We start from the raw sequence: 144,179 nt of genomic DNA on the forward strand, positions 1-144,179 counted from the left end.
TCCTCCTCCTACTATTACTACGACTACTACTGCTACTATGACCACAACTACTATGACTACTACTATTACTATTATGACTAGTACTCCTCCTTCCTACTACTACTACTACTATGACTACTACTACTATGATTACTACTACTATGACTACTACTACTATTACTACTATGACTACTATTACTACTACTTTGATGACTACTACTCCTCCTCCTCCTACTACTACTACTACTACTATGACTAATATAACTACTGTTACTACTACTTCTACTACTACTACTACTATGAGTACTACTCCTCCTCTACTAATGCTACTATGACTACTACTACTATGACTACTACTTCTCCTCTTCCTCCTACTACTACTTCTACTACTACTACGATGACTAATATTACTGCTGTTACTTCTACTTGTACTATTACTACTATAACTACTACTCCTCCTCCTCCTACTACTGACTAATATTACTACTGTTACTACTACTACTACTATTTCTACTATAACTACTACTTCTCCTCCTCCTACTACTACTACTACTACTCCTCTTCTTACTACTACTACTATGACTACTATTACTATGACTACTACTACTATGACTACTACTACTACTACTATGACTACTATGACTACTACTCCTCTTCTTACTACTACTACAATGACCACTATTACTACTACTCCTCCTACTCCTACTACTGCTACTACTACTACTACTACTACTACTACTATGACTAATATTACTACTGTTACTACTACAATGACCACTACTACTATGACTACTACTATGATGACCACTACTACTATGACTACTATTACTACGACTACTACTCCTCCTCCTCCTACTACTACTACTACTACTACTACTACTACGATTAATATTACTACTGTTACTACTACAATGACCACTACTACTATGACTACTACTACGATGACCACTACTACTATGACTACTATTACTACGACTACTACTCCTCCTACTACTACTACTACTACTATGACTAATATTACTACTGTTACTACTACAATGACCACTACTACTATGACTACTACTACAATGACCACTACTACTATGACTACTACTATGATGACCACTACTACTATGACTACTATTACTACGACTACTACTCCTCCTACTACTACTACTACTACTACTACTACTATAATTAATATTACTACTGTTACTACTACAATGACCACTACTACTATGACTACTACTACAATGACCACTACTACTATGACTACTACTCCTCCTCCTACTACTACTACTATGACTACTACGACTATGACTACTATTACTACTACTACTATGACTACTACTACTACTATGACTACTACTCCTACTATGACTACTACTACTACCACTACTACTATGACTACTACTACTACTATGACTACTAAGACTACTACTACTCCTCTTTTTCCTCCTCCTACTACTACTACTACGACTACTAAGACAACTACTACTTTGATCACTACTACTCCTTCTCCTACTACTACTACTATGACTACTACTACTATGACTACTAAGACTACTACTACTCCTCCTTTTCCTCCTTCTACTACTACTACTATGACTACTACTACTATGACTACTAAGACTACTACTACTTCGATGACTACTACTCCTCCTCCTACTAGTACTACTACGACTAATATTACTACTATGACTACTACTCCTCCTACTACTACTACTACTATGACTACTAAGACTACTACTACTATGACTACTATTACTACTACTACTACTGCTGTGTAATAGCATTTGACTGATTTGACTGACAGGAATGATTGCCACATACATTTCTTCAGAATGTTACTGCGTTTTGCATCATTGTGGTGAAGTGACGTCACACACTACCACAACACTCTGTCTCATCATCATGCCCAGTAAACGACAGACCAGCTAAGAATGCCAACTCTGATTACATTTAACCTCTGTCATATTTATCTTCAACAAACAGCTGTATACAGCATAGTAATACACAGTGGTTGAACCTCTTATTGCTTCAGTAGTGTGGACATTTTTCAAAATGTGAAGAGTACACCCTCCACCCCACCCCACCTACCACTGAACAAATAGTTCCTCTGACTACAACCTGTTGAAATATCTCTGCCCTGTATATGTACTGCAGAACAGCTGGTTGTATCAAGTGTGGTCTTCCTCTCTAGCAGTCATCTGCAGGTCTTCACCCCTGATGATATCCATGAGCTTGCCACTTCATTAGCTCTTAGCTCCCTCCAATCCCTGTCTGTCAGAACTCTGTTGCCTATCTGCACTGCACAGATGTTTGAGAGGCCCTCCTTCCCGGCCAACAGCATCTGAATGCATCCGTAAGACATTCCTGACGAGATTAGGCCAGGTACCACAGACAGACAGACATACTGGTCATGGGGTAGGAGGTATGTAGGAGAGGGACAGAGTGTGCCTAACTTGTTTTTGCCGTTCTATCTGAGAGTTTGAGCAGATTTGCGGCGATAACAGATAAAGGCTATTCGATGAAGCGGCAGGTGCGCTCGTTTAATGAGCATTATGACCCACCCATCGCTCCCCCCAAAACCAAACATGCCACAGACACATCTGTACATCTACCATTTGATGCTATTCAGCATCTCATTTCTACACAGCATACATCCCTGTCTGCCTGGCCCTCTCTCTCTCTCGCTCTCCAATCACTCATTTCCAACAACTGATTTGTCATCATTGTGCTCTGTGTTTCAGAGAAAAGGGAACACACGCACGTGTTTGTAGGTGCTCTTCCTTCGTAGGAAATTGTGCCAGCGGGTTGGGTTATGACGTTGGTTGTGGCCAGTTCAGGAAACATGGGGAGGAAGCTGTGGTTTTATATTAAGTGCTGGGGTGGTTAACAGGAAAAGATAACCTGTTGCTGTTGATATAGCTAGGAAGTGTGATTCAGTCTGTCTAGCTTGGTACATATAACACTGAGACAAAGAAATGTTCTCAATTTCTGATACACTGGATGTCTGCATAGTGGTCTTTGTGGTGGTCAAAGTGAATAAGAATAACGTTTTTTTTTAAATGTGTTGTTTGTGTGTGAATTTAAAACATTTCAGGGAGATAGCAAAGCTGAAAGTTAGCACTTACAAATTGACTATATTCTTTGGCCTCCACAGATCTGGGTATATGAAAGCTGGCAGCCAGTTCACAGCAGTTCAGATACAATATATTTAGACCCATCAGGTACGGCTCATTGGATGACTGTCTTTGTCTAAACCTGAAACCTTGTTTGTCAAGCCACAGATAATAACAATGTAATAACAGTGTAAGCTACTTTTATGTTGAACATTTCCAGTCCAGCCTTTGGTTGGGCCTCTGGAGAATAGCCAGGATCACCTGCAAGGTCAAACTTACCATTTAGATGGATAGAAATGTCTTATACAGAAATTATTCCAATTATACAATTTATTCCTGGTGAGCTTTATAAAAAACACAGGGGCTCCTGCTTTAAATGAACCAACCAATTAGTGTAATAAATGTTTGCCACCTTTAACCCCACGTTGAGCTTGACCAATATCCATGTCAATATGACTTAATGACACAAACCACCCCCAACGGTACTCAGTGTGGTATTCTCAATCTGCAGACACCACTTCCTTTTCCCCCTTCATCCACTCCAGTGTTTCAGCCGGCAGGCCCTTTGTCTGAATGGAAGCCCCAGACACAACAGTGCCGAGCGCCCGCACCTCACAATGGCCCTCTGCACAAAGCCAAACACACAGGGACAATGGGCCCAGCTCTGAGTGGGGGGGGTAAACAGCAGAGCTAAGGTTACCCACCTGCACACTTCAGAATGAATCAGGAGCCCCCTAAGAGCTGCTGCATGTGTCTTCCTGTTGCACCCTGCTTCCTGGTGCTCTAAGGCTGTAGTGGGGTGAGGCCTTCATGGTGCTCTAAGGCTGTAGTGGGGTGAGGAGAGGAGGGAGGCCTTCATGGTGCTCTAAGGCTGTAGTGGGGTGAGGAGAGGAGGGAGGCCTTCATGGTGCTCTAAGGCTGTAGTGGGGTGAGGAGAGGAGGGAGGCCTTCATGGTGCTCTAAGGCTGTAGTGGGGTGAGGCCTTCATGGTGCTCTAAGGCTGTAGTGGGGTGAGGAGAGGAGGGAGGCCTTCATGGTGCTCTAAGGCTGTAGTGGGGTGAGGAGAGGAGGGAGCCCTTTACCAACTCAACAATAAATATTCTCTTTAAAAATACATCTTTGGTGTGTGTGTGCGCGCGCGCTCACACGCAAGACAAGGCCTAAGTAACTTCAGACTAATGGATTGAGTTGACCCCTTTACAAAGTCAAGCTTATAAATTGCCTTGGGATTGATCTGATGAAATTTGGTAGTGAAAGTGTGCATCTTGACAAATGCATGAAAAATGATGCAATAGATAATTAGTCAGAGAAAGACCAAATGTAATTCAGCAGTGAACATGTTTTATTGGCTCTGCTTTGTTGCTAATCTTTACAATGTAAAAATTAATGACCAAAAATAATAATAATTGCTGCTATAAAATTCCTTTATGTAGCTGACTGCTATTTGTGTGTATATGTTGGTAAAAAAGCTTATAGTTGTACAAAATAGTAGGCCTATAAATTGTTGCAAACAACTCTCCAAATGAGTCTGGAATTGTATTTGAAGTAGCCCAGTAAAACATGTGACATAACATAATTCTGGTGTAAAAATGTGAATAAATATACACCATTGTGCCTTAATGATAAAAACATGAGTAAACTCTTTTTAGTTTCAACTCATTAGCGAATATACTAAAACATAAGGCAAATGAACAATCTACATCAAAATATTGTTTGCATAGCTTTGATCTATAAAGAAATCAATAAAATGACACTGTATATCATAGAGTTGTTTTATTAAAAATGCTCATTACAGTATCAGGGATATATTTCTACATCCTTTTTTCTATAATTAATTAAAACTACAGTTAAAACATCTATATGCATGCAATTACAGTATTTGTTGGATGTGGGCTACACTAGCGCATTCTCTGTGACGAAATATAACAAAATGCATGCAGTAAGACTAACCTTATATAATTTCAACTGTGGACCTGTGGGGAGTGTTTTTTCACCCCTAGAAACATTGCAGTTCAAACCATCCATAAGACAAATGTAACTGGCTGCAACAGTGGTGTGCTTTACTTAGCCATAACCGGATTGGAGGACCCAAACGTCAATCACCAGGCATTTTTCAAAATACTTTACGATTTCATCATATTGGGAGTGCCACTGCGCAGACGGCGGCATATTTGGTCAGCGGTGCTATAGTGGATTAACACAGGCTAAACTATTTTAAAATGGACTGATTTTGCAACCGTAGAAGCAATAACATCGTTTGTATTTACCGGACCCTATTACGTGCTACTTCAAGCTTGAAACATGCGTAATGTGCCAAATGGTACCGAATGCGCACGGGTTAGTTGCAGTTTGCTGCGAGCCGAAGAGAATACACCACATTGATTAAAAAATTACATCAAATACTGAAATAATGCATCTACTCCTAACTGCTGTGAAAAGCACTAGAACTACAAAAATAACTTTTTAAGGAGTTAAATCTCTTCATGCCTTTATTCCAGGATGATAATGTATAAACTTCCAACCTAAAAGCAGTGGGTATGAAGAGAACCGAGGTATGACACAATCTCAGCAGTCTATTAAACTGAAATTTAAGGTCGTTTTACCTGGAGTCCTGAGAGGCATTTTTACTTGTGATTCACCAGTGGGCTATATAGGAACATTATACCTCATATGCGATTCCTCCCGCTCCATGAGGGCACATGCAGTTTCTCTGTGCAATTTATAGTATGAAACATCAAGTTATGAAGGACACGGATATGGATTATTTATTAGCGTAATGGAAATACATTAAAATCGTTATGCTGTATACTCGCTGAGAGAAAGAGTGTGACCGTGTGCAGGCTGAAGAGGTTCCTTTCAACAGTGCAAACATGACCAACAAATCAGATAACGATTTATCTTCTGTTTTAATTGATTGCAACACATCTTAAATCACACATTGAAAAATGCACATCAAATATTTTAAATCAGGCTCAGGTTGCAACCTTTTTTGATAAAATAAAAACTACCAAAAAATATGCTTACAAAAAAAATATATGTAAATGCCACTTTGGATAACCTTGATCAAAACCCCATTTTATTCTACATAAAAAAAGCTTGACATAAATAAGTTAGTATAATTTCTCAGTGTTTTTACAAAGTTATGTACACTTAATAGATTTACACGGGCAGAGTGACTACTTTGAGACAATTCTTAGCCTCTGAACAAAGACTGATTGTAAAATGGGTGAAATTAAAGTTATTTTAGAAGCTACATTTGCATGATCTGCACTAACAATGTCTGGGAGAAGGGGGAGATTAACAAATTAAATGATCTTTCTGTATCAAACAGGAGTACAATGCCAAGGCCACCTGATGGTGAAAGCGTCGACACAGACGTATTGAAGCAACCATGTATTTGGTATTGTAGGACATTTCAAACATAAAAAGGCCTAAACGTTTAAAAAAATATTAAGAACCGTTAAACTGAAAGACACGAGTATGTCAGGGAGAGGATGAAGTTGATTAATACTACCAGTACAGTTAACAGATACTTTATCCTTCAGCAAATTAGTACCCTACACCACTTCAGAAAAATAAATTAGCTACACTTTCAAAAAAATGGTGAAGAGGAAGACTTGTAAAAAAAACAAAATATTCCAGAATTTAAGTGACCGGCATAGGCCTACAGATTTTCAACAAAATACAATAAATATTGGCTGACTTCACATATTACTTTTTTAGTCATAACAGAAATGTATCATTATTTGAGGCATTGTTTTCGTGGGGTGGCTGAGAACCCACGTTGTGTGACACTTAAATGACCCCCAAAAAACAAGGCTACACATTATGTACCATCAATCTCTCCCTACATACAGATGACCTATGAGGATACTTTGATGAGGAACAATTATTTAATCCAATCATTTTTTAAATGGATCAGGATTTATAAACAGCATTTTGGAAACAAAACTACACTGCAATTCTTCAAGTCAAATTCATGCCTTTTACATCGTTTTTTTTCTTCTCCCCAATCATAATGTTTTATGTGCTACATATGAAAATAAATATATACACAGGTAGTAAAAAAAAATAAAAAAAATAAAAAAAAGAAGCAAAAAAGGAAATAAAACCTAATTGCACACTGCTACATCGACTGCTTTTAGAGGCAGTAACTTTATGAGTGCCAGAACTTTAGTGTTTATATTCAGTGCTTGCACAGCGTCCCCATCCTTAGGGAGAATTGATATGTTTCGTTTTCTTTGTAGTTCCTCTTCAAAATCACCGAACACTTAGGTTTCCATGACAAAAAGGGGAAATACATTTTCAGCTCTGCAGAGAGAAATAAAAACAAAGTTGTGAGACCAATGCTAATTTACACCAGTAAACATGACCACATACAAATGCATCAAAACCATTCCTGGCCACTTCTTTTTGCAGACAAACATAGATGTGGCAACATGTAATAGTTTTGACATGACAAAACAATGCTAAGAACAGGCTAATGCTAGTAATCTACTGAGGTCAAAGACATCCTATGGACTCATTCAAAGCAGCAGAATACTTTCATTTTCCAAATGATAAATTCTCTCCATAGCCACACACACACACACACACACACTTCATTGCAAGTTAGAGTAAACATTTAGGCCTATTCAAAAACGTGCATACTGTGCTTTCATTCACTAGAACGGCCAGATGTTTTGAGAGGGGACTAGCGTGCATAGTGCACTGCTGAGGAGACCGGCCCCTTCTCCCTCACGAGGGCAGTGGTTGCTGACGTGTTACTATAGTGTTGTTCTGAGGACTTGTTTACAGTTTCGTCGGAAAATGAACCGCGCCGTGGCAGTAGTAATGTCGCCTATATTTTGTGTAGTCTTTTGGACTTTAAATCCTTTACTAGACCGCACTGAACATCACAACGATATAGTTAAGCACACATTTCGAGCTTCAAGAAAACGAATAGCTACTTAGTTGGCAATTGCGCATAGGTTACAACGTGGGAAAAATCACAACTGCTCAACACATTTAAAACAGCACGTCTGAAATGCTTACAGGAATACCAACGTGATGTGTTCCGCTTTACCGAACCTAACAGTTTACACACACTGCTTTATGTAGGCAATAAAACATATTGGGTTAGTTGGGAAAATAAGTCCACAACAGTATAACATCTCTCACTAAAGCCAGACTAAAGTAGCAGATAACTATCTCACCTTTGTCATCTTCACGTTTGAGTCCTGGGACTGGCTTTCCTGGGTGTTTTTTCTACTGAATGCGTCAAGCCTGGGCAAGGAGTAACTTCATTCGAACTACTGTGTGACCTTTTATTTTGGGACGAGGGGTCTGGAAGAGAAAGACAATTTTTTTCAGAATATAGGTCAAAATGTTATTCTCGAAAATTAAGTATTGCTAATAGTCTACTCTACATTATTTAAATGAGTAAGGCAATTTAGGCCGTTACATTTCCCTATCTATAGTGATTTGCCTATCAGGTCTTATCTTTACAACTTGACTAGCAGGTAGTCATAGACTACCGGTATTGCTTACTGAAAACATTAATGAAAACGATTAGAATTGTTATAACGCCTTTCTTTAGAATAACTGATAAGTGAGCCCATCTATTTGTTAACTAGGCCAAGTCTTCTACAATGTTACGTCGAGCCTGGCTAATACAAATGACTTAGCTGAATAGGCCAGCACGTCAAACAGTAGGCAGAAAGACAAAGTAGCCAGACTGATGAGTATCTATAATTTACATCATTCATAAAGGCGTAGGCCTACATTCATAGCAGGCGGGTCTTTTTCTCCGCCCGGTGCATTGCTCTTTACTCTCCATTTGGCTCTCTGACCTCTCGGTGTTGTCAGTGGGCTGCCGGGGAGTCACCACCACACAACTATGATTCCCATTTAGATCCATATTGTTATTCCCAGAGGGGCAAACGTCTTTCACTGATTGTTGCGTTCTGGTGTAGAAATTTGGAATGTCTTTACAATCCATTAATTCCCATTTGAATCTCCCGTTCGATAGAGGTGTGTGACTTGAAAAATCGAAGTTCCACTTCGCTGAGGCCGCCGCTTCCATCTCCTGCAAATGTCCCTTTAAATCCCGCCTTAACTCTTCGCGATCCGGCGAGCCGAAAATGATTCTGCAGGCTGACGGTTTGGGGTGATCCGACAACCGAGCATCCGTCCTTTCCAACGTCGGGCTCCCATTTGAAAGTCGAACATCTGACATTTTCGGAGAATCAATTAACGTCCAAATAGAACACTTAAAAAAATCGTATTTCCTCCTTTCTCACCGCGATCCAAAACAAGCGTAAAACGAATGATCAACACTTTTATGCCATGCATAGGTCTGGATAGAAACGGTAATCTCCAATACGGCAATGCGAGCTAAAGTAGTCAGATCATCAAAACAATGTGCAGTAACTGAAGCCACTCCTGTCAATTTATTCTCGTAGTAAGAGAGAAGAAATAACAGACAAACCTTTTCAGTACCCAATATGGCGATTGAGGGGAAGCTGACTGGGGGAAAAACTGATTGACACAGAGCTATTTAAAACGAAGAAGGGAATTCATTGGTTAAAAAAACGTAGGCCCGCCCAATTCTCTTAAGGCGATCATGCACGTTACAAAGGCTTTGCAACATTGTCACATTTCTATACATGTTACCTTGTAACGGCTGTAGCCATAATCACTATAAGAATTTAACATTTTAGCTATGGATGTAAATAAATAAAGGGCCATTATAAGGAAACTTAATGTATGCATTATTCATTTGTTTATGTTGAGAAAATATTTTAATGTCAATGGTCTCGATCTTTAGCACCAAAATAGAACAATAAATATACAGTTTATATCTAATTTTATTTGAGAATTATAATAGTTTTTCAATAAATGTGGAATTGTAATACCACCTTAATGATTTGAAACATTTGAAAATACACAAGCCAGTCTGAAGCATTTTGTCTCTTGGAGTAGGTTGTCATTGTCATGAATCTGTCAAACATTCTAAAAAGCTAATCAAATCTTAACATTTTAATTATTTTACATGGTGGTAACCATTTATTTCTCTCCATTAAACAGATGTGAATATTGACTTATCTGAGCTCAGTCAAGGTCACCAGTGTACACCCCAGCAAAAGGAGGGATGGTATTCGAGTAGTGGCAAGCATTTCTCATTGGGAAAACAATATTTTCTGCAGGATAACGCAATTAGACAATTTACAATTAATTATCAAACCATCAATTAATAACTACTTAAATAAATTATAACTCATTGGCCATTTGCAATAGAACGATTATAGTAAGAGTGAATCATTTTTTATTTCACCCATATCTAAATGTGACAAACCTACACATCTTGTCCACCTGTTTTTAATTACCTATTGCTATTGCCCTTTTTAAAATGTCAAAATATTCATCTATTTTAGCTGTAAGATATTTTGCAATGTAAATGTAATTTTTGGATGTAACTAGGGTCTTATAGTCAAGCTTTGCTACAGGGTGTCTGAAGGAGCTTTTACTCACTTCTCATTTAAAGGGAAGACTGCACTGACCCCTTGTTGTGAAATTAGGTACTAGGCAAATCGGTTATCTAATATCTAACGATCACAAAAATAAAACCGTTCACATACACAGTACGTAACATACAACTAACAAGACAAAAGCCTTTCACCAAATATATTTTATATATTACAGTATCATTGAATCCACACATATATAGTGCACTAAATCCTCTCCTAGATATCAGCAGGGATATATTGAAACAATACAGGTCTATTTCCAATATCCAGCTCTCTTCACCTAAGCCTCCCTGCTTGCTGTCCTACCTCCAGTACACAGACAGTGCATAGAAGTGATAAGGTCCCAGCCCCGCTCACAGATTGAGCCACCTGATGATGTGGAAGTTCTTTTTTCCCACTCTGAGGAGAGACAGTCCATTGGCCAGGATGTGCTGGCCGGGGGTCAGTACCTGTTCTGGGCTGTCTGTCTTACTGTGGTTGATCCATACCGCTCCTTCTGAAACCATGTGACACCTGCAGCACAACACATCACAGAGACAACACAAAGACATCACAGAGACAACATAAAGACGTCACAACACATTACAGAGACAACATAAAGACATCACAACACATCACAGAGACATCATAAAGACATCCCAACACATCACAGAGACAACATAAAGACATCACAACACATCACAGAGACAACATAAAGACATCACAACACATCACAGAGACAACATAAAGACATCACAACACATCACAGAGACATCATAAAGACATCACAACACATCACAGCGACAACACAAAGACATCACAACACATCACAGAGACAACACAAAGACATCACAACACATCACAGAGACAACACAAAGACATCACAACACATCACAGAGACATCCCAACACATCAGAGACATCCCAACTCACAGAGGCAACATAACAAAGAAAACAACACAACACATCACAGGAGACATCACAACACAGAGACAACACAACAACCCAGAGACAACAACACAGAGACAACATCACAGAAAAACAGTTAACACATTTTGATACGTTACAGCCTTATTCAAAAATGTATTAAATTTAAAAAAAATCCTCAATCTACACACAATACCCAGTAATGACAAAGCGAAAACAGGTTTTTTGAAATTGTTACTAATTTATTCAAAATAATAAACATAATTTATTTCACTAGGCAAGTCAGTAAAGAACAAATTCTTATTTTCAATGACGGCCTAGGAACAGTGGGTTAACTGCCTTGTTCAGGGGCAGAACGACAGATTTTTACCTTGTCAGCTCGGGGATTAGATCTTGCAACCTTTCGGTTACTAGTCCAACGCTCAGACTAGGCTGCCTGCCGCCCGAAATAATAATAATAAAAGTCTGACATAAGTAATCAGAACCTTTGCTATGAGACTATAAATTGAGCTCAGGTGCATCCTGTTTCCATTGATCATCCTTGAGATGTTTCTACAACTTGGAACCCACCTGTGATAAATTCAATTGATTGGACATGATTTGGAAAGGCACACAGCTGTCTATAGAAAGGTCCCACAGTTGACAGTGTAAAAACCCAGCCATGAGGTTGAAGGAATTGTGTGAAGAGGTCCTAGACAGGATTGTGTCGAGGCACAGATCTGGGGAAGGGTACCAAAAACAATTCTGCAGCAAGAACACAGTGGCCTCCATCATTCTTAAATGGAAGAAGTGTGTAACCACCAAGACTCTTCCTAGAGCTGGCTGCCTGGCCAAACTGAGCAATCAGGGGAGAAAGGCCTTGGTCAGGGAGGTGACCAAGAACCCGATGGTCACTCTGACAGAGCTCCAGAGTTTCTCTGTAGAGATGGGAGAACCTTCCAGAAGGACAACCATCTCTGCAGCACTCCACTAATCAGATATTTATGGTTGAGTGGCCAGACAGAAGCCATTCCTCAGTAAAAGGCACATGACAGCCTGCTTGGAGTTTGCCAAAAGGCACCTAAAGTACTCTCAGACCATGAGAAAAAAGATTGAACTCTTTGGCCTGAATGCCAAGTGTCACATCTGGAGGAAACCTGGCACCATCCCTACGGTGAAGCATGGTGGCAGCATCATGCTGTGGGGATGTTTTTCAGTGGCAGGGACTGGGAGACTAGTCAGGATCGAGGGAAAGATGAACGGGGGAAAGTACAGACAGATCCTTGATGAAATCCTGCTCCAGAGCTCTCAGAACCTCAGATTGATGAGGGGGGGAAAAAACAATTTAATCATTTTTAGAATAAGGCTGTAATGTAACAAAATGTGGAAAAAGTGAAGGGGTCTGAATAGTTTGCGAATGCACTGTATGTTTTAAAGTCAAGACAGATTTGAGAGAAAAGTACAGGGAATGAAAGAAACAAACATGGAAAGCAATAAAAAGAGAAATTAGAGGAAAGGAGAAATATAGAGAAAGTGTGAAAAAGCCAATGGGGTGGGAGTGGTGAAATAGAGTGAGCGTATGACCTTCCGTGTGAGGTAGTCATGTCAGGGATGATAAGGAACAGAGGAATATAAAGGGAGAGCCCTACCCTTTGGGCCCCTGAGGGATGTCCTCTGCCCTGCGGCAGGCATCCAGTATTGTGGTCCCTGGCTCCAGCAGCAGCTCATGGAACGGGGCATCTCTGAAGAGCTCCTGCAGCTCAGCATCACGCATCTGCTCCAGGGCCTGAAGGTTACTGTGGTACCGGGCATTGATGCACCTGGAGAGAAACACACGCACACACAGCATTACTAATTGTACCAGGCGACACCTCATTAATGACACCAAAATGACATACGCACAGTCTTTATCTGACTAATTATCTATTGCATCATTCTTCATGCATTTGTCAAGATGCACACTTTCACTACCAAATTTTCATCAGATCAATCCCAAGGCAATTTATAATCTTGACTTTGTGAAGGGGTCAATTCAATCCATTAGTCTGAAGTTACTTAGGCCTTGTTGTGCGTGTGAGCATCCACACACACACACACACACACACACACACACACACACACACACACACACACACACAGCACCTTTTGCCCTCATTGCCGTGGACCAGTTTGGTGACTTCGGCGGCGAGAGGTTTGTGTGCGGCCCGTTTGCCTGGCTCCTGTCTCTGCTGCTCCATCACCCGCTCCACCTCGGCCAGGGGTAGGAAGGTGAACAGCTTCAGATACCGGCAGGTAGCACAACCACCACTGACTCAGTCTCCAACATCACCATGGATAGGCTAAACTCAGGTACTAATATCAGGTCCCATGTTCACAAAGTGTCTCATAGTAGGTTTGCACATTTACAAAGGAAAATAACCTAAAACGCCCCTCGTCTGTCACAAAAGATGACAGGACGGTGTGTGGCAAGCTAAATGTGTTTGCCCGTGCATGCATACTGACCGAAGTCTTGCATCCTCTACCAACTGAGTCCTGTGTGGCTCAGTTGGTATAGCACTGTGCTTGCAACGCCAGGATTGTGGGTTCGATTCCCATGTGGGACCAGTATTAAAGAGTATGAAAATGCATGCACTCTATTGTAAGTGGCTCTGGATAAGAGTGTCTGCTAAATGACGTGAATGTGATAGAAATGTATTCAGCAGTGCAGGTAAATAATACTTTGTGGATAATTCGACCCACTGAAGAACCAAGCAAACTGTTAAGAGTGTAGTGTAATTCTATTGAACATTCTGGCTTGTTAAGGAAACTTTCTGCTACTTAGTTTCAGGCTGTACACCAGAAAATGATATCACAGTCTAATTCATCAACCTAAGAGGTGTGCGGATCTAGTTGGCCTTTTAAATCATAGATCTGATCCTAGATGAGCGGCAGGCATCCTCCAGGTTAGAGCATTGGACCAGTAACAGAAAGGTCGCTAGTTTGAATACCAGAGCCAAAAAATCTAACCCTATGCCCTTAAGCAAAGCACTTAATCCTGTAGGGGATGACGACGCAATCTTTGCAAGAGAGGGAATCTGATTTCATTGGTCCTCAACTCCGGAAAAGTAATTTCATTCAGGTTAAGTGGAGTTAGCCAGCCCCGGAGGAGGTTAGTTCTGCAGGATTTGATGCCATAGAAATTTTGCTGGCTAAAAGGTGAGTCACTTTCGTATGACCGGATTTCCCGAATTGTACTCAGAGTCGACCAAAGTTACCTCGCTAACTCCTCAAACCTGCTTCCTAGAACACCCCTCTGTTTAGTTCTAAATAGAAGGCTCTGATAAGCAGGACCAGTTCCACTGGATTCTCCAGCAGGGTTTCCATGTCCGCATGTTTCCCGCAAAATTTGGCTACTTTAAAAAAGATGTTGCGGGTCAAAATGTATTAGTTGCGTTTTTTTGGGCTACTTCGAAATTGCACCGCAGCTGCCATGGCATTTCTCTTAAAAAAACATGATTGATTTCACTGTGACCTGCGCTGCAGACTATCAGGCTGTGAGGCAGGCTGTTGCTGAGTGAGTGGTGGGGAGGGCTGGAAGGGTGTGAGTTGAGAGTGTTGCAGGCCACAGGCAGCTGAGTGAGTGGTGGGGAGGGCTGGAAGGGTGTGAGTTGAGAGTGTTGCAGGCCACAGGCAGCTGAGTGAATGGTGGGGAGGGCTGGAAGGATGTGAGTTGAGAGTGTTGCAGGCCACAGGCAGCTGAGTGAGTGAGAGGAGAGCAGCACCAGCACACACACACATGTAATGACAAGTGATGTGAGAACAACTAACAGCACTAGCTAGCTACATACTTCTCCCTCATGTGGCAACTACTCTCTTCCTATGAACATTTTTGGGGGGCTAGTTTTAGCCAAGTGGGTAGGTTTTGATTGGTCATTGTGCTGAGATCCTAGCTTGTCATGGGCCGCCTGGCAACCGTGGTCTCCAGCCACCTACCATTCCACACTCCTGACAGACTGAGGAAGAACTGATAAAGGTCAAACGGAGACGTCTTGACCCTGTTCAGCCACACTGCCTTGCCTGCCGTCTTCACCAGTTTGTCCAACACAGAGCTGGCCACCAGTGGGATGGTCAGCCCATACACCTCCTGTCCAGTCACCCTGTCATGGAGAAATGGGTTACAATGGACATCAGAGACCATCACCGGTCAGTTAATGTTGAGGCAAGTATGTGCATGTTTATTATATTAATTTGTATTATTATTATTATTATTGTAGGTTATTTATGGGCATGATGCATCACTTTAGTGTCTGATGCATCCATTAGATGTTAAAAATTTGTCATATATTTGTAAATGTGTGTGTGTGTCCAATGAATGACGCAACATTACTTGTGTATGAACTTGTGCCCAGACATCCGGTTGCCCAGTTGGTCTGTCCCTCCAAGCTGGATCTTACAGCTGTGATTCTGGTTCAGGTGGTAGAAGTCACAGGCTTGAAACAGCTGGTAAGAGAATTCAGTAAGGCTCATGCTTTCTGCACTCTTCAACCTGGACTGGACACTGCATGCCTACTGAGCAGGGTCCCCTTTCGGAAATGTCTGCCAACTTCTGCCAGAAAAGCAACCATTCCAAGTCTTTGTACAAAGTTAACTTGTTCAATACGGTTACAGTGCCAGACTTCTTAGAGTCGTTGTGGAAAGTCAGTTCATGGTTGGTGAAGATTCGCTGCACGCTCTCTCTCGCTCGTTTTCCCGCTTGGGTCTCGTCTACCAGGGCTGTTGCACCACCGATTAGAGCGACGCCAGTGTGTCCTGCGCTTTGAAAATTCAGTAGCCCGATGATGGCGAGTAAATTACCCACATGAAGGCTGTCTGCCGTGGGGTCGAATCCGCAGTACCCGGTCTGGCACCAAGACTGCAGTAGCTGAGGAAGTTGATGTTGGGCTGCTTTTTCAGGGAAACCGTCCTTCAAAATGCCCCGTTTATTTAGAGATAATATACATCCACTCTGGGCTGTTGCAGAGCGATAAAACCTGTATCTTAACGTTACACATGGTAGTGTGTTTATCGAAATAATACAAGAATCATGTCGAGATGTACAAGCAAAACGTATTGATAGACACCGCCATAACGTAAACTGTGCGACACACTGGACAGGAAAATGAAAGACGGGACTGATGTATGACGGTAAGAATATAGCGCCATCTAGTGTATTGTGTAAATTTACCATACCTTGCCTGTTCCTCCTGACCTGTGACCTTTTTCTTATTATTTGTGATTTTAATGTCACATCATCCTCTTATTATCTTTTTAGGTTGACGATAAAAAATGTTTTGGTTACTTATTGTGTGGATGAATCTCCCGAATTTACATCTGGTGTAACTTGGAAAGTGGGAATAATGATAAAATCCAAGGAAAGTAAAGTCAAACCCTTACCTGCTTAGAATTGGATTCATTTTTTTGGTGTTTATAATGATATAAAATGCATGCTGACAATGTAGCTGACCAATGTATATAGAGAGTGAGAAGAATTTAATTTAATCCTGCGGTGCAGATCAGCAAGTGCAGGGTTTGATTACGGAGGCTAGGAGGGGCTAAGCACCCCATAACGAATCAGGGCCTGTTATAAGAATTAAAATATTCAAGTTATGAAACTACCAAGGCAATGTTACACAACGTACACTATACAGTTGAAGTCGAAAGTTTACATACACTTAGGTTGGAGTCATTAAAACTTGTTTTTCAACCACTCCACAAATGTCTTGTTAATTTTAATTTCACCTTTATTTAACCAGTTAGACCAGTTGAGAACAAGTTCTCATTTACAACTGCGACCTGGCCAAGATAAAGCAAAGCAGTGCGACACAAACAACAACACAGAGTTACACATGGAATAAACAAACATACAGTCAATAACACAATAGAAAAAATGTATATACAGTGTGTGCAAATGAGGTAAGATTAGGGAGGTAAGGCAATAAATAGGCCGTAGTAGTGAAGTAAATACAATTTAGTAATTAAACACTGGAGTAATAGATGTGCAGAAGATGAATGTGCAAGTAGAGATACTGGGGTGCAAAGGAGCAGAAAAAAATATAACAATATGGGGATGAGGTAGTTGGATGGGCTATTTACAGATGGGCTATGTACAGGTGTAATGATCTGTGAGCTGCTCTAACAGCTGATGCTTAAAGTTAGTGAGGGAGATATGAGTCTCCAGCTTCAGTGATTTTTGCAATTCGTTCCAGTCATTGGCAGCAGAGAACTGGAAGGAAAGGCGGCCAAAGGAGGAAATGGCTTTGGGGGTAACCAGTGAAATATACCTGCTGGAGTGCGTGCTACGGGTGGGTGCTGCTATGGTGACCAGTGAGCTGAGATAAGGCGGGGCTTTACCTGGCAAAGACTTATAGATGACCTGGAGCCAGTGGGTTTGGCGACGAATATGAAGCGAGGGCCAGCCAACGAGAGCATACAGGTCGCAGTGGTAGGTAGTATGTGGAGCTTTGGTGACAAAACGGATGGCACTGTGATAGACTGCATCCAATTTGCTGAGTAGAGTGTTGGAGGCTATTTTGTAAATGACCGCCGAAGTCAAGAATCGGTAGGATAGTCAATTTTACGAGGGTATGTTTGGCAGCATGAGTGAAGGATGCTTTGTTGCGAAATAGGAAGCCGATTCTAGATTTAATTTGGGATTGGAGATGCTTAATGTGAGTCTGGAAGGAGAGTTTACAGTCAAACCAGACACCTAGGTATTTGTAATTGTCCATATATTCTAAGTCAGAATCGTCCAGAGTAGTGATGCTGGACGGGCGGGCAGGTGCGGGCAGCGATCGGTTGAAGAGCATGCATTTAGTTTTACTTGCATTTAAGAGGAGTTGGAGGCCACGGAAGGAGAGTTGTATGGCATTGAAGCTCACCTGGAGGTTAGTTAACACAGTGTCCAAAGAGGGGCCAGAAGTATACATAATGGCATCGTCTGTGTAGAGGTGGATCAGAGAATCACCAGCAGCAAGAGCGACATCATTGATGTATACAGAGAAAAGAGTCGGCCCAAGAATTGAACCCTGTGACACCCCCATAGAGACTGCCAGAGGTCTGGACAACAGGCCCTCCGATTTGACACCCTGAACTCTGTCTGAGAAGTAGTTGGTGAACCAGGCAAGGCAGTCATTTGAGAAACCAAGGCTGTTGAGTCTGCCGATAAGAATGTGGTGATTGACAGAGACGAAAGCCTTGGCCAGGTCGATGAACATGGCTGCACAGTACTGTCTTTTATCGATGGTGGTTGTGATGTTGTTTAGGACCATGAGCATGGCTAATGTGCACCCATGACCAGCTCGGAAACCAGATTGCATATCGGAGAAGGTACGGTGTGATTCGAAATGATCGGTGAGATGTTTGTTAACTTGGCTTTTGAATACCTTAGAAAGGCAGGGTAGGATGGATATAGGTCTGTAACAGTTTGGGTCTAGAGTGTCTCCCCCTTTGAAGAGGGGATGACCACGGCAGCTTTCCAATCTTTGGGGATATCAGACGATACGAAAGAGAGGTTGAACAGGCTAGTAATAGGAGTTGCAACAATTGTGGCGGATAACTTGCCAAACTATAGTTTGGAGTGGGAGATCGAGGCAGTGGGAGATCGAGGCAGCGATAGCTGAGAGGCGCTGGTATGAGGAAAGGGAGCGCAACAGACACGAGAGGCAGCCCCCCAAATTTCTTTGGTGGGGGCACACGGGGAGATTGGCGGAGTCAGGCGGTAGACCTGAGCCAACTCCCCGTGCTTACAGGAGGCAGCGCAGTACTGGTCAGACACCGTGTTATGCGGTAAAGCGCACGGTGTCCCCAGTACGCGTTCATAGCCCGGTGCGCTATAGGCCAGCCCCCCGCAAGTGCCATGTGAGTGCAGGCATCGAGCCAGGACGGGTTGTGCCAGCTCAGTGCGTCTGGTCTCCGGTGTGCCTTTTCGGTCCAGGTTATCCTGCACCGGCTCTGCGCACTGTGTCCCCAGAGCGCTGGGAGGGCCCAGTTCACCCAATGCCTGCGCTCCGCCCGTGCCGGGCCAAAGTGGGCATTCAGCCTGGAGTGTGGGTAAGGAGCCTACGTACCAGAACTCCAGTGCTCCCCCACAGCCCGGTTTATCCTGTGCCTCCTCCTCGGACCAGGCCTCCAGTGGGTCTCCCCATCCTGGTTAAACCTGTGCCTCCTCCATGGACCAGGCCTCCAGTGGGTCTCCCCATCCTGGTCTCTCCTGTGTCCGGAGCCGCCAGAGCCGCCCGCCTGTCCGGAGCCGCCCGCCTGTCCGACGCAGCCATCGCCGCCCGCCAGCCGGGCGCAGCCATCACCGCCCACCAGCCGGGCGCAGCCAAGGTCGCCCACCAGTCCTCCGGCGTTGCCAGGGGCGCTACCTAAGTGGGCGACGCCGAGGGTGGAGCGGAGGCCACGTCCCGCACCTGAGCCGCCGCCGTAAGAAGGCCCACCCGGACCCTCCCCTTCAGAGTCAGGTTTTGCGGTCGGAGTCCGCACCTTGGGGGGGGTGGTCTACTTGGTCTACTCTCTCTCCCGACAGCCGTTACACACGTTCATCTGTAAAAACAATAGTACGCAAGTATAAACACCATGGGACCACGCAGCCGTCATACCGCTCAGGAAGGAGAAGCGTTCTGTCTCCTAGAGATGAAAGTGCTTTGGTGCGAAAAGTGCATATCAATCCTAGAACAACAGCAAAGGACCTTGTGAAGATACTGGAGGAAACAGGTACAAAAGTTTCTATATCCACAGTAAAACGAGTTGTATATCGACATCACCTGAAAGGCGGCTCAGCAAGGAAGAAGCCACTGCTCCAAAACCGCAATAAAAAAGACAGACTATGGTTTGCAATTGCACATGGGGACAAAGATCGTAATTTTTGGAGAAATGTCCTCTGGTCTGATGAAACAAAAATAGAACTGTTTGGCCATAATGACCATCGTTATGTTTGGAGGAAAATTTGGGAGGCTTGCAAGCCGAAGAACACCATCCCAACCGTGAAGCACGGGGGTGGCAGCATCATGTTGTGGGGGTGCTTTGCTGCAGGAGGGACTGGTGTACTTCACAAAATAGATGGCATCATGAGGGAGGAAAATTACGTGGATATATTGAAGCAACATCTCAAGATATCAGTCAGGAAGTTAAAGCTTGGTCCCAAATGGGTCTTCCATTTCCATTTGACCCCAAGCATATTTCCAAAGTTGTGGCAAAATGGCTTAAGGACAACAAAGTCAAGGTATTGGAGTGACCATCACAAAGCCCTGACCTCAATCCTATGGGAAATCTGTGGGCAGAACTGAAAAAGCGTGTGCGAGCAAGGAGGCCTACAAACCTGACTCAGTTACACCAGCCCTGTCAAGAGGAATGGGCCAAAATTCACCCAACTTATTGTGGGAAGCTTGTGGAAGGCTAGCCGAAACGTTTGACCCAAGTTAAACAATTTAAAGGCAATCCTATCAAAAACTAATTGAGTGTATGTAAACTTCTGACCCACAGGGAATGTGAAAATGAAAAGAAATAAAAGCTGAAATAAATAATTCTCTCTACTATTATTCTGACATTTCACATTCTTAAAATAAAGTGGTGATCCTAACTGACCTAAGACAGGGCATTTTTACTAGGATTAAATGTCAGGAATTGTGAAAAACTGAGTTTAAATGTACACTGGTCAAAAAAATAAAGGGAACACTTAAACAACACAATGTAACTCCAAGTCAATCACACTTCTGTGAAATCAAACTGTCCACTTAGGAAGCAACACTGATTGACAATACATTTCACATGCTGTTGTGCAAATGTATAGACAACAGGTGGAAATTATAGGCAATTAGCAAGACACCCCCAATAAAGGAGTGGTGACCACAGACCACTTCTCAGTTCTTATGCTTCCTGGCTGATGTTTTGGTCACTTTTGAATGTTGGCGGTGCTTTCACTCTAGTGGTAGCATGAGACGTAGTCTACAACCCACACAAGTGGCTCAGGTAGTGCAGCTCATCCAGGATGGCACATCAATGCGAGCTGTGGCAAGAAGGTTTGCTGTGTCTGTCAGCGTAGTGTCCAGAGCATTTGAGGCGCTACCAGGAGACAGGCCAGTACATCAGGAGACGTGGAGGAGGCCGTAGGAGGGCAACAACCCAGCAGCAGGACCGCTACCTCCGCCTTTGTGCAAGGAGGAGCAGGAGGAGCACTGCCAGAGCCCTGCAAAATGACTTCCAGCAGGCCACAAATGTGCATGTGTCTGCTCAAACGGTCAGAAACAGACTCCATGAGGGTGGTATGAGGGCCCGACGTCCACAGGTGGGGGTTGTGCTTACAGCCCAACACCGTGCAGGACGTTTGGCATTTGCCAGAGAACACCAAGATTGGCACATTCGCCACTGTGCTCTTCACAGATGAAAGCAGGTTCACACTGAGCACATGTGACAGATGTGACAGAGTCTGGAGACGCCGTGGAGAACGTTCTGTTGCCTGCAACATCCTCCAACATGACCGGTTTGGCGGTGGGTCAGTCATGGTGTGGGGTGGCATTTCTTTTGGGGGGCCGCACAGCCCTCCATGTGCTCGCCAGAGGTAGCCTGACTGCCATTAGGTACCGAGATGAGATCCTCAGACCCCTTGTGAGACCATATGCTGGTGCGGTTGGCCCTGGGTTCCTCCTAATGCAAGACAATGCTAGACCTCATGTGGCTGGAGTGTGTCAGCAGTTCCTGCGAGAGGAAGGCATTGATGCTATGGACTGGCCCGCCCGTTCCCCAGACCTGAATCCAATTGAGCACATCTGGGACATCATGTCTCGCTCCATCCACCAACACCACGTTGCACCACAGACTGTCCAGGAATTGGCAGATGCTTTCGTCCAGGTCTGGGAGGAGATCCCTCAGGAGACCATCCGCCACCTCATCAGGAGCATGCCCAGGCGTTGTAGGGAGGTCATACAGGCACGTGGAGGCCACACACACTACTGAGCCTCATTTTGACTTGTTTTAAGGAAATTACATCAAAGTTGGATCAGCCTGTAGTGTGGTTTTCCACTTTAATTTTGAGTGTGACTCCAAATCCAGACCTCCATGGGTTGATAAATTGGATTTCCATTGATTATTTTTGTGTGATTTTGTTGTCAGCACATTCAACTATGTAAAGAAAAAAGTATTTAATAAGATTATTTCATTCATTCAGATCTAGGATGTGTTATTTTAGTGTTCCCTTTATTTTTTTGAGCAGTGTATTTGGCTAAGGTCTATGTAAACTTCCGACTTCAACTGTATATACAAAAGTATGTGGACATCCCTTCAAATGAGTGGATTTGGCTATTTCAGCCACAACCGTTGCAGAGAGGTGTATACAATCGAGCATACACTCATTCAATCTCCATAGACAAACATTGGCAGTAGACTGGCCTTACTGAAGAGCTCAGTGACTTTCAACTTGGCACCGTCATAGGATTTCACCTTTCCAACAAGTCAGTTCGTCAAATTTCTGCCCTGCTAGCGCTGTCCCGGTCAATTGTAAGTGCTGTTATTGTGAAGTGGAACCGTCTAGGAGCAGTTTGATGGAGGAGGAATAATGGTTTGAGGCTGTTTTTTGTGGTTCGGGCAAGGCCCCTTAGTTCCAGTGAAGGGAAATAGTAATGCTACAGCATACAATGACATTCTAGATGATTCTGTGCTTCCAACTTTGTTGCAAAAATTTGAGGAAGGCCCCTTTCCTGTTTCAGCATGACAATGCCCCTGTGCACAAAGCGAAGTCCAAACAGAAATGGTTTGTCGAGATTGGTGTGTAAGAACTTGACTGGCCTGCACAGAGCCCTGACCTTAACACCATCGAACACATTTGGTATTAATTGGAACCCAGACAGTGAGACAGGGATAATCGCTCAATATCAGTGCCGGACTTCACTAATGCTCTTGAGGCTGAATGGAAGAAAGTGCTTGCAGCAATGTTCCAACATCTAGTGGAAAGCCTTTCCAGAAGAGGGGAGGCTGTTATAGCAGCAAAGAGGGGACCGACTCTATGTTAATGCCCATCATTTTGGAATGTGATGTTCGACGAGGAGGTGTCCACATACTTTTGGTCATGTAGTGTACACACTTTGAAACCCAGAACAGAAATCGTGTTTAATTGCGTCAGTTGCTCGGTTTAGTTCTGGGGGCAGGTATGTTAGAAAATATACTCGAACGAGGGCTGTAGCCCCACCCCCTCTCTGTGCAAGTTTCAGGAAAGTCTATGGTCCACATGTCAACCTTTCCTTCTGAAATTTAAAAGATGCGAGCACCTGCAAAATCGTGATTTCTGAAAAATGTGACGAAAGATCTGAGTACCGTAACAATATTCATCTTTAGTTGTATCTGAAGACAAGCAGATGGAGTCCTCAATCTCAACATCCCATGGCCTCATACATTTACAGGTAACTGCCAAAATAAAGAAAACACTTGAGTTGTTTGAGCTTTTATGGTGTGGGGTGTATTGTCCAGGCTTGATTTAGTTCCACTCAACCTCTTAGAGGGCAAGGAAAACGGCAATACACTCACAGCCATTCTGAGTGATTGCTTTCAACGTATGGTGAAACATTTCTATCCTGATGGGAATGGTCTCTTCCAGGATGACAATGCCCCCATCCACAGGGCACGAGTGGTCACTGAATGGTTTGATGAGCATGAAAACGATGTAAACCATATGTCATAGCCGTCTCAGTCACCAGATCTCAACCCAATTGAACACTTATGGGAGATTCTGGAGCGGCGCCTGAGTTTTACACCACCATCAAAAAAACTATTCCTTGTGGAAGAATGGTGTTGCATCCCTCCAATAGAGTTCAAGACACTTGTAGAATCTATGCCAAGGTGCATTGAAGCTGTTCTGGCGGCTTGTGGTGGCCCAATGCCCTATTAAAAAGCTTTATGTTGGCGTTTCTGTTTCCTTTATTTTGTCAGTTACCAATATGCAGCCTTCTTTCATTTATTCAGCTCTCACCATCAATCAGATGTTATTATTTACTTGAAATAGATGGACAATAACGTTGGATTTTTAAATAATTTTATTTGTCAATCTATTCAAAGTCAACTTGTTTGTTGTTTAAATTACTAGATAAACATTCATCAAACATGTACTTTATTGTTACCAAGCCACAGTATACATAAACAAAGCATCCAAAGACCGTCTCCAGTCTCTTTGCATGACACTAGCCATAAAAACACTGCATCAACTCTTTACTACAAAATACAAACCTTTTTCCTATATCTTCTGCACTCATCATTTCTGCAGAGTTGTATTTATTATTATTATTATTATTATTATTATATCTGTGCTGTATGGCAGGGCACTATAAACTCACTTGAAAAATAAAAAAAGAAGAACAGTACCTCGCTATGTCCTGAGCTAGTATAAACTATGGGACACAATATTTTCCCTGATACTTGTCAAAAGTCCCTTGTCAGTTCAACACAAAACAATATAGATCCTTAAGGGTAGCAGACATCTTCAATTTACCAATCACATAACTTCTCCTCTGGGTTTTTGCTCTAGTGTTTGAACCATTATATAATGTTATTTGTATTTACACTATTGCAAGAGAGCGACCTCTCTAATGTGGAGGAATGTAATTCCAAACAGTCATTATGTTCCACAGATTCAACAATGGTCTGTCTGCCTATCACAATTTTGATACCTTCCCTAATTCTGTCATGATGCCATATCCTCTCTTTGTGTATCTCTGTACTGTGTAGTATCATATCCATACCAGCAGCTTCTGGCTGGGGACACAGAACTGTACAGAACTGTGTGCAGCTTTACTTTACTCTATTGTGTCTAGCGTTGTATGTCATAGGTTAAGGCACGGGTTGAGTTTAATCCCTAATGTGTTCTGTTCACCTTGTGATTCTAGAATCTAGTGGATTAAAGCAGCGTTGCATTCTGCAGAGGTCTGACAATCCAGAAAAATAGATATTGTAGAACTGCCATTACAGGCAGCTTGAAATTCAGTCATCTAACATATGGCATGATTATAATTAAGTAAGTTAGAACACAGCAGCGAGTGAGGAGGGAAGCCAGTAAAACGCTTGATACAGGGGAAGCATGTTAATTAAGCAATAAGGCCAGAGGGGGTGTGGTATACGGCCAATATACCATGTTCTTATGCGCAACGCGGAGTGCCTGGATACAGCCCTTAGCCGTGGTATATTGGCCATATACCACAAACCCCAGAGGTGCCTTACTGCTATTATAAACTGGTTACCAATGTAATTAGGGCAGTAAAAACACATGTTTTGTCATCATACCCGTGGTATATGGTCTGATATATCAGCCAATCAGCATTCAGGGTTCGAAACACCCAGTTTCTAATAAACAATATACTGCATCTTTACTGCATTTAGCTGTAATTAAATCACTGTTCATTGTGGACAAGTTATGAGTGTGTAATGTTCTATATACTGTACATGTATCAAAACAGAGAAGGGATATAGTAGGGCCACAAAAACAACAAACCGTTTGGCTTGAAGAACATAATGATGCAGTTATGGAGCATTTATGTTCTGAATAGTGAAATGACACCCTAATCATCCCCTTTATGACCTAATCTTCCACCTGAGACCATAGCATAGAAGGAAACCTGCAGTATTGATGTAGGATCTGTGCCATGATAGCTTATTACCAGTCTTAACGCTGATGATTTACTTATGCATGTTCAAGACAAATAATATATCCAGATCATGTTGTTGAGTGAAAATATAGTGTCAATAACCCATGAAAGGTTTTTGTTCAAGTCTTGATATTTGCTATGAGTGCTTTTAGTATCCCTACAGCGAAGCACAGCACATAGAGAACATGTTAACTCTCTCTCTCTCTCTCTCTCTCTCTCTCTCTCTCTCTCTCTCTCTCTCTCTCTCTCTCTCTCTCTCTCTCTCTCTCTCTCTCTCTCTCTCTCTCTCTCTCTCTCTCTCTCTCTCTCTCTCTCTCTCTCTCTCTCTCTCTCTCTCTCTCTCTCTCTCTCTCTCGTGGGAATTAACCAAAGGAATGTCCCCATTGGGAATCACATCTATGGTTGTATCACCAGATACTTAGCTACTCTATTTACATTGCATTTTTCAACCTAGTTATTCAACAAAACAATTTCTGATATATATGATATATATATATATGCTTTAGTATAAAAATATGATCCAACTCAATTATAACATTGTCAAATTAGGTAGCGCTTAATCAAAAACATACCTACATTTCTGTACCATTTAAAACATTGAAAGGTATTTACCAGACAAAAAGGAATACAAAACATACCCAATAATAGTTAGTATCTTGCATACCTCTGGTTATAGTTGGGGCAAGCAATCACATAATCACTGAATCTATGTACAAAGCATTAATACAACATGGTGCAGAGAGTGAAGCTAGGTCCATTACACCAATAAAAAACATTGATTTGTGGATTCATGAGAATTTGCTACGGTAAGCAAAGAACAAAAAACATTCCCTCACAGAAAATATACACACGTACTGTATATCCTTTCCATCAGAAAAGCATGCACACATGAAGGATTATTTCATTCTGTCTTTGAAACATTCCCAACAGTTCTGTGAAGGATTGATGGCTGGTTTGATGAGGCAGTTTTAGTATTTAATCTCTACTAGATTAAAACAACTAGTCTATGGAGTAATTACAGAGAGAGAGAGAGAGAGAGAGAGAGAGAGAGAGAGAGAGAGAGAGAGAGAGAGAGAGAGAGAGAGAGAGAGAGAGAGAGAGAGAGAGAGAAAAGGCTGTCTTGTTAATGGCTTAAAATGCTGTAAATCTGCCTTTGTTAAGGTTTTATTACAGTTTGAAGTCATATTAGCCCTTTAATACCAGTATACGAAACAAGATGGAGTGCCAAATATTACAGTATATAAAAGAGTCATATCATATCTTGTAACTACACTGTGCTTTAGTGTTGCGTTGTGGGTGCATTTACACAGTGAATCTCTGATTGGTCATTTCCAAATCAGTCTGTTTTGAATGAAATCAAACCACTTACAAACAAATGTCCTGATGGAGCCATGTTCTGAACGGTGGGGGGACACTATTGACATGGTAGTTTGTTTACTTTTGTTTGTGAAAGTATTGAAAATGAAAAATCTTTGAAATCATTGAGCTTCACCTTGGTTTTATAAAATGAATATAATGCACACCAAAGCCTCCATGTTAGAGTTTGGTCTAGATAGGAGAGGAAAATGAGATGAAGGGCAAGGTATGTGAAACCATCACTAAAAAGCACATAGTGAATTCTCGGTCGAAATATGACTGATGAGTAACTGACGTTTGAACAACGGAGGCCTGTGGAGGCCAATAATGTGTCCCTCCATCTGAGGCTGTGGGTCTTTGCCCAAAAGAGCAAAGGACTAAAAACTCAGTGGGATATAGGGGGAGCACTTTCTGAAACTCTGTAGCCTCATTCATGATAACATTAGCAAATATGCAAATGTTAAATGAACAATTATAGCTAAAGTCGTTTTTTCCCCCGGAGGAATCCAAATTTCTAAGACATGGTTAGTTATAGCCTAAGCAGGAGCAAGAGCTTGAAAACACACAGGAGAGGTTTCCCAAAATGAATTAAGCAATATGTTATATTTACTTGTACTGTGAGTTGGATTTTGAGCCGCTGCAGCCACATCTGAGGGACAGTAACCTGGTACAGTGTGATGTATTAGGAAACTGAATATAGGAGAGACACACACACTGGCAGTGAGAGAGACAGACACTCATGAGGACCTCATTGACCATGCAATCCCATAACCTCACTGGGGGAGGACATCCAATCGCTAAAAAGCTGCCTTACTGTGAGACACAGTCACTCACATCTGAAGTCTGTATTCGGCATTGAAGTCGCTTGGGTGTCTTTACTGCAAAATATGTGTGCAACATTATCATTCTTTTCTCTTACTCTGAAGTTCGTTACAAAATGACATAGTTATAAAGATACTGCTGGAGTGGTGATTCTGTCGATACGTCCTGCTGTTCATCACCCAAGGGCCTGGTTAGGTCAGAGATGTGTGTACCGTATAGGAAAGGGATCCCCTCTAGCAGGGACTCTGGTGGCTATAGTCTGACTGAATCATATGCTGCATTTAGACAGGCAGCCCAATTCTGATCTTTTTCCCACAAATTGGTCTTTTGACCAGTCACATCAGATCTTTTCATATCAGATCTTTTTCAGAGCTGATCTGATTGGTCAAAAGACCAATTAGTAAAAAAAATATCAGAATTGGGCTGCCTGTCTAAACACAGCCACTGTTATCTAAACAAGCCATTGATTATTTGATCCGTGTACTTCTTTCTGACGTTGGCCAAAGGTGTCTAAACCCAGCCAAATACATGTTCTCTAGTTAGGACAAACACTGGAACAGGACACTCAATTCAGCTTCACATTGCCCGTCCACACAGGTAATATGGCCCTATAGGTCCCTGTGGGAGTAGTGGACGCCACCACAGGTGCCCAGAATATAGTCATATTGTCCTGTCCAGTCCTGTCTGAAAGATGAGCAACCCTGCATCTGGGGGTCCAGTGGTTCAATCCTTTCATGGTGGGACTATTCAGAGAGACTGTTCACGCATGTGTCCCCAAAATGGAGGGCAACCTCCTTTCTAGACTCAGTACATGTCCCCAAAATGGAGGGTGAGGTGGGTGTGTGACCCAGCCCCCAACCTCCTCTCTGGGCTCAGTATCTCAGTACATGTCTCTGTAGATCTCCTGCAGCAGGGGGTGGAGAGACATGTCCTCTGTTTTCTTGATCTCCTGGACCAACTGAGCATGCTCGGTGACCAGCTGCCGGAGGTCGGACAGTTTCTGCAGCAGCTTGGGGAAGAGGAAGGTGTCGTCTGGGTGGTTGGCCAGCAGGTGGAGCCGCAGCACCTGAACAATGTTCTCCTGCATGCGCTCAATGTGGCCAACGTTCACCAGGCCGGGACGGTCTGAGGGAGAAGAAAGAGGACAGCAAAATTAGAGAAAGAAGGTGGATTATGCCAATCCAAGAAGAGACATTATGATTGGCATAGAGCTGAAGAGCAAATCCATCAAGAAGATCAGTAATAACACTAGTAATTAACTACCAATTAGTGGTAACTACCAATTAGTGGTCATTAACCCCAGATCTCAGCCTCTACCTCTCTCTCTCTTACCTCCGCAGCAGATGATGGCGGCCACAAACAGGGCCAGGTCACTGTCATCCAGCTCCAGCCCGTTGAATTTCATGGCGAACTGGAACTTGGGTTCCATCATGTCGCTGAAGGGCCTCCTCAGACTCTTGAGAAACTCCCTGGTGATGAAGCCCGATCCGTAGGCCACCAGGAGGCCGTCCTTGTTCATACATGAGGCCAGCAGGGCGAACAGCGCCTCATACACTCCATACTTCAGCAGAGTCACCTGGTCGTTCAGGTCCAGGCTGGAGAAGCCGGGGACAGACTTGGCGAACTCAGTCAGCTCTGTGACCGTCTCCACGGAGGTGCACTGGCAGCAGTGGAAGATGCGTACCTCAGCCTCCTTCTCCAGCAGATGGCCCCCAGCCGTGCCCACCATCTTGGCAACAAGGGTCTGCTCTGCCAGCTGGAGGGTATCCATGTCGTGGATGACAAATGGCTGCAGGGGCATGAAGGGAGACAGGGTGGTGAGGAGACATGCATTTTGATTGAGCTAAAGCACGGATCTTCCACGCTCCGGATTGAATCTAGGCCATAGTCTGTAGTAATGTGTAATGAATGACAGCCCATTATGTAGCAACGTTGGTAGATAGGAATGGCCCTATTTCAAACACTTGCCCCTAGAAAGACCCTGTGGAAAAGGACAGGTATTTGCAATATTACTACTACTAGAGTGAGGAACCATATGTTACAAAAACAGTCCTGCCTACATTTAAGGATAGACAGCCTAAATAACATTTACTGACAGAAAGAAAGGAAATATGTTATTTCAGGAAGTTTAAATCCTTATTGTGACATAATCTGAGCCCTGTCCTTGACCCTAGAGTAAATTAAGAACTCCCCCGTCTCAAAACCTATAATGTATTTTATTGCCGTTATGAATCTGGCGAGGTTAACTTGTTTCTACTGAAATATGTTTAGGGACAGGGCAAACAGAGTCTAGATTAGCTGTGATGTCCTACGCTGTAGCAAAATAAACAGGCAAATCTAATATACAGTAATCACGTGTGTACCCTTAGAGACGGAGCCATGTCTTACTGCTGCCTGTGTTCCTGCCTGTGTTCCTCAACAAGCACTGCAAAGACACCAACTCAACATGTTTCCAACCGGAAATACACAAGGACTGTGTTTACTTAAATAAACCCAACAGTTATCTAACTCTACTTTGCAACGGGTTAAAAAAGAACACGTTTGTTTTTAGAGTGTAAGGCTGCTAAACAACTGTCTGTGGGTCACTGTTTTGGTGGGGCTGTTTTGGAAGTAGGCTACACTACCAGATATGCAGTGGGGAAAGTTCCCACAGGTGCCAATCCAGCACCTGCTCCTGTATATCAAACCCAGAGCTCTGATACGTTAATGGTGCGCAAACAATAAACTCCGTGCTAAACACAGTTTACTCAACTCACAATATGATACGCTCCCAACATTTGACTGGCAATGCATGCCAAAATAGTATTGTTGATGGTGGCAACTGGGTGAAAGGCAGAGCCGCTTGATCAACAACAGAAAATGTGTTCAATCTGTGCATTCTGTATGCAGAAGGCACGACACTGTAAAAAGAATGAAAAAATATTCAACGTATAATTGTAAGGCAACCAGCTGCAATAGGATTGTGTTTGCTCAACATTTGGGAATATTGCTGAACCAATATACAGTTGAGTGAACAAACTTTAACACATTAGCTCCAATTCTTGCCCATTTGAAGTCCACTCAACTCACAGAATAATGCTGATTAAACAATTGATTAAGTTAGCTGTAACAGCTGTTGAATGGAGTAGACCAAGGCGCAGTGTGGTTAGTGCTCATCTTTGTAATTTAATGGAAAAAGAGAACACTTTACAAAATAAACAAAAGACAACAGCCAAACAGTTCTGTCAGGTAATAAATGACTAAACAGAAAATAACCACCCCCAAAACCCAAAGGAAAACAGGCTGCATAAGTATGGCTCCCAATCAGCAACAACGATATACAGCTGTCCCTGATTGAGAGCCATACCCGGCCGAAACAAAGAAATACCAAACATAGAAAAAAGGACATAGAATGCCCACCCCAACCAAAATAGAGACATAAAAGGATCTCTAAGGTCAGGGCGTGACATTAGCTTTTTTTTTTTTTACAGTGTACTGGAGAGTGTTTGGGTAAATTGAGACATTTTTTACATTCTGCATCACTCCGTCAAGGGAAATATTGTGTTTTTTTAATAAAAGAGATATCTATATACACTGAGTGTACAAAACATTTCCATGACAAAGCTATGATCCCTTATTGATGAAACTTGTTAAATCCACTTCAATCAGTGTAGATGAAGGGGCGGAGACAAGTTAAAGAAGGAACTTTAAGCCTTGAGAGAATTGAGACATGGATTGTGTGTGTGCCATTCAGAAGATGAAAGGTCAAGACAAAATACTTAAGTGGCTTTGAACGGGGTATGGTAGTAGGTGCTAGGCACACCGGTTTGAGTGTGTCGAGATCTTCAACGCTGCTGGGTTTTTCACGCTCAATAGTCTCCTGTGTGTATCAAGAATGGTCCACCACCTGGACAACCAGCCAACTTGACACAACTGTGGGAAGCATCGAATTCAACATGGGCCTGCATCCCTGTGGAACGCATACGACACCTTTTAGTGTCCATGCCCCGACGAATTGAGGGCAAAAGGGGTGTAACAAACACTTTGTACTTTTTATTACACTTTTAACATAGGCCAGGCCCTGTTGTTACCTCATATCCCTGCAATAATGCCTTGCATTACGCCTGGTAAGAAAACACTTTAATTTGCTTAACTTGCCATTGGCTCCAACATTGGCAAAATTTTCTCCATGGCCAATGGCTCAACTTACCCCAAGGCAAACCTTTTAACTATATTAGCTTACACAGCTACAAGGATGCACTTTCATGCTAGATTTAGGACCTCATATTGAAGCTTATAAAGACCCCAACTGATGTATAGAACAATCTTAAAATTATCTACTTTGGTTTAGATCACCACCATCTGAATTTGGCTGTGCCCGGAGTATCCCTGAAGTACCCTTCATGTGCATTTTACCAGTAGGTCTATGGTCTCATGAGTCTTCTCAAGTACCCCCAGCTGATAGGCCAAGTACCCCCAGGGGTCCTAGTACCCCTGGTTGGGAACCACTGGTTTAGATACAAGTATCATCAAACCTCTAACACAATAAATTCATTTGACTTGGCGAAAATCACTTTTTTGGACCTAACTTTCTTATCACTTTTTCAATGTGGTTTCTTCCTCCACAGACTCCATGAAATTATGACCTCTTCCTAAATATTTGGTCACATGATTAATTTTGTGTACAGTGCATTTGGACCCCTTCCCTTTTTCCAAATGTTGTTACATTACAGCCTTATTCTAAAATGTATTAAATAGAAAATGTCCCTCATCAATCTACACACAATATCCCATAATGACAAAGAAAAAACAGTTAAAAATTGTTTTTTGCAAATGTATTAAAAATACAAAACAGAAATACCTTATTTACATAAGTATTCAGACCTTTTGCTATGAGACTCGAAATTGAGCTCAGGTGCATCCATGTTTCCATTGACCATCGTTGAGATGTTTCTACAACTTGATTGGAGCACCTGTGGTAAATTCTATTGATTAGACATGATTTGCAAAGGCACACACCTGTTTATATAAGGTCCCACAGTTGACAGTGCATGCCAGAGCAAAAACCAAGCCATGAGGTCTAAGGAATTGTCCTTAGAGCTCTGAGACAGATCTGGGGAAGGGTACCAAAACATTTCTGCAGCATTGAAGGTTCTCAAGAACACTGTGGCCCCATTCTTAAATGGAAGAAGTTTGGAACCACCAAGACTATTCCTAGAGCTGGCCACCTGCCAAACTGAACAATCGGAGGAGAAGGGCCTTGGTCAGGGAGGTGACCAACAACCCGATGGTCACTCTGATAGACCTCCAGAGTTCCTCTGTGGAGATGGGAGAACCTTCTAGAAGGACAACCATCTCTGCAGCACTCCACCAATCAGGCCTTTATGGTAGAGTGGCCAGACGGAAGCCACTCCCCAGTAAAAGGCACATGACATCCTGCTTAGAGTTTTGCAAAAGGCACCTAAAGGACTCTCAGACCATGAGAAACAATATTCTCTGGTCTGATGAATCCAAGATTGAACTATTTGGCCTGAATGCCAAGCGTCACATCTGGAGGAAACCTGGTACCATCCCTACGGTGAAGCATGGTGGTAGCATCATCATGCTGTGGGGATGTTTTTTAGCAGCAGGGACTGGGAGACTAGTCAGTAGAGATCCTTGATGAACATCTTCTCCAGAGCGCTCAGGACCTCAGACTGGGGCGAAGGTTCACCTTCCAACAGGACAATGACCGTCAACATACAGCCAAGACAACACAGGAGTCTCTAAATGTCTCTAAATGTCCTGAATAAATGGGTCTGAATACTTTATGAATGCACTGTATGGCTTCCTGCAAACAAGCCTGGCTCAACTTACACCTTGGGCTCAACTTTAACCTGTTATGGCTAGGGGGCAGTATTTTCACGGCCGGATAAAAAACGTACCCGATTTAATCTGATTATTACTCCTGCCCAGAAACTAGAATATGCATATAATGATTAGCTTTGGATAGAAAATACTCCAAAGTTTCTAAAACTGTTTGAATGGTGTCTGTGAGTATAACAGAACTCATTTGGCAGGCCAAAACCTGAGAAGATTCCAAACAGGAAGCGCTCTCTCTGACCATTTCATGGCCTTCTTGATTATCTCTATCCAATACAGGGGATCTCTGCTGTTACGTGACACTTCCTACGGCTCCCATGGGCTCTCAGAAGGCGGCAAAAAGCTGAATCGTGGCTTTGCAGGCTCTGGCTGAAAAACATTGGCGCGTTTGGATAGTGGCCGGTCACAGTACTATGAAACTGAGGCGCGTGCACGAGTCGACACCATTTTTTACTTTCTTTCTCTTTGAACGAAAACCACCACTCCCGGTCGGAATATTATCGCTTTTTTACGAGAAAAATGGCATAAAAATTGATTTTAAACAGCGGTTGACATGCTTCGAAGTACGGTAATGGAATATTTAGAATTCTTTTGTCACGAAATGCGTCGTGCGCGTGACCCTTATTTACACTTCGGATAGTGTCTTGAACGCACGACCAAAACGCCGCTATTTGGATATAACTATGGATTATTTTGAACCAAACCAACATTTGTTATTGAAGTAGCAGTCCTGGGAGTGCATTCTGACGAAGAACACCAAAGGTAATCGGAGTTTGGTGAAGGCTCAACTTGCTGGGTGTCTAAATAGCTAGCCCTGTGATGCCGGGCTATGTACTCAGAATATTGCAAAATGTGCTTTCACCGAAAAGCTATTTTAAAATCGGACACCTCGATTGCACAAAGGAGTTCTGTATCTATAATTCTTAAAATAATTGTTATGTTTTTTGTGAACGTTTATCGTTATAGTAAATTCACCGGAAGTGTTCGGTGGGAATGCTAGTTCTGAACGTCACATGCTAATGTAAAAAGCTGGTTTTTGATATAAATATGAACTTGATTGAACAAAACATGCATGTACTGTATAACATAATGTCCTAGGGTTGTCATCTGATGAAGATCATCAAAGGTTAGTGCTGCATTTAGCTGTGGTTTTGTTTTTTGTGACATTATATGCTAGCTTGAAAAATGGGTGTCTGATTATTTCTGGCTGGGTACTCTGCTGACATAATCTAATGTTTTGCTTTCGCTGTAAAGCCTTTTTGAAATCGGACAGTGTGGTTAGATAAAGGAGAGTCTTGTCTTTAAAATGCTGTAAAATAGTCATATGTTTGAAAAATGGAAGTTTTTGTATTTTTGAGGAATTTGTAATTCGCGCCACGCCTATCATTGGATATTGGAGCAGGTGTTCCGCTAGCGGAACATCTAGATGTAAGAGGTTTTAACCCACTCTCCCCTCAAGGCATTGCTAAAGGCTATGCTAAAGGCTATGCTAAAGCTAAACTGAGTGTCTATCCATACAGTGTAGTTGGTCCACAGTTTCTGCTCACTGTTTACAACACTGTGATACCATGAGCTCATTGGGAAACTTGGAGAAGATCAAACCATGCTCTTAGCTGCTTGGACTGAATCACTTCTAACAACTGGACTAGACTATCATTAACTCTAGTAACTAGTAACTGGACTAGACTACTGAACTCTGAGTAGATACTCAAGGGATAATGCCAGAAAAGCCGGTGTTTGCAAGATATATTGGCACGCCTGCAAACAGTGGCAGCTCTGCTTCTAGCTCCTAAGTAACTTAGCTATATTTTGTTTTTTTTGGTGTGTTATTTCTTACATTATTAGCCCAGAATGTTTTTTAAATATTACATACAGCCAGAAATAACTTTTGGAAAACAGAGCGGTGGTAACTCACCAGCATTACGGCCAGGAATACGACTTTCCTGAATTGGATCCTTTACTTGTATCGCCCAGGGCAATTTAACTTATCCCAGAGGCTGCTCCAAGACGTGGCCAGAAGAGAAGAGAAGAGGTATTCGGAGTGGACTTCTAGTCCGACTCAGGAGGAGGGCACACCATCCACCGCTTCCGAGTATATTACTCACTAATGTCTCTGGACAATTAAGTCGATGAGATCAGGGCAAGGATCTCCTTCCAGAGAGACATAAGGGACTGTAACATACTCTGTTTCAGGGAATCATGGCTCTCTCGGGATATACTGTTCCCGTCCATGCAGACAGGAGTAAAGAACTTTCCGGGAATGAAGAAAGGCGGGGGAGTATGTTTCATGGTTAACTACTCATGGTGTGATTGTGATAACATACAGAAACTGTATATTTTCCCTCAAGCCGATACCACAACAACCCTCAAGGAACTACACTGGACTTTATGGAAACTGGAAACCACATATCTTGAGGCCGCATTTATTGTAGCTGGGATTTTAACCAAGAAAATGTAAAGAAAACGCTATGGAAGTTCTATCAACACACTGACTATAGTACTCGCTTAGGAAAAACACTAGGCCACTGCTACTCGCATTTTCGAGATGCCTACCAGGCCCTACCCTGCCCTCCCTTCGGCAAATCAGATCACTACTCTATTTTGCTCCTCCCTTCCTATAGGCAGAAATTCAAACAGGAAGTACCCGTGCTAAGGTCTATTCAACGCTGGTCTGACCAATCAGAATCCATGCTTCAAGATTGTTTTGATCACAAGGACTCTGATATGTTCTGGGTAGCCTATGAGAATAACATTGACGTTTACACGGACACGGTGACTGAGTTCATCAGGAAGTGTATAGGGGATGTTGTTCCCAAGGTGACTATTAAAACGTACCCAAACCAAAAATGGATAGATGGCAGCATTCTTGCAAAACTGAAAGGGCAAAAAACTGCATTTAACCATGGCAAGGTGACTGGGAATATGGTTGAATAAAAACAGTGTACTTATTCCCTCCGTAAGGCAATCAAACAGGCAAAACGTCAGTACAGAGACAAAGTGGAGTCAATTCAATGGCTCAGACACGAGACTTATGTGGCAGGGTCTGCAGACAATCATGGATGACAAATGACTGAACTAGCACTCACTTCTGTCACAATGAAGTGCTTTGAGAGGCTAGTTCAGGATCATATCACCTCTACCTTACCTGACACCCTAGACCTACTGCCATTTGCTTACTGCCCCAATAGATCCACAGATGATGCAATCACCATCACACTGCACACTGCCCTATCCCATCTGCACAAGAGGAATACCTACATCAAAATGCTGTTCATTGACTATAGCTCAGCCTTCAACACCATAGTACCCTCCAAGCTCATCATTAAGCTCGGGGCCCTGGGTTTGAACCCCGCCCTGTGCAACTGGGTCCTGGAGTTCCTGATGGGCCGCCCCCAGGTGGTGAAGGTTGGAAACAACACCTCCACTTCACTTATCCTCAACACAGGTGTGCGTACTCAGCCCCCTCCTGTACTCCTTCTTCCCCCATGACTGCGTGGCCACGCACGCCTCCAACTCAATCATCAAGTTTGCAAATGACACAACAGTAGGAGACCTGATTACAAACAATGACGAGACAGCCTACAGGGAGGAGGTGAGGGCCCTGGCAGAGTGGTGCCAGGAAAATAACCTCTCCCTCAACATCAACAAAATGAAGGAGCTGATCGTGGACTTCAGAAAACAGCAGAGGGAGCACGCCCCTATCCACATCAACGGGACCGCAGTGGAGAAGGGGGAAAGCTTCAAGTTCCTCGGCGTACACATCACTTACAATCTGAAATGGTCCACCCACACAGACAGTGTGGTGAAGAAGATGCAACAGCGCCTCTTCAACCTCAGGAGGCTGAAGAAATTTGGCTTGGCCCCTAGGACCCTCAAAAACTTTTACAAATGCACAATTGAGAGCATCCTGTTTTGCTGTATCACCGCCTGGTACGGCAACTGCACCGCCTGAAACCGCAGGGTTCTCCAGAGGGTGGTGCTGTTTGCCCAACACATCACCGGGGGCACACTACCTGCCCTTCAGGACACCTACAGCACCCGATGTCACAGGAAGTCCAAAAAGATCATCAAGGACATCAACCATCCGAGCTATCATCCAGAAGGTGAGGTCAGTACAGGTGCATCAAAGCTGGGACCGAGAGACTGAAAAACTGCTTTTATCTTAAGGCCATCAGACTGTTGAATAGCCATCACTAGCCGGCTACCACCTGGTTACTCAACCCTGCACCTTAGAGGCTGCTTCCCTATATACATATTCATGGAATCACTGGCCACTTTAATAACGGAACACTAGTCACTTTAATAATGTTTACAAACTGCTTTACTGATCTCATATGTATATACTGTATTCTATTCTAATGTATTTTAGCCTTTGATTTGATTTGATTTTCAGTTGCCAGAGACGCGACCCAGTCATTGTCTTTTTGTTCTGTATCTATGGACGCGACCCAGTAGTTCGTTCTAAATGTTCCATTGCCATACTGGCTGCCAACGTTCTTATCCCTTGCTTGCTACTGTAGCTAACCAACTACGGCTAACTTCCGGTCACGTCAAACAGTGCAACCAGAATAAAAACAGTTGCTGCATTTGCGTTTGTTTAAGCTGTTTTGTAGTGACATTTTATTTGGATACATCCATAACAATGAGCTAATGAGTCGCGATTTCGCCTGGCATAGAAAATGTGCTCTCTCGTCAGGACACTGTTGTTCAGAGTAGCTAGCCAACAACACAGCTAACACAATCACTTCAAACTTAAACTGGAAAGGCTGTAAACTAGCTGCACTTTGTTTATTTTGACCTTTTTTCAATTTACATTTCTTAGTACATACAGTTGAAGTCGGAAGTTTACATACACCTTAGCCAAATACATTTAAACTCAGTTTTTCACAATTCCTGACGTTTAATCCTAGTAAAAATTCCCTGTTTTATGTCAGTTAGGATCACCACTTTGTTTTAAGAATGTGAAATGTCAGAATAATAGTAGAGAGAATGATTTATTTCAGCTTTTATTTATTTATTTTATTTCATCACATTCCCAGTGGGTCAGAAGTTTACATACACTCAATTAGTATTTGGTAGCATTACCTTTAAATGATTTAACTTGGGTCAAAAGTTTCGGGTAGCCTTCCACAAGCTTCCCACAATCAGTTGTGTGAATTTTGGCCCATTCCTCCTGACAGACCTGGTGTAACTGAGTCAGGTTTGTAGGCCTCCTTGCTTGCACACACTTTTTCAGTTCTGCCCACAAATTTTCTATGGGATTGAGGTCAGGGCTTTGTAATGGCCACTCCACTACCTTGACTTTGTTGTCCTTAAGCCATTTTGCCACATCTTTGGAAGCATGGTTGGGGTCATTGTCCATTTGGAAGACCCATTTGAGACCAAGTTTTAACTTCCTGACTGATGTCTTGAGATGTTGCTTCAATATATCCACATCATTTTCCTCCCTCATGATGCCATCTATTTTGTGAAGTGCACCAGTCCCTCCTGCAGCAAAGCACCCCCACAACATGATGCTGCCACCCCCGTGCTTCACGGGTGGGATGGTGTTCTTCGGCTTGCAAGCCCTTTTCCTCCAAACATAACGATGGTCATTATGGCCAAACAGTTCTATTTTTGTTTCATCAGACCAGAGGACATTTCTCAAAAAATTACGATCTTTGTCCCCATGTGCAATTGCAAACCGTAGTCTGGCTTTTTGAAGGAGGTTTTGGAGCAGTGGCTTCTTCCTTGCTGAGACGCCTTTCAGGTGATGTCGATATACGACTCGTTTTACTGTGGGTATTGATACTTTTGAACCTGTTTCCTCCAGCATCTTTATACTATTGTTTGTACAGATGAACACGGTACCTTCAGGCATTTGGAAATTGCTCCCAAGGATGAACCAGACTTGTAGAAGTCTACAATTTTTTTTCTGAGTTCTTAGCTGATTTCTTTTGATTTTCCCATAATGTCAAGCAAAGAGGCACTGAGTTTGAAGGTAGGCCTTGAAATACATCCACAGGTACACCTCCAATTTACTCAAATGATGTCATTTAGCCTATCAGAAGCTTCTAAAGCCATGCCATAATTTTCTGGAATTTTCCAAGCTGTTTAAAGGCACTGTCAACTTAGTGTATGTAAACTTCTGACCCACTGGAATTGTGATACAGTGAATTATAAGTGAAATAATATGTCTGTAAACAATTGTTGGAAAAATTACTTGTGTCATGCACAAAGTAGACGTCCTAACCGACTTGCCAAAACTATAGTTTGTTAACAAGAAATTTGTAGAATGGTTGAAAAACAAGTTTTAATGACTCCAACCTAAGTGTATGTAAACTTCCGACTTCAACTGTATCCATAAAAATTATGCCAGCTGATTGATGTTTTCGACTGGCTGAGAAACGCTGCTTGCCTGTCTGTCTTGTCCCGACAAAAGACACGTTCATTACTATGGGAGATCGAATTTGAGATCGAATTTGAATATTGAAACAATGTTGCAAATGTTAAAGAGACAGACAGCAAGGTTTATACAAATATCCACTGTTGAAAATTAAATGTTAGTCTAAAAGAAATGTGAGATAATGTCTAGATTATTTTTATAGTGGAGATAAAGTTTATAAATAGCCTGGCTGGGCTGATGAGACAGTGGATTGCGCAGTCAGATGGAACAGAGTAAATAGGCATTTTAACGTCATATATTTTAACTTGTGGAATAGACACCGGCTGGAATGCGGTTTTAAGCAATCAGCATTTAGGATAAGAACCACCCATTGTATAAAGAGAACTAAAGACTCACCACTGAACAGAGAACTACAGACTCACCACTGAACCGAAGAACTCAGATTCACCACTGAACAGAGGAACTACAGACTCACCACTGAATAGAGTAACAACAGACTCACCACTGAACAGAATAACTACAGACTCACCACTGAATAGAATAACTACAGACTCACCACTGAATAGAATAACTACAGACTCACCACTGAACAGAGGAACTACAGACTCACCACTGAACAGAGGAACTACAGACTCACCACTGAACAGAAGAACTACAGACTCACCACTGAACAGAATAACTACAGACTCACCACTGAATAGAATAACTACAGACTCACCACTGAACAGAGGAACTACAGACTCACCACTGAACAGAGGAACTACAGACTCACCACTGAACAGAGGAACTACAGACTCACCACTGAACAGAGGAACTACAGACTCACCACTGAACAGAAGAACTACAGACTCACCACTGAACAGAGGAACTACAGACTCACCACTGAACAGAAGAACTACAGTCTCACCACTGTACAGAGGAACTACAGACTCACCACTGAACAGAGGAACTACAGACTCACCACTGAACAGAGGAACTACAGACTCACCACTGAACAGAAGAACTACAGTCTCACCACTGTACAGAGGAACTACAGACTCACCACTGAACAGAGGAACTACAGACTCACCACTGAACAGAAGAACTACAGTCTCACCAGTGAACAGAGGAACTACAGACTCACCACTGAACAGAGGAACTACAGACTCACCACTGAACAGAAGAACTACAGTCTCACCACTGAACAGAGGAACTACAGACTCACCACTGAACAGAGGAACTACAGACTCACCACTGAACAGAGGAACTACAGACTCACCACTGAACAGAGGAACTACAGACTCACCACTGAACAGAAGAACTAAAGACTCACCACTGAACAGAAGAACTAAAGACTCACCACTTTTTTATTTTTTCACCTTTATTTAACCAGGTAGGCCAGTTGAGAACAAGTTCTCATTTACAACTGCGACCTGGCCAAGATAAAGCAAAGCCGTGCGACAAAACTGACCAGTGAGCTGAGACAAGGTGGGGCTTTACCTAGCAAAGACTTATAGATGACCTGGAGCCAGTGGGTTTGGCGATGAATATGTAGTGAGGGCCAGCCAACGAGAGCATACAGGTCGCAGTGGTGGGTAGTATATGGGGCTTTGGTGACAAAACAGATGGCACTGTGATAGACTACATCCAGTTTGCCGAGTAGAGTGTTGGAGGCTATTTTGTAAATTACATCGCCAAAGTCAAGGATCGGTAGGATAGCCAGTTTTACGAGGGTATGTTTGGCAGCATGAGTGAAGGAGGCTTTGTTGTGAAATAGGAAGCCGATTCTAGATTTCATTTTTGATTGGAGAAGCTTAATGTGAGTCTGGAAGGAGAGTTTACAGTCTAACTAGACACCTAGGTATTTGTAGTTGTCCACATATTCCAAGTCAGAGCTGGCCAGAGTAGTGATGCTAGTCGGGTGGGACGGCAGCAATCGGTTGAAGAGCATGCACTTAGTTTTACTAGCATTTAAAAGCAGTTGGAGGCCACGGAAGGAGTGTTGTATGGCGTTGAAGCTCGTTTGGAGGTTTCTTAGCTCAGTGTCCAAAGAAGGGCCAGATGTATACAGAATGGTGTCGTCTGCGTAAAGGTGGATCAGAGAATCACCAGCAGCAAGAGTAACATCATTGATATATACAGGGAAAAGAGTCGGCCCGAGAATTGAACCCTGTGGCACCCCTGTTACTAGCCTAGAGGTCCGGACAACAGGCCCTCCGATTTGACACACTGAACTCTATCTGAGAAGTAGTTGGTGAACCAGGCAAGGCAGTCATTTGAGAAGCCAAGGCTATTTATTTTACCTTTATTTAACTAGGCAAGTCAGTTAAGATAACTATTGAATCTGCCGATAAGAATGCGGTGATTGACAGAGTCGAAAGCCTTGGCCAGGTCGATGAAGACGGCTGCACAGTACTGTCTTTTATCGATGGCGGTTATGATATAATTTAGGACTTTGAGCGTGGCTGAGCTGCACCCATGACCAGCTCGGAACCCAGATTGCATAGCGGAGAAGGAACGGTGGGATTCTAAATGGTCGGTGATCTGTTTGTTAACTTGGCTTTCGAAGATTTTAGAAAGGCAGGGCAGGATGGATATAGGTCTATAACAGTTTGGGTCTAGAGTGTCTCCCCCTTTGAAGAGGGGGATGACTGCGGCAGCTTTCCAATCTTTGGGGATCTCAGACGATACAAAAGAGAGGTTGAAAAGGCTAATAATAGGGGTTGCAACAATTTTGGAGGATACTTTTAGAAAGAGAGGGTCCAGATTGTCTCTGATCCAGATTGTCTCTGGTCCAGATTGTCTCTGATTTTGCAGCTCTTTCAGAACATCAGCTGTCTGGATTTGGGTGAAGAGGGGGGGGGGGGGGGGGCATGGCCGGCATTGATTATCGTAGATTTATCGGTGGTGACAGTGTTTCCTATCCTCAGTGCAGTGGGCAGCTGGGAGGTGCTGGGAGGTGCTCTTATTCTCCATGGACTTTACAGTGTCCCAAAACTTTTTGGAATTAGTGCTATAGGATGCACATTTCTGTTTGAAAAAGCTAGTCTTAGCTTTCCTAACTGACTGAGTATATTGGTTCCTGACTTCCCTGAAAAGTTGCATATCGTGGGGGCTATTCAATGCTAATGCAGAACGCCACAGGATGTTTTTGTGCTGGTCAAGGGCAGTCAAGTCTGGGGTGAACCAAGGGCTATATCTGTTCTTAGTTCTACATTTTTTGAATGGGGCATGCTTATTTAAGATGGTGAGCAAAGCACTTTTGAAGAGCAACCAGGCATCTTCTACTGACGGGATGAAGTCAATATCCTTCCAGGATACCCGGGCCAAGTCGATTAGAAAGGACTGCTCGCTGTGTTTTAGGTTTTAGGGAGTGTTTTAAGGGAGCGTTTGACAGTGATGAGGGGTGGTCGTTTGACCGCAGACCCATATGCATGCAGGCAATGAGGCAGTGATGGCTGAGATCCTGGTTGAAGACAGCAGAGGTGTATTTAGAGGGCAAGTTGGTCAGGATGATATCTAAGAGGATGCCCATGGTTACGGATTTAGGGTTGTACCTGGTAGGTTGCTTGATCATTTGTGTGAGATTGAGGACATCTAGCTTAGATTGTAGGATGGCCGGGGTGTTAAGCATGTCCCAATTTAGGTCACCTAACAGTACGAACTCTGAAGATAGATGGGGGGCGATCAATTCACATATGGTGTCCAGGGCACAGCTGGGGGCTGAAGGGGGTCTATAACAAGCAGTATACCTGGATAGTATGACAGAACTCTGTATGCTATCTCTGCAGTAGATTGCAACTCCGCCCCCTTTAGCAGTTCTATCTTGTGGGAAAATGTTATAGTTAGGGATGGGAATTTCAGGATTTTTGATGGCTTTCCTAAGCCAGGATTCAGACACGGCTAGGACATCCGGGTTGAGTGTGATAAAGCAGTAAATAAAACAAACTTAGGGAGGAGGCTTCTAATATTAACATGCATGAAACTGAACCACTGAACAGAGGAACTACAGACTCACCACTGAACATAGGAACTACAGTAACAGTTTGGTCTGTGTTACATGTGGATGTGTATTTCAACTGACCTGTGACCACTGACCGCTTACTGACTGAATCCTTTCTGACATCTTCTTTATGACCCTTGCCACACCTACACCCACCGATGATGGAATTCACCAATTCACCAGAAACATAACCCTTATCCCACCCATATAGTCTACTCTTGGAGTCCACAGATCTAAGGGCAAAATCTTTAAAGAAAGATGAAGGGAGTGGTTTCCAAACACTGTTAATAATGGTCCATTATGAGTCAGGGTCATACAGAGTGTCTCTTCATAAAGTATATTCAGACAGATGTGTCCTAGAAATGTATTTCTGTCATTGCATGATTCTTTGGCTCCTATTGGGTAGTTGTTGCCAGGTTATATTGACACATAAGGACTGTTTGATTGCCCATTTCATCACATTTAAACTGGATCCAAATGCAGTCTACACACTCCAAAGGGAATCATTCAAAATATAATATTGGACCCTTCTGGTTGCACAAAAAATACATATGGTGTAATCATTAGGGTTGCAACAAATAGTATGGCATTTCCAATATTTGAATTATTCCCTTTGGGCATTGAGTTTCAGTTTGGTCCAACATGCTCGCATGCATGCAAGCAAGCCTCGATCCCCCCCACTTCCACACACTGCTCTTACTGGAGTGCTGGTCTTTCCGGTGAGGATGGTGCGGGCTTTGGCCTTGTTCATGTTGAAGTTTTTGAGGTACGCCTCATAGATGTGCCTGGCCAGAGTCTTCTGGTCAGCCTGCTCGGGGTCCTCCACCTCCCTGTCCCCCGTCTGGATCTCTGCCTTCAGCTTCAGCTTCTCTGACTGGGGCATCCGACCAAAACGGATCGCTAAACAGAGAGCAGAGAGGAGGTTGTACAGAGGAGAGGAAGAAAACACATTAGGTGCAGCATGGCAGTGACGAGGACATGTCATTTCTATTTAATTAAACTGCAATGGACAAAGATGTATCTGTTTTGCTGAGACAGATATGCAGACGCATGTCAATTATATGGTATATTGTTTATCAAATCAACATAAGAAAGATATGGAGGTTCAAGACAACTGAGTACTGTTTGCCAAATCATGAACACTGTTGTTTTAAGTTTTCTAGATATCAAGACAGGTTATGGATCCCTGGAGACATGAGTTTAATGTCCTGTATGTTTCAGGAACAGTTGAGAGAATTGGTGGTAGGATGAGGGCTAGTTGAGGATTAATGTGTTAGCACGCTAAAGAAAATAGGACAAATCAGGTAGCTAGTGTGTCTGTGTGTGTGTGTGTGTGTGTGTGTGACTCTGATCCTATGTGTCTAGCTAATCAGATTACAGTTGCACTACCAATAACCTCTTCCCTCTGACACACACACACACACACACACACACACACACACACACACACACACACACACACACACACACACACACACACACACACACACACAACAGCAGGTGCACCTATTACATATATTTATGGTACTCTAAAGGGATACAGCTGGGCTCAGATTTCACTGGCTTCTATAGCACAAATGTGTTCTATTGTGATTAACCATACCACACACACATTCACTGACCGGTAAATTACAGTAAAACAAGCCGGTGTTCAGAATGGGGCCATATTAGATTACTGTATAAGTGAATGGTTCCTCTAAACTTGGCAGATCCCTGGGAAGGATGGCAAACCTGGGTTCAAATACTATTCAACATAATTTCAAATACTTCGCTTGGGCTCGATTGAGCTTACCTGGCAGACTAAAGCAAACGCTTAAACATTTCAAATAGTAGTTGAACCCACGTCAGGAGGATGGGGATCCTGAGGCACCAGCCAACTGTCATTAGAGAAAGAGGAAGTGAGAGATGCTCTGAGTGGGGCCCAGGAGACTCGGGACAAGAACATCAGACTAAGCGAAGGATGAGAGGATGAGTCTTTGACTCACTAAAGCAGAGCACAGGGATGGTGTGGGACAACAATCTGTCAGAACGTCTGTTCAACAAACAACCCAATCTATGCTGCTGAAAGGCTTAAGGAGCAGGGAGGCATTTATAACGTCTCTTCTGGAGTGCTGTAGTCCTGCTGGCCATCAGGCAAACAAAAGTCTATCAAGGCAAGAGTGACTACCGGAATAAATTGCACACAGAACTCAGACTTTTGTGCAAATCTTCCATTGAAATCCATGCATGATTTATGGAAAAGGGGGAGAGAGAGAGAAAAGGAGGGGGGTCTAAAGCCTCAGTGTATCAGGTTCTATATGTTCCATGACCCTCTCCCATGTCATTCTCCTGAATACTGTTACATTTAGGTAACATATGAAACACCCCTAAAAATATCTTTAAAAAATAAATAAACATATGAAACACAAAACACATGCACAGATAGAGGACTGTATGCACAGATAGAGGACTGTATGTACAGATAGAGGACTGTATGCACAGATAGAGGACTATATGTACAGATAGAGGACTATATGTACAGATAGAGGACTGTATGTACAGACAGAGGACTGTATGCACATTTAGAGGACTATATGTACAGATAGAGGACTGTATGTACAGACAGAGGACTGTATGCACAGATAGAGGACTGCATGTACAGATATAGGAAGTGCAGATAAGATAAGTGAACACCCACTTTATTGTTCATGAGGGGAAAACTTGTCTTGAACACACAAGTGCTGGTCCCACATAAACATTTTGAAATTCATACTAATATTGAACATCAGTCCCAGACCTGGGTTCAGATACCATTTATGGTATTTCAAAACTTTAAAAGACATTTGGAAGTATTTATTTATGTTTTATTTGAAAAGACTAGTTGAATATTGGAATGTATTTGGAAATATACGTGGCGAGTATTTGAAAATACTGAAATACACTGACTCAAATACACTCCCATGCATTTAACCCATGTATTTGAAAATAGCATTTTAAATATGTATTTGAAAATTCTTTCAAATAGTAGGCTATTTATAGTGAATTATTAACAAATACTTTCAAATAGTTCCAATAGAAGCAGTTGATTTTGTGCTAGACATGCACTTGTCTGGGCTAAATAAAATGTAGACAAATCTCGACCCTATATGTGACCGATGTAGAGACGCTTCTGCAGATCTTATGCATATGTTTTGAGTGTTTTTGCCACATCTGTAACCAGTGTAGTTTTTGGAGTGAATGTAGAATTGTGCCCTCTGGTGGCCCTTTTTGGTCTACCACCTACTGGCTTAATGGTGTCCAGACCAGCGCAGGATGTACTTGCTTTCTCTACTATCATCTCCAAGAGACGTATAGTTCTTAAGTAGAAAAACGCCCACCGTCCATTGCACAGTCGACAGTTAAACGATTTGATTCACTTTTTAAAACTAGAAAAAAATATGTTATACTTTAAAAGGGAAAAATGATGTATTTCATTCTACCTGGGTACTCTTTATAGACCTTCTACTAAGGCCAGACCCTCCGTATGACTTGAAAATTGTCTGGCTTACTGATGTTGTTGCCATTTCTTGTTATTTATTTTTTATATATTTGATTTGCATCCATTATGTGTGGATGGCTTGGTCCGGTAACAACCTGTCACCATACCTGTCTGTATACCTCTGAGTTGTGATAGGTTCTATCAGTAGGGTTAGGTGGGGGCTGAGTTGTGATAGAACCTATCATTAGGTTTAGGTGGGGGCTGAGTTGTGATAGAACCTATTAGTAGGGTTAGGTGGGGGCTGAGTTGTGATAGAACCTATCATTAGGTTTAGGTGGGGGCTGAGTTGTGATAGAACCTATCAGTAGGGTTAGGTGGGGGCTGAGTTGTGATAGAACCTATCATTAGGGTTAGGTGGGGGCTGAGTTGTGATAGAACCTATCATTAGGTTTAGGTGGGGGCTGAGTTGTGATAGAACCTATTAGTAGGGTTAGGTGGGGGCTGAGTTGTGATATGTTCTATCAGTAGGGTTAGGTGGGGGCTGAGTTGTGATAGGTTCTATCATTAGGTTTAGGTGGGGGCTGAGTTCTGATAGAACCTATTAGTAGGGTTAGGTGGGGGCTGAGTTGTGATAGAACCTATCATTAGGGTTAGGTGGGGGCTGAGTTCTGATAGAACCTATTAGTAGGGTTAGGTGGGGGCTGAGTTGTGATAGAACCTATCATTAGGGGTAGGTGGGGGCTGAGTTGTGATATGTTCTATCAGTAGGGTTAGGTGGGGGCTGAGTTGTGATAGAACCTATCAGTAGGGTTAGGTGGGGGCTGAGTTGTGATATGTTCTATCAGTAGGGTTAGGTGGGGGCTGAGTTGTGATAGAACCTATCAGTAGGGTTAGGTGGGGGCTGAGTTGTGATAGAACCTATCATTAGGGTTAGGTGGGTGCTGAGTTGTGATAGAACCTATCATTAGGGTTAGGTGGGGGCTGAGTTGTGATAGAACCTATTAGTAGGGTTAGGTGGGGGCTGAGTTGTGATAGAACCTATCAGTAGGGTTAGGTGGGGGCTGAGTTGTGATAGAACCTATCAGTAGGGTTAGGTGGGGGTTGAGTTGTGATAGAACCTATCATTAGGGTTAGGTGGGGGCTGAGTTGTGATAGAACCTATCAGTAGGGTTAGGTGGGGGCTGAGTTGTGATAGAACCTATCAGTAGGGTTAGGTGGGGGCTGAGTTCTGATAGAACCTATTAGTAGGGTTAGGTGGGGGTTGAGTTGTGATAGAACCTATCAGTAGGGTTAGGTGGGGGCTGAGTTGTGATAGAACCTATCATTAGGGTTAGGTGGGGGCTGAGTTGTGATAGAACCTATCAGTAGGGTTAGGTGGGGGTTGAGTTGTGATAGAACCTATCATTAGGGTTAGGTGGGGGCTGAGTTGTGATAGAACCTATCAGTAGGGTTAGGTGGGGGCTGAGTTGTGATAGAACCTATCAGTAGGGTTAGGTGGGGGCTGAGTTGTGATAGAACCTATCATTAGGTTTAGGTGGGGGCTGAGTTGTGATAGAACCTATTAGTAGGGTTAGGTGGGGGCTGAGTTGTGATATGTTCTATCAGTAGGGTTAGGTGGGGGCTGAGTTGTGATAGAACCTATCATTAGGGGTAGGTGGGGGCTGAGTTGTGATATGTTCTATCAGTAGGGTTAGGTGGGGGCTGAGTTGTGATAGGTTCTATCATTAGGTTTAGGTGGGGGCTGAGTTCTGATAGAACCTATTAGTAGGGTTAGGTGGGGGCTGAGTTGTGATAGAACCTATCATTAGGGTTAGGTGGGGGCTGAGTTCTGATAGAACCTATTAGTAGGGTTAGGTGGGGGCTGAGTTGTGATAGAACCTATCATTAGGGTTAGGTGGGGGCTGAGTTGTGATAGAACCTATCATTAGGTTTAGGTGGGGGCTGAGTTGTGATAGAACCTATTAGTAGGGTTAGGTGGGGGCTGAGTTGTGATATGTTCTATCAGTAGGGTTAGGTGGGGGCTGAGTTGTGATAGAACCTATCATTAGGGGTAGGTGGGGGCTGAGTTGTGATATGTTCTATCAGTAGGGTTAGGTGGGGGCTGAGTTGTGATAGGTTCTATCATTAGGTTTAGGTGGGGGCTGAGTTCTGATAGAACCTATTAGTAGGGTTAGGTGGGGGCTGAGTTGTGATAGAACCTATCATTAGGGTTAGGTGGGGGCTGAGTTCTGATAGAACCTATTAGTAGGGTTAGGTGGGGGCTGAGTTGTGATAGAACCTATCATTAGGGGTAGGTGGGGGCTGAGTTGTGATATGTTCTATCAGTAGGGTTAGGTGGGGGCTGAGTTGTGATAGAACCTATCAGTAGGGTTAGGTGGGGGCTGAGTTGTGATATGTTCTATCAGTAGGGTTAGGTGGGGGCTGAGTTGTGATAGAACCTATCAGTAGGGTTAGGTGGGGGCTGAGTTGTGATAGAACCTATCATTAGGGTTAGGTGGGTGCTGAGTTGTGATAGAACCTATCATTAGGGTTAGGTGGGGGCTGAGTTGTGATAGAACCTATTAGTAGGGTTAGGTGGGGGCTGAGTTGTGATAGAACCTATCAGTAGGGTTAGGTGGGGGCTGAGTTGTGATAGAACCTATCATTAGGGTTAGGTGGGGGCTGAGTTGTGATAGAACCTATCAGTAGGGTTAGGTGGGGGTTGAGTTGTGATAGAACCTATCAATAGGGTTAGGTGGGGGCTGAGTTGTGATAGAACCTATCAGTAGGGTTAGGTGGGGGCTGAGTTGTGATAGAACCTATCAGTAGGGTTAGGTGGGGGCTGAGTTCTGATAGAACCTATTAGTAGGGTTAGGTGGGGGTTGAGTTGTGATAGAACCTATCAGTAGGGTTAGGTGGGGGCTGAGTTCTGATAGAACCTATTAGTAGGGTTAGGTGGGGGTTGAGTTGTGATAGGTTCTATCATTAGGGTTAGGTGGGGGCCGGGGGAGAGACAATGTGACCCCTTTGGGTTCCCATTGCCAGGAGTTGTGAAGCATTTCCCTCCAACAATATATATACAGTGCCTTCGGAAAGTATTCAGACCCCTTGACTTTTTCCACATTGTTACGTTACAGCCTTATTCTAAAATGTATTCAATAGTTTTTTCCCCCTCATTAATCTACACATAATAGCCCATAATGACAAAGCAAAAACAGTTTTTTAGAAATGTTTGCTAATTTATTAAAAATAAAAAAAAGTTTGGACACACCTACTCATTCAAGGGTTTTTCTTTATTTTCTACATTTGTAGAATAATAGTGACGACATCAAAACTATGACAATGACCCAAAACAGCTCCAGACTGTGTAAGGGCTTTTTGACAAAGAAGGAGCGTGATGGTGCTGCATCAGATGACCTGGCCTCCACAATCACCTGACCTCAACCCAATTGAGATGGTTTGGGATGAGTTGGACCGCAGAGTGAAGGAAAAGCAGCCACCAAGTGCTCAGTATATGTGGGAACTCCTTCAAGACTGTTGGAAAAACATTCCTCATGAAGCTGGTTGAGAGAATGCCAAGAGTGTGCAAAGCTGTCATCAAGACAAATGGTGGCTACTTTGAATCTCAGATATAAAATATATTTTGATTTGTTTAACACTTTTTTTGGTTACTACATCATTAATAGTTTTATTTCATAGTTTTGATGTCTTCACTATTATTCTACAATGTAGAAAATAGTAAAAAGAAAGAAAGACCCTTGAATGAGTAGGTGTGTCCAAACATTTGACTGGTACTGTAAGTAGTCAGACCCTTTACTCAGTACTTTGTAGAAGCACCTTTGGCAGTGATTACAGCATCGAGTCTTCTTGGGTATGACACTAAGCTTGGCACACCTTTCTCCTCTGCATATCTTCTCAAGCTCTGTCAGGTTGGATGGGGAGTGTTGCTGCACAGCTATTTTAAGGTCTCTCCAGAGCTGTTTGATCGGGTTCAATCAGTCTAAATGACCTTAAATTCTCCACTAGGTCAGTTCATTGATCAGTGGGCAGCCCTGGTCACGTGACCTGTAGGTCCAGACTGAGACTCACACTGCTTGTCTCTGTTCACACCTAAAGGGTGACAGGGTTCAGCCAATGCAATACAGCCCCACCTTACCCTTCTACTGACCTTCACAATTACACACCACCACGCAGAGAGACTGCATAGAGTCTTGATAGAGACCGCACAGAGACCGCACAGAGACCGCGTAGAGACCGCACAGAGACCGCATAGAGACCGGATAGAGACCACATAGAGTCTTGATAGAGACCGCACAGAGACCGCGTAGAGACCGCGTAGAGACCGCGTAGAGACCGCACAGAGACCGGATAGAGACCACATAGAGACCACATAGAGACAGGGAGACTTATGCATCAATTGCAATTCTGCATTGTTTTCTTCTAGATACAGCAAAATATGAAATGGTGCAAATGTTTACATAGGTTTATGAATGAATGCTATAGGATTCACAGCTGTCACTCATTCATCTTGAAAAGCAACCGTGCACTATAATGTGGTTTTGAATGGCGTACAGTACGTGTGAGTGCGTGTGTGCGTGTGCGTGCGTGTTATTGTGTGTGTGAGCGTGCACGCTCCTTCCTGATCCTACAAGATTGTGGTTTTGAATGGCGTATATGTGTGTGTGCATATGTCCGCGTGCAAATGTGTGTGTGTGTGTGTGCGCGCTCCTCTCTGGTTGCTACTGGCAGGTTGTGCTGTAAGCAGTAAGCAGTACTCAGGGCTCTGGCTTTGTCTGTGTTCCTCACCATTGTGGGACATGCCCACAGACAGGCACTTCTGGAAGCGGCAGTATTGGCACTTGTTCCGGTTCTTCTTCAGGATCTTACATCGGCGTTCACACTTGTCATATTCCAGCTTGAGGCGGATGGTCCGGCGAAAGAAACCCTGCAGGGAGAGAAACAGGAGAGAGATAAATGTTCAGGTTGAGACCCAATAGACTGCACTCATGATAAAACTCACCCTCGACTCAGTAGGGTAACTCAACCACATACAGTATTGTGACTTGGTAAAAGAAAACAATTGGCAGTTTATACCTGGTATCTTTATATCTCTCAACCTTGGCGCAAACTTTATTAATCTAAGACTCTCTCAACCTAAGTGAACTATCAGCAAAGCAAAGGCAGTATCCTGACCTACAACATGCCACTAGGAAACCCCACTTTCCTCCAATCAGCCAACAGACACTTTCTCCGTAGAAAAAGTGAAATACAGAGAATGGACCCAATGACTGGAGCATGACACTATCAGCCTGGACATACATGCTTATCACGTTCCAAATGGGATTTCACTAGTGTTACACAACCCTGACAAACAGCAGTGTCTGGTTATGGGCAGCTTTAGACGTACTGTCCTGAGTGGTTTAGGGCTTGGACTGGGGTTGGGAGGGGGGGTAGTGAATTGCTTAAGAAGAACATTTAGCCAGCCCCATCCCAAGATGTTGATTTCATAATTCTTGTGAAAGATCTCCTTAATGTGTCCCTACACACGACATGCATTAACGCTTGCAAGGACACACCACACACACGCAAGTACGCACATACACCCCTCAAGGGTGACATGAGGGCAGAATGCTTGTCAGACACAACGGCCTCCTGCCAGGCCTGTCTCTGCCTCATGTCTCTGTTTCTGCCTCTTGTCTCTTTCACAGTATCATTTCTCAGTCTCTGTCTCTGTTTCTGTCTGTGCCTCATGTCTCTGTCTCTTTCTCTATGCAGGGGTCACTCTCAGATGACCAGACAGCTGAGGAGTGGGGCGCTTGTAGGACACATAGCTGGAGTTTTACTCTGAGACAGCTATGTCCAGTTTTACTCTGGGACAGCTATGTCCAGTTTTACTCTGGGAAAGCTATGTCCAGTTTTACTCTGGGACAGCTATGTCCAGTTTTACTCTGGGACAGCTATGGACAGTTTTACTCTGGGAAAGCTATGTCCAGTTTTACTCTGGGACAGCTATGTCCAGTTTTACTCTGGGACAGCTATGACCAGTTTCACTCTGGGACAGCTATGACCAGTTTTACTCTGGGACAGCTATGGCCAGTTTTACTCTGGGACAGCTATGTCCAGTTTTACTCTGGGACAGCTATGTCCAGTTTTACTCTGGGACAGCTATGTCTAGTTTTACTCTGGGACAGCTATGGACAGTTTTACTCTGGGACAGCTATGACCAGTTTTACTCTGGGACAGCTATGACCAGTTTTACTCTGGGACAGCTATGTCCAGTTTTACTCTGGGACAGCTATGGACAGTTTTACTCTGGGACAGCTATGACCAGTTTTACTCTGGGACAGCTATGTCTAGTTTTACTCTGGGACAGCTATGTCCAGTTTTACTCTGGGACAGCTATGTCCAGTTTTACTCTGGGACAGCTATGGACAGTTTTACTCTGGGACAGCTATGACCAGTTTTACTCTGGGACAGCTATGTCCAGTTTTACTCTGGGACAGCTATGGACAGTTTTACTCTGGGACAGCTATGACCAGTTTTACTCTGGGACAGCTATGGACAGTTTTACTCTGGGACAGCTATGACCAGTTTTACTCTGGGACAGCTATGTCCAGTTTTACTCTGGGACAGCTATGTCCAGTTTTACCTGGGCGCGTCCGCCGGGACAGCTATGTCCAGTTTTACTCTGGGCGCTGTCCGACCGGGGTCCGCCTGACCAGTAAGGGGTCATTTTGTTAGGATAGTTTGGTCAGGGCGTGGCAGGGGGTGTTTATTTTGTGTGTTTTTTGGGGGGGGCGGGGGGGGGGGGGTTGATCTATGTTATTCTATTTCTATGTTTAAGTATCTCTTTTTTCTGTTTCTATGTTGGAATTGTTTGGGGTTGGTCTCTAATTGGTGGCAGCTGAAACTCATTGCCTCTGATTAGAGACAATATTTATGTAGGGGTTTTCTCATTGTGTGTTGTGGGTGGTTAATTTCTGTTTTGTATTACATACCTGACAGAACTGTTTGGCTGTCGTTATCGGTTTCTTTGTTTTAGTTTTCAGATCAAAATAAATACATGATGAGCACTAACCATGCTGCGCCTTGGTCTACTCCTTCAGACGGCCGTTACACTGGGACAGGTATATCCAGTTTTACTCTGGGACAGCTATGTCCAGTTTTACTCTGGGACAGCTATGTCCAGTTTTACTCTGGGACAGCTATGTCCAGTTTTACTCTGGGACAGCTATGGACAGTTTTACTCTGGGACAGCTATGGACAGTTTTACTCTGGGAAAGCTATGGACAGTTTTACTCTGGGACAGCTATGGACAGTTTTCCTCTGGGACAGCTATGTCCAGTTTTACTCTGGGACAGCTATGGACAGTTTTACTCTGGGACAGCTATGGACAGTTTTACTCTGGGACAGCTATGGACAGTTTTACTCTGGGACAGCTATGTCCAGTTTTACTCTGGGACAGCTATGTCCAGTTTTACTCTGGGACAGCTATGTCCAGTTTTACTCTGGGACAGCTATGGCCAGTTTTACTCTGGGACAGCTATGGCCAGTTTTACTCTGGGACAGCTATGGCCAGTTTTACTCTGGGACAGCTATGGCCAGTTTTACTCTGGGACAGCTATGGTCAGTTTTACTCTGGGACAGCTATGGCCAGTTTTACTCTGGGACAGCTATGGCCAGTTTTACTCTGGGACAGCTATGTCCAGTTTTACTCTGGGACAGCTATGGGCAGAAGGGTAGGGGTTGGTGGGGTGGGGTAGGGTAAGGGTGGGGGAGAGTAGGGGAGAGTAGGGAAGGGTAGGGAGGTGGAGTGGAGGGTAGGGTATGGTGGGGAAGGGTAGGGTAGGGAAGGGTAGAGGAGGGGAGGGAAGGGGAGGGGAGGGGAGGTGTGGGTAGCTTAGGGGATGGGAGGGTAGGGTAGGGTAGAGTAGAGTAGGGGAGGGGAGAGTAGGGAAGGGTGGGGGGGAGGGGAGGGTAGGGAGGTTAGGGTGGGGAAGGGTAGGGAAGGGTAGGGATGGGTAGAGGAGGGTAGGGGAGGGAAGGGAAGGGGAGGGTAGGGAGGTTAGGGTGGGGAAGGGAAGGGTAGAGGAGGGTAGGGGAGGGAAGGGGAGGGTAGGTAGGGGTAGGTTAGGGGATGGGAGGGTAGGGTAGGGGGGGGCAGGTCAGCGAACACTGCGGCCCACTCTGCTCTGCTATCGCCTGCCATCTGGAACTCAGTGTAACAGTGTGTTGACATGAGGGGGAGGAGCACCGCCAACTTCGCCAAGTGACATCCATACTCAGACAAAGTCCTGGCACAAGGATAGATGGGCTGATCATGGGTCCAGAAGACATCGCCCACGCGTTCAGAGTGAAAGAGTATGTAGGAAATGTAGTGGATGACAAACCAATTACATTTGCCTAGCTTTCACAGCAGGGTGAGAATGGACTCTTCTCCTTAGGGCCTAAGCATGCAGTCACAGAAGTAATACAGCAGGGTGAGAATGGACTCTTCTCCTTAGGGCCTAAGCATGCAGTCACAGAAGTAATACAGCAGGGTGAGAATGGACTCTTCTCCTTAGGGCCTAGGCATGCAGTCACAGAAGTAATACAGCAGGGTGAGAATGGACTCTTCTCCTTAGGGCCTAAGCATGCAGTCACAGAAGTAATACAGCAGGGTGAGAATGGACTCTTCTCCTTAGGGCCTATGCATGCAGTCACAGAAGTAATACAGCAGGGTGAGAATGGACTCTTCTCCTTAGGGCCTAGGCATGCAGTCACAGAAGTAATACAGCAGGGTGAGAATGGACTCTTCTCCTTAGGGCCTAAGCATGCAGTCACAGAAGTAATACAGCAGGGTGAGAATGGACTCTTCTCCTTAGGGCCTAAGCATGCAGTCACAGAAGTAATACAGCAGGGTGAGAATGGACTCTTCTCCTTAGGGCCTAGGCATGCAGTCACAGAAGTAATACAGCAGGGTGAGAATGGACTCTTCTCCTTAGGGCCTAGGCATGCAGTCACAGAAGTAATACAGCAGCAATAGAATCAGCACCATTACCAGTTCCTTTTGGGTCACAGCTAAAGACTGGGTTATGTTTTCTTTGGAGGTTAGTGGTTTGTGGGTCATAATAACACCAAAACTACATTATCTTACAGTCACGTGTGATCTAGTGGCTTTCCAATGGCACATTAAGATCTGCTCTGTCCTCCAGTGACTTGTGACAAAACACATTAGCCTTGGGTTGCTCTTCAACAGGCTCATAAACAATTAACCGAGTGAGCATCCACACTGTGTTGGAGGGCACATTCTTGTGTCCTGTTTGTGTGTTCAGTCATTATCGTTAGACTGTTGTCTGAAGGTTGGTCCAGTGAATCTCACTCTGACTAGGTGTGTGCGTATGTATGGTTATGTATGTGTATTTTAATGTTTGTGAGTGCATGCGCTTGTGTGCTCTGCATACGTGGACGTGTGTGATGGCTGGTCCATCTCACCTTGCAGCCCTCACAGGCGTGAACTCCGTAGTGGTATCCGGAGGCGCGGTCAGCACACACCCGACACTCCAGGTTGAGCGAGGTGGAGGAGAACTCTTCCTGCCCTGCAACCGCCCCATACACTCCCGACGATGGGCTGGAGGCTGGGGTCAGAGCATCTGTACACACACACACAGAGTACACATTCATGAACACACTTATGCATGCACAGACAACACACACACACGCACATTAATAAACTCATTGCACAGAAAACAGACACACACTTAGAACTATTGTGAAACAATAAACAAATGAACCTTTTAACTGTGAAGCCTCTTTGCTCTAGCTGACAGATGAGTACTGTACCAGTGGAAAGTCACTGGAGTCTCAGGCCTTTGGTCCGACACAGAGGAAGAGCACATGTGATATGTGTTCCATTACATCTCTATTAATACGTACAGACCGCCATGCACACCACTGAGAGTGGATCAGCAACACTTTTAAATTCAGGGGATGAGTCAAATATTGGCCCAAAAGACACACACTGTGTCTATTTTAATACCTGAATACGAAACACACCAAACACACACCAAACACACAGCATTTCAAGAATGGTGCCAAACAGAGCAGTGCTAAGTCAGCCCACATGAGTTGGGTGAGAGAAGCCAAAACAGGCTTATAAATATTAAGGCCTTGGACCAACTGCACGTGTCACAGACCACACTCTACAGCCTACACTGTAGACAGGAAAATAATATATCACAGATACTCAGTGTCTGCTTCTCTCTCTTCCTCCCTCACTCACCACTCCATCAACAACCATAAACATCCAGCACTTCTCCAACACACTCTCCATGACTTTTCCATGACATCATCAATGCTATTTTCCATGATGCTCCCCCCTCCACTCCTCTTCCCCTAAAACCTCTTCCCCCTCTTCCATTTTGCCAATACACCATCCCCTCTTTTCCTCTAGATTTAAATTCTAACACCCGTCACTCTTTCAGTGCCTGTTGCATACTAACTACTATGTACTAACATATTTGCTAACACATCTAGGTGGTTTCTATTGGACACAAACAAGTTCATGTTTACACAAATATAGTGTGTCTGCATCCAAAATGGCACCCTATTCCCTATTTAGACTAGGACCCTGGTCAAAAGCAGTGCACTCTATAGGTAATACAGTGCCATTTGGGACACAAATTGTGAGTTGAGGAATGTTTGTGGATTGAGGAAGTCTTCTGTGGAAGTGTGGGGACAAGGAGAGTGGCCTTGGGGTGTAATGTAGGTCAGACAGACAATCTGTTGGGGGGGGAGGTGTAACATAACAGTTGCCAAAAGCATCTCTGTTACCCTGGGTAAGGTCAGAGGTTAAACAAGCCGAGTGTCCTCTCTGAACCCTCTGAGTCAGGGTGAATTAGCGATGAGCTATGTGAGGAGGGCTCCTGAATGATCAGGAAACACATGGTCAAACAATAACAACATAGAGATACTACTGCACTGTTGGAGCTAGGAACACAAGCATTTCGCTACACTCGCAATAACATCTGCTAAATATGTGTGTGTGACCAATACATTTTGATTTGATTTGATTTAGAGCTGGCTTACAACAGGATTACTACACCGTAGACTACTCATTCCATACTTTCAGGGAAACTAAGAAACTATTAGACAGACCCACTAGGAAAAAACCTGTCCCTAAGTATAAGGCACTTGAAGTCTCAACGTTTCTATAAGGGAAGTCTCAATGTTTCTATACGGGAAGTGTCAACGTTTCTATAAGGGAAGTGTCAACATTTCTATAAGGGAAGTCTCAACATTTCCATAAGGGAAGTCTCAACGTTTCAGTAAGGGAAGTGTCAATGTTTCTATAAGGGAAGTCTCAACGTTTCCATAAGGGAAGTCTCAACGTTTCTATAAGGGAAGTCTCAACATTTCTATAAGGGAAGTCTCAACATTTCCATAAGGGAAGTCTCAACATTTCCATAAGGGAAGTCTCAACGTTTCAGTAAGGGAAGTCTCAACGTTTCTATAAGGGAAGTCTCAACGTTTCTATAAGGGAAGTCTCAACGTTTCCATAAGGGAAGTCTCAACGTTTCTATAAGGGAAGTCTCCACGTTTCTCTAAAGGAAGTCTCAACATTTCTATAAGGGAAGAGAAGTTAAAGGGAAGGCATAGCGTGTGTGAGACAGCAGTAGCCAATAAACCAAGCACAACACACTACCATCACACTACTATCACCCTACCATCACACTACTATCACACTACTTCGAACCATTGAAGGTATGGCTCTATACCTAGAATGGTGGATCCTTCAGAGCCAGAGCCGTTACTCGACTGGGACTGGTACTCAGGGACGTCAAAGGAGCTGTGGGTGTCACCGTCGATGGATTGGGAGATGTCCTGCAGCGCCTCCATGCCCCCGATGAAGTCCCCACACAGCGGGCTGCCCAGCACCGAATCCTCTAGGGGGGACGGCGGCCGGCAGTGGCTCTCCATGTCGACCATGACGGAGGACGGGACCAGGGGGAGGATCATTCATCAGACTGAAGAGAGAGAAACGGGGAGAGGAAGGGAGAGAGAGAAAGAGGGTTAGTAAAAGCCCCCAATGCAGCCATTTTATATATCAAATAATTTCTGGGCAACAACTTACTATAATAGTTATCCATTAAAGAAATAATTAAGAAATAATTTTGCCAGGACTATGGTCTGAGTTGTGAGGGGAAAACAGCAAACTAGCTGTTATTGGCAGAGAGGTTTGGAACTCTCTTTGTTATTGGTCTATTAACTAATTTACCCCTGGCGATGTCACCAGCCAAGCCGAAACTCCACCCATGCAAGGTCCTGTGTAGATTGTATTTTCAGCCAGCAATTATGAACGACACTGATAAAGAAAACCACACTTTTACAGTGTTAGTTTCATCAGTTATTGTACAGTATGATACAAAAAAAATAAAAAATCATGTTGACTGCACTGAGCCTTTAATGGAATGTCCAGATCATAGGAAAGAGGAAACAAGAAAGTCTTCACTCCTGTTCTTACATCATTGCACTCTTTCCATCACCAACAAACATCGCATCAACACATGAAGCGTTAACAACACTGATAAGAGTTCCTAATGAGGTGTATCCTTGACGCCAAGGGTAGAACTCAAGCTGTTCAGCCTGGTCACATAGACTTAACAAAGTAAATGTAAAATCTAACCACATCCTTCACCCTTTAACCCTTTAACCTAACTCCTAACCCTAACCGTAACCTTAACCTCTTACCCTAATGTAGTGGAATGTAGGGCCCTGTGCTGGGCTAAACTGGATGAAGTGGTGGACTTTTGAGGGGTAGAACAGAGAGAAGGTATCAGACCTCATAGTTCCAGGTAGAAGTTACCCTAAGTCAAAGATCTAGGATCAGCTTATCCTCACCAAATCCTAACCTGAAATTGACCTTAGATCAGTCTGTAGGGGCACCAACCCATATATCCACACCAAAACTGGGTCAAGCTGGAGTAAAGCTCCCTGGTCAGGCCTGGTGTAGAGAGAGGGGTGTGGCTGCTGAGCATTTGCGAGGGGGGCATGGAGCTAGGAGACAGCAGCTGGTCCATCTGAGACCAACCTGCAGTAAGCTGCCAGGGCTTGATCCTATGGAGTCTAAGTCTAACCTAACAGACCCCATACAGTAGTCATGTCTGTTTTGTGCTCTGGTCAATGACTCTGTCTAATGGACGTGTCTAACAGTACGTACACGTTCACGTTCAAAGATGAATTCCAGCCCCACACCTCTCAATGTATCCCAAGGTCACAGATGAGAGAAATGCATGGTATTTCATTGAAGCATAGTGTCTAGCCGTAGGTCTAAGCTGGCACCGCAGCAGGTGTTTTGAACACAGAGAGAAAGAGACAGAGTGTTTATTTACCCAGGAGGAATAGAGCTGTCCTCTTTAACATAGTCCTCCTGCTCCCAGAGGTCTTCATTTAGAGGACATCCTGGTTCAGGACATTCACTCATCACTATGTCATTACAACACTGGGCCTCTCCATGGCAACCACAGTACCAAGTACAACAGTACCTAGGCTAGACACTGCTGTGCCAGTGTAGATAATAAACAATTTGTTTCAAGAGTAACAATTGGCCCAGCGTCGTCTGGGTTAGGGGAGGGTTTGGCCGGGCGGACGCAGTGGCTGCACAGTAACATGCTGTAAATGACGTCAGAGCTCAGGCTCTGCGCTTCACAGCGCCGTATGTGTTTTGACTGACAGCTTTTCTGAACTTGAACACCACATGCGACAAGAAGCTGCCCCCATCCCTTCTGCTAATTGAGCAACTTCTGCTAATTTGTTGGTGTCTGTGTGAGGGAAATGCTGTACATTAAGATGACAGGATGTATTCTGAAAGATGAGACTTTGAGGATTATGATAAAAAACGCTTTGATGTCAAGCAAGCTGGCCAAACACCCGTGAGTCCAAATGTGCACTTCACATTTCCATATCATAAAACTTATGTCATATACAGCGTCAACGTGTTTGATGTACAGTTACATAATGACATGGTGTCATATGACATGGCGTCATTGGGCTCCCGAGTGGCGCAGCGGTCTAAGGCACTGCATCTCAGTGCTAGAGGTGTCACTACGATTCCAGGCTGGCCGTGATTGGGAGTCACAGGGTAGGCCGTCATTAAGAATTAGTTCTTAACTGACTTTCCTCGTTAAATAAAGGTTAAATAAATGTAAACAAAAATACCCTGGGTTGTTCTGAACAGAATGAGCCTATGTTTGTATATTTGTGAAGAAAATTTGACGCAGAACACACAGCTGCGTTCACTCATGACTCCTTTCTATGCACACCAAAACTGAATTGCCCCGTGAAAGCCTAACGCTCTAAGATCAGATTTAATAACTTAGCTAGTCATGTTGGCAATAGAACAAGCTTTCAAGTTATGCCCACCTGACACAGATTGCGATTTATAATGGTGCGTTTTTTTGGATTGCGTAAGCAACAACAGTAATTGTGTGATGGGGTTGATGCAGGGTTGTGTTCCAAACAAAACAACTACAAGTGTGCTTCCTCTAGTTCCTCAACGGCAGAGCTAAGATAGCTGAAAAAAAAGCACCTTATAGTTGAAGATTTCTTTGAGTCATAAAAGTGCATTAAAATGACTTAGGAACTGTGTACACTTTGTAGAGGTGTGTCCACTTGGAGACACCAGTTAGTCCTCTCACTCAAACCCTTGTCATTTTTATTGTCTTATGTTGCACCTACAACACATTTTCCAGGAATATTCTTATCATGTTACTGAATGTTTCAGAATATTTCCAGATTTTGTTACCAACAAATGTGGCGAAAACTACAGTAAATGTAAAATGCACATTTAATCAACAGTGTAATGTCTTGTGTCAGGTGAACTGTTGCATCCTCAACTTTGGTCTAATCATTTTCCCATGATCTCCAAACTGTTCCCTCTCAAATGCTACCATGCTTAATTGCTACCAGACTAACTGGCTGACTAACTGTTTGACTGTCTGACTGACTGACTGACTGACTGGTTAGCTGGCTGACTAACTGTTTGACTATCAGACTGACTGACTGACTGACTGACTGGTTGGTTGGCTGACTAACTAACTTTTTGACTAACAAACTGACTGACTGAATGGTTGAGTGACTGACTGGCTGGCTGGTTAACTGTTTGACTAACAGACTGACTGACTGACTGACTGGTGGAGTGACTGACAGGTTGGCTGACTGACTAACTGACTGATTGAGTGACTGACTGACTGGTTGGCTAACTGACTAACTGTTTGACTAACATACTGACTGACTGGCTGAGTGACTGGTTCAGTGACTAACAGTCTGACTGGCTGGCTAACTGTTTGACTAACAGACTGACTGACTAACTGGCTGAGTGACTGACTAGCTGACTGGCTGGCTGGGTGACTGAGTACAGACATTGGGTGTTTCTTCCGAGCACACAAATTGGAGCACGGGAAGGTCAGAGTATGAGTCCAAATCAAAGTTTGCGAAACGGAGCACGGAGGGCACTATTCAAATGTGTACTCCATTTGTACATTGATGCAAGCTTCAATGGAAAGTATGCAAAGAAATATGACGCAACCACGTAAAAAAATGAGGCATCAATTGAAATCAATGGCGGCCATTATTTGAGCTGAAGCGAGAGAAATTACACTCTGATTTCGAAATTAAATGTTGTTTATTCACATCTCATATGTTGCTTGACTACAATATTTTATCCTGATACGTTAATAAATACATACTGTGTTAATTTTGGCATGTTTATCTTGGCTAATTGGCTAGCTAACAAATATAAAATGGACATCTATCTTGCATAATATTCATTTTAGGTCATTTTTGCCTGTTAAACTATCTGGTTATCTACATTATTACGATTCACATATAACTAGCTGATAGTTATAAAAAATGCATGAAATGAAATGAAATGTATGTATTCACTACTGTAAGTCGCTCTGGTTAAGAGCGTCTGCTAAATGACTAAAATGTCAAATGTAAGTAAAACGGTTGCTTTGTGTATATCTTGTTTTGTATCTATTGCCATTGTCCTGGCTGGAAGACAGTAAATGGGGAGGTGAAGTGTGAGGTAATACAGTAGGGGGAGTGCGAGTGCTTCTCAAATGTAATGTTTAATGCATTCTCCACACTCTCGTCCTCACAAGAACGTACTCAAGTGAATGTCGTCGGAGAACGCACTCGGAGCATGAGAGTGTGGAGCAAGGTAGTATGCATATTGAGAAACACCCATTGTGTAAACAGAGACCTGTCACACAAGGACATAGACCCTGGTCATAGCTGAGCCTGCATGTTTAGTCTACTTATAGACATGACTACTGATACCATCACTGAACGCATGACCCCACCAGCAGCGGCTATGCTGTACAGTACTGCCTTTCTCCGCTATGCCCTAGTCATGGCTGAATCCCAAATCACCCCCTTCTCCATCCCCTCATCCCTCCATTTGTGTGTTCATGTGCGCCTCTGTTCATGTGAGCCTGAAAATTATGGAGGGTGTAGGGGCTAATTAGACCCTCCGATAGCTAGCCAATTTGACCGAGCAAGCTACGCTGCAGACTTCCGAGCGAAGTGGTATCGCAAAATGCACCGCATCATTTTCGAGTTTGCACAATTTCACAAAAAAGAACGGAGTGGTGTACCGAATTATTGTATTGGTTTGTGTCTGATGTTGAGGCTTGAAACATGAATTACGTCCCAAATGAAATGCTTAACTTTTACTGAGGTTTACAGTGCATTTGGAAAGTATTCAGACCCCTTAACTTTTTCCACATTTTGTTCCACATTTTTTCCCCTCATCAATCTACACACAATACACCATAATGACAAAGAGAAAACAGATTTCTAGATTTTTTTGCAAAATGTATTCAGACCCTTTGCTATGAGACTCGAAAAATTGAGCTCAGGTGCATCGTGTTTCCATTGATCATCCTTGAGATCTTTCAACAACTTGATTGCAGTCAACTTGTGCTAAATTCAATTGATTGGACATTTTTTTATTCAACCTTAATTTAACTGTCAGTTAAGAACAAATTCTTAATTACAATGACGGCCTTCCCCAGCCAAACCCTTCCCTAACTTGGACGACGCTGGGCCAATTGTGCACCCCCTATGAGACTCCCTATGAGACTCCCGGCTGGTTGTGATATAGCCCGGGATCAAACCAGGGTCTGTAGTAGCGCCTCTAGCACTGAGATGCAGTCCCTTAGAATGCTGCGCAACTCGGGAGACATGATTTGGAAAGTCACACCCTGTCTATATAAGGTCCCACAGTTGACAGTGCATGTCAGAGCAAAAACCAAGCCATAAGGTCAAAGGAATTGTCCGTAGAGCTCAGAGACAAGATTGTGTCGAGGCACAGATCTGGGGAAGGGTACCAAATAATATGTCTGCAGCATTGAAGGTTCCCAAGAACACCGTGGCCTCCATCATTCTTAAATGAAAGAAGTTTGGAACCACCAAGACTCTTCCTAGAGCTGTCTGCCCGGCTAAACTATGATATCGGGGGAGAAGGACCTTGGTCAGGGAGGTGACCAAGAACCCGATGGTCACTCTGAAAGAGCTCCAGAGTTCCTCTGGGAGAACCTTACAAAAGTACAACCATCTCTGCAGCACACCACCAATCAGGCCTTTATGGTAGTGGCCAGATGGAAGCCACTCCTCAGTAAAAGGCACATGACAGCCCGCTTGGAGTTTGCTAAAGGCATCTAAAGACTCTCAGACCATGAGAAACAAGATTCTCTGGTCTGATGAATCCAAGATTAAACTCTTTGGCCTGAATGCCAAGCATCACGTCTGGAGGAAACTTTGCACCATCCCTACGGTGAGGCATGGTGGTGGCAGCATCATGCTGTGTGGATGTTTCTCAGTAGCAGACACTGGGAGACTAGTCAGGATCGAGGCAAAGATGAACAGAGCAAAGTACAGAGAGATCCTTGATGAAAAACTGCTCCAGAGCGCTCATGACCTCAGACTGGGGCAAAGGTTCACCTTCAAATAGGACAATGACCCTAAGCACACAGCCAAGACAACACAGGAGTGGCTTTGGGACAAGTCTCTGAAGGTCCTTGAGTGGCACAGCCAGAGGCCGGACCTGAAAATAGCTGTGCAGCAACGTTCCCCATCCAACCTGACAGAGCTTGAGAGGATCTGCAGAGAAGAATGGGAGAAACTCCCCAAATACAGCTGTGCCAAGCTTGTAGCCCAATACCCAAGAAGACTCAAGGCTGTAATCGCTGCCAAATGTGCTTCAACAAAGTACTCAGTAAACCGTCTGAAAACTTATGGAAATGTGATAGTTCAATTTAGTAATTTTTATCAAATTTCACAAATTTCTAAAAACCTATTTTTGCTTTGTCATTATGTGCTATTGTGTGTAGATTAATGAGGGGAAAAAACTATTTAATTAATTTTAAAATAAGGCTGAAACGTAACAAAATGTGGAAAAAGTAAAGTGATCTGAATACTTTCCAGAATGCACTGTATTTCTTGTCGAACGCCAGGTGAAATTTCCTCATTTGAATTTCATGCTTGTTTTATTATTTAATTGTGGAACAAGAATTGCATCATTCAAGTCACAAGTGTGTTCCGAAGTTGATGGTTTTATTTGATCCCTTCACCACTCTTGAAGTCACCCTCAGAGTTTTGTCAGCAACACGGAACAATGGAGGGCCCTCCAAGCGAGTTGCTAGGAGCGAAAGGGTTGGTTTGGCATTCACAGCATGTCATCAACAGAGAAAAAGGGGTAAACAAACACATGATTAGTCACTCTATACAGATGTAGGATCTTAATTTGATCACTCTTTTGATGCTGAGAATTTTCCTGCACGGCAGGAAATGCAAACTTGTTGTTTATTCAAGGTTTAAAAAGGCTTCTAAGTTTGTAATTTCCACTTTAAAATGTCAGACTTGATTTGCCCTAACGAAAAAGGTATCAAACCCTAAACATTTTTTCCATTAATTATAATCCACATAATAATTCACATTTCTTGTTGCTGCAGGATTATTTTACTGCTGTAGCAAACTGGCTCAAATCAAGATCCTACTGTACATCTTTACAGGCTCCCCATATCAGCCATGTACTACTTTAACCTAGGCAGACAGATGAGAGGGTGGGTGGGTCAGATGGACTGAATCAGAGCACTGGAGTCAGATTAAGACAGGCCGTGAGAGGCCAATAGAGAGAGTGAGAGTAACAGAAAAAAAGATAACATAGGGAGACAGAGAGAGACAGGGAGAGGAGGGAGAGAGAGAGGGAGAGGAGGGAGGTGGCTCCAACAGTAACAGAGCTCAAGCCCCTCTTGTGCTCGCTCAACCAAGCCTGCTGAGGAAGGCACTGCACACACTGAACCGAGGACAGGCAAGGTCATCTGCGTGCATGCATGTGTGTGTGCCTGTGTGTTTGTGTGGACATGTTTAACTATACTTGTGGTTACCAGAAGTCCACACAAGAATAGTAAACAAACAAACATTTGACCAACTGGTGTCATTTTGTTAGTCTTCACAAGGTCAAATGCTATTTCTAGGGGATTTAGGGTTAAGGTAGAATTAGTGTTAGGGTTAGAATTAGGGTTAGAATTAGGGTTAGGTTTTGGGGTTAAGGTTAAGGTTAGAGTTTGTATTTGTATTTGTATTTATTATGGATCCCCATTAGCTTACTCTTCCTGGGGCCATCAACATTAAGGCAGTTATATACAATTAAAAAGATTACATGACGTTACATTTCATAACACTTTACCCAATACATTTAGTGTGTTCCCTCAGGCCACTACTCCACTATTACATATTTACAATACAACATCCATATGTACTTGTGTGTAGAGTGCGTGTCTTCTCATGTGTATGAGTGTCTGTGCCTGTGTGTGTCCCTTCACAGTCCCTGCTGTTCCATAAGGTGTTTTTTATCTGTTTTTTTTATCTGATTATACTGCTTGCATCAGTTACCTGATGTGGAATAGAGTTCTATGTAGTCATGGCTCTATGTAGTTCTGTGTGCCTCCCATAGTCTGTTCTGGACTTGGGGATTGTGAAGAGACCTTTGGTCATGGCATGTGTGCTAGTAGTTTGTCAACACTTCTTACAAAAACATGATGTGATGAAGTCAATCTCTCCTTCACTTTGAGCCATGAGAGACTTACATGCATGTTATTGATGTTAGCTCTCTGTGTACATTGAACGGCCAGCCGTGCTCCACTGTTCTGAGATAATTGTAATTTTCAGGGGTCCCTCTTTGTGGCACCTGACCACACGACTGAACAGTAGTCCAGGTGCGACAAAACTAGAGCCTGTAGGACCTGCCTTGTTGATAGTGCTGTTAAGAAGGTAGAGCAGCGCTTTATTATGGACAGACTTCTACTCATCTTAGCTACTGTTGATCCAACATGTTTTGACCATGACAGTTTACAATCCAGGGTTACTGCAAGCAGTTTAGTCACCTCAACTTGCTCAATTTCCATATTATGTATTACAAGATTTAGTTGAGGTTTAGGGTTTAGTGAATGACTTGTCCCAAATCCAATGATTTTTCGTTTTTTAAATATTTAGGACTAACGTATTCCTTGCCACCCATTCTGAAACTAACTGCAGCTCTTTGTTAAGTGTTGCAGTGATTTCACCCACTGTAGTAGCTGACGTGTATAGTGTTGAGTCATCTGCATACATAGACACACTGGCTTTACTCAAGCCGAGTGGTATGTCATTAGTAAAGATTAGGGTTAGAGTTAGGTTTATGGTTAGGGTTTAGGGAAAATAGGATTTTGAATGGTAAATTGTGTGTCCCCACAAGGATAGTTAAACAATACTGTATATTAGGGTTAGGAATGTGAGGGGGAGGAGGAGGGCTCTATCCCTGGGGGACTGACAAAAGGACTTCTCCCGTCAGCCACTGAGATCACCATGACAATGTCATGACAACTCCGGCACATTGATCATGTTCAAAATCGTGAGGAGACAACAATCTACTACCACTGAAATCTATGATCAGTTTTCTGGTTCCTTTTGTTCTCTAATATGATGTATAAATGAGTCTCAGGAAGGTGTTTTAGCAACATGATAATAAACAGAGAACAGAGAACAGAGGAAGTGTAAGCCCACATGCAGTCTGGTTGGCCTAATACCCTGCTCTAGTATCATCACTGAGCAGGCGGCATGCCAGACCTGAAAAAGCCCTGTCCGGAGAGCCTGTAAAGCAGACCACATGCTGGGGGAGAGCTGTTATAGGGACATGTTCTAAACATGACACAGGCATGCAGACTGCAGACAGGCTCTCTCTCCCATGGGATGGGGGTGTATGTAGCAGAGGTCTTCTAGCCTGAGCTGTGTGAAGTCATTGTTGCCTTCGAACCATAGTAGAGGCAAGCTGAGCTTTTGTGGTTCAGCTGTATTATTGCCGGTTGTCTCAGAGTGAATTGCTGCTGGGATATTGAACCCTGGAACAGGATGTTATACACACTATCTATAGACACCCACAGCGACACACAGCTACACATAGGTACACAGCTACTGAGCTACACTCTAAGAAAGGTGACCAGAATGGATCCATGTACTAAAATACAGGCGTTAACCAGTCTGAGCCAATACTGACGTAAGACTAAGACAGCCCCTGGTTTAGGTTCCCCTAAGGAGGAAATAGAACAGCAGTCTGATAGTTAAGAGCATGATAACAACGATGGCAGCAGATCAAGACAGAGGTGTGTATAGGCGTGTTTGCTGCAGGTAGAACTCAACTGAACACACAGTAACATATTGCTGGCCCAGAAAACCAAATATTTCAATGGTAGTCATGCTGGTCTAATTGTCATTGAATAACAAATATGTCTCAAATGCAATACATGGCATATTCTGAAAGAAAGCATACCAGTAATCTCATACCAGTATAAACCAATCACAAAGTACACAACCCCTACCTTTCCTGAACCTGTGTGTGTGTGTGTGTGTGTGTGTGTGTGTGTGTGTGTGTGTGTGTGTGTGTGTGTGTGTGTGTGTGTGTGTGTGTGTGTGTGTGTGTGTGTGTGTGTGTGTGTGTGTGTGTGTGTGTGTGTGTGTGTGTGTGTGTGTGTGTGTGTGTGTGTGTGTGTGTGTGCGCACATGTGTGCGAGCAAAGCTAGCATTAATGTTTAGAGACAGGGCTGGTCTCACCAACCCACTACACTGAGGGATATATGTGGCGATAGGGCTGGTCTCACCAACCCACTACACTGAGTGATATATGTGGCGATAGGGCTGGTCTCACCAACCCACTACACTGAGGGATATATGGGGAGATAGGGCTGGTCTCACCAACCCACTACACTGAGGGATATATGTGGCGATAGGGCTGGTCTCACCAACCCACTACACTGAGTGATATATGTGGCGATAGGGCTGGTCTCACCAACCCACTACACTGAGGGATATATGGGGAGATAGGGCTGGTCTCACCAACCCACTACACTGAGTGATATATGTGGCGATAGGGCTGGTCTCACCAACCCACTACACTGAGTGATATATGGGGAGATAGGGCTGGTCTCACCAACCCACTACACTGAGGGATATATGGGGAGATAGGGCTGGTCTCACCAACCCACTACACTGAGGGATATATGTGGAGATAGGGCTGGTCTCACCAACCCACTACACTGAGGGATATATGGGGAGATAGGGCTGGTCTCACAAACCCACTACACTGAGGGATATATGGGGAGATAGGGCTGGCTAATAGAAAAGCAGAGTTTTGGCCAGCCCTATTTCCTATATAGTGCACTACTTTTGACCAGGGCCCGCATAGGGCTCTGCTTAAAAGAAGTACACTTTGTAGGTAATAGGGTGCCATTTCGGACGCATCCAATGGGTTTGCCGTGTTTTCTTTAAAGGTCTTGGAGTCAAACCGTGCCCAATGAACAAACAGCAGAGTGGTCCTTATCTGAGCCCAGTGATACGCTGGCTGCTTAGAGCCCTGTCATCTCTAAGGAGACCGGTCAAAGGGCAGGGTACTGGGTAAAGTGATGGACACTGCACTGGCTGGGGGATGTTCTTTTTGCTGGAGTTGAGTAAGTTTATGATGGGGTCATTCATGTGGTGTGATATCTAAAGGTTCAAACATACCACTAATGGGTTGTTTATCTAACGCATGTCAAGGACAGGACAGTTTATTGAACATTAACATAACCTCAGTGCTCTGCTAAATGGGGTGTGTGCCAAAGGGAGGCAGTAGTAGACAGTAGCAGCTAGGTTACTAGCTAGGTTACTAGCTAGGTTACTAGCTAGGTTACTGGGACACCACTATCTGGGACCATGATACACTTCACTGCATTTAAACAGTCATTTCATCTGCTGGAGTCATAAGGAGTAAGCAACGTGATGTGCTGAAGTAATTTCTTTCCCAACAATTTTCATTTCCAAACAGAATAAAATTAGACCTGTAATTTGCTTGAGATATTTACTTTGCTTGCTTCATTTGATGAGGGGCCAGGATTTGAGTCAGACCATTATAGTTAGTCAAGATGTGCCATTGCCTCTCCTTATGACCAATTGTCATGTGCAGCCAGCTGCTGGTGCATTGAAGCACTGGGAAAGAAAACATTACATCGAATGTTACATAAACTCCTCCACTGGACTTGAGTTGCCAGCAGGTCCAGTGTCAGAATGATAACAACACTCACACTACAAGAGGAGAGAGAGAGAGAGAGAGAGAGAGAGAGAGAGAGAGAGAGAGAGAGAGAGAGAGAGAGAGAGAGAGAGAGAGAGAGAGAGAGAGAGAGAGAGAGAGGGGTCATGGGCAAACAGGTCCTAATTATGATGCGTCCACGTCGGTGCAGATGTGGTGTGGTTAGTGACACTGAGGGTACATGGGGTAACACACACACACACACACACACACACACACACACACACACACACACACACACACACACACACACACACACACACACACACAGGGGACGTCAAGAGACACCACTTAACTGTCCCGCTATGCCAGACATGTTTAGAGTTGAACCGGTGGCAGCCTTTCTTTCACACTCTCTCCCCCTGTATTTACCCCTTTCTTTCACTCTCTCTCCCCCTGTATTTACCCCTTTCTTTCACTCTCTCTCCCCCTGTATTTACCCCTTTCTTTCACTCTCTCTCCCCCTGTATTTACCCCTTTCTTTCACTCTCTCTCCCCCTGTATTTACCCCTTTCTTTCACTCTCTCTCCCCCTGTATTTACCCCTTTCTTTCACACTCTCTCCCCCTGTATTTACCCCTTTCTTTCACTCTCTCTCCCCCTGTATTTACCCCTTTCTTTCACACTCTCTCCCCCTGTATTTACCCCTTTCTTTCACTCTCTCTCCCCTGTATTTACCCCTTTCTTTCACTCTCTCCCCCTGTATTTACCCCTTTCTTTCACTCTCTCTCCCCCTGTATTTACCCCTTTCTTTCACTCTCTCTCCCCCTGTATTTACCCCTTTCTTTCACTCTCTCTCCCCCTGTATTTACCCCTTTCTTTCACTCTCTCTCCCCTGTATTTACCCCTTTCTTTCACTCTCTCTCCCCCTGTATTTACCCCTTTCTTTCACTCTCTCTCCCCTGTATTTACCCCTTTCTTTCACTCTCTCTCCCCCTGTATTTACCCCTTTCTTTCACTCTCTCTCCCCTGTATTTACCCCTTTCTTTCACTCTCTCTCCCCCTGTATTTACCCCTTTCTTTCACTCTCTCTCCCCCTGTATTTACCCCTTTCTTTCACTCTCTCTCCCCCTGTATTTACCCCTTTCTTTCACTCTCTCTCCCCCTGTATTTACCCCTTTCTTTCACACTCTCTCCCCCTGTATTTACCCCTTTCTTTCACTCTCTCTCCCCCTGTATTTACCCCTTTCTTTCACACTCTCTCCCCCTGTATTTACCCCTTTCTTTCACTCTCTCTCCCCCTGTATTTACCCCTTTCTTTCACACTCTCTCCCCCTGTATTTACCCCTTTCTTTCACACTCTCTCCCCCTGTATTTACCCCTTTCTTTCACCTCTCTCCCCCTGTATTTACCCCTTTCTTTCACACTCTCTCCCCCTGTATTTACCCCTTTCTTTCACTCTCTCTCCCCCTGTATTTACCCCTTTCTTTCACTCTCTCTCCCCCTGTATTTACCCCTTTCTTTCACTCTCTCTCCCCTGTATTTACCCCTTTCTTTCACTCTCTCTCCCCTGTATTTACCCCTTTCTTTCACTCTCTCTCCCCCTGTATTTACCCCTTTCTTTCACTCTCTCTCCCCCTGTATTTACCCCTTTCTTTCACTCTCTCTCCCCTGTATTTACCCCTTTCTTTCACTCTCTCTCCCCTGTATTTACCCCTTTCTTTCACTCTCTCTCCCCTGTATTTACCCCTTTCTTTCACTCTCTCTCCCCTGTATTTACCCCTTTCTTTCACTCTCTCTCCCCTGTATTTACCCCTTTCTTTCACACTCTCTCCCCCTGTATTTACCCCTTTCTTTCACTCTCTCTCTCCCTGTATTTACCCCTTTCTTTCACTCTCTCTCCCCTGTATTTACCCCTTTCTTTCACTCTCTCTCCCCTGTATTTACCCCTTTCTTTCACTCTCTCTCCCCCTGTATTTACCCCTTTCTTTCACTCTCTCTCCCCCTGTATTTACCCCTTTCTTTCACTCTCTCTCCCCCTGTATTTACCCCTTTCTTTCACTCTCTCTCCCCCTGTATTTACCCCTTTCTTTCACTCTCTCTCCCCCTGTATTTACCCCTTTCTTTCACTCTCTCTCCCCCTGTATTTACCCCTTTCTTTCACTCTCTCTCCCCCTGTATTTACCCCTTTCTTTCACTCTCTCTCCCCTGTATTTACCCCTTTCTTTCACTCTCTCTCCCCCTGTATTTACCCCTTTCTTTCACTCTCTCTCCCCCTGTATTTACCCCTTTCTTTCACTCTCTCTCCCCCTGTATTTACCCCTTTCTTTCACTCTCTCTCCCCCTGTATTTACCCCTTTCTTTCACTCTCTCTCCCCCTGTATTTACCCCTTTCTTTCACTCTCTCTCCCCCTGTATTTACCCCTTTCTTTCACTCTCTCTCCCCCTGTATTTACCCCTTTCTTTCACTCTCTCTCCCCCTGTATTTACCCCTTTCTTTCACTCTCTCTCCCCCTGTATTTACCCCTTTCTTTCACTCTCTCTCCCCCTGTATTTACCCCTTTCTTTCACTCTCTCTCCCCCTGTATTTACCCCTTTCTTTCACTCTCTCTCCCCCTGTATTTACCCCTTTCTTTCACTCTCTCTCCCCTGTATTTACCCCTTTCTTTCACTCTCTCTCCCCCTGTATTTACCCCTTTCTTTCACTCTCTCTCCCCTGTATTTACCCCTTTCTTTCACTCTCTCTCCCCCTGTATTTACCCCTTTCTTTCACTCTCTCTCCCCCTGTATTTACCCCTTTCTTTCACTCTCTCTCCCCCTGTATTTACCCCTTTCTTTCACTCTCTCTCCCCCTGTATTTACCCCTTTCTTTCACTCTCTCTCCCCCTGTATTTACCCCTTTCTTTCACTCTCTCTCCCCCTGTATTTACCCCTTTCTTTCACTCTCTCTCCCCCTGTATTTACCCCTTTCTTTCACTCTCTCTCCCCTGTATTTACCCCTTTCTTTCACTCTCTCTCCCCTGTATTTACCCCTTTCTTTCACTCTCTCTCCCCCTGTATTTACCCCTTTCTTTCACTCTCTCTCCCCTGTATTTACCCCTTTCTTTCACTCTCTCTCCCCCTGTATTTACCCCTTTCTTTCACTCTCTCTCCCCCTGTATTTACCCCTTTCTTTCACTCTCTCTCCCCCTGTATTTACCCCTTTCTTTCACTCTCTCTCCCCCTGTATTTACCCCTTTCTTTCACTCTCTCTCCCCCTGTATTTACCCCTTTCTTTCACTCTCTCTCCCCCTGTATTTACCCCTTTCTTTCACTCTCTCTCCCCCTGTATTTACCCCTTTCTTTCACTCTCTCTCCCCTGTATTTACCCCTTTCTTTCACTCTCTCTCCCCTGTATTTACCCCTTTCTTTCACTCTCTCTCCCCCTGTATTTACCCCTTTCTTTCACTCTCTCTCCCCCTGTATTTACCCCTTTCTTTCACTCTCTCTCCCCTGTATTTACCCCTTTCTTTCACTCTCTCTCCCCCTGTATTTACCCCTGTCTTTCACTCTCTCTCCCCTGTATTTACCCCTTTCTTTCACTCTCTCTCTCTGTTGCTCCAAGAAGCACTTAACAACAACTTAAGCCACAGTACACCTCAGCTTTGTTCCAAATTCTTGGCTGCTGCCATGCCGAGCTTACTTCCAAATCAGTCAGCAGGATCCGACACAAAGCAGCGTTAAAAAAACACTCAGAGTGGGAAAACCAATCTATCCAAGCTGTTTTATCCACTGGACATCTGGAGGACTAGCTGAAGAGGAAGGAATTATATCTGTGCAGCACAGGCAGTCACTATGAACTATATTCTCCAGAAAGAGCAGTACAATAGCCACAGAAGGCCAAATATCAACACCATAATACACTATTGCCCACATCCACACGAGTCACTTACTGTAAAGTAGGTTTATATGATCTGTTTACAACGTTCACGGTTTACTACTTCCTCTGTCTTTACAGATTGTATCCACTCTCCCAGATACACAGCTGGAAGAGAGAGGCGGACAAGACAAGTGCACATACCTCCTCCCCTGCCCAGCTGAGAGACGTGCAGGAATGTGTCCCTCCCTTCCCCTAACCAGATGCTGTCCCCACTGTGCCAAGCTGCTCAGGCCTGGAAACAGTGGCACAGGAGGGTCAGGGCAGACAATGTTCCCATATCTATGTACCAGGATCATCAGTCTGTGCCCATGTGGATTGGGTTGGCAGGACTCCTGGCTAGCAGCTGCCAGCCAAACTTCATCAGCCATCTGATTGATGAGGATGGAGTAGCATATGTAACACTGATAAGAAAGCTTTACGGTAAAGCTTAGCATTTGACTGATATTGATGGGGTAGGTTGTGCAAAGTGAAGGAAAGTGAGGAGGGAACATAGTTTGCTGTCCTTGCATGAAGGGCAGCATTCGGTGAAGGCCATCTTCATACTGTGGAGCGTGTGAATGATGGTCACTGGTCACACATTTAAAGCAAGCTCACCTCATTTTTTCTTGCTTGTTCAATGCTTTAAAGCACAGCCGACAGGGGTAAAACAATAGCAGACACACAACAATGAGCTTTTCTGCCCTCCGTATTACAGCAGGAACAGCATGTGCATGAAAACAAACAGGGGGCTGAGGACAGAACAAGGTTCCACCTTGATCGCTGCGTGAATTCTGTCTGTTTCTGAAGTAAATACTACCACAAGGACAAACATTGGGAGATGGACGTTGAGAGCGCTTCTCCCTGCTAGATCAGCTGTGTGGGTCCTGTTACATTTTCCAGCATGACATTGGAATCCTGTACTCCCCAGTGTGGCTGCCAAGTCAGCCTACATGTTTGTTGGGTTGGGAGTTAGGCATGCAGCGGAAAGCGGAGCAATACAGTAGTGTTTGACAAAATTGCACTACCCAAAATACACTCTTCGTGGAATGAGACAGCTGCCGTCCATAGGCCCAGTTTGCTACACAATGTTACAGCTAATGATGCAGCCTGAGGGAGTTGTGAGAGTTTAGGTTGCTCCTACTCACTGGTTCACTAACCGTAACGGTTGGAGTTGACAAACTGTTCCTGTTCTGGCCTAATTTCACAATTCAACACTCTAACAGTGTGTGTGCCTCTCAAACACACATAAACTACAATTCTGTCACCTAATTCATTCTAAACAGCATTCATATGCCAAGTAGGTGCTAAGATTATTTGAACTGCAACAGTTTCCCTTTATATACACTACCGTTCAAAAGTTTGGGGTCACTTAGAAATGTCCTTGTTTTTGAAAGAAAAACAAAGTTTTTGTCCATTAAAATAACATCAAATTGATCAGAAATACAGTGTAGACATTGTTAATGTTGTAAATGACTATTGTAGCTGGAAACAGATGATTTTTTATGGAATATCTATGTACATGGGCATACAGAGGCACATTATCAGTAACCATCACTCCTGTGTTCCAATGGAACGTTGTGTTAGCTAATCCAAGTTTATCATTTTAAAAGGCGAATGGATCATTAAAAAACCCTTTTGCAATTATGATAGCACAGCTGAAAACTGTTGTACTGATTAAATAAGCAATAAAACTGGATGAGTTGAGTATCTGGAGCATCAGCATTTGTGGGTTTGATTACAGGCTCAAAATGGCTACAAACAAAGACCTTTCTTCTGAAAATCGTCAGTCTATTCTTGTTCTGAGAAATGAAGGCTATTCCATGCGAGAAATTGCCAAGAAACTGAAGATCTCGTACAGCGCTGTGTAATATTCCCTTCACAGAACTACACAAACTGGTTCTAACCAGACTAGAAATAGGAGTGGGAGGCCCCGGTGCACAACTGAGCAAGAGGACAAGTACATTAGAGTGTCTAGCTTGAGAAACAGATGCCTCACAAGTCCTCCACTGGCAGCTTCTTTAAATAGTACCCGCAAAACACCAGTCTCAACGTCAACAGTGAAGAGGCAACTCCGGGATGCTGGCCTTCTAGGCAGAGTTCCTCTGTCCAGTGTCTGTGTTCTTTTGCCAATCTTAATCTTTTATTTTTATTGGCCAGTCTGAGATATGGCTTTTTCTTTGCAAACTCTGCCTAGAAGGTCAGCATCCCGGAGTTGCCTATTCACTGTTGACGTTGAGACTGGTGTTTGGCGGGTACTATTTAATTAAGCTGCCAGTTGAGGACTTGTGAGGCGTCAGTTTCTCAAACTAGACACTCTTATGTACTTGTCCTTTTGCTCAGTTGTGCACCGGGGCCTCCCACTCCTCTTTCTATTCAAACAGGACCACTGGAAAACACAAGCACTCCTGGCCAACCATGTCTCTTAAGTACCACCCTTATTAACAGTTTTAATTAAGCTCCATGGAATATACAGTGCATCGGAAGTATTCAGACCCCTTGACTTTTTCTATATTTTGTTACGTTACAGCCTTATTATAAAATGTATTAAATCATTTTTTCCCCCTCATCAATCGACACACAATACCTCATAATGACAAAGAAAAAACAGGTTTTTAGAAATGTTTGCTAATTTATATAAAATGAAAAAATGAAATATCACCTTTACATAAGTATTCAGACTTATTAAGTACTTTGTTGAAGCACCTTTGGCAGCGATTACAGCATTGAGTCTTCTTGGGTATGACGCTACAAGCTTGGCACACCTGTATTTGGGGAGTTTCTCCCATTCTTTTCTGCAGATTCTCTCAAGCTCTGTCAGGTTGGATGGGGAGCGTTGCTGCACAGCTATTTTCGATCAGGTTCAAGTCCGGGCTCTGGCTGGGCTACTCAAGGACATTCAGAGACTCCTGCATTGTCTTGGCTGTGTGCTTAGGGTCGTTGTCCTATTGGAAGGTGAACCTTTGCCCCAGTCTGAGGTCATGAGCACTCTGGAGCAGGTTTTCATCAAGGACCTCTTTGTACTTTGCTTCATCTTTGCCTCGATCCTGACTAGTCTCCCAGTCCCTGCTGCTGAAAAATATCCCCACAGCATGATGCTGCGACAACCATGCTTCACCTTCGGGAAGGTGCCAGGTTTCCTCCAGACATGATGCTTGGCATTCAGGTTAAAGAGTTCAATCTTGGTTTCATCAGACCAGAGAATCTTGTTTCTCATGATCTAAGAGTCTTTAGAAAACCTCCAAGCAGGTTGTCATGTGCCTTTTACTGAGGAGTGGCTTCCATCTGGCCACTCTACCATAAAAGCCTGATTGGTGGAGTGCTGCAGAGATGGTTGTCTTTCTGGAAGGTTCTCCCATCTCTACAGAGGAACTCTGGAGCTCTGTCAGAGTGACCATCGGGTTCTTGGTCACCTCCCTGACCAAGACCCTTCTCCTCCGATTAATCAGTTTGGCTGGGCGGCCAGCTCAAAGGAAGTCTTGGTGGTTCCAAACATCTTCCATTATTTAGAATGATAGAGGCTACTGTGTTCTTGGGGAACTTCAATGCTGCAGACATTATTTGGTACCCTTCCCCAGATCTGTGCCTCGAAACAATCCTGTCTCTGAGCTCTATGCACAATTCCTTTGACCTCATGGCTTGGTTTTTGCTCTGACATGCACTGTCAACTGGGGGACCTTATGGAGACAGGTGTGTGCCTTTCCAAGTCATGTCCAATCAATTGAATTTATCACAGATGGACTGCAATCAAGTTTTAGAAACATCTCAAGGATGATCAATGGTAACAGGATGCACCTGAGCTCAATTTCGAGTCTCATAGCAAAGGGGCTGAATACTTAGGCTGGATTTCTGTACAGCACATTGTGACATCGGCTGATGTAAAAAGGGCTTCATAAATACATTTGATTGATTGATTGATTGATTATGTAAATAAGGTATTTCTGTTTTTTAGTAGATTGCTGAGGGAAACAATTATTTAATACATTTTAGAAAAGGGCTGAAATGTAACAAAATGTGGAAAAAGTCAAGGGGTCTGAATACCTTCCGAATGCACTGTAGCAGGAACAGCCCTTCTCCACAGCATAGTGTTGATAAATCATTTCCACTTACACCTAGGCTCATCCAATCAACCGATCAGGCTGCAGTGTCACTCTGAGCTGGTCAGTGGGGCTTTACAGTGGGGCTCTACAGTAGAACGTCTATGGCGGAACATCTACAAAGACTGGTCAGGGCTTTACCCAGTAATGGAATCAGACATTACTAGAGCAGAAGAGGCTGAAACTAGGTGACTGATTTCTCTAGACGGGCCTCTCATAGCGAGACGTGGCCGACCTCAACCCAACTCCACCTCCGACTCACCAGCCACATGGATGCCTAAACCCCACCTCCCACCCCTTCGGCCACATACGCCCCGCTCCATCCTGACAGATACAGTAGACCCCGACTCCAACACTACGAAGCAAAGAGATAGAGAGAAAGAGCCACTCAAGTGAGCGCATCACAAGCATCATAGGCAAACCAGTCCAATCCGGCACCCATAGATTTGAGCCCCTTGGGGTTCAAAGTACCCTGACAGTCAGTCAGCTGACATCAATGGGCCATGATGATGATGATGGCTCCTCCCCATCCTTAGCTCAGACAAGCTCCTGTCCAGAGCAGCTTACAGTAAGTCTGTCTGTGACCCAATCCTATAGATGGGACTGAGGGATTTTACCATGGAAGATCTAGGCTTCGTCAAAAATGGCACCCTATTCCCTTTGCAGTGCACTACTGTTGAGCAGGGCCGATAGGGTAGTGCACCATTAAGGGAATATGGTACCATTTGGGATGCATACCTAAGGGAACCTGGTGGTGAAGATGAAGGTCAGGCTGTGGTTTCAGAGGACGTTCCGAGGGGGAAAACACATGGTATCTCTCATAACCCTTTGGGCAGACATTTGTTGAATAAACATTGTTTCCATATAATTTCTATGAAATTACGTTTTAACCAATGTGTAATAGATGCTGAATAGACGTCTGTGTCCAGTGGGAAGTCCTGGAGTAGTGATGTGCGGTCAGGGTAGGGAGGGTAGGCAGTGCCTACCCTGTAAAAATGAATGAACATTTGTGGTGACCTGGTACAAAATGAGCAAGGATGCTAGGGGAAAGTCAGCCTCAACGTGTGCCTTTTTCCCGCCCTTCAAACTCCAAACTCAAGGCATTGACATGACTTGCGCATGCGTGTTTCTATCCTATACTGCCAGCTTCGCTGCCTTTCATGTGTCAATATGTCCCCTTCATTTTCATTGCACTCGAATAATACATACTTGCTCCTGCCTGAGGACGTCACACATCATCTGCAGCCTTTTGGCAGTTACGTTCGTTTTACTGCTAGCTAAAGTAAGCTGATCAGGATGGCTGAAATATTGCATCTGAAACAGTTTCCAAAGTTGGATTTTCTAGTGAAACAGGGGGTGATAAAGAAGACCAACACCTGAGTTTAGGGACCTACATCAAAGGAAGGGACAGAAATAACATGATAATTTCAATCTGAGTGGTATCAACAAAAAAAACTGTCTCTCTGGCAAAGCTGCTAGCAGCCGACTCTACATCTTCCCCTGCCTGCTGTTCTCCACCAGTGACAGCATGTGGACAACATCTGGTTACTGCGACTTGGACAACTTGCCTACAGCACTCAACAAGCATGAAAAATCTGTGTCTCACATCCAAAGTCATATAGCTCTTAAGATAGATCTGGCATTGAATGAACAGAGATTGAACGTCAGCATGCACAATGCAAAGGTAAAAGAGAACCGTGAGATTTTGAAAGACCTAGCTGATTAATGCTACATCATGCTACCTACAGTATGTAGGTAAACAGGAGTTGGCATTTCGTGGCAACGATGAGAGTGCCAGCTCATCAAACAGGTCCAGGGGAAACTATGTGGAACTATTACATATTGTGACGATCGTCGTAATGAGGAGACCAAGGTGCAGCGTGGTAAGTGCTCATGATTAATATTTATTATAACTCAGAACACTAAATCAAAACAACAAGGAAAACGAACGTCATGTTCTGCAGGCTTTACTGAGCTGTACAAAAACAAGATCCCACAACTGAAGGAGGGAAAAAGGGCTACCTAAGTATGATTCCCAATCAGAGACAACGATAGACAGCTGCCTCTGATTAGGAACCATACTCGGCCAAAACCAAAGAAATAGAAAACATAGAAAAGAACATAGAAATACAAAATCTAGAATGCCCACCCAAATCACACCCTAACCTAACCAAAATAGAGAAATAAAAGGGCTCTCTCCGGTCAGGGCGTGACAGTACCCCCCCCCCCCCCCTAAGGTGCGAACTCCCGGCCGCAAACCTGAACCTATAGGGGAGGGTCCGGGTGGGCATCTACCCATGGTGCCGGCTCCGGTTCGGGGCGTAGCTCCCGCTCCGATCGCTGATCCCTCCGCTTTTGTCTCACCGGACAGTGGATCGTCGTCGTCAGAACCGGACCGTGGATCATCGCCGGAGGCTCTGGACTGCAGACCGCCGCTGGAGACTCCGGACTGCAGACCGCTGCTGGAGACTCCGGACTGCAGACTGCCGCTGGAGGCTTCGGTCTGGGGGACATCGCTGGAGGCTCCGGACTGGGGGACGTCGCTGGAGGCTCCGGACTGTGGGACGTCGCTGGAGGCTCCGGACTGTGGGACGTTGCTGGAGGCTCCGGACTGTGGGCCGTTGCTGGAGGCTCCGGACTGTGGGCTGTTGCTGGAGGCTCCGGACTATGGGCCGTCTCAGGAGGTTCCGGACAGGGGACCGTCGTCGCAGGCTCCGTGCCATGGATTGTCACTGCAGGCTCCGCGCCTTGGATCCTCACTGGAGGCTTTGTGCCATGGATCATCACTGGAGGCTTCCGGGACATGGATTATCACTGGATGCTTCGTGCCATGGATCATCCCTACAGGCTCCGGGCCATGAATCATCCCTACAGGCTTCTTGCTATGGATCATCCCTACAGGCTCCGGGCCATGGATCATCACTGGAGGCTTCGTGCCATGGATTATCACTGGAAGCTCTGGACCATGGATTATCACTGGAGGCTTCGTGCCATGGATCATCACTACAGGCTCAGGGCCATGGATCATCACTGGAGGCTTCATGCCATGGATCATCACTGGAGGCGTCGGACCATGGATCATCACTGGAGGCTTCGTACGTGGAGCCGGAACGGGTCTCACTGGACTGAGGAGACGTACTGACAGCCTGGTGCGTGGAGCTGCCACAGGGCGTACCAGGCTGGAGAGACGCACTGGAGGCCAGGTGCGTGGAGCAGAAATGGGGCGTACCAGACTGGAGAGACTCACTGGAGGCCGGGTGTGTGGAGCAGGCACAGGGCATACCAGACTGGAGAGACTCACTGGAGGCCGGGTGCGTGGGGCAGGCACAGGATATACTGGGCCTTGGAGGCGCACTGGAGGGCCCGAGCGTAGAGCTGGCACAACCCGTCCTGGCTGGATGCTTACTTTTGCCCGGCAAATGCGGGGCGCTGGCACATGACACACTGGGCTGTGAATGCGCACTGGCGACACAGTGCACGGAGCCGGCACAGGATATCCTGGACCGAGGAGGTGTACTGGAGACCAGGAGCACTGAGCTGGCACCACCCTTCCTGGCTGAATGCTCACTCTAGCCCGGCAAATGCGGGGCGCTGGCACAGAGTGCACCGGGCTGTAAATGCGCACTGGCGACACAGTGCGCATCACTGCATAACACGGTGCTTGCTCGGTCACTCGCTCCCCACGGTAAGCACGGGGAGTTGGCTCAGGTCTGAACCCTGACTTAGCCAATCTCCCCGTGTGCCCCCCCCCAAAAATGTTTTGGGGCTGCCTCTCGTGCTTGCCTCGTGGTTGGTATAATGCCTCGTAATATCGCCGCTCTGTTCTTGCTGCCTCCATCTCCTCCTTCGGACGGCGATACTCCCCGGGCCTTGTCCAGGGTCCTGCTCCATCCAGGATTTCCTCCCAGGATTTCCTCCCAGGTCCAGTCCTCCTGACCACGCTGCTTGGTCCGTTGGTGGTGGGATCTTCTGTAACGTTCGTCGTAATGAGGAGACCAAGGTGCAGCGTGGTAAGTGCTCATGAATAATATTTATTATAACTCAAAACACTAAATCAAAACAACAAGGAAAACGAACGTCACGTTCTGCAGGCTTTACTGAGCTGTACAAAAACAAGACCCCACAACTGAAGGAGGGAAAAAGGGCTACCTAAGTATGATTCCCAATCAGAGACAACGATAGACAGCTCCCTCTGATTAGGAACCATACTCGGCCAAAACCAACGAAATAGAAAACATAGAACACCCTGACCTAACCAAAATAGAGAAATAAAAGGTCTCTCTCAGGTCAGGGCGTGACACATATGTCTTTGCTGAAAAGAATGAACCGTTAGCAACCCATTTAACGACCGCCCCCATCTTTTTTTTGCTCAAGGCCTGTAAGGGAATTTTCAATGAAACTGCATTTGTTTAAAAAAAGAAACTTCTACATTTTATTAACCTTTTCTTTTTTTACAACACAAACCATCCACACACAAGTGACAACATCCAGATGCACAAAAACATCCACATCACACCTAGACCCACCTGCTCACAACCCCTTCTCCAGTGCCTACAGTACATCACTCTCCGCCACATGGCCTCAGACTGCACCATTTTGTTTCTGTCCATCGCCAACGCACTTTCAACACAAAACTGTCATCAAGGCAAAGGGTGGCTATTTGAAATAATGAAATATGAAATATATTTTAATTTGTTTAACACTTTTTTCTTACTACATAATTCCATATGTGTTATTTCATAGTTTTGATGTCTTCACTATTATTCTACAATGTAGAAAATAGTAACAATAAAGAAAAACCCTTGAATGAGTAGGTGTTCTAAAACTTTTGACCGGTAGTGTATATCTCAATCAGTAGCGCCGTCTACCATTATTACATTACATGTCTATTGTGTTAGTATATATCTCAATCAGTAGCGCCGTAAACCATTATTACATTACATGTCTATTGTGTTAGTATATATCTCAATCAGTAGCGCCGTCTACCATTATTACATTACATGTCTATTGTGTTAGTATATATCTCAATCAGTAGCGCCGTCTACCATTATTACATTACATGTCTATTGTGTTAGTATATATCTCAATCAGTAGCGCCGTCTACCATTATTACATTACATGTCTATTGTGTTAGTATATATCTCAATCAGTAGCGCCGTCTACCATTATTACATTACATGTCTATTGTGTTAGTATATATCTCAATCAGTAGCGCTGACTACTAGGCATTTTGTATATATAGTGCTGTCTACATGTAGGCCTACTTGCTGGCATTTGGGCTGCTGTCTGTAGTGCTGAACGTCCCCTGTTCATGCAGGGCACAAGCTATTAGGGCCTGTGAATGTGTGTCTAATGTTTGCGCCGCATATCTGCTGCTGTTTTATGATTGGTTGTGGTTGTTTGATGGCTATCTTTGTGATCCTGTCATACCGATAAACACCATAGCAAAAATCCACTTTATGAGTGTGTGTGTGTGCGAGTGAGAGACGGGGATACCGGGCATCAGACCTTACCGGGCATCAGATCTTACCGGGCATCAGATCTGACCGGACATCAGACCTTACCGGGCATCAGACCTTACCCGGCATCAGACCTTACCGGGCATCAGACCTTACCGGGCATCAGACCTTACCCGGCATCAGACCTTACCGGGCATCAGACCTTACCGGGCATCAGACCTTACCGGGCATCAGACCTTACCGCACACTACTGCTCTGTAGAGATCACTCATGCACAGACAGAGAAGTACATAGATACACATACACACGTACAAACAAGTGCACACGTGCATGAACGCATGCACGTACACACACACACACAAACACACGCCTCAACACATACACACGCTCATACGCATGCCAATACCTCCATGAACAGGTCCTTTGTATTGCAGAAGCCTCTTTCTGGTGTATGGTGTCATTTCTCTTCAGAAATGACTCTCAACTGTCTCAACAAAGGCAGCTGAAAGAGGATTCTTGTTGCAAACCTACTGACAACATGTTCTTTATGGACTCACAGAGAAAGACCGGTGATAAATGTAAGAAAGAACGCAGTTAAGAGGAAACCGGAAAGTCCTGTTTGAGGAGAATAGAGAAATCCCTCCCCTCTGTCTCTCTTTCTTTCTGTCTGTCTCTTTCTTCCTCTGTCTCTGTGTCTCTATGCAGCTGTCTAAAGCAGCCAAGCACAAGCTGATTACAGGTCTCAGGTTCCTAGAGTAGAGACAAGTCTCTCACAGTGCAGCCAAGCCACATAGAAACAGACTGCCTAAGGACAGAGCAGGAGAAGTCTCCCATAGCTCTTTAGGGATAGACTAAACATGTACAACACATGGTTAGGAAGGGACTGAGTCCTGAGATTGTGGGTCAAAGACATTAAGCAAGAACTATTAATCTGCAGTGTTTCTAAACTATATCTCTGTGGAGCGTGATGTGAAGTTGCATGAAAAGCTCTGATGAGAAATGATACCTTTTTGAAAACAAAAGAAGATCCATTGGGTTCTTTCAGTGCATGCAGTAACCAACTCAACAGGCAGCGTAAACTCTATCATTGGGTTCTTTGGGTGCATGCAGTAACCAACTCAACAGGCAGCGTAAACTCTATCATTGGGTTCTTTGGGTGCATGCAGTAACCAACTCAACAGGCAGCGTAAACTCTATCATTGGGTTCTTTGGGTGCATGCAGTAACCAACTCAACAGGCAGCGTAAACTCTATCATTGGCGCAGGGAAGAGAACAGCTTTGCAGGTGCACATTGAAGGGCTGTTGAGGAATAGCTCATACATAAATATCAGATCAACTGACTCAAAAAAATAAATATATTTGTCACATGCGCCGAATACAATGTACCCAAATCAATGTGCGGGGGTACAGGTTAGTCGAGCCTTTTGGACCTAGACTTGGTGCTTCAGTACCGCTTGCCGTGCGGTTGCAGAGAGAACAGTCTATGACTTGGGTGACTGGAATCTTTAAAAAGAAATTGGGCCTTCCTCTGACACCGCCTGGTATAGAGGTCCTGGATGGCAGGAAGCTTGGCCCCAGGTGATGTATTGGGCCGTACACACTACCCTCTGTAGCGCCTTACGGTCGGATGCCGAGCAGTTGCCATACCAGGAGGTGATGCAACCGGTCAGGATGCTCTTGATAGTGCAGCTGTAGAATTTTTTGAGGATCTGGGGAACCATGCCAAATCTTTTCAGTTTCCTGAGGGGGAGACTGTCTTGGTGTATTTGGACCATGATAGTTTGTTGGTGATGTGGACACCAAGGTGGCAGGTAGCCTAGTGGTTAGAGCATTGGGCCAGTAACTGAAAGGTTGCTAGATAAAATCTCTGAGCTGACAAGGTAAAAATCTGTCGTTCTGCCCCTGAACAAGGCAGTTAACCCACTGTTCCTAGGTCATCATTGTGAATAAGAATTTGTTTCTAACTGACTTGCCTAGTTCAAAAGTAACTCTAAACTCTTGACCCACTACAGCCCTGTTGATGTTAATGGGGTCCTGTTCTGCCCTTCTTTTGCTGTAGTCCACGATCATCTCCTTTGTCTTGCTCACATTTGAGGGAGAGGTTGTTGTTCTGGCACCACACTGCCAGACCTCCTTCCTATAGACTGTCTCATCATTGTCAGTCATCAGGCCTATTGCAACTGAAAATGCAATCCTCAGGGACCTTAGCTTACAACCAACTGTATAATCACATAAGAAGTAAGTAGACCTCCTTGTATGAAATGCATGAAAATAACTCCATTCTTTTTAAGATTTTGGGATATGCAACCATGGCAGATCATTGCTGGACCTTAAAACAAGTAGAAACCTTTCAGTGTGAAGAGAGCCTAGGTGGAAGGTTTCACTGATGGAAGGGTGACCTTTGAACTAAAGGCAAACTGCACGTCCACATGGCCCTGGCAGTATGAAGAAGGGCCCCAAGGCAACAACCAGAGAGACTAATGTAACCCTCAACTACCACTACACAGTGCAGTCAGTGTCTGTCCAGGCTATCCTTACCAAACCTCATAGAGAATACTGTGATCAACAGTTGTGGTCAAATATATTGGCACCCTTGCACGATTCACTATTTCTGAAAACATAAGTTCAAATTAAAAAAACGTTTGGTGTTCACATGTGTTTTTGTATGATTTAACACTGTTAAGGTTTGAGATGTTTTTTTTAATGAAATTTAGATTTTTCACTTTAAAACAAAAAATGGCCTGGACTAAATTATTCAAAATCCGAAATAATTTGTTTGGAGGCAGGTGATTCTCGTGTATGTCTAATTTACCTCACCTGTGGTAAGGTGCAGTTGCCTACAGGGTCATAATAGCCATTCAAGGGCCTCCCGAGTGGCGCAGCGGTCTAAGGCATCATTACAGACCCGGGTTCGATCCCAGGCTGTCTCACAGCTGGCCGTGACCGGGAGACCCATTGATGCGGCGCACAATTGGCCCAGCGTCATCCGGGTTAGGGGAGGGTTTGACCGGCCGGGATGTCCTTGTCCCAACGTGCTCTGCGACTCCTTGTGGTGGGCCGGTGTTTCTACCGACACATTGGTGTGGCTGGATTCCGGGTTAAGCGTGCGGCTTGGCCGGCTTGTGCTTCGGAGGACGCATGGCTCTCGATCTTCGCATCTACCGAGTCCGTACTGGAGTTGCAGCAATGGGACAAGACTGTAACTACCAATTGGATATCACGAAAAGGGGGTAAAAGTACTACATAAATATATATATATATATATATATGAAGCCCATTATAAAGACCTGACCATATATATATATATAGCCATTCAACCAGTTTTTAAAAGAGAATACTGAACATTCTGCTCCATTGCACTCCATTGTAAAGTGCAAGGGTGCCAATATATTTGACCGCAACTTGTATGAGTACCAACTTCTGATTTGTTTTTAGATGACTAAAAGAAGGTAACAAGTGGATTAAAATCCCAACCAGTTTGGATGTGGAAAAACCCGGGCAGCATTCCTGTAGCTTGGAGGACTGGGGCAAGGACAGGAACGGCAGGATTTGGGTCAAGTTTCAGACTCACAGAGGAAGTGTGCAATTTGGCACTGAAAGGCTCTATTGGTAGGTTGTTGATTCCCTTCATAAGAGATCATTGCACAACAAGCATTATACACATACTAGGTTACAATTTAGTTTGATTAATATATATTTTGTGTAATGTGCATAACTGATCTGCTAAAAAAGCAAGTAATTTCGGCACCACGTTACGTACTAAATGTAGGCATTGGACTAACCATCAGCAGTCTAGAAATAACTTTATATTGTACTTATATATCCTTCACAAACCCTTTATAAACTTATTATGAAGCCCATTATAAAGACCTGACCATTCAGACACACATGTGGGACCATTTTATCCCATCTGTATACACACATAGAAAAGTATAGATAAGTATAATAGAATATCGTTTATAGATAGTGTGAATGAAGTACATTTATTCTAAAAACAGAGCAAACCTGGAAATATCCTCATGATTAGAAGAGAGGCAAACCTGCAGGCCAGGACAAAAGAATGATCACCCTGAGCACTGAGCCAACTCTCAACACATGCTTCCTCTTCCCTTACAGTAATACCCATTCACTATCAACGGGCCTCCAAGCTTTCTCCCAAAACCTGACCTCCCAGACACACATTTTAGCGTCATCACTGACTCTGTCCTCAACACCGCCCCTCACCCCTATTTACCATATAAAGACCAACTTCAAAGTGTAGGCTAGTCATACTCATAATATTATACTCATTCTGAGCAAAATTATTACTACTGAGTTATTCTGAATGAGAAAAATCCTAAACATTTTCTACAAGTTGTGTTTATCATAAAATAAACACAAACCTCAAACTCCAATTCAGGATATCAGGATAAGGATAGGCTCCACTAGGGAAATAATTTGTTACTTTGTTTCAATAAGTGAGCACTGTCCAAAAGGTAGCTAGCCTAAGCTGGGAAAAACCAAAACCATTATATTGTAGTAAACTCAACAATGTCATGCATATGCAACTTGCAGCCTAATTATGTATAAGAATGTTACAAAGCTCACATGTTACAAAACTCTCATGGCAATTTTCCCATACATTATTTATAGAAGTAGCCTAACCCAGGGCTCTTTAACCTTTTCTTGCCCAGGGACCCCCTCTCAGGCAAATTGGCGACCCAGGGACCCATCATACATTAGCAACAATATATATTTTTAAATGCATGTCTTGTCTTATGGTCAGGTGAATAATTCACATTATACAATAAATAGATTTGGTCGTTTTTTATTATTATTTTTACCTCCCCACATTATAATTGGAAGTGTAAACTCTAACAAAGCCTATTAGCGAGAAATGTAACTTCAAATACATTTTCGCTAAGAACAGCTATTTAGCTGGTTAAACAAAGGTTAGCCGTGTGTTGGCAAAAATGTCCAAGTCAAGAAAGCACTTGCCGCGCTGGTAGCGGGTACTTTTTCAAAGCCCATGTCAGATACTCCATTAAGTGTAATTGGCTCCAATGAGTTCAATTTGTTCAATATTAGGAGTTGAGAAATAAAGTTGCTACCATTAGAAAGAAAACATTATCCTCTACTGTAGGTGTGTCATTCAACATGGGTTTATTCTGTTGTTGCTAGCGATATTCATTAAAACATTGAAATAATAAAATAATCAAAACCACTTTATTTTTATATATATATATTTTCGCGGAACCCTGCAGTACGGACCCCTGCAGTACGGACCCCTGGAGTACAGACCCCTGGAGCTATCAACAGCCAGTGGCCTACATCCCAAAAAGCATGTATCATATACATACGTCGGATGCGCAGGCGTACTCGACTGTACAATAACAATGGCCCCAGATATCTTGTTGCAACATGCATTCATTGATTTTTCAGTTTTTTTGCTGAAACTATCATGAATGGGATAAATTCCTTAAAAATATCAGTCGATGTACACTGACACATTTCAATCTTAACACTTCAATTCAATGTCAAAACTATACAGTCTAGAAATTCTGTGATATCAGTCATGAAGCAAGCAATGCATTGAGAGTCAGATCAATATGTGCAATAATAAACCTATCAAATCGATACCTTACAATGGACAGCCCGATCCGAAGCCGACATCCCGTTAGAAACCTCCGTGCGTTGAGAAGCTGTCAGTGCGAGTTCGGGTGGAACAAGGAGGGAAAGAATTGTCCCCTTCAACACGTCCTTGTTTGTCTCCTAAACAACTCTGCTGCTGTCAAAATCGCCCACATACAGCCCACAGAGCACTGCCCACCAGCCGGAACTGACGTCATGATTGACAGCTGGTGTGAAAGAACCACAACCCCCCCCCCCCTGACACACCTATCTTTTCAGCGAATAGAAAGAGCCCGTCTTTCCCTTGAGCAGGACGCCCCCTAACAAAGGGATGACGTTAGGGAGCAAGGCAGTAATCCAACTCATGTTCACTAGCTGCTGCGTTGGCCAATGTAGTAGGACAAATGTTCACAGAGCGTGAAGACTCGAAATATGGGTATTTTAATCACTTTTATATTCTAATATCTACAGTTACTAAACGTTTTTATATGTATGTACATCTATTACAGGGTTCTAAACATAACCTACAGCTCCTATTATTGTTCCTGTACTACTGTGCATTCATCTTTTCATAATAAAATAGGATCTTATTCTGCATTGAAGGGTGCTGCGCTTACTCCCGTATTCAGTGCTGCAGAAGGCACACATCCTGTGGTCAGACAACCCCTGAAATGTCATCACACACGGACACGTCATGTGACCCTACTACATGTCATGTGTCATGCCCCCTGCCTCCACAGCTCACCACTGGCCCAAGACATAGGACTTGATTTTACATTTCAGTCATTTAGCAGACGCTCTTTTCCAGTGTGACTTACAGGAGCAAGGAAGGTTAAGTGCTTTGCTCAAGGGCACATAGGCAGATTTTTCACCTAGTCGTCTCAGGGATACAAACCAGCCACCTACTGGCCCAATGCTCTTAACCGCTAGGCTACCTACCCATAGCATTTTTGACAAGGTCATACTATAGCCTACTGTGCAAACAACACAGGCATACCAGGGCAGGGATGGAGGACCTTGTCAAAGAACAGCTTGTATAAAATATGTTTTAAAAAATACACTTAATTCAAAATAACTGTTTTTATGTAGCCTAAATTCTTCAGCCACGCTTCTGTGGATAATATGAAAACCAGTCAATACAGTATCACTGTGAAGAATGCCAAGCACATCATGGGGGGTGTAGTAAGTTAGCCACAGTTTAACTGATTTAGATACATTTTAATATGATAATATTGACGGCTAGCCAAGTCATGAAGTCATCCAATAAATTGCTGCAATAAGTTCAACATTAAAGGAGAAGTTTCCTTTGTTACAGCCAAATCTCTATTTTTGATATAAATGACATGTTATAGAAGGTTCCAGACATCTTTTTTGTGATATTGCATGTTTTTGAGAAATTTAGCCCAAACAGCAAATCACTTCTTCGTCCTCGTTGTGTAATATGGAGCCCTGAAAAACATTAACAAAGGCTCCAAAAACACCCAAATATGTCCTTTTAGAAACGACAAAGTGCTCAGTATAGTGATGCAGATGTTAAGATGTTGTACACATGAAATTGTGTCATTCCGAACTTTATCCACAATGTTATACTCCCTTTTGCACAACTCAAGCCGTTTCCCCTATCCAGCTGGTCCATTTTCCGCATAGCCTGCTGCTGCATGTAACTGCCAAAATAAAGGAAACCCGAACATAAAGCATCTTAGCTATGGAAAGCATGGGGTGCTTCCACACAGGAAGTTCCAGACACTTGTAGAATCTATGGCAAGGTGCATTGAAGCTGTTTTGGTGGCTCATGGCGGCCCAACGCTGTATTAAGCAGCAAGTCAGTATTCGTCATCCATCCATGTCTGAGGAAATTGGGCGATGACGTGTAAACTGGCCACTAGGGGCAACATTGAACGCTGTTACCTTCAAGTAGGTCTCGGTTTTGCTAGGGTGTTGTGGACTGGGATGATGGATGGGCGTTAACATCTGATTTTAAATGTTGCAAGTTCGATCCAGCGATAGAAAGTTGTTGTTTTTATTTTTGTTTTAAGCCTATCCCAAATCTTAACCCTTACCTTAACCATTCAGAGTTAATGCCTAACCTTAAACATGTGGAGTTAATGCCTAAACTTAACCTTAAACACTTCAAAATGTGACGTTTGAGAAACATGTATGAATGTCTTATTCTGATGTGAGACTGTGAGAGCTCCTAGCTGCGCTTCGTATCCCTCATTTACTCAATGTTTCCTTTATTTTGGTATCGCTGGTATCGCTTGAGTCACAGTAGAATGGAACAGGCCTATAACGTTGCGGATAAAGTTTGGAATGACACAATTCATCTTAAGATCTTAAGACATGCATCACTATACTGACAGCTTTCCCGGTTCTAAAAGTGTATCTGGGTGTTTTTGGAGCCTTTGTTCATGTTTTTTCAGGGGCCCCATACTACACAATGAGGATGAGGATGTGATTTGCTGTTTGGGGTACATTTCTCAAAAATGTGAAATCATGAAAAAGGTCTCTGGAACCTTCCATAACATTCCATTTACATAAAAAATGTAGATTTGGTTGTAAAAAAGGAAACATTCCTTTAATGGACCATTTGTGTTTGTACTGGCCTGGTCAAGTGCTGAGTGTGCAACAACCCTCCACTGATTTCTCCTGCAGCCTGTTTCCTCATGTTCTGTCCCTGGTCTGGACTCCATCACACTGTGTCCAGTGCCATTGGCAGAGGGCTGTGTGTTGCTCCATCAGACCTTGGCCCAGATACCCTCCTCCTCTTCCCACACACATGCACACACACACACGTACGCACGCACGCACGCACGCACGCACGCACGCACGCACGCACGCACGCACGCACGCACGCACGCACACACACACACACACACACACACACACACACACACACACACAGAGCCTCGTGACAAGCGGTAATCAGCAGCTCTCTGCATTCCCTGGAGTGGCTCCAAGGCCCCAGTCACCAGTCACCAGCCATTGCACTGGAGGTTCCCTGGAGCGACTCCAAGGCCCCAGCCACCAGCCATTGCACTGGAGGTTCCTCGCTGTGAGCAAAGGAACATTAGAAGATAAGGCTCATTTCAACACTTTTCAGAGGGGTTGTCAAAAAGTGTCGGGCATTGGATTTTTTCTGTCTGCACCTCTTTATTTGGTATCACAATCTGAATCTGGGGGATGGACACAGAATGTTTCCCCACAGCTCCTTCATTGAGGAACAACCCATTGACTCCCATTTGAGACAGAATGGCACAATGTCCTGAACCTAATTCCTCAAACCTACTTCATTCTCCTCGTTTTGCCCAAAAAACCCTGTTTATACCTGGCAGGCATCTTTAATCCTAATCTTCTCCGCATTCTGACTGTGCCCACATTTTTAGACAGGTGTAGACGATTAAAAGACGCATTGTGATCTGATTGTGATCAGATCTTCCTTTCCATACATTTATAGGATCATGAATCAGTATGAGATGAGATACAGTACTCTATTATCCTTTTGCACAGATATTTGCTTACAAACTGCCCATAAATGCCTACCATAAAGGTACCCTCAAACCACGGCAGGCTTTGGAGTCAGACCGACACTTTCTATTTCTTGCCATCCTTTCAATTACAGTTTTTATTTGGTTTATTTTACCTTTATTTTAACATAGTCCCTCTGTTAAAATAGAGACCAGTCTCTCTTTCACAAGGGAACCCTGTATACAAATAATTTACTAAATACAATACAATGCAAATATACAAAAACTTCAAATACATTCAAGAAACACAATTACATTCATCAGCCAGAGAGGCACCAGAACATCCAGCTGTATGAACTCTATAGATTGTTTCATACATGGTGTGCAAACAAACTAAAAGCAGATTTACCTAACTCTGAGGAGAACAAAGGTATTTCCAGAGTTAGCCATCCCTGAGACCGTGAACGGTAACTCGTATGCCTAAAGGTTATTAACGAAGTTAGATACAGTGGGAGTTTTTGTAAGAGAGCTTTATAAATAAAAAAGAGAGTGTGACTTCAAAGAGGGCCAGCCTACTTCTGGTAAAGAGTGCAGTGATGTGTACTGAACCTGTCTCCCTTAGTAAAGCGAAGTGCGCTATGGTAAACTGATTCTAACGGTTTTAATGAAGTGGCAGCTGCATTCATATAGATCAGGGATGGGAAACAATGATGGGGTGGGGGCCACAAAAAAATCTGAACGCATCATGAGGGGCTGCAGTGGCTCAGCGGGTCGGAGTACCCACATACCCTTCACACAGAGTCAGAGCCAGCCCCAGGCTTTTGGAAGCACTAAGCGACAACAGAAAAGATCAGCGTGCCTACCATCCCTGATATAGAGGATGTCGTGATAGTCTAGGACCGGTAGGAATGTCGATTGAATGACCTGCTTTCTAATATTTAGCGAGTTTCAACTGTTCACACATTGGAGTAATGTCTTTATCCTGCCAACTGCATAGATGTTATTACATTTTTTAGTAGAGATCAAATATCAATCAATATCAATTAAATATCAGTGTCTGGACTACTGGCCTGTAGTGGTTAGAGCATTGGGCCAGTACCCGGAAGGTTGCTGGATTGAATCCCTGAGCTGACAAGGTAAAACTCTGTCGTTATGCCCCCGAGCAAGGCAGTTAACCCACTGTTCCTGGGCGCCGAAGAAGTGGATGTTGATTAAGGCATCCTCCCGCACCTCTCTGATTCAGAAGGGTTGGGTTAAATGACACATTTCAGTTGAATACATTCAGTTGGACAACTGACTAGGTATTCCCCTTTCCCCCTTTCCCCCTATATGGGTCTGGACTTAGTAAAATGGCCCTCTTCCCCCACCTGCTGCTGAAATGCACACTGTGCATCACAATTCAATTTACTTAAATGTGTTGAAATTCAGATGCACTCTAAAATCTAATTTAACTGCAAAATAGATTGTGCTGAGAAATTGTTTAGCAATTAGGGACATATATATATACAGGAGCAATGTGGAGACTAGGTTATTGTGTGATTGTTGAGTGTCTCTGGCCTACAAGCAGGCACTAGATGGCGATCTAATCACCTTTCTGAATTCAAAGCAGATTTAAATTTCAATGTTCATTTTTTTTATTTAACCTTTTTTTAACTTGGCAAGTCAGTTAAGAACAAATACTTATTTTACAATGACGGCCTACCCCGGCCAAACCCGCCCCTAACCCGGACGACGCTGGGCCAATTGTGCGCTGCCCTATGGGATAAAGTAATAAGGTGGATTAGAGCTTGTTCATCCCAGTAAATTGTGTTTCAAGTATTAAAGTGGAATACAATTTATCCAAATGCAGATTGTGACTAAATAAGATTCTGTTTATAATAGGGGAAAGTCATATTTCAGATGGAGGTGTGAGAGGACACCCACTTTGTGGCTTTTTTTTTCAAGTGAATGCCTTGAAAAGGGTGCAGATGAAGACAGTCACTGTAGGATTGATATGACCTCATCCCACAGGCAGTCACTGTTACCACTTTATCTACAGAAAATGAATAATGTAGTCTAAATGCTCAGTGTCTCTCTGAGACAGAGTGAACAGACAGAGAGCCATTGTCTCATGTGTCTTAGTATTCAACTCCCTCTCCTTTGTCACAAGGGCCAAGGCTCAAGTCAGTTATATCTGGTGGCCGGTGGTAGGATTGGGAAGAGGTGCAGCATCCATACTAATCTACGCTGCACTGAGGGAGTGAGAAACTACACACTCATACATTTCGGGGACGGAGAATGCTATTTACAGTGCATTCGGAAAGTATTCAGACCCCTTGACATTTCCACATTTTGTTACGTTATAATTTGATTCTAAAATGGATTAAATTGTTTTTTTCCCTCATCAATCTACACACAATACCCCATAATGACAAAGCAAAAACAGGTTTTTAGAATCTTGTGCAAAAATGCATTAAAAATAAGAAACTGAAATATCTCATTTATATTAGTATTCAGACCCTTTACTCAGTACTTTGTTGAAGCACCTTCGGCAGCGATTACAGCCTCAAGTCTTCTTGGGTATGACGCTACAAGCTTGGCACCTGTATTTGGGGGGTGTCTCTCTTTCCTCTCTGCAGATCTTCTCAAGCTCTGTCAGTTTGGATGGGGAGCGTTGCTGCACAGCTATTTTCAGGTCTTTCGAGAGATGTTCAACCAGGTTCAAGTCCGGGATTTTTCGAAAAACCTGTTTTTGCTTTGCCGTTATGGGGCATTGTGTGTAGAATGCTGAGGATTTTTTTGTATTTAATCCATTTTAGAATAAGTCTGTAACGTAACAAAATGTGTAAAAAGTCAAGGGGTCTGAATACTTTCCGAAGACACTGTATATCAATGCAAATTGTGTCTGAGTAGTTTACTGGCACATGTACTTGCGATCCGAAACCCTTGGTGTGCCATACGTTTCAAATCTGTTCTTGACCTTCTGTTTGTTGAGGTAAATTATACTTCACTCTGCAGTTTTTTTCAGATGAGCTTTAATGAAGCAAGAACACAGTTAATGAAAACAGTTATTTTTGTCATTTAGCAGGTCCCTCTTACCCACATTTGATGCACATACGCATCAAAGATTTTCATATTGTCATTTAAGATGAGAAAAAAAGAACAAACCCGCACACTGCTCTTGCTAGTATGGCTCCTGAGTGGCGCAGCGGTCTAAGGCACTGCATCTCATGCCAGAGGCATCACTACAGTCCCTGGTTTGAAATCAGGCTGTATCACTTTAGGCCGTGATTGGGAGTCCAATAGGGTGGCGCACAATTAGCCCAGCATTGTCTGGGTTTGGCCTGGGTAGGCCGTCATTGTAAATAAGAATTTGTTCTTAACTGACTTGCCAAGTTCAATTAAAATAGTATCACTGCTCGTCAATAAGCTTTACGTATCGGCCTCAAGGCCTTCGTCAGAGCTTTTGTGAGTTTCTTTTAATTAGCACCCTTATGTAGACATAGCTCCACCCACATCCGTTCAATGCATCGAATGGGGTTGCAGTTTTTTCTCATCTTATTACCATGCACCTGCAAAAAAGATATCTCAGATGTGCGAATGCCTTTTGAATATTATCATTTAACAAATCCAAACACAGCAAAAAGACAGACAAGGTATGGATGACATTTATAAAATAATACTTTTTATTACTCATTTGAATACATACAATTTCAAAGTTATCCAATAACATGTTAGCTACATGGTATCATAGATTGTCAGTAGACTTTACCTGAAATGCTTCTGTGTCCTCTGGAGCTGATTAACAGATAGATAACTGTTTAATACCTAGATACCTAAATAGATACCTATTTTCAATGCTAGATTATCATGTGGTGCCAACGCTGGCCTCTGCTGTTGTCTGGTGTAGTCTTGCTGCCCTTCAGGGAAGGCAGTAAATTGTATAGTTATCTCCTGATGGGGCAAAATCACTACCCTGAAACCACACAACCTACTACCTCACCCCGTGCGAACATCAGAGAGGCAGAGCCGTTTCACGGCAAAATAATAAATACAGTATACAAAGAGCCAGAACAGAACCAAATGATGCAAACATACAATATAAATGACATTACAAACGTGTTATCAACTTGAATTAGTACATAATACATATTCCTATCGAGGTCCAAGTGACGAGAGCTCTGCAGAGATAATGGATGATATTACAGCCACCTCAGGAAAGACAGTAAGTTGTATAGTTATCTGACAGGAAGGGTATGACCCTAAAACTATACAACCTACTACCTCACCCCAAAGGACAGTGATAGACCCGTCAGTCTACTCTGGTCCTCCAGTACCATGGTCCCAGTCAGCCAAGTCAGGAGGACAGCTTCAACAACACCTCAGTAAACACAGAAAAATGGTTAGGATTAAAACATAGTGAAAAGCAACCTGGTGGAAGCATTAATGTTGTAACTGCGTGCTGCAACGTTGGTTATGTTTACTCGTTAAATTGTTGGGAGCAGAGTGTGGAACTTTCTTTCTTTCTTTTTTTGTTGTTGAAAGAATTAAAGATAAACACATAATCACAGATTCATTCACCTCTAACCAGTCTGAGACAGAGATACTGGGATTGTCTGAAGTGTAACTCTTAGTTACTCAATGGGACAGTTTTCCAGACACAGATTAAGCCTAATCCAGAAGTAAAAAACATATTTAATAGAGAATCTCCATTTAAAGAGCTATTTAGTACAGGACTGGGCTTAATGTGTGTCCAAGAAGCCTTTACTAAATGTACTCCTGGTAACTGGTGTACACTAGGCATTCCCCAGAGAGGAGTGAGTTTCCACTGGTGGACAGACAGACAGTGGGGTGGGCTAGCTCAAGCCCTCTACCACATGTGCAGAGCAGTGCAGCTGCTGCTGTTAATGTTTCTCACCTGCTCCCTAATGAGCAGAGAGAGGAATACACTGGCCTACCGCCTCCTCCCTGTTTCTCACCTGCTCCCTAATGAGCAGAGAGAGGAATACACTGGCCTACCGCCTCCTCCCTGTTTCTCACCTGCTCCCTAATGAGCAGAGAGAGGAATACACTGGCCTACCACCTCCTCCCTGTTTCTCACCTGCTCCCTAATGAGCAGAGAGAGGAATACACTGGCCTACCGCCTCCTCCCTGTTTCTCACCTGCTCCCTAATGAGCAGAGAGAGGAATACACTGGCCTACCGCCTCCTCCCTGTTTCTCACCTGCTCCCTAATGAGCCAGAGAGAGGAATACACTGGCCTACCACCTCCTCCCTCCTCCTCCTCCTTCTTCCTCCTCCCTCCTCCTTCCTCTGCCTCCTCCCTCCATCATGCTCACAGCAGCTTGTCAGGTAGCTCTGTCTGAAAGGACCCAACAGGAAAAATCAGTTAGTTGTAGGGAAAACATCAACTTGAACTTTGCCTTCTTGCAACAAAATGCAAGAAAAAGGTCATTGATGTACAGTAAATGAGTGTTTTCAATCAATTGCCTGGTGAAATGAAAATAAAATGCAATTTGTGTGTTAATGCATGAGAAAGCACCCAAGGACGCACACATGTTCTCTCATTCACTGTCACAATGCCTGCTGTTCGGTCATATAATCCTGTTGGATCTGTTGCTATATCCCCTATGTCTGATAGGAGCAGGAGAGTACAGTACAGTACAGTAGTACAGTAGTACAGCAGTCCAGTATTACTGTACAGTAGTATAGCAATGCAGTAGTACAGTAAAGTAGTACAGTAGTACAGTAGTACAGCAGTCCAGTAGTACTGTACAGCAATTTGTGTGTTAATGCATGAGAAAGCACCCTACTGTACAACTGTACAGTAGTACAGTTCTACAGTAGTATAGTACAGTAGTACAGCAGTACAGCAGTACAGTAGTACAGTAGTACAGTACAGCAGTACAGTAGTACAGAGGTACAGTAGTACAGCAGCACAGTACAGCAGTATAGTAGTACAGCAGTTCAGTACAGTAGTACAGCAGTACAGTACAGTAGTGCAGTAGTATAGTAGTACAGCAGTACAGTACAGTCGTACAGTACAGTACAGTACAATAGTACAGTACATGAGTACAGTAGGACAGTGGTACAGTACAGTAGTACAGCAGTACAGTATAATAGTACAGTAGTACAGTAGTACAGTAGTACAGCACTACAGTACATTAGTACAGTAGTACAGTAGTACAATATAGTAGTACAGCAGTACAGTACAAAGCACAGTAGTATAGTACAGTAGTACAGCAGTACAGTACTACAGTAGTACAGCACAGTATGTCTTGAGAGGATCATTGTGTCTGCTCAGTAGTGAGGAGTATTTTGCCGCCTGCATTATTAAACATAGCCTTGCTTACTGTTCTGGGATGTGGATCACTGGAGGCTTGGCTTCTAGGTACATACGCACGCACGCACAAACGCACACGCATACACTCACGAACTTATGCAGGTACACATACACACACACACATAGACACACACACACACACACACACACACACACACACACACAGAAACACACACACATTCACTTTACTGTAAAGGAGAGTTCTGGGTTCACTAGGTGAATACACTTGACCTTAGCTTTCTGACTTGACACTATCTTCTAATATGGCAGATGGCTGTTGAGTTATGATCCATGTTGTGTTGGTAAAGGAATTGCTTTGAACTTGGGCCAGCTGACAACATCCAGTGAGACGCACACACACACACACACACACAAACACACCCACACATACACACACCCACACCCACACACACACACTCAAAAGCACCAGACATGGTCATGCAGGTACGCACGCACGCACACACACACAAGCACACACACTCAAGTGCAAACGCACACACACACACACACACACACACACACACACACACACACACACACACACACACACACACACACACACACACACACACACACACACACACACACACACACACACACACACACATACACACACACACACACATACTCAAAAGCACCAGACATGGTCATGCAATAGAATGTAAAGCACCCTGATTAGCAGGAGCGGGGTCACCTGAAGAGAGAGAGTGTCTTTTTCTTTCTTTGTTTTACCCTCCTTTTTCTCCCCAATTTTAAATCTTGTCTCTTCGCTGCAACTCCCCAACGGCCTCGGGAGAGGCGAAGGTGGAGTCATGCGTCCGCCCGAAACATGACCCCCCTAACCGTGCTCCTTAACACCTGCTAGCTAATCCCGGGAAGCCAGCTGCACCAATGTGTCGGAGGGAACACCGTTCAACTGGCGACCGGGGTCAGCCTGCAGGCACCCGGCCCACCACAAGGAGGCACTAGAGTGCGATGAGCCAAGTAAAGCCCCACCGGCCAAACCCTCCCCTAACCCGGACGATGCTGGGCCAATTTTATGCCGTCCTATGGGACTCCCGGCCACGGCCGGTTGTAGCACAGCCCGGGAATGAACCTGTGTCTGCGATGCAGTGCCTTAGACTGCTGTGTCACTCGGGAGGACCAGAGTGTGTCTTTTTAAAAGTATGCAACCTCAGCAAACACTGGTTCACTCCTAACTGGAGCATCTGTAACTGATATCCCTCCTCTGTCTCCTGCTGCCTCCTCCATTATCTGTCTGTCTACAGGCAGAGGCTCACAGACCTGCCTCCTCCATTAGCTGTCTGTCTACAGGCAGAGGCTCACAGACCTGCCTCCTCCATTAGCTGTCTGTCTACAGGCAGAGACTCACAGACCAGCCTCCTCCATTAGCTGTCTGTCTACAGGCAGAGGCTCACAGACCTGCCTCCTCCATTAGCTGTCTGTCTACAGGCAGAGGCTCACAGACCTGCCTCCTCCATTAGCTGTCTGTCTACAGGCAGAGGCTCACAGACCTGCCTCCTCCATTAGCTGTCTGTCTACAGGCAGAGGCTCACAGACCTGCCTCCTCCATTAGCTGTCTGTCTACAGGCAGAGGCTCACAGACCTGCCTCCTCCATTAGCTGTCTGTCTACAGGCAGAGGCTCACAGACCTGCCTCCTCCATTATCTGTCTGTCTACAGGCAGAGGCTCACAGACCTGCCTCCTCCATTAGCTGTCTGTCTACAGGCAGAGGCTCACAGACCTGCCTCCTCCATTAGCTGTCTGTCTACAGGCAGAGGCTCACAGACCTGCCTCCTCCATTATCTGTCTGTCTACAGGCAGAGGCTCACAGACCTGCCTCCTCCATTATCTGTCCACCATGATGCTATCAGTACGCCAAGACAAGGTGAATGAGCATTAACGCTACAGTCAATATGAAGTTTATTTCCAAAATGCTAAATCCACAAATTTCTCACATTTGTGTTTTTCATCAGAAATGATTACTTATGGGTTTCTTCGTGTGTGTGTAAAATATTACTGTTCTCCGATTTTTAATTCATGATTGTTATTATTTATTTTTGCAAAACGCTATATATCCATTGTGCTGGAATAGCTGGAATGGAATGTTGGTATCCTGTATATTTGACTGTGATACGTGGTTGTCTCACCTAGCTATCTAGATGAATGCACTTACTGTTAATTGCTCTGGATTTACATTTGACTAAAATGTGAAATGTAAATGTTTTACATCCAGATCTCATATTAGTGTTTTTAATTACTTTTCATTTGTTACATTTTACTGTGTAAAACCCAGCAGTACTACTTATTTCTCTGAGAGTGAGGCGGATATAAAGCGTTTTGCCAAAAATATAGATTATTTGTTTCTCTGAAATGAATACATCAAGTGATAGATTTTAAACAAATACATATCTGTCATTGAACAACCCTATGCCATGATTAGACAGTGAAAAAACACACCAATTTCTTTAAACAATAAAAGCTGATTTTTCAACATTTCTGAAAATGGATATATAGCGTTTTGGAATGAAAGTCTTCATGCAGTATATCAATCAATATTAGCACAATAAAGCTGAATTTCACTGACCGGTTTAGTGTGGAAACCTGAGCTGGAGGGCATGAAGTGCCTGGACACAGAGCTCAGTGTGTAGACCAGGTCACCAGTGGGACATTTACATGTCTCTACAGTCAAAACCAAAGCCCTTCTCCTCAAACGTACACCCCTGTCTGCACTCCCCCTGCCACAGAGCTTCTGTAGACTGATGTGTGTGTGTGTGTCTGTACGTGTTTGTGTGTGTATGCTTGTGTGCTTGTGTGTGTGATGTGCGTGTGTGGGTGTGTGTGTCTATTGGTGTGTGTGTGTGTGTAGTCCAGAGAGGTAACCAGGTGCAGACAGGAGGCATCCAGACAGACACGTCAGAGTGTTTAAAAAGGGAAGAATGGCTTCTTGGCCCCCTGGGTTAAGGGAGGGAGCAGGCATGGACATCTATTTATACCAGCCCAGAGAGAGGAGAGCAGAGAACAGGGAGGGGGTTGCCAGGCCAGGTCCAGTTACACATGGCTGGATGGGTGGGTGGGGGATGGGGATTCTGGTCAAAGTCAGACAGGCTGACCTCCCTATAACCTCTGGTGCTGATATGGGCCTTGTGAGACGTCCTGGTTGTGCTGTAAATGTGTGTCTGTCTGTGGAGTGATATTCCGCTGTACGCTGTACGTATGTTGACAGTATGATAAAAAAATCACATAAGTGCGATCCAGTGCATAGCAAATCCTTAACCCTCACACCCAGAGCCAGAGTTAATATGGCCTGTATGGAAGTAGGATTAACCAAAGTTAGCTGATTTAGCCCCAGTTAGCTGATCTATCCCCAGTTAGCTGATCTCGCACCAGTTAGCTGATCTAGCCCCAGTTAGCTGATCTACCCCCAGTTAGCTGATTTAGCCCCAGTTAGCTGATCTAGCCCCAGTTAGCTGATTTAGCCCCAGTTAGCTGATCTAGCCCCAGTTAGCTGATCTCGAACCAGTTAGCTGATCTAGCCCCAGTTAGCTGATCTACCCCCAGTTAGCTGATTTAGCCCCAGTTAGCTGATCTACCCACAGTTAGCTGATTTAGCTCCAGTTAGCTGATCTAGCCCCAGTTAGCTGATTTAGCCCCAGTTAGCTGATCTAGCCCCAGTTAGCTGATCTCGAACCAGTTAGCTGATCTCGAACCAGTTAGCTGATCTTGCCCTAGCCTCATCTTTGTAGAAGAACAATGGCCTCAGTCATTGCAGTGACAGGGCATGCAGCTGGGATCACCCAAAGGAGGGAGCTTTACCCTCCAGCTGCTTCTCATCACAAGCACGCACACAAGCATGCACATAGACATGCACTCAGTAAAGGTCACAGTCCCACTACTGCCCATAAGCCACCATGCTAACACCCAAACCCTATTACCCATGCATCTTCCTGGTGACCCAGAGGGCCTCTTGTCCATTAAGACAAGGCAACAGATCTGAAACGTCCATCCCTCTGCCTGCCGGCTGCCTCCTTCAGTTTGACGGTGCCCCAGCCCCTGGCCATCTGACGAGGCTAGTGCCTGCTGCGGAGTGCCCTGCCAACACAAAGCTGCATCTGTCGTAGGTCTATTAATAGAGGGTGGGACACATACCTCTCCTCTGCTCTCTCTCCCTGGCTCTGAACATTACTGGACCACTGGCTGGCAGAGTGGACAGACAGAAGGTGTACTACAGTACATACAGTAACCTTGACGAACAGGCTAGCAGCTAGGACAGTTATCTATACTATACTGTACAGTTAGCTATACAATTAGCTATGGTTAGCTATAGCTGACAGTTAGCTACCACAGAGTTAGCTACAGTTAACTATTGTACAGTTCGAGCTTTTGCCAGGATAAGGTCTGCCATGTAAACCATTGTTATCAATGCCAGCTAGCTGTAGAATTAGTCATACAGGACAACCATAAAATGCATTGATAAAGCAGACTAATGCTCCTGTCTAATGTATATCAGACATAAAATAAAAATCTCTTGAGTCCAACTTGATTTTTCTTCAGGCCTGTGTGTGTGTGTGTGTGTGTGTGTGTGCATGCATGGCTGTATGTGCGTGTGTGTGTGCATGTGGCAGTGCCAGTGAGTGTTAGCGTGAGATATGTGACCATGTTGCGTGGCCATCTGCTCCGTGTAACCATAAAGACACAGGCCCACCAGAGGCAAGGCAGCTTCACAGTATCATTTCCACAAGGTCTGGTCTGGGTATGGATGCATGGGGAAATGGGTGCTTATGTCTCTGGGTAGATGATACACAGATAAGGCATGGTTAATGCGATATTTATAATTCATTCCACAAACACAATATGGAGGCCATTCTGTGCCATACTGGAGCCCATGGGCAGATTAGAGGAAGGAGAGTGAAGAGAGCGAGAACAGACTAAAGAATTGAGCTACAGTACGGGGGTGAGACTGTCTGTCCCCAAAGAGAGTGTGTCTGAAGGGTGTTCAACAGCCGAACACAGGCTTCTGTCTAGTCTATGTGGTTCTAGTCTATGTGGCTTCTCTCTATGTGGCTCTAGTCTATGTGGCTCTAGTCTATGTGGCTCTAGTCTATGCGGGAAGTAGCCTATAGGCTATAGATTCCCACATTGCAAAAAAGAGAGCACCATCTGAATTTGCTAACATTGCTAATGAAGGAATGATGCACAGTTGTCTTAGCATAGATGAATGGGGCCATACTTGCGAACATTAGAAAAATTGAAATCGTTGACGTAGTTGCATATGATCAAAGGTTACGTGTTAGCTGTTCCCATTATATAAGTTTGCACATTTAGACCTATGCTAACCTCGGCAGGTGGCCGTGATTATTTCCTGTAACAAACTGCCCTCTTTTTCTTGACAAACTAATGGCATTTCTTAAAATAGGTCAATATCACCACCAGAGAGATACATTTAAACCTCCAAATTCAAGGTTTACTTTTACATTTAAGTCTTATCCAGAGCGACTTACAGTAGTGAATGCATAATTATTATTTTTTTCCCATACTGGCCCCCCGTGGGAATCGAACCCACAACCCTGGCATTGCAAACACCATTGCAAACACCATGCTCTACCAACTGAGCCACAGTTGTTCCCCTTCAATTGGTCTGTCTCAAGTGTAGAGTGCCAATATTGCATGATTGTCGCCTCCTTGACTAGGATAATTATGCTTCGTTTGTAACCAAGTGGGAGGCAGAAATGCACCAGTTGTGAAGTCGTAAATACCAGTTGGATGCATTCACGTGCTTTGAACTCGTTGAGAAATGCCAATTGGCTAATGACCAACAAGCTGCGTAAACCATAAACTAAAAGTACAACAAGAAGTGGGAGCTCAGGATGATAAACAAGTTTCCCACAAGGAATGACCAGTTGTAGGGCCGTTCAAGTGGATTTTTTCCATTCGTATGGGATAAAAGCCCACTTTCCAGTTGGTTACGAATGCAGCACTGCTAACGTTACGTTTTTGCAAATATGGCATAACTGTGGGTTCGAGACCCCTCGCTTTAAACATTTTTGTTAATATTAATGAAAACACTGTTCATTGCTTTTAATGCATATACAAGTTTAGTGTAGGCCTACACGTCTATGCATATAGCCTATACTATAGTAGCGTTGATTATTTATGTAGCAGTGTCAGTAGCCTATGTGTCGGTCTGCAAGACGCTCCGACAAGAAGCTCATGAAATGGACTCACGATAAACTTCTTTAAAATAACTACAATATTGCATCTGTAGGATGATAATGAGAGTGCAACCTGTAATCCTACTGTATTAAACTTTGTAATACCTATGTAAGAATGCTGTTCATTGACTACAGCTCAGCATTCAACACCATAGTACCATCCAAGCTCATCATTAAGCTGGAGGCCCTGGGTGTCAACCCCGACCAGTGAAATTGGGTCCTGGTGGTGAAGGTAGGAAACAACATCTCCACTTCGCTGAACCTCAACACTGGGGCCTCATAAGGGTGTGTGCTCAGCCCCCTCCTGTACTCCCTGTTCACCCATGACTGCGTGGCCATGCACGCCTCCAACTCAATCATCAAGTTTACAGACGACACAACAGTAGTGGGCTTGATTACCAACAAAGACGAGACAGCCTACAGGGAGGAGGTGAGGGCACTCAGAGTGTGGTGTCAGGAAAACAACCTCTCACTCAATGTCAACAAAACAAAGGAGACGATCGTGGACTTCAGGAAACAGCAGAGTGGAGAAGGTGGAAAGTTTTAAGTTTCTCGGCGTACACATCACAGACAAACTGAAATGGTCTACTCACACAGACAGTGTGGTGAAGAAAGCGCAACAGCGCCTATTCAACCTCAGGAGGATGAAGAAATTTGGCTTGTCACCTAAAACCCTGACAAACTTTTACAGATGCACAATTGAGAGCATTCTGTCGGGCTGTATCACCGCCTGGTACGGCAACTGCACTGCCCTCAACGGCAAAGCTCTCCAGAGGGTGGTGCGGTCTGCACAACGCATCACCGGGGGCAAACTACAAACCGGGGGCAGGACACTTACAGCACCCAATGTCACAGGAAGGCCAAAAAGATCATCAAGGACAACAATCACCTGAGCCACTGCCTGTTCAACCCTCTACCATCCAGAAGGCGAGATCAGTACAGGTGCATCAAAGTTGGGACCGAGAGACTGAAAAACAGCTTCTATCTCAAGCCCATCAGACTGCTAAACAGCAATCACTAACTCAGAGAGGCTGCTGCCTACATAGAGACTCACTAGTCACTTTAAACAATGCCACTTTAATATTTACATATCTTACATTACTCATCTCATATGTATATATTGTAACTTATACCATCTATTGCATCTTGCCAATGCAGCTTGGCCAATGCTCATCCATATATTTATATGTACATATTCTTATTCCATCCCTTTAGATTTGTGTGTATTGGGTAGTTGTTGGGGAATTGTTAGATTACTTGTTAGATATTACTGCACTGTCGGAACTAGAAGCACAAGCATCTGCTAACCATGTGTATGTGACCAATAAAATTTGATTTGATGATTTGATTAGATTTAATGCTTGTCTTTGAACCAAATAACACATGTGTGATAGAGTAGATCATTATACAAATGCATATAAAAGGTTGTAGGCCTACATTTAGGTGTGCATGTCCATGTAATATAGCCTATGCAATATGATTATTTGGCCATAGCAGTGTGTTTGTCTGCAAAAGTGAAGAACGAGGTAGCTCCTTATTAAATTCATTCTTAATCTTCATTCTCAAGCTGTTGGCTGTAGGGTGTCCATTTTCAACACACTAACACAATACATGTAATTCTACATTTCAAAGGGAGAAAAATTCAAACCCTTGCCACAATCTGGACAATTACGTGGAGCTAGGCACTCTACACAAAGAGCTATTTGACCAGTCAGTCAAATGTGATGAAGTTGCTTTGATTATCAGAAAGTGCTGTTGGACCACGTCCAACTACGTTGACGATTTTAATTGGTTTGATACGGACACTTGCTGAGGTTAGCCTAGGGCTAAATGTGCAAGCTTATGTAACGGGAACAGCTAATCACGTGCAACTACGTCAACGATTTTAATTGGCTGATGCTTAAACTTTTTCTAATGTTCCAAAGTATTGCCCCCATGGGTCTTTGAAGCTGTTTCCCACATTGCCAAAGAGATCAGATAAGGGGGTGTGTGGTTCCCTATAGCCATGGTCTTAGGCCTAAGCAACATGGGATCTATACACCATATGCCTGTGTAATCGAATGCCTGGCATGTGCTGACTTCTAGAGCTGTAGGCAGTACCGTCTAAGGATAGCCTGGGTCTGAGGTTGGGGTCAAGTTTGGAGCTGGGGCTGGGGGCTTGGCTAAGGATGGGGCATGGGGCATAGGGCTGGAACTGGGGCTGGGGTTGAGGTTGGAGCTAGGGCCGGGGCCTGCAACTACAACTAGGGCATAGGCATGGGCTGGGGCTGTAGCTCGGGGCAGGGGAAACAGTTAGGGGTGTTGGAGAGAGCTAGAGCGGCCCCTGCTCCTGCTCTTCTGCACTGAAAGCATGACAGGAAGGTTGTGTTAAGGGCCAGGCACAGGCTTGCTGGGGGAGTCGGAGCGGGGTACAGAGCGGGCTGGGGGAGTCGGGGTGGGGTACAGAGCGGGCTGGGGGAGTCGGGGCGGGGTACAGAGCGGGCTGGGGGAGTCGGGGCGGGGTACAGAGCGGGCTGGGGGAGTCGGGGCGGGGTACAGAGCGGGCTGGGGGAGTCGGGGCGGGGTACAGAGCGGGCTGGGGGAGTCGGGGTGGGGTACAGAGCGGGCTGGGGGAGTCGGGGCAAGGTACAGAGCAGGCTGGGGGAGTCGGGGCGGGGTACATAGCGGGCTAGGATAGTCGGGGCAGGGTACAGAGCGGGCTGGGGGAGTCGGGGCGGGGTACAGAGCGGGCTGGGGGAGTCGGGGCGGGGTACAGAGCGGGCTGGGGGAGTCGGGGCGGGGTACAGAGCGGGCTGGGGGAGTCGGGGCAAGGTACAGAGCGGGCTGGGGGAGTTGGGGTGGGGTACAGAGCGGGCTGGGGGAGTCGGGGCGGGGTGCAGAGCGGGCTGGGGGAGTCGGGGTGGGGTACAGAGCGGGCTGGGGGAGTCGGGGCAAGGTACAGAGCAGGCTGGGGGAGCATTTTGGGCCACTAGAAAATAACAGTTTATGGCGTCTTCCCAAGGTCAGCTTTGAGAAGAGGAGCTGGGAAGGCTCCATAGGCGCTGCCTGTTTGTATGCAGTTAGTCAGTCAGTTAGCAACAATTAAACCTCCAATAAGAAAGACCCCCCCCCCCCCAAAAAAAAAACTCTGGACTAGTGACCTCCTCTTTTCTATGTCCTTTCTAGCCTAGCCTAACCTATTCCTTTACTTGAACTCTCCCTCTCTCTCCCTCTCCTCTCATCTTGCTATCTGACAACTTTGACAGTAGCACACAAAATGGATGGGAGAGCTACAAGGAGCTGGAGGCAGAGACTGGAGGCCATTTTGTAATGGCTCCAGGCACAGCAGAGAGATAACGGTGGTCGACTATGAGGCCGATTTTCGTTTGCCCCAATGGATTCTAAAGATTAGGTACGGTGTGTTTGTATGTGTGTTTTAACCACCTGCACTTGCTAATTGCTGTTTCAAATTAAGATGGGGCAGTCATAAATACTAAACAAATCCAAATCTATTCAATATGATATAATATAAAATAGCTTACAATATGTTACTTACTGCTAGGGCCATCTGTCTGACCATGGGGTTCTCTGCTTGGCCAAAAGTCCTGTGCCATCGGTCGAGGCCTAAGTCATGCAGCAGAGAGAGAGAGAGAGAGAGAGCGAGAGAGAGCGAGAGAGAGAGAGAGAGCGAGAGCGAGGAGGAGAGAGAGAGACAGAGAGAGAGAGAGTTCAGTCTGGTTCCAGGGCCTCCAGTCTTTGTAGTCTGTTGACTACTAAGCTCGCCCCACAGTCTCCCCATGGTCTCGCCTGGCTAAGGAAATTCATTAGTGAAGTAAGTACCACACCCTCTCTGCTCCCTCTGCTGAACATTGAACACACGGCAACTTTCTGTGCCGCATGACCAGTCAACACCAACAAAATAACCTGCATCCGCACGAGCACCAACACAAACACAAATCCCAGGAACCACAACAACACCACTAATACCAACACTAATGCCGACAACAACCCCAAGACTCACACCAACCCCCACACCACCACACCGGCCTCAATGGATACTAACAAAGTCTGAGTTAACCCTGTGCTTAAACATTTCAGACCAACTATAGTAGCTGTTAGCATTTCCCATAGATAAACATGCCACAATTAGCCAGCCTTACTCCCACGAGACCTTGTGGAACAGCTAAACTTTGAATATGGATGATTTTCTATCTCTCGCTATAGTGCATATTGACCTATATTAAGAACTTTGATAGGTTGGTGCGCTGCTACCGTCTCCTTCAGTCATTGGTTGACGCGCTATTATAAGTGCGTACACGTGACTCGTGGTAGCAAGGCGGCTAATTGTGACATGTTTTCCTATGGGAAAAGCTAACAGCTAATATAGTTTTCTAAAAGGCATAGTATGGACCCATGGTGTCCACAGCCTGGTATTGTGTTATGTCACCGACTCGCTGCATATAAGTGTAAGTGTGTATGTGTGTGTGTGTGTGTGTGTGTGTGTGTGTGTGTGTGTGTGTGTGTGTGTGTGTGTGTGTGTGTGTGTGTGTGTGTGTGTGTGTGTGTGTGTGTGTGTGTGTGCCTATGGATCTCCCATATGAGAGCGAGTGTGTGGCAGTGAAAAGGGGAAAGGATGGGGCTGGTTACTTCAACATCATAGTCTACTCTCCACAAAGCTAGGAGGAGAAGAGGATCCCTGTGGTAGCATCAGCTGTCCCTAGTGGAACGGAGGAGAGGAGCACCAATTACCAGCCTCCACTTAGCCGTGCTGCTGAAGGGTGGTCATTCTATACAAGGGCACTACTTGCAGTTGGAGTACGTAGCCTTGTTGAGGCAGCCAGGAATCTTTTATATATTGTTTTTAACATTTGTAATGACAGTAGAGTGAACTGGTTCTATGCCAGTGCATGTTTATGGCCCTGATGTGAGTAACCCAACTCCTGTGACCACGGAGAAACATGGGTGGAGCAGAGGCAGTGGAACTTAATGTTTGACAGTTTACTAAAGTTTACTAATTTGGAACAGTTTACTAATTTGAAACCACGGAGTTACCGCAAGTCAGCACAAAGACAACAGCAGCACCGCCTCCATTATTCCAGCACCATTTCAACTTAAACATCATCAAATCAACAAGGCTATACTGTATATGCTTAGTGTAGTAGATTGAAAACAAAACAAAGATACCAAAAACAATTTAGTCCAATCAATGTTGCTAAATATCATGTGGCTGTCGAAGGGCTTGAAGAAGTAGGTGCCGACTGCAGAGGACATGGGACACTGACTACCAAACATAAAGAACACCTCAGTTGTGTCAACTTGGCTGGATGTCCTCTGGGTGGTGGATCATTCTTGATCCACACAGGAAACTGTTGAGCGTGAAAAACCCAGTAGCATTGTAGTTCTTGACACAAACCGATGCGCCTGGCGCTTACTACCGTACCCTGTTCAAAGGCACATAAATATTTTGTCTTTCCCATTCACCCTCTGAATGGCAGACATACACAATCTATGTCTCAATTGTCTCAAGGCTTAAAAATCCTTCTTTAACCTGTCTCCTTCTTTAACTGAGCAAATCAGAAACCTTTCAATATATAAATTTAAATATAATACACAGAAATGTTGTGGGATTACAGTAGATGAAGAATTCATATTTTTTAGATTGATTACTTATTGGTTTATTACGTTAGTATATTATGTATGTTTGTAATAGTGTGTTATATGTGAAATTGTGTTCGTATATAAATTGTATTTTAATATTTAAGGACTCTTGGAAGATTAGTCCAAATGGGGACTAAAAGAGATCCAAATCAAATCAAATCAATCCTCCCCTTCCTCTACACTGATTGAAGTGGATTTAACAAGTGACCTCAATAAGAGATCATAGTGTTCACCTGGACTCACCTGGTCAGCCTAATGTTTTGTATACTCAGTGTATGTGTGCTGTGTGGGTGAACCAAGACACACTGAAGGATGGCACAGTAATACACAACCATTTCAGCTATAAAGGCTTCACAAATAATGCCAAACTACTTTAATTGTACTCCAAACTGCAAGGAATAACATTAGTCCATATTGGTTTTCATTGCCTAGACAGTGTGAGATGCTATTCACTTGTTCTATGACTACATGCATTTTCACAATAACCTTTACTATACAAATATGAACTATTTTTGCAATAAATTACATAAATGTCACTATCACCATCCAACAAATTACAAGGATGTCCTAGAAATGTAATCAAGTCATTACATTTCCAGATATTTTGATCTTAGTAAATACACTCACTCAATTACCTATTCTACTAGCGCTGCTTAATTTGAGAAAATGGTGGTGAGGAGAGGAGAGGGACTGGAGTAGATAAAATATACTCTGCTCCAGTAGCCTACTTCTAACTTTACACTCCTGCAGAGTCTGCATGGCGATGACTGAGGCCAAAAAAGGGAGGGAATATATGAGTGCTGGAAGAAAAGCTAGGAGAGGCTCTCAGCCCGAATGTTATCTGGAATATCGCTCAGCCTGGCAGGTACATAAAACAAGTATCCATCCAAACGATGCATACGGTAGGGGCCCTTTGGACGTGGTACACTACCGATTACAAACTCTCTAAAACATGACTATCTACTATCTGAAACTAGCCCAACTGCAAGAAACTAAGTACACACAAGTTTATTTTGCTGGTGATTTGATTCGCTCATTTGACCTTGCTCATTAGGTCTGCTGAGGTAAACTGATCGCGTGCAGGTCAAAGTTAAGACAAAAAGGCCTACACGGGGGACTTATAGTGTTGGGGCGGAATATCTACATCATCCCCAAACTCTCCCCCAGTCCAACATTATGTCATTATTACTGTGCTCAGCATCTCTGCGGAGCTCGTGTGGTTTCATGGATAAATTGCATGTGACGTCCCAGCTGACATCCCGATAAACGCAGAGAGAATGAAATGGCCCCCAATCCTCAGTGTTGAGTGACGTAATGGGCTAATGGCTTCCATGTGTGAGGAGAAAGGAGAGGAGAGGTAGAGAGTCTGAGGGGAAACTGTCACAGTCTCTGCACTGCTCCGGCCTTCTCTGGCCCCAGTGTATTGTATAGAATCCTGCTTAATACTGAGACTAGAGGACCTGTAGTGGCCACTGTTACCCACTCCTTAGTCTATAGTCTCCTTCACCCTCAGTGCTGTAAGCCTGGTAAGCTAGTCTACACAATATATAACTGAGCCGGCAGCCCAGACAATTCATTCACATGGCAGGATATAATTGAACTCTAGAATTGTCTGATTAATAAAACATAAATGGTACTGAAAACAAACAAACAAAGAACATACATTTAGGAACATTGTTGACCGCTGGATTCTGTGTATTTAATAGCTAAATACTGGTCGTCCCTGGTGACTGACTCACTGGTCAGTATGATACTGGTCTAAGTACCATGGTTGTTCCTCCTATCAACTAAATGTCATAACAGTAAGAGTTGAAAATCTAAGTCCATTTAGATTCTTCTAACTAGTAGTGACTTGTTTCAGCTGATCATCAACGAACCACAGTGTTAACTTATGCAATCTGTCAGTTACATAGAATCTGGCTAGGTGGAACTGCAAGCTCATCATATTCCTATGTGTATGGGGATATAGGCCTACATACAGCACAGGGTTAACGCTTCTCAAAAATATAGTCTAAATATCTAGGCCTAAGTATCGTCAGAAAACCTGTGAAGTAAGATATTGTACATCATACTTTACTCATAACTTTACTCATATCAAATACTGTACTCATATCAAATACTGTACTCATATCCGCACTTATGTAGGCAGGGGTGGCAGGTAGCCTAGCGGTTAGAGCATTGGGCCAGTAAGCAAAAGGTTGCTAGATCGAATCCCTGAGCTGACAAGGTAAAAATCTATCGTTCTGCCCCTGAACAAGGCAGTTAACCCACTGTTCCTAGGCTGTCATTGTAAATAAGATTTTTTCTTAACTGACTTGCGTAGTTAAATAAAGCTAAAAAAAAATAAAAAAATACTGTACTCATATCTAGCTGAGGAAACAGGCACATGGCTGCAATGGACATTGCCAAAGCCAACAGCTAGCCAAAACCTAAATAAAGCTCTACCCAGCGTAGCCAATTTAATAGCTACATTGTTTTATATTCGTAACTCAAAAAGTGATAGATACATACAGTACATTATAGAAATTGTTAAACAAAATAATTCAATCCTAGGTTGAAAATGACACGAAACACTGGACTGCATTTAAGCTTACTGGTCTGCTGATCAGATGAAATAAAACATTTAAAAAATAATACAGTGCACTAAATGTCAAAAGGAGCCGTGGCGGAACGTTCCCTGGGGAATGCAAAAATGCAAAAATTGCATTTTTGTCCCCCCCAGTTTTATCATTGAAATGTGATACAAAACTAGGCAACGGTGTGCTTTAGCACCATTCAGACGCCCCCGAGTGGTCGGGTAGGCTGTTTGGAGTGTTTATCTGACTGGATACAAATAAATAATGTATGTTCCCCCACATCTAAAACCAAAGTTGCCCTTGGTTCAACACATACTAGTTGAACAGTCAAATCATTTCTAGCTTCGTTATAGCAGAAATTGAATTTGTGGTGAGCATTTTGGTTCAATGATGGCCACCATCCTCAGATCTGTGCTTAACAGCTGGAATGAAACATATTGCATGGAAATCACTAATACTACAACCTCTGTAATGAACAGAAATCAAATTATTCTAAATACCAATTTCTACATTTTACAAATTAAGCAAAGTACTGGTGGTTTATGGTTATGTTGTGCTGTTGGATGATTCACTTTCAGTATGAGTACCATTGGTAAGAAAACATTGAACAATGTGTCACATGAGTCAAACCACAGACTCAGAGCCCCAAAAGACCATTTGGGTAAAAATATACATCATATGCTGAAACCTAGCTACTGTGGACAAAATCTAGGCCTAACTGTCAGCACAGGGTTACATTTATTTCAACTTTTTTCCAGCCATTGAGCATCAATCCAATTTTCTCAGGACAAACATACTTTTCAGATTAATAAATATTTCTTAATAACCAAAACGTTATGTGTTGAAATGAATTATGATTCCCAGCGTTGTAGGAATTATGAATCCGAATTGTACAGTAGGCCTATTCTTTACATTAACTAACAATGTACATATTGCACTAGGCTTGGGATGCCAAACAAGATGCTAATCTCCTTCTTCCACCAAAATCTATTTAATCAACTGAGAATGAATGGTTTTATTGTGACAACTAAATTCAGTAAGAATTACAAACTATTGGCAACAATTAAATAGCATTAGCTGAAATGTGGGAGCCAATATGGAGTAGTCTATATTTCCGAACCCTGAGTTACTACTAAAGACCCATTTTAACTTAAACAGAGATATATACATATTTGACTAATGATAGACAAGCAGAATTATGATGACTGTGAATTATTAACTAGGGATGCACAATATATCGGTGAACATATCAGAATTGGCCAATATTAGCTAAAAATGGCAACATCGGTATCGGCCCGATGTCTAGTTTAAAACCGATGTGCAAAACCGATGTCAAAGTTGACGTGCATACCTATATAACGTAGGTACATGAGGTGATGACGCCACGTAAAATGTTGCGCTACACGTGCAACACAGCATTCCTAACCTCGCCCACAATGCCTGCTGTGTGGATTGAGCAGTCAACAAGTCGAGCAGTCATTTGAAAGAGTAAGAATTTCTGCGAGACAACTCAAAGGCAAAATCCATTAACGTCAAGATAATGGAATTCACTGCCCTTGATAATCAACCGTTCTCTGTCGTTGGTGATGTTGGCTTTCGCCGACTGGTCGAGCACCGGTATACATGTTGCCCGCTGAGTTACACAGTAATAGCGTCACTGCGATTAGCTTCACAACATACTATGGAATGCCGTTTGGGTCTTTGCGTGTCAAAAAAGATACACGTCAAATAACACTATTTGACGCGTTAAATAAGCTTTTAATTAGACACATCAAATAACACAGTTCTATTATAGAATGTTGTGTGTTCTGAATTTGCATGTGCAAGCCAAGCACCACCACTACTATCAGTAGCACTGTCAAAGCTGTACAAAAAGGTCATATTTAGACTAGATAATGTTAAACAAGGTTGGAATGTGAAGCAATGAAATGGGGTATCAGTCTACTCGGTGACACCCACAGAACACAACTGTGAAGAGTTTACTCAAATATTAGCGTTGTAGCTCTTATCGCGGGACTGTGACCGTGTGAAATCACCTCCCCAGTCAGCCTATTGTGTGTATTGACATTCATATTGCACTGTACAGCTTTACCTAAGGATTGGGGATCAATGAAATGGGGTATCAGTCTACTCAATACCTAAGATATTTTTTTCCCCAACATCCTCCTCAGAGTTATCAGACTCCAAAACATTCACACAGTATTGTTTTTCCTCGGGAATAGTGGTCAATACACATAGGTTGACAGTAAATGTGGCTCAATTCACAGTTGTTTCAGAGTCCTGCAATAAGAGCTACGATGTTAATGTTCTCTGGATGTCACTGAGTAGACTGATACCCCATGTCATTGATCCACAATCCATAGGTAAGGCAGTACAGTGAAATAAGTATTCCCCAAATGTAATTCTAAAGTATAATAGATCCAGTGTGATTTCAACAGATTTTTGTCAAATTAAAAAATGTTTGCCTTTTGTTGATTTTATATAACAACATTCCAACCTCATTTAGCATGATCTATTCAATTATGGCATAATTCTACTATTTGTATTAATTTGCATCATTTGCATGACATACTTTTATTTTGAAGGCTAACCGCAAAGTCCACTATTGTGGCTAATCCTTATTGTGGCTAGCTTCACATAGATGGGTCCGACCACCATTAATCAAATAAGAACAGTCTCATAAATTAGGGTTATTTTAGACGATGACACTTAGCTAGATAGTTAGCTAGCTAACTATAGCTACTGAAACAGATTATTAGCTTTTTTTATGACCAACACTGTAGGTGCGCGAGACAACTTTACCAGCATCAAAGCATACGTATCGATGAATCGTTGTGACATATGAAATACGAGTGATCGTGTAATCAATGTGTAATAACTACGTAAAAAATGTATGAACGCTTTCAATTATTATGTGACGTGCAGTCATATTCATGGCCTGATTGGTCAACAAGCTTATTTGACACGTCAAATAGTATTATTTGACACGCAAGACGCAAACGGCTTTCTATAGTATGAGAAATCCAGGTTGAGAATGAAACGACTGAACAAATGAACAAGGAAACAGCACAGTAAGTAAGTGAAAGAAATAGGTTTTGATTATGTTTTACTGGTAATGGGGACATACGTAAATGCCAACAAAATAACTTTTTGGTCAGTGTGGTGTGTGTGTGTGTGTGTGTGTGTGTGTGTGTGTGTGTGTAACCTTTATTTAACTAGGCAAGTCAGTTAAGAAAAAAAATCTTATTTACAATGACGGCCTACCCCTGACGCTGAGCCAATTGTGTGCCGCCCTATGGGACTCCCAATCACGGCCGGATGTGATACAGCCTGGATTCGAACCAGGGTCTGTAGTGACGCCTCTTGCACTGAGATGCAGTGCCTTAGACCACTGTGTCCATGTGTGTGTGTTAACTATTTAACTGTACTAGAATGCTTAAAAGGCCGCAAAAATGTTAAATATCAGATATCAGTATCGGCCAAAAATGTCATCACTATTATTAACAGTTCCAAATTATATTTTTCTAGTACAAGTGAATTGGCTTGATCACACTCATTCTAACTACTCAGAAGAGAAACTCAGTGCAAATGATTTTTGTGATGAAAAATATGAGCTGATCCAATAGAGAAGAACAAAGCTAACATAGACTATAGTTATCAAATATATATATATATAACTGTAATGACCATGTAATGACCATGTAATGAGTCTCCACACACACACACACACACACACACACACACACACACACACACACACACACACACACACACACACACACACACACACACACACACACACACACCTAATTTTTATCTTACAATTCTGCGAAATAGCCTTGATCTATATAATTTCTCCAAATGTATCAAAATAAAACACAATATATTAACAAAAGGGGATAAGAATATACTGCACGTTTTAGGGGATCACACTGTATTCATTTAGCTGTGGCCCCACACCCCCCAAAAAAATTGGCGGGATGGAAAAAAACACTTTTAGTGTGAACTGAAATAACTAAAACCAGACAGAAAGTTTGTAGAAATATAATTTACCTATATATTTTTCAATAATATAATTTTGAGAACTCGAAATCGTCAAAATAAAAACTAAAAACGATTAAACCAATAAAAGAAAACAATGAATTTAGGAGTACTTTTGGCATGGCGGCATTACCAACCGGGTACGCAGGGCACATGCTTGGGGTCACAATTGATTTTATTATAATGTTTCAGCATAAGAACACAGAATTAGCCATGGCAAAATGTGTAGAATTGGTGAAAAATGTGCTTTAAAATGTCACTTTTTTTCTCTCAGCTCCAGAAATGACCTTCTCACAGTCATTCTACAAAATAATTAACCCGGGAGGGGGAGGGACACAATTTCTATATTCAACGAGGATCAAATGTCTACTGGAATTGTCCGTATAGTTTTTCAGTTATTACGTTTAGCACCACCGTACAAAGAGCAGCACTTTGCATTCTAGCAGCATACCGTCACAGCTGCATTGGATGTGCCTATTTGCCTTGTATTGTTTAAGTATTTGAATGACTGTACACAACATGGGACAGCGTCTTGGTAGCTAGTGATTCAAATTTAGTTCAGTTTTCTTTAAACAATTTACTTTACCGGACAGTATATGAGATGCAACTCGTCTTAAAAAAAAAGAAGGAAATGGCTACTTGTTACTTTCAAAGCACCTTGCATTAACAGTAATCGATTTCTATAACGTTTTGTCATAATATCTCTTTGTAATCAAAATATAACACAGTAGACCTATTCTGTGTAGCTATGAAAATAATGAAAATCAAGCATTGAAGTAGGGGCCTTTGAAAAAAGTATTTCATATATAATCCAATCACCTGATTTCACTATCTGTTACAAGCCACACCCCACTGTGCAAAACCTGGTTGAATCAACGTTGTTTGTCATGTCATTTCAACCCCACAACATTTTTTTGATGACTTTGAATCAACGTTGAAAACTGATTGGATTTGAAAAAAAGTAATCAACGTAAGGGAATTTCAACTTTTTTTTTACCCAACTTTTAACTTAAATCCAATGATATGGTGAGATGTTTTGTTGATTTCACGTTGAATTCATATTACTTAACAACCCAACCAAATGCAAACCAAAACTAGACGTTGAAATGACGTCTGTGCCGTGGGACAGCACTATAACAAACTACTCAGTTTGGTTTCTCTGCAAATACAGATATGATGTTGAAATGCTATGGCATCTGTAGGACCAGCATCACTACAACCCAGTGAAAATGCAAGTTCAAGTACAAATGCTCAAGTGCAAATACAGACTTGCCGGGGAATTATTTTTGCAACACAATGAGTATGTTGTCTGCTTACATACAGTTCACAGATACACACACAGTCGTGTAATAAGGCAAGATAGTTAACTATCAAGATAACAACATTTATTCAATGGTTAATTATTAGAAATTGACAGGAAATAATCATTTTGACATTTTCAGTGCCACTTTACACGTTTTACCAGTCGTGTGTGTGTGTGTGTGTGTGTGTGTGTGTGTGTGTGTGTGTGTGTGTGTGTGTGTGTGTGTGTGTGTGTGTGTGTGTGTGTGTGTGTGTGTGTGTGTACAGTACATGCGCACAGTTGTGTGCTGAGTACGCCCAAATCTTCTTTGTATCTGTGTGTACCTACCATAGAGTATTCTAGACTACAATGCCCATTTGTGAAGGAAGGGCTGTCCGGGATCTATTATTGGGTAGGTATAGTGTTACAAAGAGAGAGAGAGAGAATGAGAAAGAGAGAGAGAGAGAGAGAGAGAGAGAGTGAGAGAAAATACTGCAAACCATCTGCCCCTCCACATGCAACAGAGTTAGCTACCCCTGGAAGACTGCCATCCCCGCCAAAAAAGGCCTTAGGTGGCTCACTCAACTGCCAGCCAAATGCATGCACTATCGGGGGTTAGCAAGTGGGCACATACAGGATATCCGTGGATAAATCAGCCCTACCTTCATGACCGTTAAGTTCCATATATGTAATGGACTGAATACAATCTACTATCAGTACAGGCCTCACGCTCATCATTTGAAAATGTGGATAGGAGGTAATAAAGGCCTATGTTTTTTATCAATCAACAAATACACTAAACAATAGTGCCAGTTCAAAGTCTAATGTAGCCTGAATCCTGTTCTTCATGAAAACCATGAAATACTGCTCATAACCTCACAGATAGGCATTTCAAATCATTGAGGAAAAAGCTTGTATACTCAGTTTGATTGTCCATGAGACAATTAAGTGAAATATTGCAGTTATTATAATGATATCATAATTACTTACAATTTAAGGGTATTGAGTGTAATCTGCTGAAATTACATTTTGTGCCAACATCTAATATGTAGTATGAATTAATATTATCACTAGATAATTACGTTCTCATTTATTTCAGCGCTGCTAAATGTATCACAAAATGACAGCAACCATATTATAATGAGCAAATCCCGACACACTGAATAAGTGTGAAATTGTAAATTAGAAGGAAATAATTGTCAGTCAGATTGACTTATTTGCTTCAATATTAGCTTAAAATCTGTAAAGAAATGATCCTTTATCCAAGGGAAATGTCTGTGCATTGCAGGGACGTGACTTGTTACTATTTGTATTATACATGCGATTGTGTATTGAAAATGTATGTATTGTGTAGGTATGTATGCTGCTGTGCAGAGAAGAATAAGGGATATGAGAAAGGCACAGGAGCCTTCTCCTGTTGCTCAAAATAGAAGAAATCCATTGTATCAGTTTAAATCAAGTCTTCGATGAACAACAAATGAGCCTGTAAATGTGGCAAAATTAGAATAACTCATAATTCCAACACCAACCTTAATTTACATAGATTTTTGACCAAATTGGGTACCACAATGTATCACTCCACACACATTGTCACCTAACCCAAAACCGCATCACTCACACTAAATATCTCCACAAACGTGGCCTTCCACAGACCCAATGATTACCACAAAATCAGATTAACTTGACAGTAATCAACGCACCATCAACGCAGGATCCCTCTGGTTTTAAGAAAATGATTACCACAAAATCAGATTAACTTGACAGTAATCAACGCACCATCAACGCAGGATCCCTCTGGTTTTAAGAAAAACACCGATTTTTCTAGATTTTGAGTGGAAGTCACAGTATTATACTTTTTGAGTTTGAGTAGTAATACATATATAGTAATTTGCCATGAATTAAACAATTTCATAACAAACATAAAGTAGTACCTTTGTGCAATACACGACTATATGCAATGGCTTCCGATTGCGTTTTTTAATTCACCACGTGCATCAAAATCAAAAAGAAACAGATAAAAACTATAGTGCGTGTGAAGTCCATTATTTTGTACAAAGGCTACAAAGAGTAATAAACATAAATTATACTAAAGGGAATTCAACACATGTACACAATGAATAGACTCACACACTCACACATAGAGAAACAGGTATTACCTACAGATATTCCACAGTAGAGGCGATTCCGAAACATTCCGAAACATTCCGAATCCGGAGGTGAAATTCTAAGCAGGTTCTCTCTTCCTCTCTTTTTCTCCTGCGGGATCCACATACAGTATCTGTTGAGGAGAACAGGAAGCCATCATCCTCTGTGTCCCTGGCAGCTCTGGTAAAGCAGCCAGGCAGGCAGGCCCTCTCGTAGCCCAGCCAAGACCCAGCCCAGAGCCCCAGCCCACGGCCGCTGCTACCTCGCCTGGTCGCCATGGGCTGGGCCCAGGCCTGGCGTGCCTGCAACAAAAGGAGGCCATGAGGCTGTCTGGAAGGCTCCAGCTAAGCCGTCTGCTAGTTAACAAGTCTTTGAATGAGGAATGTTAGCAAACAGACAAACAGCATGTCTGATGCATGCAAATAGCACAACCAGTCCAATCACAGCCATGGCTGCCCACATGAATAATTCAGCAGTCTGAAAAAGGAACCCCACTCCCTCCCTCCCTCCCTCCCTTCTTCCCTCCCTTCTTCCCTCCCTTCTTCCCTCCCTTCTTCCCTCCCTCTGTCTTCCCAACTGGAATGTGTTCATTACCAGACTAAGTGCAGTTACAGTAAGTATTCAAACCTCCATTTCCCAAGCTGTCTCAGCCCCTGAAATCAGTTATAATACTTAACTCAATCATGCATCGGTGGCACAAAACCACGGTCACTTCTTATGTTTTCGCTGAAAAAAATAAAAAATAATAATCAGCATTATTCTGTCATTTTTTGGGGGGGAGGCACCTGTCCCAGAAATAGCTCCAGCCCAACACAGCATTTAAAAGCGAGGGAGAGAGAGAACAAGGGAGGGAAAGAGAGGGTGCGAGAGGGAAAGACACAGTGAAAGCAAGGAAGAAGAGGGAGGTGCAGTACTTCTAGGTGAGAGAGTTTCTGGCGCTCACGAAGAGCATGTCTTTAACACGCAGATGTGCAACACGCTCAGAGACTGAACACGTTCCCCTGCTTGTCACCCACAGACAGTCACTAGGAGGAAGAGCGTGAAGAAGAGGGCTTAACCCAGCAGAAATGGAATGGTGCCCGTACGCACACATCTCCAGGAGGAAGAAGGCCCATCACGTGGCGGGAGACAAAAACGACGAAACAACGACAAAAATAATATCATATTTAAAAGAAACACCAACAGAAACGCTTTCACATAAAAATACACAACTCTGGGTAACAATGCAGATAAAAATTAACACCAAATAGGAGAAATAACACCAAGATACAAATTGCCGCAAAAATCGGCACGCAAAACTACGAAAAGGCCCCAAAAAAGCATCTTGTTGCCAGGTTTTTGCAGAGCCCCTGTGCAGATAGTTGGAGGCAGAGGGTTAAAATCCAGCTAGTAGTAAAAAATGTCCCTCTGTGGAAGGGCGGGCTGTGGGGAGGCCCTGACTGGAGGAATATCAGCAGACTTCTTTTCTTTTTCTTTTTTCTTCCCCACAGAGCCTGAGTCTCTCCCTTGCATGCAGCTGGAGCTGAGAGAAGGGGAGCGAGCGAGAGAAGAGAGGAGAGGAGGAGAGAGGAGAGGAGGAGAGAGAAGAGGAGCGAGGATAGAGGAGAGGAGATAGCAAGCGCAGAGTGAAGGAGAGAAAAGCTCAAGTGATGATGAAATAGGAGGTGCGGCGGAGCGCGAGAGCCAGACACTTCTTGATCACACGTCCAACACGGCAAGGAACTGTATTTGCACTTGAGAGGGAGGGAGAGAGAATGAAGGAAGGGAGATGGAGGCCGAGAGGGAAAGAGAGAGAGAGAGAAAGAGAGAGCGAGAGGGGAGAGAGAGTGGGAGGGCGAAAAGCAGGCAAGGGTGGGAGGGGGTAGAGGAGGAAGAATGACACAGAAATCCACTCCTCCAGCAGTGCGCAGACGCAGTGTACACACTCACGCCATACTAGCACACGCTACACCCCGACAATCAACTACACACAAGAGCAGAAATAAGAGAGAAAAGAGAGAGAAAATGAGAGAGAGATAAAAGAGAAAGAGAGAAAAGAGAGAAGAGGGAGAAAAGAGAGAGAAAAGAGAGAGAAAAGAGAGGGAGAAAAGAGAAAGAGAGAGAAAAGAGAGGGAGAAAACAGAAAGAGAGAGAAAAGAGGCAGAAAAGAGAGAGAAAAGAGATCAACAGACAAACACTCAGAGTGGATAAGGAACTTGAAATATGCAACACTTCTGAGAGCAGGTTAAATGATTAACCTTATCTGGTACAGTACAGTACAGTACTGTAGCGCTCTCTCTCTGTCGTCAAGCTGCAACAGCCTGTCTGGATCACATTCTGCAGCCAGCCACGACTCACAGACAGAGTATTAACTCTTTAGCATGCCACAGCAGCTAGCGTGGAAGCAGCATGGAGAAGACAAAAAACATAAGCTACTTGCGTATAATACTGTAGTGTAGCACGTGGCAGGGTAGGAGCTGGGTTTGTAGAGTTACAGTACAGCAAGACCCTCCTCCTCCTGTCCTCACTCGATCACTCCGAGGGGCTAAACATTGCACGACCCTTACAGCTATTTTGGCAAGGAGTCAAAAGCCTGATAACCATTCTGTATGAGACCTCACTGCTTTTCTGGAAGAAAAACAGCTGCCGTGATTACAATGTGATTGTGAATTCACAGAAAACACGAGTGGTTCTGATTTGTCCTGGGTAAAAAGGCAGAGGATAGCTTATCCAAATAACCCAGAAACTATAGCTGTACTGACTAAAAACGTATCATATTTAAAACCAATAGGAAAAGATTTTTGAGTGTATTTGGGTCTAAAGTATCCCTTACCCTGGAATCGTCTAGAGTCCTGCATCGTGACGCGCTCCACCCTCCCTAAACCCTGCTGTTTGAGCGAGCGTGCACACGCACATGTGCACGCGCACACGCACACACAATTATGTACTACAGGACTACAAAACAACATGGCAGACCAGTCCTCCATCTTAGTTCATACTGATTATTCTTTTGATTCACGTGTCTGCCTATCTCAGTTTTTTATGCTCCTTCTCTCCCTTCCTCTCGCCCTGCTTCTCTCTCTCTGTCCCGCCACCTTTTCCACTCTGCGACCAGCATTTGGCTTTTTCCATTTGTGGCAGATTACTGTAAGGCTATTGTAAAACAACTTCCTGCCTCTTTTGGCTCTGGTTCCAAAAACGGCAAAGGCTGGGCTCACGTGTCTCCCCCCCTCTCTCCCCGAAGTATCAGGAGGTCTAAAAAGAGAGAAAGCCAGAAAAAGGAAAAGTGTAAAATCTCTGCATGTCTCCTCTTGAGGACTTATTTTGATGCCTTGTGTCTTTAATGCCACATGAGAAGTAAAGGAGGAGAGCAGGGGACTGCATGCCTAGCAGAACGGAAAGGTGGGGAAAACTCTAATTTTGCTGCTTTTACTGTGTAACCTTCTGTTGGTTTGTGGAGGACATTTATGCTGTTAGGTTAGCTCAGACAAAACTACCCAACATGGCTGCTGCTGCAGGGTTCCCGTCTTTTCTGCGGAATGAGTATGTGAGGGGTACTTTTCCTAACGCAGCCACCCGGTTCCTTTCATCGCTGGCTTTTTCTCTCTCCCTCGTTAGAACAGCACAGCAACACCCGACCGACCGGAGGCTCCTCCGCTCACTCACTCCGAGGACTCTCTCCTCTCCTCCTCTTCATGACAAGGTTCAATAAGACACAGGTGGCCACATTCAATGGACCTGCAGAGGGAAAAAACATTGTTTGTGTTTACTTACTGAAGACATGGTGCAACCAAGTTCGGGCGTTATTAACAGTCTCTCATCTTCTTTTTAAAAAATGACACAAAATGGGTTGGATGTGTCTGCTTTGGAATGAGCTAGAACCCTAGAACCCAATCCAAAGCACTGCAGCCTCACGTCACATCTCGCCATGCGTTTTAACCAATTGAAAAACTCACGTCTTTGCGTTGAAACATATAGGTTTAAACATACAGTTTGTGGATATTGTAGATACATATTAGGAATATGTATTTTTGTATGTACAATCCTGCTCAGTTTCAGTAGAGGACAGACAGTGGGGGAAATTTGTTTTAGTCGTTGGTTTGGAACGGTCTGTAGTAATAATTTAGCTTAGTGTGCATGTAGCACAGAATTTAATCATTTAGCTTAGTGTGCATGTAGCACAGCATTTGCAAGAAGTTCACTTGAGGATAAGGTTTTGGTTTTGGGAGGATGCCAACTTTTACGACTGTGTGCCTCTACCTCGCTCCCCTCTTCTCTACTCTGGTTGCATTTGTCTGTATTGAATTATATTTTAAAATGTATTTATATATGTAATTATATATGTCATTATTATATTTTAAGTTGTGTTTTAGAATTGTAAATTACTTTAACCATGCTTTCTTTAAACACTTTTCAAATAATAAATTAAGCAATTTTAAGATGACCGGTTTAATATTTTTTTGACTTAGATATTTTTTTAGGAATGCTTTCTTACACAGGTGTGTATAAGAACTTTGGCAAACAATACCATTAAAAAACAATGTCCTAGTACAACATAAAAAAACCTTGGAGGGAGGACAGAGAGGTAAATGTAACTATCCTTCTGTAGTATATTTGAAGGGACTTCTTAACCCTATTGTTAATAATTACGATATGCTATGGAATGCTATGTATCTCAATCAGCATTAACTCTTAGAATCTTTAGATAATATCACAATAGATTAAATGGTTAATAAAGTTTAAAGTAAATATCCAACCTGTTAGTCAAAGCTATGTTCCTGGTTTTGAAATGCTACAAATCCACATAACTCACTACAGTGGATGGTGAAGGAGAGAATGATCAGAGTAGGAAGTTAACTAACACGTCAGTAAATGTGGCTTAGCTATCGACACGTGAATACCAATTCAGTCATTCAGTCCTATTCAAGGACATTTTTTATAAAATGGCGGACGCTGCATTGTCATTTACTGGCTTCATTCAGAATTTTTAAGTATTGTGATACATTCAAAACTTAACCTTGCTTAATAAAATGTATTCCCGTACTACACATTTTGTAAAAAGTGAACTATAACGACTCCAGGAAAAATCCTCACACATTTTGTCTCTGTCTTGTCTTTCAACTCTTAAATCGACAAGCTGGTTATACATTTGTAAGGAAGTATTTGGAATAACAAACTCATAATTCAACAGAAAAAAATAAGCACAATCAATATTAAAATTGCTATGTGGTCTTAGATAACTTAAAATCTATGACAAAACACCTAAAATAGTATCCAACCATTTCGTATATAGTTGCTGTACTGATAAATAAATACATTCAATGTTAACCAGTAGTATATCACTAGTATATATGGTAAAACCAGATCATGCAAATATAATTTTCTCCAACTGGTCCTACAGAAAATTATAACTTTTGTTAGTATGCATGTTGGATCTTAACATGGTAAACAAAAAATATGTAATACATCAAATGTTTATTTTGGGATAATAAGAATTCCTGATCATGCAAAATGTAGGCTGTTGGATTCTCACTTCTTGCTTTTCTCATGTGTTATGAGTAATTAACTAAATAAAAGGGTCGGCCAAGGGAAGATCAAACTAAATGCAACAAATGATCTATGCAAAAGAACGACAAGATAGCTCTATGTACAACACTACATCTTTATTTTCTGCACAGGGGGCATAATCATGGCATTCTCTAATTTAACTAATTGAAATGTCGTTTTTTTGTCTCACTCTAAAATGTTTTGTGCTCCATAATTTTTATACATAATTTGGAGTCACAGAGTAACAGTCACAAGGTCTCTGAACACCATTTTTCAAAGCTGTCATACCAAACACTTGGTATTCCATGTAGGTCACATAAGGAGAGTCAAGGACACATGATTAGGAGCCTGTTTGCTTGTCTTTAGTGTCTAGAAACACAGGAAACAGCCAGGAAAGGAAGGCTGAGGAATATGAAATTGCAGTGGGCAGCAGCTCCGCATAGGCACACATGATCTACTCTCCTTTACCCATTAACCACCAACAGGAGTACAAGCCAGATTTCTGACTGTGCAGGATCAGAAACTGCAATGCATCAGGATACCAGGCACATACAGCTGACACATCACAAAGAAACAATTGATATTCTATAGCAGGGTTCCAAAACAGGCGGCCTGCGGGCAAACTTCGGCCTTCGGGTGATTTTATTTGGTTTTTCTGATCAAAAATAATACAAATAAATACAAATAATAATCCAAAATAGAAACTAAATAGTTTTCATTGTTGGACATAAAAGACTGTAAAATCACCAGGAAATCAGCTTAAAGTGATTTTAATTTAGGAAATCTGTTCCCAAGTATTCTCACGCATTAACAGAGGCATACAGTATGTGATCGTATCCCAATGTAATCAAGGTTTGAAATTATTCTGTTTTTGTCAAATACTATGTCTGTTTGGGATTCTTGTGGTCAATTTGCAGTCTACAAATTATTTGTAACCATGTTCCGGACCCCCGACCATCCACTCAAGGAAAAATCGGCCCGTGACTGAATGTAATTGGGGACCTCAGTTTTAAAGGAAGCTAATCAGGAGAATAGCACCAAGCCACAAGGCCGGATGGCCCTACGTACGCAGGGATGAAAGACTTGGACTCCCTCTCTAGGAACAGGGGCAGAGTGAGTCTATGAGGTGGTCTTGCTTCAACCCGGCACGTGTCTAAACAACTTCTCTATTACACCTGACCTCTGAGGGCACTCCCCATCGAGCAGGGAACAAAGGCCATGACCCTGGGGTCAAAAGTGTTATACGGGAGGCCCAATGAGGAACCCAGTGCTGTTTGCGTTAAGAAGGTAAAGATGACTAACACATTAACTAATGCTGAATAGGGGATTATCCCCGAGGGACGTCACTCACAGGGTCTACACATCACGTCTTATTAACACCCCTGACCTCTGGTCCGTCACCTCAGGCAGCTGACTGCGACCACCACTCTCCCTCTCTGTCTATGTGTAAGGATCCCCACACACACACACACACACACACACACACACACACACACACACACACACACACACACACACACACACACACACACACACACACACACACTACAAGAGGGTGGTAGGGATGGGTGCAACTTTGCTTAATTACTCACTATAATTACTGAGTATCAATTCTGAATTACAAACAGTAATACTTAATAGTAGTATTGCCATGAGAAACTAAATATAAGAAACTTTTGAACTTTATACCGGGCATTTCCTTTAATTTCAAGATCTTTATTTTATGTATGATTAGCAAATGTATATCTTTGACATTTAATTTCACAATGATCATGAGTCAAGGAATTTATTTACACCCTACACAACAATAGATTCCCTCAAATTGATCCCCCGTGTTACTGAGCTGCAAGTGTTCCACGGCACTTCATAAAATGGGAGCATTTAGATCAAGTTCTGATCACAAAATGGTGGACAGAAGACATGCGCAGTGTGAATATCATGGATAATATGACACGATATGATAGATATACCCTTTCAACAGCACATGCTTATTCACACATTTTCAATTATTACTGATGTATTGAGTGGGTGACGTAAATGAATTGTGTCAATGTGAAAAAGTGGAAGCTGACTTAACCCTATATCTCCTGACAGATTACACCTACATATTCATTATTGAAACTAAACAAGCAGGGTTTCATTTCATTGGGTCTACTGTTATGTGCAATGCCTCATAATGTCATGATAACATTTTCTTCGGAAAAACAAATACGAAATGTGATTATTATGTGTATGAGGAAAACAATTTCTGAGATGGTGATGTTTAAGAATTAAGATTTTGCTTTGTTATACACATTTACACTTGAATATTGTACAATCTTAAAGAAAATTGTATTTGTGAAATATGTTCTATTAGTCACATATGTTTTCTTTTTAGAAATGGGTTCACAGCTCAACATAACATTATAAAAGTTTTTGAATTTGAATTGAAAATAGAAGATATGTCTTTCTAATGACAATACCATTTTCAATATATGTATAATGAAGGGCCTTTGAAAAGAATATCAATACATAACAAATAACTCTGTAGCTATAGCAATGAATAATACAATGAATTAGTTACTGTAACAAAATATGTTGTATACATACCTCAATAGAAAAATGTGGAACTTCTTACCACAAAGAGCTTACATTTCAAATCAAATCAAATCAAATTGTATTTGAATACTACAGGTGTAGACCATACAGTGAAATGCTTACTTACAAGCTCTTAATTAACCAACCATGCTTTAAGAAGTTTTAATAAAAATAAGTGTTAAGTAAAAAATGGATAAGTAAAAAATTTAAAATAAAAGTAACAAATAATTCAACGGCAGCAGCAAAATAACAATAGTGAGGCTATATACATGGGGTACTATATGATTAATATAGAATGAATACATCATTGGAAGTGCATTGATTAGATAATAACTGATATTACAAATCAAGAGTGAATATCAACCAGGTAAGAAGAAATAACTTCAAACTTAAATTGGGCTATTCAAAAGAATCTGTCGAAATTTGTCAACCACATGTAGAATTAAAATCAGGTGCATCTGCGTGTAATTGTAACAAATTATGCAATAATTAACTGCTATATATACAATCAAACATTGTGATTTACATTTTTTTAAACTAAAATGGAAGTCATAAGTAATGTGTCTGCCAACAAGAAGGTTAAGCATTTTCCCATGATAAGAATTTAAAAAAAGATGGGAAAATATTATTTATACGTCAATTATATTGAAAGAGGATTTTGAAATATCAAAATAGCATATTTTTCCAATAACAAATGCATTCAAAGGAAATAAGCTCGCACACACCACTCTGGCAAATTATCACTCATTTACTTCCACACCAACTTATTTTCTTTGAATAACTGTTTCACTTTTCCAATGCACCTGCTAAGCAAAAAGTAACACTCTCTTTAATTGAAATAAAACATTAAAAGTAGAAAATAATCATTGAATTTATGAAAATGAACTGCACAGTATCATTTGACACAGTCAGCAAGGCTGCAAATGATACATATTCACTTATAATTTAAAAAGTATTAACCTTTTTATCAGTAACATGTAACACTTTAACCTCTACATCTGTATATCTGAATGTATTTATCTGTGAAATTCCAGCAAACCAATATGCTATAGTCATTAAACAATGAGCTATGTGATTATTGTATTGATGCTTTCTTTACACAGAGATGCTTTTCATAAATTTGAACTTACGAATGAGAAGTCAAGATCAAAGTATGTGGGAATAACTTACAAGATTCAAGAGTCATGAAGATTAATGTCATCCTATAATGTTTTTTATGCACTGAGTATTTTGGAGAATAGTAATTCAACTATTTTACCATTTGTTTTCAGGGAAATATTTAAAATAAGTAATTTTACTTAAATCTATATCATATGAAAGTACTTACAGATGTCAGATCTTAATTTTAGCCAGTTTGCTACAGCAGGAAAATAATCCTGCAACAACAGGACATTTTAATTATTATGTGGATTATAATTAATGGCCATTTTTGTAGGAGTTTATACATTTTTAGTATAGAACAATCAAGTTTGAAATTTGTGGAAATTACAAACTTCAGAAGCCTTTTTAAACCTCAAGAAGCCTGCAACAGGGTGATCAAATTAAGATCTTACACCTGTACACTATTACAAAACATTATTTTGCAGACTATATTGTCAATTGCCAATTCATCATCCAACTTCAGTAGCATTTAGCTGGTGTTTAGTCACCTTTGTATGCAAAAACTTGAATCAGAAGCTAATACGGAGGCTCTAATACATACCTTCATATCTTACATATATACAAGCATTTCGCTACACCTGCAATAACATCTGCTAAACCCGTGTATGTGACCAATAAAATTTGATTTGATATATTATTGTATAATTAAACATATAAACACACAAATAAACACAGTGACTGAATGTAAAGTAGATGGTTTTCAATAAGTAAGAACAAGACAAACAGATATGATATTCCATCAGCGCTAAACTCACCTCGCGGTGTCTCACCGGATTCTGAGAGAAAGAGAGGAGAGGGAGGGAGGGAGGGAGAGAAAGCTTGGGAGCTTGCAATACAAAATGGACCCTATCCGATATCAGACCTCAGAATGGACAACCTTCATAAACGGGGCGACACCCAGATTGCAACGAGTCAGGACTACTTCTCATGGCCCTTCAGGAAGCAGACATATAATGTATAGAGTACGGCCACACCAATACAGCAGACATCAGAATCAGAGCTCCTCACCATAAAAAGGGCAATATTATATCAGGGTTCAGTTCAAAATGAATTGATCTTGACCTTGAGCAGAACGGTTAACACGAAATTCTAATTGAAAAATGCCCTATACTGCCTTTGTCACATGAGTTGCATGTTCAATTCTACAGTAGTATTACATTGAAATGGATAGACATGAGTTAGGTTTTTACAACGAAGATAACATTGTTATTTTATCAGATTCTATTTTGTTTAAATGTGATCTAAGCTCATATGATTTGAAATATCACTGGCATTTAGAATAATTAAAAATTAACTTTGTATTAGGCCTTGTTGCCCATACTCAGCTAAATCTAAACATTTAACAGTGATAATCATTGATCTGATGCAATATAACACATATACAAATGCATATTTCAAAGATAATGCACATTCTTACAAAGAAAAATCAACCAACCTTAACTTTTAGTAACATACGTAAATCCGAAGAAGAAACGACAACAGAAAAGCTTAAGACAAAAAGTCTCCTGACCTGGTGAAGCGTAACAATACAAGTAAATTCTCCTTTCCCCCTCTGTGCACTTGACCAGCACCACCAGCCTGTGTGAGTCTGGGGCCATGGGCTCTTACATACCTGAGCTCCCCCTCTGCCTGCTGTGGTCCTCTGAGGAGGAGAGGTCGGCTAGCTGCTAACACACCCTTCACCTAGCCTACAGCCTGGGCCACTCACTTTTATTATTCCTGTGTGCCAAGCCAAGAGCGGGCGAGCCTGGCGCTAGCCTGGTGCTGTAGGGTCCTTTGCCCACCGCCAACGAGGCCGAGGACAACTCTGTGCAACATCACAGTGCCTTTACCGGCACAGACTGGGGCGAGAAGACGGCGAGAGGATTGTCTGGCTCCAGCCGAACCCGACGCACCTAATCGCCGCTCCTCACACTCTCTCGCTCTCCTTTACACACTCTCCATGTGCTTTTCCTCTACTTCGGTCACACACACTCCCTGTTTGCTGTCGCTGCATCATAACACACACCTCTTTTAACACGCACACACTCTTCATGCTCTTTCTCTATCTAGTAACACACACCCCGTGCTTACTGTCTCCCTAGGACACTAACAAAGCCTCAATCACTCACTGTCTTGGCAGATACACTCCCGTTCTCTCAACCTGACGTGGCTTCATTACAGTACAGAGGGCTGGGACACAGAACAGGACTGATCCCAGACACACTCTCACCAGCGAAACTAATGAAAGTAACAGATGCATAAGAAACTGTGTAGCAGCCGGTCCAATGTAGCTGCTGTGTCAGTAAAGTTTCTACCAGCTGCTGCTCTAACAGTACTGAGCACGGTTCTACTGGGGCAGTGGAATCAATTACAGCAGTAACATTACTCCAGTGTTAACAACACCTCCAGAATGAGGTCATTTCATTGAGGAAATATAGCAGTTGAAATGGATCAGACTGTTTGATTTCTGTACCACAATAGATTTACAGAATGATACTGTTGGATGCAAATCCACGTGAGGAAACGTGGCAATGTTTTGGTGAGCAGTTCAATGTTTATTATTAACAACTGGGCTATTGCATTACATCACAGTACATTTTATTTTATCGTTGTACAATAATATAAAGGTCAATTAAAATATCATAACATTTTGCATTATGGTTCTATGGTGTACAAGTTCTGTGCAGTAACCTATATGGGTGTAATTAACATACATTTGGAGAAAAACTAAAATATACAATTAAACTAAATAACATTTCCATTTGTAAACTGAGATGCTCTGTTGAAGTCTCCATACCATATTTTAGAGTATCGCCCCCAAATCTTTTAGAAACACATTTGTAATTTACTCTGTAACTTGTCTCACACTCACTGCTAATTAAGCCACTGATGTCTCGATAGACCTTAAAGCAGGGAGTTGTCTGTCTGTCTGCGATGGAAAAGAGATGACTCCCTGGCCCTCCCATCAGGGTGTGGGGTAGAGTTGTGGACAGGCGGCTACCATCCCAGCCGGCTACATGACAGCCCCTGACCTGTCATGCCACAGGGGTCAGGGAGAGGACATGGCACTGTGCAGTATGGACAACGGAGGAGAAGTCAGTCTTATCCTTCCACTCCTGCAAAGGCTGTGCAGCGATTGCAAGACGGGCTGGAAGAGCGTTGTAAAATCTACACTTATTTGGACTGAAAGTGAAGGCATCAGGGCAGTGTGTGTTTCAAAGGAACTGCTGAGGAGAGCATTTTTATGGCCCGTGCACTCGACAGTGTGTGGTACACCTGTCTCCGTACTTACGCTCTCTCCCCCTCCCCTCCCCAACCAACTCTGACTCTTCCCAAAAGAATATCTCTCTGTCATCATTCACTGCCAGCCACTGGATTGAATTCTTCAGAAATACAGCTCATCGCACTCAGAAGTACAGAACTACAGTAAAGCACCTTTGCTGAAAGGCCATGTTTTTACACTGCAATCGATATTCTCTGATGTATTTTATGGATGTTTGAACCCCTTTGGTCTTCATTAGGTCAGACCTGGGTCGAAACCTCATCAATAAAGCACATGGAATCGAGGAGTGCAGACTGCAGTCTCATAATGGCACTAACTGTTGTCGTTTCTGACAGGTTCATACCAGTTTGCTGTTCCCCCTGCTCTCAGACCTATAGGGCAGGAGGATGAAAAGACAGACGGCTCCACAATGACAGTGTGAAAACCGGCAGCTCTCAGACAGTCGGCAATCCCAAGTGTGCCTTTGCCACAGTAATAGGGGTGATGGCATGGTACCAACCACTAGTGCCCATTCAGTTCACTTAAATATCAGAGATGGGAGAGGAGAACAAAAAATGAGAGCGCATTTATATTTTAGGACAGCAGATGCTATAGTCCACTGTGACTCACTGTGAGTGCTGCACAGAAGGGCCAGAAGAGGAGGGAGGGAGGGGAGGGAGGGAGGGAGGGAGGAGGGAGGGAGATAAACAGAGAGAGAGGGAGAGAGAGAGCAAGAGACAGAGCGGGAGGGGGGATGAGAGAGCAAAACTCGAGCTGCATAAACTAAGAAATTAAGACTTGACTAGCATTTTGATGATGTTGAAAATCACTTAACAGTAATAAGGGAGGTATAGCTCACTGATACCTCTCGTTATTTCTAATAAAGTGTTTAAGAAGTTCTGCCGCAGACAAAACTCTGGCAGGGAGGGAGTGGTTTGAGGGCTGGAGAGGATTGGGGAGCCTGGGGGATTGGGGGTGGAGTTGGTTGGCGGAGACAGAGTGGTCTTTTTTCTAGGGGGTGAAAGGCGGACGATCATGTGTGCGGAGCCCATGACAAAAGGCTCTTTTATGTGCAGCGTATGCAGATAGAGGAGGCTCCTTTGTGCGCAAACGGAGATCCCACCACTGGGTCTGCCCGGGGCGGAGGGAGGGAAGGAGGGAGGGAGGAGGAGTAAGGGAGTGAGAGAAGAAGGGGTGGATCTGGTATCGAGCGCCTTCAATGTGTCGGCCAGGGGAAAAGGAAGGGGTGTAGTGGTGTGGTAAAGACAACCTGGGTTGCCCTGCCCTCCTGTCCAAGTCAGGTTCAGATATTCAGATACAGAGGAATCACTGGGGTTATTAGGGGAATATCAGGGGAAACACTGGTTATTATGTGGATATTAGGGTAAACACTGGAGTCATTAGCGGAATATCAGGGGAAACACTGGTTATTAGGTGGATATTAGGGGAAACACTGGGGTTACTAGGGAGATATTAAGGAAAACACTGGGGTTACTAGAGGGATATTAGGGGAAACACTGGGGTTACTAGGGAGATATTAAGGAAAACACTGGGGTTACTAGAGGGATATTAGGGGAAACACTGGGGTTACTAGGGAGATATTAGGGAAAACACTGGGGTTACTAGAGGGATATTAGGGGAAACACTGGGGTTACTAGGGAGATATTAAGGAAAACACTGGGGTTACTAGAGGGATATTAGGGAAAACACTGGGGTTACTAGGGAGATATTAGGGAAAACACTGGGGTTACTAGAGGGATATTAGGGGAAACACTGGGGTTACTAGATGGATATTAGGGGAAACACTGGGGTTACTAGAGGGATATTAGGGGAAACACTGGGGTTACTAGGGAGATATTAGGGGAAACACTGGGGTTACTAGAGGGATATTAGGGGAAACACTGGGGTTACTAGGGAGATATTAGGGGAAACACTGGGGTTACTAGAGGGATATTAGGGGAAACACTGGGGTTATTAGGGAGATATTAGGGGAAACACTGGGGTTACTAGGGAGATATTAGGGAAAACACTGGGGTTATTAGGGGGATATTAGGGGAACAGGTTATTACGGGGATATTAGGTGAAACAATACAGTTATTAGGAGGATATTAGGTGAAACACTGGGGTTAGTAGGGGGATATTAGGGGAAACGGTAGGGGGATATTAGGGAAAACATAGGTTATTAAGGGGATATTAGAGGAAACAATGGGGTTAGTAGGGGGATATTAGGGGAAACGGTAGGGGGATATTAGGGAAAACACAGGTTATTAAGGGGATATTAGAGGAAACAATGGGGTTAGTAGGGGGATATTAGGGGAAACGGTAGGGGGATATTAGGGAAAACACAGGTTATTAAGGGGATATTAGAGGAAACAATGGGGTTAGTTGGGGGATATTAGGGGAAACACTGGGGTTAAAAGGGGGATATTAGGGTAAACACTGGAGTTATTAGGGTGACATTAGGGTACCGGTAGAGACTCATGCATTCTCTACTTTACATATGATCTCATATATATATTCACTCATCATACTATCTTTGCTTTCACGTATTCACTCTGATCGCACACATAGCAGGAGGTGTGTCTTACGGACAATGGCGATGCAGTGGATAGCAGCTGTCTCACGGGCTCTTGACCAATTCTGCTATTTTGTGTGTTTTTTTACTCTGATCTTAACTTTTTGTACATAATGTCACTGCCATCATTTTCTATGGCCGACACCAGCTTCTGGACATCAGAACAGCGATCACTAACCTCGATTTGGACAAAAATGTGCCTGAACAAGGATATCGATATACTGTACATCTCGCTAGTTTTTCGATGCATTGTCAAGACCAAACGGCAAACTCGGGTAAGACGAAAGGAGGAGGTGTATTTTTTTAATTAACAACAGCTGGTGCGCAATCGCTACAATCTGACAGTAACCCCCCTCTAGGGGCGCCATGCAGCGTCCCACCTGGGCCAGCCTGATGGGCCGGCAGAGGCATGGCCGCTGGACAAGCCGGCTGGGGCATAGAAGCCCGACGAACCGGATGAGGCGTAAAAGCCCAACGATCCCGCTGAGGCATGGGAGCCCCACGAAACGGCTGAGGCATCTCCTTGCCTCCTTGCTCACACACGCTTTTCAGTTCTGCCCACAAATTTTCTATAGGATTGAGGTCAAGGCTTTGTGAAGGCCACTCCAATACCTTGACTTTGTTGTCCTTAAGCCATTTTGCCACAACTTCGGAAGTACACTTGGGGTCATTTTACATTTGGAGGACCCATTTGCGACCAAGCTTTAACTTCCTGACTGATGACTTTTTACGTTTACATTTTAGTCATTTAGCAGATGCTCTTATCCAGAGCAACTTACAGTAGTGAATGCATTCATTTCATGCATGTTTTTTTTTTTTTTGTACTGGCCCCCCGTGGGAATCAAACCCACAACCCTGGCGTTGCACACACCATGCTGGCATTGCAAACACCATGCTCTACCAACTGAGCTACAGGGAAGCCTTGAGATGTTGCTTCAATATATCAACACAATTTTCCTTTCTCATGAAGCCATCTATTTTGTGAAGTGCACCAGTCCCTCCTGCAGCAAAGCACCCCCACAACATGATGCTGCCACCCCCGTGCTTCACGGTTGAGATGGTGTTCTTCGGCTTGCAAGCCTCCTCCTTTTTCCTTCAAACATAACAATGGTCATTATGGCCAAAAGGTTCTATTTTTGTCAGACCAGAGGACAAGTCTCTAAAAATTACGATCTTTGTCCCCATGTGCAGTTGAAAACCACAGTCTGGCTTTTTTATGGCGGTTTTGGAGCAGTGGTTTCTTCCTTGATGAAGGACTCGTTTTACTGTGGATATAGATACTTTTGTACCTGTTTCCTCCAGCATCTTCATAAGGTCCTTTGCTGCTGTCTGGGATAGATTTGCACTTTTCGCACCAAAGTACGTTCATCTCTAGGAGACAGAACGCATCTCCTTCCTGAGCGGTATGACGACTACGTGGTCCCATGGTGTTTATACTTGTGTATATACTTACTATAGTTTGTACAGATGAACGTGGTACCTTCAAGTGTTTGGAAATTGCTCCCAAGGATGAACCAGACTTGTGGAGGTCTTGGCTGATTTATTTTGATTTCCCATGATGTCAAGCAAAGAGGCACTGAGTTTGAAGGTAGGCCTTGAAATACATCCAAAGGTACACCTCCAATTGACTCAAATATGTCAATTAGCCTATCAGAAGCTTCTAAAGCCATGCCATCATTTTCTGGAATTCTCCAAGCTGTTTAAAGGCACAGTCAACTTAGTGTATGTAAACTTCTGACCCACTGGAATTGTGATACAGTGAATTATAAGTGAAATAATCTGTCTGTAAACAATTGTTGGAAAAATTACTTGTGTCATGCACAAAGTAGATGTCCTAACCGACTTGCCAAAACTATAGTTTGTTAACAAGACATTTGTGAGTGGTTGAAAAACAAGTTTTAATGACAACTGGGATATTATTCCATCTACTGAGTCCAGATTGATTAGATTTGAGCGTTCTGTTAAAGTTTTTGGCAATGGTTTTATCTAAAGACGGAAATATACTGCTCAAAAAAATAAAGGGAACACTTAAACAACACAATGTAACTCCAAGTCAACCACACTTCTGTGAAATCAAACTGTCCACTTAGGAAGCAACACTGATTGACAATAAATTTCATATGCTGTTGTGCAAATGGAATAGACAACAGGTGGAAATTATAGGCAATAAGCAAGACACCCCCAATAAAGGAGTGGTTCTGCAGGTGGAGACCACAGACCACTTCTCAGTTCCTATGCTTCTTGGCTGATGTTTTGGTCACTTTTGAATGCTGGCGGTGCTTTCACTCTAGTGGTAGCATGTGACGGAGTCTACAACCCACACAAGTGGCTCAGGTAGTGCAGCTCATCCAGGATGGCACATCAATGCGAGCTGTGGCAAGAAGGTTTGCTGTGTCTGTCAGCGTAGTGTCCAGAGCATGGAGGCGCTACCAGGAGACAGGCCAGTACATCAGGAGACGTGGAGGAGACCGTAGGAGGGCAACAACCCAGCAGCAGGACCACTACCTCCGCCTTTGTGCAAGGAGGAGCACTGCCAGAGCCCTGCAAAATGACCTCCAGCAGGCCACAAATGTGCATGTGTCTGCTCAAACGGTCAGAAACAGACTCCATAAGGGTGGTATGAGGGCCCGACGTCCACAGGTGGGGGTTGTGCTTACAGCCCAACACCGTGCAGGACGTTTGGCATTTGCCAGAGAACACCAAGATTGGCAAATTCGCCACTGGCGCCCTGTGCTCTTCACAGATGAAAGCAGGTTCACACTGAGCACATGTGACAGACGTGACAGAGTCTGGAGACGCCGTGGAGAACGTTCTGCTGCCTGCAACATCCTCCAGCATGACCGGTTTGACGGTGGTTCAGTCATGGTGTGGGGTGGCATTTCTTTGGGGGGCCGCACAGCCCTCCATGTGCTCGCCAGAGGTAGCCTGACTGCCATTAGGTACCGAGATGAGATCCTCAGACCCCTTGTGAGACCATATGCTGGTGCGGTTGGCCCTGGGTTCCTCCTAATGCAAGACAATGCTGGACCTCATGTGGCTGGAGTGTGTCAGCAGTTCCTGCAAGAGGAAGGCATTGATGCTATGGACTGGCCCACCCGTTCCCCAGACCTGAATCCAATTGAGCACATCTGGGACATCATGTCTCGCTCCATCCACCAACGCCACGTTGCACCACAGACTGTCCAGGAGTTGGCGGATGCTTTAGTCCAGGTCTGGGAGGAGATCCCTCAGGAGACCATCCGCCACCTCATCAGGAGCATGCCTAGGCGTTGTAGGGAGGTCATACAGGCACGTGGAGGCCACACACACTACTGAGCCTCATTTTGACTTGTTTTAAGGACATTACATCAAAGTTGGATCAGCCTGTAGTGTGGTTTTCCACTTTAATTTTGAGTGTGACTCCAAATCCAGACCTCCATGGGTTGATAAATTGGATTTCCATTGATTATTTTTGTGTGATTTTGTTGTCAGCACATATGTAAAGAAAAAAGTATTTAATAAGATTATTTCTTTCATTCAGATCTAGGATGTGTTGTTTAAGTGTTCCCTTTATTTTTTTGAGCAGTGTATATCTATTCCCAAATATTTAAAATGGGAAACGATTGGGATTTCATAAGAAGAGCTGGAGTCCTCCATCAGGGTCTTGAGAGGCAGTAGGGCTGTTTGAGTTAGATACATTTTATCTTGAAATGAAGGCGAATCTATCTATGATCTTCAATGCGTTTGGGAGCGTTTGAGATACATTGTCTAGATATAGTAAGTCCTTGGAAGTCCAAGATGGCGTAGCAGTCAGACGTCTTTTGTCCTCGTCTTGTCGTGTCCAGTGTATATATCTTTTTATATATTTTTCTTCGCATATCTTTTTTATATTTTTTTCTAAAACTCAACTTCAAAACAGTCTCCTGCAACCCGCCTCACCCAATGTGGTGCGGATCTGTTTTTTTCTAAGTATTATTCACCTCGAATCCGAAATCCCCCAACAGAAGCTAGCCAGCTCACTAGCTACTAGCTAGTAGTCAGCAGCTAACCTTTAGCTCGGAAAGCTCTCGCCAGTCTGTACAACGCGACTCAAACCAGAGCATACCGGACCTATTTTCTCTCCATATCCCCGGATTCCTACCACAAGCTCTGGGCATTTTCACCTGGATCTTCGCAGCTAGCTCGCTGCTATCCGAGTACTGGCTAACGTCGGTCCCGAAGCAAGCACCAATTAGCCTGAAGCTAGCACATGCTAGGCCCTTTCTCCCGGTTAGCTAAAGAGGCCCATCAGCCACTCCTGGGCTACAATACCCAGACCCCTTCTACTGCCGGTACTGGGCACAGAACCCCACGACTGGACTACGACGTAATCTGATCGAGGGGGTACTCAACTGGCCTCTACATCGCGACCACCCCTGAATGCCCGCTAGCAGCGGCCCGCTATCTGCTAGCTGTCTAGAGCATATTGGACTGTTAGCTGTATAGACGCATCGGCCAATTTCTTGGGCCACTATGCCTATTTTGCAAATTGGACTTGGATCCCTCTGCTACTCGGAACCCTACTAATCCATCACGACTGGTCTACCAACGTCACCGCATGCGGAGGCCAAAACAGACTTTCCTCCGTCGAGACGTCCCTCTAAGGCCCTTCTGCTAGCCCCGGTCTGCTACCTTGCTAGCCCCGGTCTGCTAGCTGTCTGAATCGCTGTGTCTCCAGCCAGCCCAACCATTCACTGGACCCCTATCGATCACCCGGTTATGCATGCCTCTCCCTAATATCAATATGCCTTGTCCATTACTGTCCTGGTTAGTGATTATTGTTTTATTTCACTGTAGAGCCTCTAGCCCTGTTCAATATGCCTTAACCTACCAGTTAGTTCCACCTCCCACATATGCAGTGACATCACCTGGTTTAAACGTCTCAAGAGACAATATCTCTCTCATCATTACTCAATGCCTAGGTTTACCTCCAATGTACTCAGATCCTACCATACCTCTGTCTGTACATTATGCCTTGAATCTATTCTCTTATGCCCAGAACCCTGCTCCTTTTACTGTCTGCTCTTAACGCACTAAACGACCAGTCCTGATAGCCTTTAGCCATACCCTCATCCTACTCCTCCTCTTTTCGTCTTGTGATGTAGAGGTTAATCCAGGCCCTGGAGTGCCTAGCTCCACTCCTACTCCCCAGGTGCTCTCATTTGTTGACTTCTGTAACCGTAAAAGCCTTGGTTTCATGCATGTTAACATTAGAAGCCTCCTCCCTAAGTTTGTTTTATTCACTGCTTTAGCACACTCTGTCAACCCGGATGTCCTAGCCGTGTCTGAATCCTGGCTTAGGAAGTCCACCAAAAACCCTGAAATTTCCATCCCTAACTATAACATTTTCCGACAGGATAGAACTGCCAAAAGGGCGGTGTTGCAATCTGCTGCAGAGATAGCCTGCAGAGTTCTGTCTTACTATCCATGTCTGTACCCAAACAATTCGAGCTTCTACTTTTAAAAATCGATCTTTCCAGAAACAAGTCTCTCACTGTTGCCACTTGCTATAGACCACCTTCTGTGCCCTGGACACCATATGTGAATTGTTTGCCCCCCATCTAACTTCAGAGCTCGTGCTGCTAGGTGACCTAAACTGTGACATGCTTAACACCATCCTACAATCTAAGCTTGATGCCCTCAATCTCACACAAATTATCAATAAACCCACCAGGTACAACCCTAAATCCGTAAACACGGGAACCCTCATAGATATCATCCTAACCAACTTGCCCTCCAAATACACCTCTGCTGTTTTCAACCAAGATCTCAGCGATCACTGCCTCGTTGCCTGCATCCGTAATGGGTCTGCGGTCATACGACCACCCCTCATCACTGTCAAACGCTCCCTAAAACACTTCAGCGAGCAGGCCTTTCTAATCGACCTGGCCCGGGTATCCTGGAAGGATATTGACCTCATCCCATCAGTAGGGGATGCCTGGTTATTCTTTAAAAGTGCCTTCCTCACCATCTTAAATAAGCATGCCCCATTCAAAAAAATTAGAACCAGGAACAGATATAGCCCTTGGTTCTCTCCAGACCTGACTGCCCTTGACCAGCACAAAAACATCCTGTGGCATTCTGCATTAGCATCGAACAGCCCCCGTGATATGCACATTTTCAGGGAAGTTAGGAACAAATATACACAGGCAGTTATGAAAGCTAGGGCTCAAAAAAAGTTCTGGGACACTGTAAAGTCCATGGAGAATAAGAGCACCTCCTCCCAGCTGCCCACTGCACTGTGGCTAGGAAACACTGTCACCACCGATAAATCCACTATAATTGAGAATTTCAATAAGCATTTTTCTACGGCTGGCCATGCTTTCCACCTGGCTACCCCTACCCCGGTCAACAGCCCTGCGCTCCCCACAGCAACTCACCCAAACCTCCCCCACTTCTCCTTCACCCAAATCCAGATAGCTGATGTTCTGAAAGAGCTGCAAAATCTGGACCCCTACAAATCAGCCGGGCTAGACAATCTGGACCCTCTCTTTCTAAAATGATCTGCCGAAATTGTTGCAACCCCTATTACTAGCCTGTTCAACTTCTCTTTCGTATCGTCTGAGATTCCCATAGATTGGAAAGCTGCCTCAGTCATCCCCCTCTTCAAAGGGGGAGACACTCTAGACACAAACTGCTACAGACCTACATCTATTTCTAAGGTCTTCGAAAGCCAAGTAAACAAAAAGATTACCGACCATTTTGAATCCCACCGTACCTTCTCCGCTATGCAATCTGGTTTCAGAGCTGGTCATGGGTGCACCTCAGCCACGCTCAAGGTCCTAAACGATATCATAACCGCCATCGATAAGAGACATTA

General features: G+C 43.6%; 2 protein-coding genes and 1 long non-coding RNA gene across 6 annotated transcripts; 1 reads left to right on the top strand and 2 right to left on the bottom strand.

Moving 5' to 3' along the window:
- Nucleotides 1-5,970: 5,970 nt before the first annotated feature.
- Nucleotides 5,971-16,269, bottom strand: LOC106584491 (tyrosine--tRNA ligase, mitochondrial). Of its 3 annotated transcripts, XM_014169861.3 has the most exons (6): nucleotides 15,842-16,269; nucleotides 15,448-15,611; nucleotides 13,125-13,295; nucleotides 9,553-11,104; nucleotides 8,279-8,408; nucleotides 5,971-7,394 (listed from the first exon to the last, which is right to left on the bottom strand). In XM_014169861.3, the coding sequence occupies exons 1-4, from the start codon at nucleotides 15,979-15,981 to the stop codon at nucleotides 11,034-11,036; spliced, it is 546 nt and encodes a 181-aa protein (XP_014025336.2). In that variant the 5' UTR covers nucleotides 15,982-16,269; the 3' UTR covers nucleotides 5,971-7,394; nucleotides 8,279-8,408; nucleotides 9,553-11,033. The 3 variants fall into 3 exon arrangements, with proteins under 3 accessions (XP_014025336.2, XP_014025337.1, XP_014025335.1); XM_014169862.3 differs by lacking the exons at nucleotides 15,448-15,611; nucleotides 15,842-16,269 and adding an exon at nucleotides 13,618-15,440; XM_014169860.3 differs by lacking the exons at nucleotides 13,125-13,295; nucleotides 15,448-15,611; nucleotides 15,842-16,269 and having other exon boundaries at nucleotides 8,847-9,576.
- Nucleotides 16,270-24,497: 8,228 nt separating this feature from the next.
- Nucleotides 24,498-90,771, bottom strand: LOC106584489 (peroxisome proliferator-activated receptor alpha). 2 transcript variants are annotated; one of them, XM_014169857.3, is made up of 7 exons: nucleotides 90,590-90,771; nucleotides 59,696-59,944; nucleotides 57,414-57,571; nucleotides 52,746-52,884; nucleotides 45,204-45,403; nucleotides 29,628-30,084; nucleotides 24,498-29,420 (listed from the first exon to the last, which is right to left on the bottom strand). In XM_014169857.3, exons 2-7 carry the CDS (start codon nucleotides 59,934-59,936, stop codon nucleotides 29,176-29,178), a joined length of 1,440 nt encoding a protein of 479 aa, XP_014025332.1. In that variant the 5' UTR covers nucleotides 59,937-59,944; nucleotides 90,590-90,771; the 3' UTR covers nucleotides 24,498-29,175. The 2 variants fall into 2 exon arrangements, with proteins under 2 accessions (XP_014025332.1, XP_014025333.1); XM_014169858.3 differs by having other exon boundaries at nucleotides 90,595-90,763.
- A 34,600-nt stretch (nucleotides 90,772-125,371) lies between these two features.
- LOC123729842 (uncharacterized) lies at nucleotides 125,372-126,678 on the top strand. Its single transcript, XR_006761497.2, has 2 exons — nucleotides 125,372-125,639; nucleotides 125,856-126,678. It is a non-coding gene; the product is annotated as an uncharacterized LOC123729842 (long non-coding RNA).
- The last annotated feature ends 17,501 nt before the right edge of the window (nucleotides 126,679-144,179 follow it).

This window comes from Salmo salar, chromosome 23 (genome assembly GCF_965601325.2).
Source record: "Salmo salar chromosome 23, fSalSal1, whole genome shotgun sequence".
NCBI lineage: Eukaryota > Metazoa > Chordata > Actinopteri > Salmoniformes > Salmonidae > Salmo > Salmo salar.

Coding starts and splice junctions, on each gene's coding strand:
- LOC106584491 (XM_014169860.3), bottom strand. CDS start 9,300: ATGTCAGATGTTCGACTTTCAAATGGGAGCCCGACGTTGGAAAGGACG. Junction 8,409..8,846: donor AAGACCCGCCTGCTATGAAT/GTAGGCCTACGC, acceptor TTTCTCTTCCAG/ACCCCTCGTCCCAAAATAAA.
- LOC106584489 (XM_014169857.3), bottom strand. CDS start 59,936: ATGATCCTCCCCCTGGTCCCGTCCTCCGTCATGGTCGACATGGAGAGC. Junction 52,885..57,413: donor ACGCCTGTGAGGGCTGCAAG/GTGAGATGGACC, acceptor CTCTCCCTGCAG/GGTTTCTTTCGCCGGACCAT. Junction 30,085..45,203: donor CCGGAAAGACCAGCACTCCA/GTAAGAGCAGTG, acceptor ATGCCCCTGCAG/CCATTTGTCATCCACGACAT.